We start from the raw sequence: 122340 nt of genomic DNA, 5'->3' as shown, positions 1-122340 counted from the left end.
ACTTTGGTTTTAATTGAGAGTGATGAAACTCCAGAGTATAGATTCATTATATCATTACCTTGACTAAAGTTCGATGATGAGAATTTTCTGCTTAGGCTAAGGAGTGATAAGCAATTTGATTGGTCAAGACTGTGGAACATAATAACTCTGCTTTTAATTTAGGTACAATGTTTAAACTTGATGTAGATGTTCATTAGGTGAATTTCGAGCTAAAGCTAAGCAGAGCTTAGAAATTTCATTTGTCGATGCTTTGGGACAAGATAACTTTGATTCTATCTGATAGAGAGTGATGAAACTTAGTGTATAGTTGATAATCAGTTTGATTGCTTCATACTTTTGAAAAAATAAATGTGCGATTAATTAATTTGTGTCCTCTATTTTGGGATTTCGGCGGGGGACATCAGTCTCGCTGATTCTGTATAGAATTCATGAGCTATATTTAGTTGTTATCCCCGTTTTAGATAGTGGGTTGTCAATGGATCCTAGGAGTATTCCTGTCTAGTTACCCCTTATCCCTGACGGTGAAGCAGTACTGGGGGTCTGGCAAGGAATGGCGGTTGAGACGAAAAATGAGATCCTGACCCCACGCAGCTGGAATTCGATGAAGAGTTGGCAGAAATGCTGATGTCCGGGAAAAATGCCTCCAAGAGCACACTGCATGGCACGTGCACCTCTTCATAGCCCAGATGGTGAAGAAAGTAGGAACCCCATTTCATTTAATTTCACTCGCATGTCCTCGAAAGGATATGAAAGATAGAGCTATATACTCACAAACTATATAAGCAGCAAAACGGATTCAAATCTCAAATATTTATTGACCCCCCCCCCCCCACCCAACCATCCCTGGCACAGCCGTTATGGAACGGGATTTCATTGAGACTTCTGATAATTTCCTGATATAATTTCACTTATCGGTACTATTGATGCAATCTGTTTCAAAGCGGTAATGCGAAAGCCGGGCGAATATTTCCGCTGATCAGTTTGCTATTGTTGGACTTTTTACCTATAGTATACACGAATCATTGATTTTATTTCTCCGTATCTAACTACTCTCCGCCGTTGGTATGTTAAACAAGCAGCTGATAATGTCAGACCTTTATAGCAATATGAATCAATATTTACCCACTTTATGAACATTTCTTAACTCTTTAACTTAGGTTAAGAATTTTACTATAATATTTATATAAATGTTACCCTATTGCTAAAGTAACTCTTTGGCTTTTGTATGTAGGTATTGTCATTGGTTACCATGGTAAACAATAATATTTCCCAAACATTAATCGATTTGATTTATAGTCTTCTTTATCCAGGCATCCATTCAAAAAAGTACCATAGCTACTATAATAAATACGCGATATGTAGGAATATACAAAGTTGAATCGAGGTTTAGCTTGGTCATTTACTTTCTTTTTTTTTTTTCTTTGGCGGGGATTGGGGTCCTGCGAAACCTATTTTTAAAATACAGATATCATATTATCTCACCATATTTTCATATTGTCTCCCTGTTACACTCTGCAAAACAGCCTTCAGGTCATTAAACCCCATTTCATTTCATTTCATATTTATGAACATATTTACTTTTCTTTCCTTACACAAATGTCTTGTTTGAGGTCGCATATTTGTAACGTAAATTGTAGCCAAAGTTCAGTGAGTACTCACTAACCAGGGGCTCGATCTGAGAAATTGCCCGGGATTTTCCAGGGTGGTTTCCCCCCTGTCAATCGTGCAAGAGTAAGAGTGTCGTTTCGTTCGGGTGCTCCGCAAAACCTAGGTCCCGCATGCACTTCGGCGTGGCACACAGCATTTCACACGTACGTCTTCATTAGCCATGTCATGTAATTTGACCTCAGTTTTACTAACAATAGAATTATTCCACCTCGACACTTTTTTTTAAAGAAAATGTCTATTCCTATTATTATTATTAATTATAAGTCACTAGGCTTCAAAGGTTCAGGACGCACTACCTATAATAGCCGTTTTATACGCCCACATTTTCATGTGGACGTATATTGTCGTCGCCCCTGTCCGTCCGTCCACAATTGTTTGTGAACAGTCTACAGGTCACAATTTTTATCCGATTTCAATGAAACTTGAAATATAGGTTTATCACCCTAAGATCTCGGTTCCTTTCGATATTGGCATGTATCGGACTGTAAATTCATGGATTATGGCCCCTGATTGTACGAAAAATCACGTTTTTAGCTTGTGAACACTGTAGAGGTCACAATTTTTATCTGATTTGGTTTAAACTTGAAATGTAAGTTTATAACCCAAAGATCTCGGTTCCTTTCGATATTCGCGCATATCGGACCGTAATTTCCTGAATTATGGCCCCTGATTGTACGAAAAATCGTGTTTTTAGCTTGTGGCCCCTATAGAGGTCATAATTTTTATCCGATTTAAAAAAACGTATTATTATATCACCGTTACACCCTAAGTACGGCTGAGTTCGAATTTCGTGAAAATCGTCCCAAAACTGAGAGACACAATGGCCGCCCTTCGTTCTCAAAAGCGTAAAAATATGGTATATCAAGGTTGTGGACCCTATAGAGGTCACAATTTTAATCCTATTTTGATGAAACTTGAAATGTAAGTTTATAACCCAAAGATCTCGGTTCCTTTCGATATTCGCGCATTTCAGAACGTCACTTCCTGAATTATGGCCCTTGATTGTGTGAAAAATCGCGATTTTAGCTTTTGGTCCCTGATTGTACGAAAAATCGAGATTTTAGCTTGTGGACCCTATAGAGGTCATAATTTTTATCCGATTTAAAAAAAACATTATTATTATATCACCGTTACACCCTAAGGATGGCTGAGTTCGAATTTTGTGAAAATCGGCCCAAAACTGACAGACAAAATGGCCGCCCCTCGTTCTTAAATAACGTAAAAATATGGTATATCAAGGTTGTGGAATAGAGATCACAATTTTTATCCGATTTTGTTGAAACTTGAAATGTAAGTTTATAACCCAAAGATCTCGGTTCCTTTCGATATTTGCGCATATCGAATTGTAATTTCCCGAATTATGGCCCTTGATTGTAGGAAAAATCACTTTCTTTTTAGCTTGTTCTCTATCCATCTCTCGAAAATGTGGGCGTATCCTGCCTGGCAGCCGCTGGTTGATTAACCTGGACGATGATTAAAGTAAGTAGAACACCTGCCATGTGAAAAGCAACGTAGACGGGTTTTACTTTTCGTTGAAAGCTGTTGAAGTATATCACCCAAGAAGAAAAAAGATATTTCAATTTCACGGTCAATTCTTGATGATTTTATTACAGAAACTAAGGTAATTTGTTGAATAGGTAAACCTTGAACCGCATATCGATCTTTCTATAGCCTTGATTAAAAGTAAAGTGAAGTCATAACATATTCGTAATATTCAGGTGATAATTAGAGATAGGTGATGTCGTGTGGTGTACGATTACGTCACAGTGTACCTAGCGCAATAACCAGTGCTTCAACGTTATTCATAAAAAGACCTGATATCCCACGTGATACCCAAGTATATGTATACCAGGTAAGTAGATTATATTGATGTAAACAATTTTTATACAAATAAGATCACACGTGAGATACAATAGTCTTGAAATACAGCAGTTATTATATTATGAACATATTTAGAACATTGTGATAGGCCTAAAAAGGTACCCAAAGTTTAGGTGTCTGTCTTATAATATACAATATTAATTTCGTTCAATGATAGCAGTGTTATTATAAAAGCAAATTATATATACCCATAGCATAATACAGGCTTGAAGTCTATTTAGCGTGATTTCGTAAGATTAAACTCCTGTTACTTACATTGAAAAAAACATAAATGGTCAAATTGGTTTATTTGCAAAGACGCATTGGTTATCATGTTGTAGCAACGAAATTATTTGCCAATCGTTTTCATATTAAAGACTTTATTTATTTTATATGCTTGAGAGAGACCAAGCCTGTAAGTCAGCTTGCATCACAGGTTGAAGACATTCGTTTTAATTCAAATTATTAAGATAGCCAAAATACATTAAAGTGAGGTGTGTCTAGGGTGGGGTATGTGTGGAGGAAGGTGGAACAGTTTCCACAGTGCCTCTGAGAAATGAATCGACGCCGTTTAGTGTGACGTCACATGTAGAATCCAAGTGAACTTATAAAGGTCCGTCATCGTACACATGAGTTAAAAGAAAGCTTTCGCATTACCTCTATGAAACCAGACACAAGACTATTGCTGATCAAGAAGTTCTTCTCCTACACTGTAAATAATATTTGTGTATTTTTACCGTAAATTGACTGGCAGAAAGTTGCCAGTAAATTGACTGTATTTTAACACCGACATGTAAATTTACACCTAAGTGGTAGATTTAGATTTACAAACAGCATGTAAATTTATTTTTTGGCATAATCATATTATACCAGTTATTAAAATCAATTTCGCAATCTGTAGATATATAAGTAACCAATATCGCTATCGACACAATCATAACATATCAGTAATTGAAATCAATTTCGCAGTCTGTAAATTTATGAGTAATATCTATCGCAGACCTATACATGTATCGCAAAGCTTTAAATTTCATTTCCTTTTCCCATTATTTATAGTCATCGCACATCTCGCAAGATTGAAATATGCTACGACGCATTAGAGTTTTAAATGCTATTGATATCTCTCAGTAACTCTGAGTGATAACATAGGGTTAATTTATTTAATTTAGTTTAATTTACCGTCTTCGGTAGTCCAATTGGTGCAGAAAAGTAGGGCGTTTAGCCCCGTTTCATTTATTTCCATTTTATTTTTCAGATTTGGAATGAATTTTGTCTCGCAAGATATAAAAGTGGGCGTATTGTAATTTGACTGGTATGGGTCTGTTTACATGTTATTGGTTCACATATTCTGCACAGTTTTTATGATTGGAGAACAAACACTCTGCAACAATGTGACTTTTCTCTGGATGTAGCTTCATGGTATGATTTTCATATGCTTTCTGTGATACCAACCCTGACTAATTCGAAATATGTCTTCAGCGAAAACAGTAGCAAGACCAAAAGGTCATCATGCAACTAACACCAAATCACGTCTAAGGCAATTTATAGCTGTTCCGGAAGGACTTTATCAAGAAGAAGAATCCAAAGTGTACACTGTCATCTGCATTGCCTTTGTTGGCGTATCGTTGATTGGATTAAGCGCCGGATTAATTATTTACGCACAGGATGTGGCAATTAGAGATTTAGTGGTAATTGGTGCTATAGGAATCTTTGTCGGATTCGTATCTTTAATAGTGGCATTAATGTATTTAGTGCAACCAATCCTCGCACGACGTCATCGGAACAGAATAGCACATATGACAGACAGACAGAGGTATACAAGAAACATTTCTGTTGTTCATCCAAAAAATCAGGGATCAGCTAATGGATATATCAATAATTATAACAATATTAGTATGGGCGATGTTTCGCTTCATTCTCAACCAAGTAACGCACAATTATATGACGCAAATGACGAAGTCACAAAATTTTCTGACGTTGTACACAAACCATTAACAATTTCTGTTCCTTCAATCAATGAAAAAACACCAACATATAATGTGGCTTTTAATAATGAAGAAACAGAAGAGAGTGCCTTATAACAAAATTTGTGCATCCCGAAAACTTGTTGTAAACTAAGAGCAAAAGATTTCGTACGACCTGGAAATATTTAATTATAATATAGACTGAAAGTGATAAGTGAAAACTTTCTATTAACCGCAAATTTAGCAGATAACAGTTAGTGGCGGTATGAAGTCAAAGCTATCCATAAACATTTTTTGTAGAACTGAAATGGAGTCTAACGTCCTACTTTTCTGTACCAACTGGGCTAATGAAGAAGGATTTGTTTTAGATATATTGTGTGCTACCCATTAGTAGTCCGTTACGCGTAAGATCTTTTTTGCCTCTAAAAGAGACGTAATGAGAAGGTCGGGCATAAAAAAAACCCCGATATCTTTAATTGCCGAAATATCATAGTAAAGCAAACCTATGTTATCGATTTTTTTAAGGAATCGTTTAACCCCGTGAGTGAGGAACACAATTTCAACATTAAGTAACCAACATTTGGTGACAAGTATCATCAGCCCATACCGTCCACTACCACATTAGCTACCTTTGGTAAAGGATTGGGCCGTGACTGTCGTATTACTAGCATGTTCCTGGAGCAACAACGGCGAGTTTTACAACTAAATGGCCGGGATTAACAATCTACTTCCGGTTTCGCAGCAATCAAATACCTAGTGATAGAGGATAATGTATGACATTTTATTCACGGGGCTTGATTGTCCGAAGACAATTATGTCTGGCTTGGCATATGGTTAGTAAAATTAATAGGAGAGAAACATATTTCTTAAAGATACATTATGGGAGATTAGATAAAGAGCTGACAGTTCCCATTATAATAGATAGAAACTAGATAATATAAAGGCAATTTGCTGAAAATTTCAGTCAAATTGATCCACTATGAACCGAGATTTTAGCGATTGAATTTTCGGCCTAGCCTCGGTCATCATTACTAATGTCCGCACGATAAAAACATAGTCTCGATTATTCATTTCATGATTAAATTATGAATGGAAGCCGAACAGGAAATCAGAACCTAATCCAATAAACATCGCAGGCTAGCGATGCCATCGAGAGTTGATTATGGTCTGGATAAGATAATTAATGTCTAATTAGTAATTTAGATAACATTTCAGACCTAAAGAAAGACATGCATTAGGCAGATTTATCTCTTGCATAATGTAGGCCTATGTTTAATCTCAGATAACATTTTGTTTATAATCGACTGGAAACTTTATCGCAATACATGGCCTCGGTATTCCCTGGGTTCGTCCAGCGAATTTCTTATAGCGGGCCATCTTGATTTCTGTTTATCGTGTGTTTAATATCCTTATAGTGTGCTGATTTATAGTGTGCCAGGTTGATCTCGGTCTTGTTCGCTCGATTATGGAAAAGTTTGCAAGAAATTCAATATAAAAGAAGTGACATGCACACAAAACGATGTCATACACATCTTTTTGGTGGGAAAGATGTTACTTTTATGTCAGTCTTTATGTATTTTGATTGGTCGATAAAAATTAGCATAAACATCAATCCCTTTTCAGATACAAATCTGAATAAAATATTGCTTATAAAAAAGGGCAGATAATTTGAATACTTGTCTCCTCCCGTGGATGAACCGAGGGGTTAGTGGAGTGGAACGGAATGAGACCACTGGGGATATGCCATACTCCATGTTAGTTTTTAAGTAGCGTCACTTCATATTTATGTTTTAAAGAGAGAGAGAGAGAAATGGGGTTTAACGTCCACTCGACACAAACTAGGTCATTTCGGGACCAACATATGGTTTAATTTTATTTCAATAATTCGCTTCCGCGTAGGGGTCTTTAGCAGTGGGAGGAAACCGGAGGACCCGGAGAAAACCCACGAGGTTGGACAGGCAACCCTACTCCTTGTCACGTACAACCGGGGATTCGAAACCACGCCAGTTGACTCAATGACAGGCCTCGTGATACAGCGCGCGCGTGCTAACCATTCGGCCATCCAACCCCCCTTTATGTTTTAAAAGGACTGGTAAAGTCGCTTACCTCAGGCGTAACACATCCCGAATTGAAACTCGTAAATTTTGATATTTGAACTAGAATATGTGTCTTTTGAAATGTCGAACCACATCACCCAAACCCCACCCAAAAAAATCTTTGCCTTTATATTTGGACAGGTTAAATATATGCCCATTTCAGAAAGAGGGAGAGAGAGGGGGGGGGCTTCCATACCCCAAGTTGTCACACTCTTAGTGTGTGTGAGGTCTGCAATATTTTATAATTTTTGAGTGGCATTTAGCAATTGCTATATTACAAACCCGTGATTGTCTTTCCAGATAAATTGTGTTATGTTCAATATTTTACTCCAAGTCGGCTTACCTCGATATAAATACAGTCTTCTACTCTTCGTCATTATCTATATATTTATTTACTTTTTTGGCTCGAAATTGCTTCTATGGCCCAGGAATTGCAACGTTCCATTTGAATGCGCAAAGTATTGATTTATCAAACGAAACACTATGGGTGGTATGTTGCATCGATACAGTTTACACAATAAATTTGTCTTTTCAAAGTTTGTTAGATTGACTCAAGAGCTAATGCCTTTTACAACCAATAAGATTATCTATTATTAATAACTATAAACATATTGTTACTATACATTTGAAAGAAACAATGGCATAAATGATTTGGTTAAATATAGTTTTTAAAATAAATGTCGATCACCAGTGAACTCAATGAACAGCAACGAAAATGAAATCTGGAATGTGAGCTCGACAGTTATATTAATTGTACTGGCTTCCAAAGATATATACTGGAGCATTGCCTTGTTTATGTTAATTTGTCTCTGTAGGTACTTGTATCGTAAACTGTTTAAAACTATTGGGATAGAATAGGGGCTGGGGATGGGGGTCTAACGCGTGCGCTTTAGGTCATAAGGTCTTCCATTGAGTCAAGTGATTGCCGGCGCATCCTCGTGGATATTCTTGGGGTCCCCCAGTTTTCTTCCACGCAAGTGAGTTATAGAAATAAAATGGTAGTCCTGAAATATCTGTTTTGTGTCGAGTGGAGACAATGCAGACAGCCCCACAAGAAGAATTTGCGTGCTCAGATTTATTAAGACTCCGTTGACGTCTATAAATAAGGTTAACTACATATTATCAGATCTTTGCATTTATATAAAGCCGTGCTACGTCATGCCGACCAAGAAACAAGTATACCCAAGAATTGTGAACGCTGTAAATTATTTAATGTGGCTATTTAAGGTAGCTAATGGATATTGATAGATCGTCAAGATAAGTATCGATTTATTCCCTCATTTTCCATTTAACGAAGAAAATGTTGAAGAAAGAAATGGTGTTTATTTTCTCATTTGCATAATATTTCTGCTTAATTTTGACCTGCTCTACCAATAAGTACACAATACCTCGGCTTTTTGGGGTTTTTTTTTTTCTTTTCGACACACTATTCTTGCAGGTCCATGGGGTTGAAGCTACTTACCATTTAGCTTGTATTTATATTCACCATAATTGTACATGTACTGCTGTAGATTCAAACTGATGTTTGATTTAATTTATTAATCTGTTTTATCCATGACGCATGGTAGTTTTTGTATATTGTTATGGGGTATATTTTTCACCTGTTTAAAATGATTAAAATATACTTTTATAATATAGGCAGGAATTGTTTTTATTTTTGATGGTCATCTGAATGTGTAGGTAAGATAATATTTTGACGTCGGTGTTAGCGGATATAATTATTTGAAATCACTGCAAAATAGTTTATACTAATGTCATGGAGGTCCCGTGTACTCATTGATGTGCACGTAAAAGTATCCTTGACAGTTGAAAATCGAAATAAGAGTAGGGAGTAGTGCCGCTGTTCACTCTGTCCAGACAAAATTTTTCTCGTGGCACATGCAAGTCTTCATTAGCCGACGCAGACAAGTAGAACATTAAACCCCATTTCTCTAGGCGTACTGGTACCAGTACGAGGTCATTGTAACGACTGCGCCGACTGGAAAATCTTTAGGACGCAATTATATTTCAAAATACTGTCTTTCATTTGGATATAGTAATACTCTTTCGGTTGTCTTTATTTACACCCCTTTAATGGAGTTGATGCTGAAAACTGAAAATGAGAACTTGAAGAGTTGAGCTTCCTATAGATGTTTGTGTATATAATATTTAATAAGAAGCACAAATTAATAAAACATAAATTGTCTTTGTTTGCTGTACATATATTTATGGGACAAGAACTGGTCCACGGGCGCTATTCATTTTGTTCTTCTTTCGAATAAAAGCTTAGGGCTCCACCAATTCATGTACGGTCGATATGGAACTTAGCATGATTGTTCCTTGGACAATTGCACATCGATTTTGAAAGCGGTGATTTCTTCATATTTGGTTGATGGGCCGTATTATCGCACTAGTTCCTTCATGAAATACCATTAATCCCGAAGGTCGTAACTTCACAAACAGCAAGAGTCTTTTAACAACTTTACAACCTTCTTATCTGATATGTAGCCCACTTTAGATCAATACTATATATAGTTATCTCCGAATAGTAAATATATTGGTGATGTTTAATAAATCTTTAATATAATGTTACATACCATATACTGGCAGCTTATATGTTGACCCCTTTCATACCTCTTGACATATGCACTTGTGTATTCTGTGGGTTGATTGGTCCAAGTTTTGGAAATGAAATGGGATTTAACGTCCTACTGTTCTGACCCGACAGGGCTAATGAAGACGGCCATGTTTTAGAAATTCCGGGGGGTGGGGGGTGAAATTACAAGGTCAGCCATTGAGTCATATTGTGGCGTGGTTTCGATTCCCCGCTTGAACGTGACAAGGGGAGTAGGGTCACCTGTCCAACCTAGTGGGTTTTCTCCGGGTCCTCCGGTTTAGTCCCACTGCTAAAAACCCTATGCGCAAGCGAATTATTGAAAAAAAATTAAACCATATGTTAGTCCCGAAATGACCTAGTTTGTGTCGAGTGGACGTTAAACGCCATCTCTCTCTCTCTCTCTCTCTCTCTCTCTCTCTGGTGTTCTCGCTGGATAAGTAAATAAAATAATGCATTTATTTGTAGACACCTTTTCTCATTTCCGTATTCGACTAGACTTGCACGGATATTTTAAATGGTGATATATATTCTTCTAATCTGGTTTTCTCACTGGAAAAGTAAATAAAATTAATGCATTTATTTGTTTCAAATTTCGTGTATAAGCAGAATTCGGGTAATGGCAATAAAATCCCACAGTACACTATATGTAAAAGAGGGGAGACTACTCCTACTGTTTAATTTTCGTTTGCGGCTGTACTGACGATTTGCAAATAACAGTGACAGTATATCTGTAGTGGGTAGATATTCCATACAATTTGCTTATAAATATGATGTTCAGCCAATCGACAATATAGTTTCAAAACTATATAGTTTGTAACAGTAGGTACTGTTGTTCCCCTTTACTTGTACCACATACAGGGGTACTTTTTTACACGGTAAATCTCCACGAATTAAAGATGTATCCAGATTGTTTGAAATTTATTAGTGACTTGTCTAAATAGATAAAATGTTTGAATTATGAAATTTAAATGTGGTACTGTTTTTTGGGTTAAAGAGGGGACTTCCTGTATGAAGTTAGTTGTTGGTTACCATGAATTCAATAACAAATAAATCAAAAACCAATAAAACTCTTCCCGAACACACCTAAACAATGTAAATAGCCGTTAAAAGTGTATTTATATCATTCTTTGTTCAAAATATACATATACATGGTTCTTTCTCTTTCTTCTTAGATTTTTAGCCCCCTATTCTATAGTTTAAAGGAACATAAACCGATAAATCCTATTCTAACCATTAAACCGGTTAATAATTTCATGTCAAGAGGTTCAATCAAGGGAATAGAATGTAGGGAGTAGAAGCTCCTGGTTAATCCTATCAGTTATATCTCCTTTGAGAGAGAGAAAGAGAGAGAGAGAGAGATGGGCTTTAACATCCACTCGACACAAACTAGGTCATTTCGGGGCTAACACATGGTTCAATTTTATTTCAATAATTCGCTTGCGCGTGGGTCTTTAGCAGTGGGGGGAAACCGGAGGGCCCGGAGAAAACCCACGAGGTTGGACAGGCGACCCTACTCCTTGTCACGTACAACCGGGGAATCGAAACCCTACCAGTTGACTCAATGACAGACCGTATGATACAGCTAACCAGTCGGCCATCCAACCCTCCTCTCTATTTAGGTGAGGCATCTCTTAATTGTTTGTTTTTAGCATACATGTATATGATAATTAAAGATTATCGTGATATAAGTATTAAAGATACATTATGTAATATTTGTATAAAGACAACGAGATAATGCAAAATTAAATCATTAAATGGCGACCTCGTTTTAATACGTTTAAATTTTCGCCATCCGATGTTCTAGAGAGTTGATTATAGGCTTGTCATATGAATAAATAATTATTTATGTAACATTTGAAGCCAAATTAAAAACATGCAATTGATTATAAGCTTGTCGTGTGAATAAATGTCTAAATAATAGTTTATGTAACATTTAAAGTCAATATGATTGCTACCCTTGTTTCATGTAACAATGGGTGTTCCATTGTCAAAAAGTCCCTAAACCCAGCAGTTCAACCATTTCCTATTTCTTACCCAATGATACGGGAAGCCGCGGTGGCTCAGTGGGTAAGGCACTGACTCACCAACCAGAAAGTCTTAGGTTTGCCGAGAAAGTTCTGATGTGGTTTACCTTGTCAGTAGTGCTGAGCGGGGGGCCTGACAATGACAGTGTCTAGTCTTTCGGATGGGACGAAATAACCACGTGAAAATCGGCGTGCACGTAAAAGAAATGTTGACAGTTGAAATTCGATATAAGAGTAGGCCGTAGATGCCGCTATATGGTCAAAGTTTCCCTCATAGAACACCGCATGCCGTATGCCCGTCTTCATTATCCCAGTCGGTACAGATAAGTAGGACGCTAAACCCCATTTCATTTCATTTCGGCTTTCAACATATACAATTGCAATTTAAGGACCTCAAAGTGGGGACCGTGGCAAATAAGAAATTCTAATCAGAGCGCCTCCTCCCTTTATTTCAACTCCCAGGTTTACTTTCTATTGCTGTTGTCTCTTAAGACCCATTGAAATGTGTTAACAAAGAACAGTGAACCGTTTAACTAACAATACTAGCAGGGGAGTCATAAACAATATAGAACACGTTTATCACTTCAAATCTTTTATATTAACTAGTTATATGGAGTGACTTGGTTGCTCAGAAGTCATTAAACGTTATTTAACTATTTATACATACATATGACCTACATGCCAATGAGATTATTATTCAATTACAATTTCAATGATATTATACCATATTATGATACACATATAAATAATAATTCATATCGAACATATGAGATTTGATATCACTGATCATGTGAATTGATTTCCTATAAAATGTTAAAATGTAATGTGCACATATTCAAGATCGAAGTTAAATAATATTTAAAGTACACTTAAGATAGTTCACGTATATCTCAAAAGTAAAAAAATGTGTACTATTTTAACGTAAAGAATTTAATTATAATATGCTTATATACAACATTTTTTCAGAACAAAAACTAACACAGTAATATGGGAAATGAAATGAAATGGGGTTTAACGTTCTACTTTTATGCAACAACTTGGCTAATAATTGCATTGGCTGAAACTCCCTATTATGTTTCCAGTCGATAAATGCCACTAATTACAGGTTTATGTTCAGGGCCGGTTTTTGGCACCTTGAACAATTTCCCCAAATTGGGTCCCGCACTAGAAAGGAGCCCCGCAGCTCACCAACTTAAATAAAATCCAGGCAGTCTGGCAGCGGGGCTGTCAGATGGTGTATTAATCAATTACTAATTGTGAAGTAATGTAAATATGAATGAATATGGGTCTAGTTAAAGTTATTCATATCCTGCAATGTTTTCATATCCTGTAACTTCAGACCTTCTAAATTGGGCCCCGCATTTTATACAACTGGTCCTGATTATAGTAAGTAGATTTTGCAGCCCGAATAACAAGTTAGACTGGCCAATTTCGCATTGAATTAATTTTACTTAAGAAGAAACATTAATAAATGTTTGTTTTGTAACAATTTTATATGTTCATACTAATAAAGTTTAACAAATACGTATTCCTAGTAATAAAGTTCAACAAATACGTAATTTATATTGTCTAAATCATGTTAACTCATAGACTAAACACCATTTCCTGTAGTACTTCCGGTGTGAAGACACGAGCCGCACCGTTAAGTCAGCATGTATTAAATCGTTAGCTTATAATCAAGGCCTAACCAGGCGCCCCATAGCATGGAGGGGACCAGACTCATTTTAGGGGGTCCAAAATAGTACGAAATAGTATATATACAGCTTCCATTTTTCCAAATGGACTGGGGTAGTTCCCCGTTGCGTGCTTTTCACACCTTAGGCGTTCGCGAAATGTCGTTCAAAACATCACAATGGAGATCTGAAAGTCCTGAAATGTTCACATTAAGCACTAAATATAATGACATCTGTATAATTCTCAAAAACACATGTATATCAATAATGGCATGTTATATCTCAATAAACGAGGTAATGTTTAAACATTTGGCAAATTTATAAAATATGTACACCATATTTTGAGACGGGAAGCACTAAAATATTGTCTATATCACAGATAAGAGTATCACAATTTCAGAAAAGGTAAAAACACGACCATGTTCTATTAAAACCAGTCGTACTTTATCATTAATTATTCATATGGGCTATTTGCAAGCTCAAATAACCATACCCTTACATAAAATGTGAGTTATCCAAAGGCGAATATCCACGCTTATTTCCAAAATCCGAGCACTCCTTACATTAAAAATTGTCATGGCTACGAACGAAATCCCTTTTCTTGAGTTGTAAATATAAAAAAGGGAGGTCATGGGTTGGTGCTTTTATCTGAAGCCGAATGTCCACGCTTATTTCCAAAACCCGAGCACTCCTTACATTGAATATTATCAGGGTTAAGAACGAAACCATTTTCCACAATTGTAGTATTTCATCGGTTGGCGTTTTTATCATGAGATTGCGTTTCACTTCTTGAAAACCACTAAATAAATTTCGCATACATGCCTATTATACAATTGTGTAATGAAATCATGCCAACAATAGTATTTCCAATAGAAGCGGTACATAACTATTATCCGCAAATGTCAAAAGTTTCACGTCATATTTGCAGCATATTTTCAGTTTTAGTAAACACTTGACGAGTGTCACCGTATTTTTTGTTGTTGGCGCATTAGTTTTTGTTTTTGTTTATAAATATAGAAATAGCTGTTATAAACAGATGCTTGTTCCGGTATATCTTGTATTATGGGTAAAGTCGGCGTCGAGCTACGACTTGTATCTTTTGTATCTAAACTAACAGTCACTCCCGCATTTGGTTTCTTCCCTTTTGGGGGTCTCGGCGATATATCTTTGGTTTTTTTGGATTTGCTAGTTCTATTATGAGTTTTATCACTTTGCACAGCCGCAGCTACACGGGGCGCAGCCTGAGTTGGCGGATATGACGCTGTCAGTGCCGCCGGAGAAGTTCTAGATGGGGACTCGGAATATATATCATCAACCCAACCTTGAAGCTGTTTAACTTTTACTTCATTATCTACCTGTTTCTGTTCAAGATTTTCCAAGCGAGAACTCAAAGCTTTCTTTGCGTTTTTGTCCTCAATTTCAGTGAAGTTGTGCTCCACCAATCGAAACCGTAATCGTCTATTTTCCGAAGCAAGTTTTTCATCAACGTCCACCTCTCTCTTTGTCTCCCTGGCAGTGTTGAAGTTGTCTTGGTTAACCTGTTCTAAGAACTTCAATCTCTCGTTCATGTTTCCAACTTTAATACTAAGTTCCATATTTTGTTGTTGAAGTTTTGAAACTTCGTCTTTGCTTAGTGTAAGCTTTTCTTCCAGATTCAATTTAGCTTTCTTTTCCGCTTCTAGTGTTCCCTCTGTTTTCCGTAGTTTTTCATTAGTTTCCGCTGCTTCTTGGACGTGTTCCTGTATTCTGACAATCTTCTTTTTACCCCCTTCGATATCCATTTTTAGGGCTTTGTTTTCCTTATGTGATTCGTCAAGTTCATTTTGTAAAAGTTTCAGTGTGTTTTTAAGACTTGCTATTTCTTTTTCCAGACTTACAATCTTTTCGCTTTCTTTCTTTTGTTTTTCTATGTCATCCTTCAAAGTGTCAATTTCTTCTTTCTGAAGTTCCACTGCTAACTTTTGATTCTCAATTTCATTTTCCTTCTTATCAACGAGATCTTGCACTTCTTTTAATTCTTTCTCTTTGTCCTTCACCAACGACTGCATTTGCTCTTTTTCAGCCTCTGTAATGGCAGCTTGGGCAACATAGTTGGCCAATTCCTGTTCTTGGGATTCGAATTTTTTAAGACGTTCCTCTAATCGATTATTAGCTTTCTGGAGTTCCAGCTCTGTTGTTTTCTGATTTTTCAGATTTTCTAGAAGCTCTTGGACTTCATTTCGTCTTGTTCGTAGTTCGTCTGACAGTTCCTTGTTTTCATTTTTCAGGATATCAAAATGTTCATCGGTTTCTTTGGACTTTATTTTCAGTAGTTTCATTGAAGCCTCTAACTTTTTGTTTTCTAACTGTAATTGCTCGATCTGCGGAAGTTTATCTTGCTCATACAAAATCATCTTGTCTTTTAGAATATCATTTTCCTGCTCAATTTCTGTGATCTTTCTTTCTGAATCATGGTGAAGAATTTTATATTTCTTACTTTCTTTCTTCAAATCTTCAATTTCTTTCTCCAGACTTTCAATCTGATCTTGCAGTTTTTTTGTCAGGAGTGCTATTTCATTCACAGAAGATGGATTTTCTATGTTCCACATCAGCTCCCTCTTTTCTATTTCCAGTTCTTCAATAACTCCAGTCAACTGAGCTGTTTCATCTTCCAACTGTCGGATTCTTTTCATATAGGTAATTTCAGCATCGAGAAGGCTGTCCCTTTCCAATAAAACTTGTTGATACTGTTCTTGAGTCTCAGACCTATTGCTAGAAAGTGATAGCGTGTCATCCTGTACATACGTCGAATCTGCGACAGATTTTTTGGGTAGACTAGAGCTCTCGCTGTTAGAATTTTGGTTAGATTTTACTGGACTAGATCTTAGATATTTGGCTTTTCTTGATCTAACAGACTCCTGTACATCATCATCCGGTTGACTTAACCTTGTTGGTGAATTCGTGTTTACTTTGCGTAAAATCTTCGACTTCTGATTCAAATTTGACGAATCTTCTTCTTCCGTAGTCCAGGCACCAGTTCTGGGAACCATTTCCGAAGGCTTTTCCGGTGCAGGTGATTCGTTTTCATGCGATAATATCAGCGAATCTCGAGATGTTTCGTTACCAAACCGCGGGGTGTCGTCATCCACACGGAGTGGTGGAGCAGCCTTGAAGTGTTGTTTTTCTTTTGAATTGTCTTCGTGTATTGATTTAGCTGGTGTTGGAACTCGAACTTCAGCGAATCTGTCATCATCAACAACAAGTATATCAGGAACTGATGGATCTTTATTGGGGTAACTTTTGTCTTTTTTACTTGGGGAAAGAGATCTCCCTAATCTTTTGAAGAATCCAGGTTTATTTTCATCATTGTCTGCACTTTGCTTCTCTTGCTCTGCTTCTTTCCACTCCTGTTCAGCCATCAGCCGCTTGCGCTCTTCCACATTTTGAGCCCGTTTAACGTGATCGTTTGAGCTCAACTGCTTAGCTTTTAATAATTTCGATTCTTTTTCTCGAAGCGCTTTAAGGTCTCTTTCCTTCTGAAGTTTGATATCGTGGTTCAGTTGAGCATTTATTTCTCTCTCCTTTTGGGCTTTGGCTTCCCTCTCATGTTGAGATTTCAGTTCTCTTTCCTTTTTGGCTTTTAATTCCTTGTCCTTTTGCATTTTGAGCTCTTTATCTTTTTTGTCTTTTTCTTCTTTTTCCTTTTGGGCCTTGAGCTCTTTTTCCTTTTGAGCTTTAAGTTCCTTTTCCTTTTGAGCTTTAAGTTCCTTTTCCTTTTGAGCGTTACGCTCCTTTTCCTTTTGGACTTTGAGTTCCTTTTCCTTTTGAGTTTTAAGTTCTTTTTCCTTTTGGGCTTTGATTTCCCTTTCTTTTAAGGCTTTCAGTTCTTTTTCCTTGTTAGCTTTCATCTCCCTTTCTTTTTGTTCCTTTAGTTCTTTTTCTTTCTTGGATTTCAATTCCCTTTCCTTTTGTGCTTTCTGCTCTTTGTCCTTTAGGGCTTTTAATTCTCTTTCCTTCTTGGCAATCACTTCTCTCTCATTGTTAATCTTTAGGAGTTTCTCTTTTTCCTCTCTGAGTTCTCTATCTTGTTTGTCTTTTAAGTCCTTCAGCTCTTTGTCTTTCTTGGTTTGAAAATCTTTACCCTTTAATTGCTTTTCTTTCAGTGCTTTCAGTTGCTCTTTTCGGAGTTCTTTCTTGAGGGCCTCTGTGTCTTTGGGAATCTCCTGGGTACTATTTATAACGGACTTATCATCAATGTATGGGATATTAATATCGCCACGTTTAATATTCCTCCCTCGGACAGTATCTGCGGGTTCCGTCTCAAACGTCGCCTGCCTTGGTACATTGTTGTCGGGGTTTAGGCTGTCCATGATTGCAATTGTTTTGTATATAATGATATACTTACGATTAAAATTTTAACACACAATATCAACAATTATAAATTAAAACTAGGTCCGTCCTTAAAGTAACAGCTTCAATGGTGTACATAATTTTTGAAAACGGTGAGATAAACAGCTATTATTTGTTTCCTTTCGAGAAGCTGATTTTACGTGCAGTACACTATATATCTAATACACTGGTGGCTTGGGATTTGGCTCCATTTATGTTTTTAAAACCTCATTCATTGATTGGGGTTTAAATATAGTTTCAGAAAGTATTGACGTCAAATCTTCTTGTCTCCTACTGTTTGCCACTTAGTCTGTAGGATTAACCTGTCAGATTAACTTCATTACACCCTCAACATATAACTACTCTACGCGTGTTGCAGCTTGTCACTCGTCTTGATATCAGTGAACAATTCGCGTGTCTCTTATCATCGGTAAAACAAACTTCTTTTCACTCTTATTTGAATAGTGATTAAAAATTATTATATCGACAGAAATCTATTTCACAATGATTGTAGTTCTTCTGGTTAATCTTAAATGTTATGGAAGTATATCTGAATAATTATTAATCAATCTTCACAAAGCTATAAATATGATTAAAATACGTGCATAGCTCAGTTCTTATTTACTTCCATAAACATTTTTTTTATGCACAAATCGAAAGTTTGTTCTAATAACTATATAACATATATTCCAGATATGAAAACAAAATCACAGATGACTGATGTAGCTCAATCCGTCAACACATTAACAAATGGACAGAGATTTATCCAATCGATTTTGCATTGGGCAACTAAATGATAATATCCTATTCGATCTGTTCCCATTTATTAATTAAATGATCTAAAACCCTGACACATTAGAGTCGTAAATGTGATTAAAATATATTTGTATAGTCGCTATATACTGGGATCTAATTCTACGGACCATTCTTCATCAACTAACACAAACACACCATCGAATGTAACAACGCCTTTCAAGTGAGAGATGAACCGCCCAATTAATCGCCAATATCCCCAAATGTCACATCACACACGACAGGTAAACTGAAAATAATAAAGCCCGGTGTGTTTAATATTGTTATTGGTCATGTATCAAAATGTAATCGATAGAGATTGCCCTCGGGATGTCATTATTCATCACAACCCATCAATCAGTACAAATATAACTTAATAATCACCAGTATTTTATATGGAATATATTATTACATTATGTTTATACCAAATGTGGGATTTGAACACACTGACACAATATCATTCATATATTATTCCAATGCACAATAGATCGTCTGTATTATTACTGGAAGTGAATTTTCTCCATTTGAGATTGACACATGAAGTTTATATACATGTAAAATCCAACATTTATTAGGAACTTTAACAAGGGAACCATGGGTGTCAAGCGCTTTAATCGGATATTGTTAAAGGCCACTTCTGAAATCCACCTGAAAACCGATAATACTTCGTTTTGCAGGATAAACTACAATTTTAAAAGAACTTCTCCAATTTCAACACTCAAGATCTTTCAGGTGGAAGATTCCTCTTCTGTCCAAATCAAATTCTTCAAACCCTTGCACCCATGTTCCATATGATCTCTGTGAGGAGTTGTTGCCACGTATATTAGAGCTTTGTATAGATTCCATGACGTGTAGTTATGTAGTATGACCTTAGATCACCCGTTGATCTCCTGTAAGGTAAGAACAAAGATCAATAAATACGAGTTGTTCAACATGTTTAAGTCAGTATTGTCAGTTTCTACTACTCAATAACAAACCTAATTACATTAGAAACTCGCGTGTGAATATATAAATCTTATGATTTCTTTTAGAAATAGTTTTAAGCCACGTTTCATATCCCCCCAGGGTCAGAAAGTTTCCAAGTTTATGGTCACATGTTCTTATGATAATTTCAGCAATCACTGGTCAAACCAGTACCGGATTTAGATAAAAATGATGCCTTAGGCTAGCTATTCCATGAATGAGTTCCCTCCCAATCCTCACGACTATGGGAAGATGATGACGGATGTTAAAACTACAGAGCAGGTAAACAATATCATACACCTTGGCCAGAGAAACCCTAGATCTTGGGGCTTCATTCTTGCAATCCTTTAGGTAAATCCGTCCTTGGGTCAAACACTCTAAGCTGTTGATTGTTTTGAGGTGTACACCCCTTTAATCTAATCCCCTTTATTATAAAGTAACACGTGAGTGTATAATTCATTAGTAGTATTATCAAGGGAAATTAATCGATTGTTTTAATATAGCACACTGAGGTGTAATAATCGCAGTAACCAATCAACTCACAATATTGTTTTTGTGGTTTTAGAACATATCAGTGTTTTCTTGCGTTAACCATTCATTTACCCATAACTACCGTAGCAATCGGCATCGGTTTTATATACAGGGGAAGTATTTTTGAATCAAACATAACATCATGGAATAGAGTTTAACGTCCTACTTTTCAGCACCAACCGGACTAATGAAGACAGGCATACCTAATGCAGTGTGATATGAGAGAAATTTTGTCTGGACAACGTGTACACGGAACCTCGGTTTTTGGTCCAGTCCGAATGACGGAACGTGGTTAATTGTCAGGCCCCTGTCCTGCACCACTGACATAAAGAAACGCATAACAAAGATTTTTCAAGGTTTGCGAAAATTTAACATTCCTTTACCCCCTTTGTTTGTAGCCACGCGCTTGACGAGTGAAAATCCACGCTCTAATCTAGTGGACAATCCCGTATTAATATTATAATCCGGGGATTAGGAATAAAGAATTTGTAAATCTGTCCTATAAATATGTCCTATCAGTAAAATATGGATGCATGTAAAATCTGTTAGACATCCAGGGCATTTTGTAAAGAATCTTAACCATTGGGATATAAGAGGTCCGGAAAGTTTGTCTCTCCTCCGGCACGAGAAGCTTTTTGAATGTTGGCAAAACTGAGCGGGGTGAACGCCCTGTGTTTTGTGTTACGCATGTGATGTTACCTAAATGTGGCACTTTCTCTCTCTCAAATAGTACCAAAATCTAAAGATTTTTACTTGACATCCTCGGTGTTGTCCCATTGCTTCTTTTTTTTTTTAAAACAAAGCCGTCGGGAGTTTTTATAATTTCCTGTAGACATACAATTATATATTTATTTGTGATCACCTCAGTTTTTTGCGGTGTGGCGCAGCGTGAAATCTAGTGGATAACATGTGAATTTGATCAAATCGGAAGATCCGAGACAATACTTCTGCTAATTTAGATGTATACATGTATAGGACCAGAGAGGAGTGATGAGAAAAAGATCGCAAATATATACTCTGCACAAGCAGGAGAGGGCCCAGACCCCCAACTCCCTCTTTACACGCGCTTGAATCTATATCCTGTTATAAATTTATATACTAGATTCTGTTATACATGTACGGCAATCCCACCTTGGCCCTAAAACAAACCTTCCCACATTCTAAGATCACGTGATACCTATGCTAAATTTACCTTAAAGATGCCTTACCATGTACACATTGGTGGATATGATTATATATTTAGACTAAAACATAATTCAAACTAATTAATCGATCAATAATTTGCTTCAAATGCCTCACAAAGCATTGTATCCATGAGAAAATATTACAAGCTATAAAAAAGTAGTCATGTTTGTGTCACGTTACTTTGTGGTCGCGGAGGCTGCCAAGCCGAAGGAGAATTTATTGCATATAAAAGACGATATTTTTGTCTGTAATCGCTGCCTATTTACCGCAAATATCGAAGCCTAAGTAAATTCTGTGATTATTCCCTGCCCAGTTCTTTTTCCGCAGTTTAGTCTCAGAATCTGTTATACGTTTAAGACTCACTTTTCCCACGTGCTAACTGTAATATTTATCAACATACACATATATACCAAAAATTGCTATATTTTTATTGCAAATAACCACCCGATAAATATTTTTTGTGGGAATGCATCTTCAGCTTTTAAAGGAGCTAAATCGCTAACATTTGGGACCTAGAAATTGACAAAAGTGGATCGCAACGCATATAATACTGTAATATGAATGTATATAAACTGATTTACTTTAAATGGTTTCCGTTTTTCCTCCAATTTCAAATCAGTTATGTTCGGCGAAATAATCCAGCAGTCTACTTTCACTATCATTAATTGCGTCGTAGACTTCGTATATACAGTTGAGATATATTCACTCGAAAGTAAGGACGTGGCGAAGAAAGACGGAGACATGAGTGGTGGAGATTCGATCAAAAAGAAGGGGGCGAAGAAAGACACGAGTGGTGGCGATGTAGATGGTTCAAGATTACTGTTTTTTGATTTTGAGACAACTGGATTAAGTAAGTGTTATCGGCTATATAGAATGCAAACACTAAACTAATAATGAAATTAAACCATATTTAGTCAAATAAGTCCATTCTCATAGAATGTTTACTGATTTGTCATAGAGTACCGATTGAATACCTAGTCCTAAATCCTGCTTTCTTGGATAACCTTTCCACCTGCACAGGGGCGGATCCAGGAATTTTTGAAGGAGGGGTTAAGGAAATTTGACAGTTGGCAATGCATGCATGATGCGATCATCGTCGCTTAATTACATAGGCATTCATACACAAAGAGAGAAATCCAACACCCCTTTTGATGTCAATTTTTATAATGAATTAATAGGATCACACCGTGATTCAATTTCATTGATGCAAAGCATTAATTGTGATATCACACATGTCCATATCATTATTTCACGCTTTGAATGCCAATCCCATCCCACCATCTGATAATAAAGGATGAAGCATACCACCGTCACACTTTTCTCATTAAGTGTTGTTTTAGAAAAAAAAATTATGTAGCTGACCCCCAAACCCACCTCTAGATCCATCCGCCCCTGTTGCATCATGCGTGAGCATAAATTCACACCGATTCCACCCCTCTCTCTCTCTCTCTCTCTCTTCTCTCTCTCTCTCTGGAGGGCCAATTTTGACATGATGTTGACTTAGTTCGTTTTCATTTTATAGTTAAAAAAGAAGAGTAGGCTAAAACCCATATATCTGTTGACTTAGTCTGTTTTCATTTTATAGTTAAAAAAGAAGAACCATGCCCACATATTATACAAATAGGTGCAGTTCGGGGTGAAGAGGAGTTTAAAGTGTATATTCGTCCAAAAATACCTATTTCGTTTGGGGCATCCAAAGTAAATGGAATAACGTATGAAGATGGTGTTATGAGAAGCGGAGGGGAGGAGGTAGATTGTGTAGATATTAAAGAGGCCTTGAAACAATTCTGTTGTTTCATATCTGCGAATGGAAATGGTTCTGAACTTGTTGGACATAATATTAAGAACTTCGATTGTAAAGTTTTATATCATGCTGTATATCGTAACGAAATGATGGAGGAATTTTCCTCGGCTATTGAGGGCTTTATCGATACCTGTATGGTATTTAGAAAGGTTTACCCGGACCCCAAAGGTTATAGTCTCGACAAATTACTTGAAAAATATTGTAGGGAGTCTAGATCCGCAGTGCATGATGCATTATCAGACGCACAACTGACCAGAAAATTGTTTCAGTTTGTAAAATTGGCGCCCGAAACCCGGGAATCTTTATTTTCATGGAAATCAGTAGTTTCTGCCTGTTCGTTACAACCTCCATGGTCGTCTTTTTCGGATAATATCTAAATTTTTTAGGGCTTTATCCCCGCTTACATGTACTCTCAAAATGATTATTTAATTAAGAAAACTCAATCAAATATTAACCCAGGCTTAGATCCAAACGGATTAAAACAGACTGGTCAATGTCTGCCGATGATATCTTTGTAAATACTGCACATTAGAAGGAATTGAATCATTTTGGTATGATATTCCTTGTAGAGATTCAATCATTATTTTCATAATATAATGCATCTCCCGGTAAAATAGGTCTTTATATTTCATTTCGAGATGTTACGTTTCTCTTAAAGTACATGTATCATTTTTGTTATGGCTAAAATTAAAATACGTGTAAACAAACCATCAATTTTGAAACTAATAATTATAGACTGTATGTGACATCATCATAAACATGATAATTTTGCTTCCCCTTTAACATTGTTTTTAAGAAAATAAATCTATTTTGGAATATAATTGTTATTATTGTACATTGTGTCAATGTAGTTTTAACGCTGTAATCATGTTCAAGCAGTGTCAAACAAATGCCGTCGCCTAGATATGCTACAAATCGTCACAAGCATATTCGTGACAGCCCAAAATATTATCGGACCACCCTAACGATATAAATGTTTTTTTGTGCCCTGAGTTTTGTGTTCCCCCCTGTAAATTATAGCCACCGTGGTTCAGTTTGTAAGATCCCGGTGTAGGCCGAGAAAGTTCTTAGGGATCTTCCCACGTCGTTTCCCAATTGTCAGTGATGTTGGACGGAGGGATGCTGTAGCAATATACGTTGGTCGAATATGGAAAGCGGCGTCACCAAATCGTTTACCACATCCAACGTGTGACACATTCCCTGCTACACATCTATTGTTAGCCCGTAATCGTCTAGGTTTGACTCTGGCGTGGATATTATTGTAATTCTCTACGGTTAGGACTTCACTTTACTTCACTCCTTGTGTACGTATTTACAGCAACCGCCAGATCATATGGTTATCAGGAACAACAATACAAAGCAGATTACATGGTTACAAGCATAGACTACATAAAAATAACATGTCTCTCAGTCTATCTCAACCCTACTAAACTCGCAGAGAGAATTTGCTGATGGAACCCATTACATCATATGGCTCTTCTGCGAATCAACGGGGTTTACTGGTGTCTGGAGAACCCAAACTGTGTCTTCTAAAGAACCCAAAGGTGTCTGACTATTCGGGCACTGGTTTACCTCTTTTATAGGACCCAAACCTTACTTGCTTAAATTTCTGCAATCTGTTAGGTGATTGGTCAGTTACGCGTTATGTCGTATTTGGTATTTTTCCATCACTATAGTGTTTTAAACAATAACCAAAGTAGCATTGACTCCAGGACCTCATATCCTGTTATTCTCTGAATATTGAAAACAAATTAATTGCGTTTTAGTTAAACACATACCAAACATTATTATTCACATATAGCATAAACCCCCTACTTATACTTTTACAAAGCGTAAGGGGCGTAAAATCGTAGCGTGCTGCCTGGCTTATCTCCGTCTTCATTAGCTATGTCGGTGCAGAAAAGTAGGAGGTTAAACACCATTTCATTTTCCCTCTCTCAAATGGAAAACAGATCACTTGGTTTCAATGCAGTTTTCAACGGTATAAACATAAGTCTCAGATATCAGGCGCGGATCCAGGGCCAGGTTGGTGCTTGAGAATTGTCTCTAGTTTTACTTAAACATGCATTATGCAAGAACAAAATCTGCTTATTACAAGTCTTTCTTTAGGCCTGAAATGTTATCTAAATTATCAATTAGAAAATTTATAACATTCTAAAAAAATGAAATGAAATGGGTTTTAACGTCCTACTATTCTGCTCCGACTGAGCTAATGAAGAAGGACATACGCCATATAGAGGGTTATGAGAGAACTTTTGCCCGGACAGTGGCGCTACGACCTACTCTTATATCGAATTCCAACTGCCAATGGATCTTATACGTGCACGCCAATGTGTACACTGGACCTCGCTTTTTCGTCTTATCCGAACGACTAGACAGCTGCCCTTGCCAGGTAGGTCATATTTCAGTAGTTCACTGGGGTGTTAAGCAGTGGCAACCTTCAAACTGAGAATCGAAACCAAGCCACTTGACTCAATGACAGACCTTATGATCTAAAGCGCATGTGTTAGACCATTCAGCAATTTGCTTCACAGGGGGAGAGAGGAGGGGGTAGCGTCAATTCGACACGAACTAAGCCATTTCGGGGTTATAGTGCAATATTATTTCAATATTTCGTTTGCGCGTAGGGGGCTCCGGAGAGAACCCGTGAGGTTGGGTATGCTACCCCACTCTTTGTCACGTATAAGCTTGGCATCGATTAAACCACGTTACGTGTTTCCATGGCATTTATCGTGGTCTAAACCGCGGGTTAGACCACTCGACCCCCTCCCACACCCAAAGAGGAAAGAGGAGTGAATCTGTAAATAAAATATATTTCATTAAACGTAAGGCAAAGTGTCACGTGAAAAGTGGCTGAAATAATAAAACATCATATAATGTCGACTGAGTACAAGCTAGATAGGTTCGTGTACACTGTTTTGTTTATCGAAGTTAATACAATGGCGCAATGTTTCGTCAAAATATAAACAATGTTGGGAATCTAATCAGGAGTTTTAACGTCTGGTGTATACAATACGTCGACTCCATTTTTAGGAGCTCATGACACATATGCTTTCGTTTAGAATTTGTCAGTTTTTTTGTTGATATATTTTTGTTTTTGAGAATGGGTGACCAATAACAAACATTTATCGGTAAACTATGACTGTCCATCTCTTGAACTCGCATAATTGGTGCCGCCTATAATATATAACGCATCCACTAATGCACTATACTGTAAATTCTTTATGTTAGGATATTATCTTTTGTTTAATACCGTTTTTTTAGGACTCGAACTTTGTCTAATGGTTTGGATTGTTCGTACTTGGTTTTATTTTATTTGAAGTTTATGAAAAACAAAATGACTATAGGTATATTGTAAAATATCTTTGTAAACTTGTCCTAATGTACCACCATCTGATAAGCATTCCGTTGCTGGTTCCGTGACTCATTCCGTTCCGTGTTGTAGCAACACCCATCATTAATGGCGTAGTCGACTCCGTATTTAGAGTTGAGATAAATATAAATACAAACTAACGAATACCAGTCCATCTACCAGAACTTGATTTCAAATGGATACCGTGAAGAAACATGGGACTTGGAGTGATGAACGACCACAGAAACAAAAGAAGTCAAAGACCAAGAGGCGGGAGTCTAGAAAAGATGTCGTTGATGATTCTTATGAAGGGTCGATAGATCCTGAGGAAGTTGGCGATTCTGAGAATAAGGAGCTCAGTGATTCTGAAAGTGAAGAGACAGTAAATTTGGAAAAAGAGGATTCTATCGAAAAGAAGAAAGTGGCGAAGAAAGACACGAGTGGTGGCGATTTAGATGGTCGAAGATTACTGTTTTTTGATTTTGAGACAACCGACTTAAGTAAGTGTTATCGGCTATATAGAATGCAAACACTGAACTAATAATGAAATTAAACCATATTAGTCAAACTAGTCCACTCTCATAGAATGTTTACTGATTTATCATAGAGTACGCATTGATTACCCAGTCGCAAATCCCACTTTCTTGGATAACCTTTCTACCTGCATCACGAGTGAGTATAAATTCACATATACCGATTGTAATATCGCACCCCACCCCACTCCACCCCATCTCTCTCTCTCTCTCTCTCTCTCTCTCTCTCTCTCTCTCTTAAACTGTACGAGTATGTCAAAACCTATGTATCTGCCTGCTGCCATTGCATTGCTGGACCAATTTCGAGGTGATGTTGACTTAGTTTGTTTTCATTTTATAGTTAGAAAAGAAGAACCATGCCCACATATTATACAAATAGGTGCAGTTCGGGGTAAAGAGGAGTTTAAAGTGTATATTCGTCCAAAAAGACCTATTTCGTTTGAGGCATCCAAAGTAAATGGAATAACGTATGAAGATGGTGTTATGAGAAGCGGAGAGGAGGAGGTAGATTGTGTAGATATTAAAGAGGCCTTGAAACAATTCTGTTGTTTCATATCTGCGAATGGAAATGGTTCTGAACTTGTTGGACATTATATTAGCAACTTCGATTGTAAAGTTTTATATCATGCTGTATATCGTAACGAAATGATGGAGGAATTTTCCCATTGTACATACATACAATTGGATGCAGGTCCAGAGCAGTTTCAGTGTTGAAATCATGAACAAGCAGTGTCAAACATATATTGTTGCCCAGATATTAACGACACAAACGTGAACACAACGCGAGAAAATGTCCAATTAAATTAAAAACTTGAAAAAAGTCGCATTCTTACTGCGACCTGTGCGATTATACCTCGTTCTCGCGGCGCGTCCGTCACGACCTCTCTTTGCTTGTGGCGTTTCTATTGACAACGGCAATCATCGGCGAACCCGCGGCGCTCTAACCACGCTCAAGTGGCTCTTACCACACGTTTTCTACGTGTATCGCGACTGCACGTGCCACGTGATTACGGCGATTATAGTTGTAGGGCCTATATTGAACTGTAAAGCACATTTGTATTTCCGTTTTCGTTTTAAATTTTTAAGCAGGATAAAGGACAGTGGTATCGCTGGGAGTTGTATTTTTATAACTTGGCTCTATATCCAAATCAGACAACTTTGTTGAGCATATAAACCCCCGTACGGTATTTTAATAATTATTTTCTATAGACGATATTCGTGGGTTTCTTATCTTATACAATATCTTCCAATATCGTTATATTGCCCTCTTATTCGATTTAAATTGTATTCTAGGCTCCAGGCTACACTTGTGGTTTTTTTTTGGTTTTTTTTGTTTGTTTGAAAAGCTGGTTTCATATCTCATCTACTTTCACTATCATTAATTATGGCGTATGTCGAAGAACGACACTGCTATATTCCACTAAATTTGTTTTCTTTTTGTATATATTTTTTGTATATTTTATGTAACCCCCACAAGTTTTAGCACAAAATTTGTTTCACAACCTATATACACCCAATTTACCCCATCTGCTTTGTCTCGTCTGAATTAAACATCTTCCTTTTCTTCCCCCATTTGCATAACGCCCACACAAACAGCTTCCCCAACCCTTTGGAACATGGATAGGTCCCGCACCAGACGTCCTCTTCTTCCCACGTCCATGCATCTACCAGTTACGAGATAGATTCCAACCACAGCCAGGATTCTACAAACCACCACCAGGATTCCACCAACCACCACCAAGATTCCACCAACCACCACCAGGATTCCAGCGCCAACCAAACCCAGGCCTACCAAATCAGCGCCGACCAAACCAAGGCCAACCAAATCAACGCCTACCAAAGCAGGGTCAGTGACCCTAAGGGAATTCAGATGTCATCAAGGTTTTCTTCCAGATCCTCCAGTGCCTCCACCATTTGACCTGAACAAGTTCGTCAAGCCGGCCATGAAAAAATTTACCATAGCCACTATCACTGAGTCATCCCTATCAACACACTACCGAACCATGCTAGCGGATAAACTGGAGTACTTGAAGTCGCGACACTTTACCAAAGAAGCTGTACAAAAGTACTCTAGCCACGCCCTAGTATGGGCCAAGAAATCCTACGGCAAGCGACTTCAGGATAGTGTGAAGACAGTTCCATCGCCCTCTGTCCACTCTCCGTAAAGCTGTCACTCTTCCTCCCTCGCCCATGCAGAACACACTTAACCTTCTCCAGGAAACACCAAAACGAAACACAACTAACAAGAGAACATTATCACCTGGAAAAGGTGTAATACTATAGGGCCTATCTACCGAGGAGATTATTTAAGTTCTCTTAAAAGATGCTCTGGTTAATGCATTGAAGTCGTTAGATAGTACTAGTGACAACGAGAACTAGGCTAACAAGAATATGTCTGGTAGATAAAAATCGGACAATGACATCATAATCTGATAATCCAAATATGGTAACTCAATGCGTTAGAAACGTGGATAGCTGCCCGCCTGGGTACCCATATAAGTACACTGTGTTGAAATTCAGATAAAGGGAGTACCTGGTCAATTTCCGGGGGTCAATAGCATACATGACTCATGCACGTATCCTCTTTATAAAGAACGTGTGGGGTTTAAGTTTTTTTTAGACATCATTTGGAATTCCCAGGGGAACATCATACCCACAGCCTCCTCATGTTCCTGAAGCAACGACTGTGAGTTATACACCATCTGGCCGTTGGTTATTTACTTCTCAATTCCCAAACTTACAGCTATGTTATTTACAGACACATGAGCAGTAGCGCCCAATCAGAGGTTGTGACATCGCGACCTCCACGGAAACGTTGACATTGAATGAACCTTGAACTTTGCAACTCGATTATCACAGGTAGACATTATAGCTTGAATGCGCGAGACTTGGTATTCGCGACGATCGAGGAATCTGATAGGCTCACAAGTTGGGCTTGTACCCAATTGAAATTAGTGCCGAAATATGCAGGGTATTACGTGAAGGCCTTGATAAGATGTACGTAGTTAAAGCGAGATCAAGCCTTCTATTGAAGATGCAGCCTCCTCAGCTTAGAGGCTAGGGTAAGGACATCATCTCGTATTCTCAGAAGGATGTTCCCACAGCTTCCTCGGCCGAGAGGCTGGCAAATACCGCCACAAAACACAAGCTAGGGGATAGAGAACTTATATTTAGCTTATATTTAATGTCATAGCTGTGTGTGTAGTTTCCCGTATATAACCTTTGTATTATGGATGTTGTATTCGATGTATAAACTTAGTTACAGACCGGGCGAAGAATTCCTCAAATTACTCGACATCTGTTTGGGGAGAAATGACTTCACATTCAACGACCAAGTATACCTCCAGTCTTCCGGAACTGCGGTGGGAAAACGATTTGCCCCAAGTTGTGCAAATCTCTTCATGACGGAGTGGGAAAAGGGAGTTCTGTCACTCTGCCCATTAAAACCTGATTTCTATGGACGTTTTTTAGATGACGTTTTCATAGTCAGGACTTACACACTAGACGAATTTTGGACGTTTTCAACATTCTGAACAATCATCATCCATCTGTCAAATTAACCACAAATGTAAGTCAGAACAGCATAGATTTTTTTGACACCACCGTTCTAAAGTAGTAACACCTATAACACTGACCAATTGGAAACTAAAGTCTTTTTCAAAGAAAGCGATACACATCAATTACTGTTCAAAAGATCCTTTCACCCAAAACATACGTTCTCTGCCATCATAAAATCTCACATTCTCCGTTTCCATAGAATATGTACTCAGAAGGCCGACTTTGAGTCAGCATGTACGCTGGTATTTAGCAAATTAAGAGAAAGGGGATAATCCCAACGCTATCTCCGACGTGTTAAAAAATATACTCTAGTTGAACTTGTCGCCAAAGAAACAAACAATATGCAATCAGCAGTTAAAACCAAAACTTGTGGCCATCCCAGATGCCAAACATGCAAATTCATAAACATATCCGACCAGTTCCATAACAAAACATCCGGCAATCAATTCCCAATATTAGACCATCGTTCATGCAGCAGTTCAAACATAATTTATCTAATTTCATGTAGACAATGTGACAAACAATACCTAGGGGAAACCCAAAATGCACTTAGGGAAAGAATTAACGGTCACCGGTCAGACATAGTCACCCGTCTCAATTCACTTCAACCAACCAAATCATGATATTTTTGATCTCATTGTCACACCAATAGAAAAGACTAAGAGCGATTTTAAAACCCCAGAAGAAATTAAAACGTTTAGGCCAAGAAGAGAAAAATTCTGGATTGACAAATTGAAAACATCAGCCCCTCTAGGTTTGAATATTCATACAGCTAGCGCAATAGCCCCCTTTGTAGTCCCATTCAGCGCCACAGCAGCAAGTGCGTCCAAAATCATAAGAAAACACAGGAAATCAGGAAAATCACCCCGAAATCTTCACACAGAAACTTAAAAATAAAACGACATGTTAGTACACAGTAAATTAGATTAAATAAGACCAGTCCTCACCTTAACCCAAAACAAACAATATATCAAGCCCTAGCCCTAACCCTTAGTAAATAAAAACAAGTAGATATAAGAATCCCTAGCCCTAACCCGGTGATAGTGGAAAAACATATTCAGTAGAAAATCCAATAGTAGGAAACACACTAATGTGGCTCTCACCCGAGAACCTCAAATTTATTCCATTTTTTTTTCAGAAACAAAAATACCAAAATACCACAAGCACCACCTAAGGAAGACCATCAGCGCCACCAACACCAAAAACAGCGAAAACAACTTTGTATATAAACTTCAAAGTATTTTATGTATTTTTATAAAACCAGGAAATATCACGATATGAATTTTCATCATCCTAGGACAGTGCTTGTCTTGGAGACTCAAAGTCTCCCCCGAATTCTTAAACCTAACCTGCAATCTAGCCAACAATCACGTGCTCTAACCTTATTTACATCTCAGCGACCTTGACAAAGATTGAGCTGACCTTAAAAAATAGATTTAGCCCTACGCTACGCTACAACACACCTGCGATTGAATTGAAAGACTGTTTCATCTCGAGCCCGTGATAAATAAACCATGATGGTAAATAAACGGATACCGTATAAAACGGTTTTAAAGTGAAAAATTTAGAAATTTGAACCTTTTATTGAGTCTACCTCCGAGCGCCCTTTATTAACGTGATTGGTAATATATAAATTTTCAAAACAAACAATGGAAGTCTTCCACACAGAATTACCCCATTTGATTGGCTTATCTCCTTTTAAATGAACAAAACCTATGACGTAAGATAACTATCGCACTTTTAAAAAAAAAGAAATAAATAAAATGCAATAAAAGAGAGTTTAACGTCCTACTGTTTCGCTGGGACTGGGCCAAAGAAGACGGGCATACGCCATGCAGTGTACTATGAGGGAAATTTTGCAAGGACAGCGGCATACTCTTATATAATATTGAATTCCAACTGTCAAGGGATCATTAACGTGCACGTTAATGTGTACACGGGACCTCGGTTTTTCCTTCCACCCGATCAGCTATACGTTGCCCATCGCCAGGCCCTCTGTCCTGCATCACTAGCAAGGAGGAACCACGCCGGAATTCCCGATAAACTTTCTTGGCCAATATATAGAGCTCGAACACGGGACCCCCGGGTTAGCGAGCCAACGTCTCACCCACTGAGCCACCGTGGCTACCGAAATATAAATAAAACTAAAGACAATTCTCAGGCATCAACCTAAACATGCTGACATTCGTGTTGATGGGCAATAACGATAAGTAAGAAGTACGTAAATAATATAATATATACCCTAGCTTATATATAGATCTGTTGATAAATACAATACAAATATAGACCCGGTTATAGATTGTATCTTTGTAGCATATTAGGATCGAATTACCATCACGTGGGTTTCTTAGAAACTGGGGTCAGTAATAGTATCGCCCCATAAAGTGACCTCATTTTGTAAATGCATTTACTTCCGCTATCATTAAATTTTAAACGCGTCGCAGCATCTGTCAGATCTTCATCGAATTCCAAATGTCCCTTGAGTCAGAATGATTTCAGTAACTTTACATTGTCCTCCTATTCGGTATAAATTGTATTCTTGGCTACATTATCAACCCCCCCCCCCTCTCTAAGATGACGTCATATTATATTAAACCATCTACTTTCTTTATCATTAACGGCGTAGTAGACTTCGTATATGTACAGTTGAGATAATAAAAATACAATCTAACGAATACCATTCCATCTACCATCTGAAAAGTTATATAGAAGTTGAGTTTAAATGGATACCCGAGGGAAACGTCGAAATGAGAATGATGAACAACCAAAGAAGTTAAAGACAAAGAGGCGGGAGTCGACAGAAGATGTCATGGGTTGTTCTTATGAAAGGTCGATAGATCCTCGGGGGAATATCGATTCTGAAAATAAGGTCAGCGATTCTGAAAATAATGAAGTCGTTCATCCTAAAAAGGAGGAAGTCAACGAGATGGTTGATTTGGAAAAAAAAGATTCGATCGAAAAGAAGACAGTTGCGAAGAAAGGCCCACGTGATGGGGATTCGATCGAAAAGAAGACAGTGGTCAAAAAATACACACATGAAGTGTCGATAGATCCTGACAAACTGGGCCATTTTGAAATTGAGGAAGTCAGTGATTCTGAAAATAAAGTCAACGATTCCGAAAATGGAGATGACAGCGGTTCTAAATATGAGGTAGTCCGTGGCGCCAGCGATTCCGAAATAAAGGAATCCAACAATTCTGAAAAAAAGGATTCGACCGATTCTGAAAATGAGAAATTGTTTAAATACACCGCTGATGACTTGCTGTTTTTTGACTTTGGGACCACCAATTTTAGTAAGTGTAATAGGCTATATACTTTGGGGATGGGAATAAATGGCTTAACGCATGTGCTTTAGGTCGCATTGGGAGCCACGGCGGCTAAGTGGGTATGAAGCTTGCTCGCTAGCCTGGAGGTCGCGTGTTCGAGAAAGGGATTTTCCGACGTAGTTTAACCTTGTCAGTGGTGCAGGACGGAGGGCCTGATAAAAGGGCAGCTGTCTAGTCGTTCGTGCACGTAAAAGATCACTTGGCAGTTGGAATTCGATATAAGAGTAGGCCATAGTGCTGCTGACCAGGTAAAATTTCCCGCATAGCACACTGTATGGCATATGCCCGTCTTCATTAGCCCAGTCGGAGCAGAACAGTAGGAGGTTAAACCCCATTTTATTTTAGGTCACATGGTCTTGTCATTGAGTCAAATGGCGTGTTTTCGATTTGTCGCTTACAGGTTACTTGTCCTTGCAAATGAATTAGGCTACGTCGTCGATATCTTACTTATTTCACGCAAACACTAATCTAATAATTAAATTAAAGATATATTATGGGAGATTAGATAAAGAGCTGGTAGTTCTCACTATAATAGTTAAAAACTAAATAATGTAAAGGAAATTTGCTGAAAATTTCAGTCAAATTGATCCACTCTGAAACAAGATTTTAGCGATTGAATTTTCGGCCTAGCCTCGATCATCATTACTGAAGTCGGTACGATAAAAAAACATAGTCTCGATTATCCATTTTATGATTAAATTATGAATGAAAGTCGAGCAGAAAATCGGAACCTAATCCAATAAATATCGCAGGCTAGCGATGCCATCGAGAGTTGATTATGGTCTGGATAAGTTTATTAATGTCTAATTAATAATTTAGATAGCATTTCAGGCCTAAAGAAATAGCTGCACAGGCAGATTTAGCTCTTGCATAATGTATGTTTAAACAACATTTAGTCGAACAAGTCCACTGAAGTAAATTGCTTACTAATTTGTTAAAAAAAGACGCGATGATTACCCAGTCCTAAGTCCTGCTGTCTTTCCTCCGATGTTTGAGTTTTAATTCACATGGCGCAGAATACCAGAAGTATGCCGACTACAATGTCTCTATGGCCGCCTCTCTCTCTCTCTCTCGCGCGCGCGCAATATGCCAAGACATGTCGTTGACATAATGTTGAGAAAGTTTGTTTTCATTTGATATTTAAAGGTAAAGAATCAGATATTATACAAATAGGCGCAGTTTGGGGTGAAGAGGAGTTTACAGTGTATGTTCGTCCAAACAGAACGAATTCGTTTCGGGCATCCAAACTTAATGGAAGAACCTGTGGGGTTGAAAGAAAATGGAGAAGAGAGACAGATTGTGTAGATATAAGCGAGGCTCTGAGACTATTCATTCAGTTTATATCTGCAAAGGGAAATAGTCCCATACTTGTTGGGCATTATATTAAGAACTTCGATTGTAAAGTTTTATATCATGCTGTATATCGTAACAAAATGATGGAGGAATTTTCCTCCGTTATTAAGGGCTTTATCGATACCCACATGGTATTTAGAAAGGTTTACCCGGAACTTAAGAGTTACAGTCTCGACAATTTACTTAAAGATTTTTTTAAAATAAATAGACACAAACGGTCTGATGCATTATCAAACGCAAAAATGGCCAAAAAATTATTCCAACTGGTAAAATCGGCACCCGAAACCCGAAAATCTGAATTTTCATGGAAGTCGGTAGTCTGCTTCTGTTCGTTAAAACCTTTAATTAAAGGTAAAAGTTTAAGCCGGTATATAGGGCGTAAATTGGCAGCAAGTGGTTTGGGATATGGCGATCTGTTACAAGCCTACAATCAATCACCGACTGATCTAAATGGTTTGATATTTAGCGAAAAAGTAAGTAAGCATAAAAAAAACAAAGCAATTATTAAAAAGATTTCAGACTTCTTTGATAAACACTAACAAATATCATCGAGCGATCCGGCACCCCCCCCCCCCACACACACACACACACCCACACACACACACCACCACCACCACCACACACCTACACACACACAAACCAAAGCCCCCCATCATTTATATTAGTACAAATATTTTTTAAGACTCCACTTTGTCGAATTAATAAGGAAATGTAACAGAGACCTGTCCTAATGTGAGGGTTCGGGAGGGGGTATAAATTCTTAATCCGGCCATGATAACGAGGAAAATAAACCATTTGGTACGACATGTTTATTTGTGTCTTTATAACCATATATCCACATTTATTGTATGTGAATATTTAGAGGGATATTAAATCCATTCTGAACTTGTCACACATAAAAATAACTTATTATAAATCATTATTTTCAAAATGTAACGCATCTTACAGGGCCACGGTAAAATAGTGCTTTGCATTTCATTTCGTAGCGGTGTACTAATATCCCATTGTCCAGGGAGGGGGCTTTCAATGTTATGGGATAGATTTAAAATAAACAAAAAATAAAGTTTGAAACTAATGATTATAAACATGATAATTTGGTTTTATCTTTAACATTGTGGTCAAGAAAATAAATCTATTTTGGACCATAATATTGTACATACTATTGAATGCAGTTTATCTAATGTTTAATTATTTGCGCATAATATTTCATTAATTTTAGACGTAATAATGTTTATATTTACAATATATTTTAATAAGTGGCTTTTTAAAATTTAATATTCCTTTTCTATCATTTTATATATTTACAATCTACTTATTTTAATAATTGGCTTTTTTAATTGTATTATTCCTTTTCTATTGCTTTATATATTTTCAGCAATCATCTGACTAGCGCTTACAACGAACTTTATTAATTTTGATACCCACTTGCCATTATTTTACTTAATATAGAGACATGCACTATAAACGTTCATAGCAACAAAGGTATCCGTTAAGGTACACATTTCTTGTCAACTTATATCAATGATTATATATATCAAATGAACAAATAAAATAGATTTATTTTACTTACCATCTTAGTTTTTTGGTGAGCATGTATATCCAGATATTATAAATATATGATTTAAAATTATATTTTCTTTCACACCACCTTAGCAACTCTGTACAAGTTAGATTTCAACTATCGTTTTGTTGCCATAAGTGTGTTGTTTGAACCATAAAGCCGACCTACGTTTAGTCCATTTACACATACAACAAAACGTATTATAAGCCAAGAAAATACACATGAAGCGATTAATCTTAATCCTATTCATGTATTGTGTTCGGTTGTATGGACTGTACAAATAATGCTTATAAATATGTACACCATTGAGGTTAGTTACTGGTTGTTAAAGACTACAGATTTATCAACCAGGGATATGTTTGATTACTTTTTGATTTTATTTAACCCTTAGGTTACTGTGAAACGTTATTTAAAGTGACATCGAACTATATGGTCGGTATTTAACGGAACATGATAGTAGTAAGTCAATTCAATTTGGTGCCATCCGTTTTATTTAAAGTGACATCGAACTATATGGTCGGTATTTAACGGAACATGATAGTAGTAAGTCAATTCAATTTGGTGCCATCCGTTTTATTTAAAGTGACATCGAACTATATGGTCGGTACATAACGGAACATGATAGTAGTAGGTCAATTCTATTTGGTGCCATCCGTTTTATTCATTTTTATCCATACCCTTGAAATGGACATCTGTGAATATAATAATACGGGGTGCACAGGGTATATAATACGGGGTGCTCACAAGCAAAAAATGTGGGAATTAAATGTCCAGTTGACTCTGCGATTAAACGCCGATATTTATGGAAATGGACAGCGGATAACGACAGATGCATTCTAAAATGGAATCTCCATCAATCAACTCACGTGATAAACAAGGCTGATAAAAATAGATTCGCATGTAGTTATCTTCTGATTAAAATGTTTTGAGAGGGATTTGATGCCAAATTTTGATAGACAAATTTGTTTAAATAGTTTTTTAGCCCAATTATATCAACAAATCACACAGTTTGTACGTTGAAAGGCTTCTGGGGACGAGCACATATCGCCTCATAATTAACCAATCAAAGTCATTGGAATCGAAAAGATTTCGGTCAGCATAAGATCTTTTATTTACCGGTACAATCAATGGAGATGAAGGGATTTGAAATTATGCCAGGACAACGGTGTCTTCGCTTGTGAATTATTCCTGCCAATGGCTCTGTTAACTACGCCGATGTATACATTTGTCTTCCAAGTGAAGTTTAACGTACTACCCCAGGGACTATGCACCATTTTCTTGTCGGCCCCAGAGGTGTTAATCCTGATCCTAGTCAACAAACCAGAGATCAGTGCCATTCCATACAATATGCAAGATGACCGAAAGCGAGGTTCAAATTCATTTCCAATTATATATACAGGACCCTCACATAGGATGAGGGTGGTGGGGGGTATGCCCGGGGTGACATATTTTTAGCGCTTCCAGCGACATACGAATATATACGATATCAATATCGGCAATTGTTTTCAGTTAAATTTGCAAATTACATGATTTATGAAGATCGGGGATACATCTATTGAAAATTCTGCGGATAAGTTCTCAGGCAGTGTATAAAAATACTACCTTGACGAACACGGAAATAATAGCCAATGAGAAATGTTATGGTTCTTACTCTCTCACATTGAAAATGTACACAGCCAGGGAAATTGTTATTCTTAACATATTGATAAGGATCTAAAAAATTCGGAAGATGAGTTGTATTTCCCGATTTTTTCTTCCAGGTATCGTTACTCCTACTGTAGAAGATAATTATAGTAAAATCAAAATAGTCGGTGGTGGACACGTGATTTTTTTCCCTGAAATATGGAAGATTGGGGCAATAAACAATCCAAATAAAATTTTTAAATATGGCCTCTTCCTAAATTTTTTTTTTATTATTATTTAAAGGAAATGAAATGGGGTTTAACGTCCTACTGTTCTGCTCCGAATTGGGCTAATGAAGACGGGCATACGCCATACAATGTGCTATGAGGGATATTTTGCCTGGACAGCGGCACTACGGCCTACTCTTATATCGAATTCCAACTGTCAAGGGATCTTTTATGTGCACGCCAATGTGTACACGGGACCTCAGTTTTTCGTGCCATCCAAACGACTAGACAGCTGTCCTTGTCAGGCCCTCCGTCCTGCATCACTGACAAGGGGGAACCACGCTGGAAAATCTGGATGAACTTTCTCGGCCAATGCGAACCAGCGTCTTACCCACCATGATCCCCATTATTTAGAGGACAATCAAGCAATTAGCATTAAGATAAGTGCGTCAGGGGAGATAACCTACATTGTACTTCACTAACCAGTATCCTGGAATGAATCTGCCCAGACTAGAAAAAGAAACAGAAATGCAGAAGAAAAAAAAAACATAATTGTTAAGAATGTGCTGCATTCAGCTTCATATTCTAAAATATATTTTAAAAACTGAATGCACCAAGGGAGTTAATTCTTTTTGCACTTCCCTTTTCAAACAATTCACATTCATTCTGACTCAATCTTAAGCCCACGACTCATCTTTTGTTGAACACAAAACCTCTTTTACAAAAATTGAAATATTTTATTATCAAACAGTAACTTAGCACATGTATAAATAGTTAAAACCAGTCGTGATAAATAAAAAAAGTCAATTAATAATATAATATGCATTCATATTTATATTTTGATTCAAGGCTAGGAAGCAGTAATTAAAACAATTGTTTTAACAAAAATCACAGGTGCAATGAAAGACAAGAAGATGAAAAATATGGAAGTTCATCTAAATAAAAAAAGTTATAAGAAAGAAAATATTATATATAAAAAAACAGTCAAGTAATTTAAACTGACATTATGGTTCATTAGTTGACACTTAACAAATGCATTACACTATTTAAGAAACAATAAAAATAATATATAAAAAAACAAACTTTTACAATAACTAAATAACTTATCATTTGAAACATAAAATCTATATTAAAGGGACTACCCCGATTTGAACAGAGACTCAAAAATAAATGTCCGAGTATGTATGAAATTTAAGCGCCAAAATATAGAGGAGTGGTGTATTTACCTTGTCTCAAAATTTCAGCTCAAAATATTGAGTCGTTTGGACGTGAACATCAAAACTGCTTATCCGAGCATGTAACCTTTTTAAAATTTCGGGTCAATTTTTTCGTTGGGTGACTTGATGATCGATTCCCGTTCCTTGAGAGGTCTAAACAGTGCACAACCCACGTGCTGTACTTGATAACGAAAGTAAATTTCACCAACACATTATTTTTATAAAAAAAAAATCTTATTTTATCCAGATGCCCTATAATTCATTTTGAGACATCGGTCTGCATTTCCAGATGAAGACTGACAGGTTTAAGTTGTTTGAAAACGTATCACAAATATTGAGTTAGTTGCTTGGACCTTAGTTAGACGATTTTAAGGGATTTTGAAACAAAATTAAGCAGTTTTATTCTCCATAAAATTATCGGGATTGGCCCTTTAAAGAAAAAAGTAAAATGACCACATTACATTTTATGTACAAAAAATATTTTATAAAATATATGCATTAAAAAAAACTGACTAAGATCAATGTAAGTGAAATTATGCCTTAATATTGATGAAATTAAACAATTAAGGTATAAAATTCTTAAATGTACAATACATTACTATATCTTGGATTTTTTTTTAACATGAAATGTATGATGCTTTATTTTAATTAAAGCTGGCATTCAGGTTTCTCGTCTCATTTCTTGAAATTTCTGCATAAGAAGTTGTATTAAACAATTTTGCACATGTTTAGATCACTAAGACTAGCTTGTAGTAATTAAGGCAAATTAAGGCAGATTCAATAAGCTTTCCTGACAGCTGCTAGTGCCTCATGACATTTTTCATCTAAATCTCCATCACCTCCTACAAAAAGAAGAAAATACTTTATCAGAACATTTTAAATTCCTGTAAACGGTGATACTTGATTTAACGTTCTGGAATTAAATTCAATTAATTCAAACACCAGTGAGAATCATGTGAACAAGAAGGTCACAAAGCATGTGCCAACTGAGTAAGAGAAACCATATAAGAAACAATATAACAAATGGCCTCGCCTTTTATCTATTGTTATGGTAATTAAAATACATCAAGGCAATAACCTTATATTAATAAGTGGTTTCTACCTAGTGTACATTACAATTAAATGCTTTTGTCAATCTATATGGTTTCATTATAAGAACAAGGGTCACTGTTTTCCTAATTATGTTTTCATTGAATGTTGTGATTGTACATAGTATATATATCTCATTCCTTCTATCTGTATCAGTATTGTGCTTGAAAACGACAAGAGAATCATTGTTGAAACGTAGCTTTAATAGAAATATAGTAATTGTTATCCATATAACTTTGTGTTTATTTTTTAATGTGCTCAATTACTAAATGCCATTCAAACAGAATATAACAAAGCTTTTGTGACGAGAATGTAGTCCTATTGGGAGAATTTTATCTGGACTGATGTTCTTCATCTGACAAGGAATCTTATAAGCACAGTACCAATCTGTAAATAGGATAGGATCACTTAGAGACCAGATAGAGTGTTGATACAAAAATCTTGAAAACTTACCATAATCTAAGTCTCTGATATCACATTGAAATATAAGTTCTCCATTTACCCAAATTTCAATCCTATTCCAATCATCCATAGAAACTAGCTCAACAGTATGACCATCTTGAGTCATTACATCTACAAAAAATAGAATTAGTTATCTTCAGACAAATTTAATTAATTAAAATCAATATTTTCTTTTTTCACTGTGCCCTTTTTAACCATTCAGTTTTGTTGCATTACTAATTACTAATCTTCAAAGGCTTTTCAAACTGATTTTTTTTTTAGCCCCCATCGTTTAATGTCATTTACAATTAATGGAATTTGATTTCTTTTTTGTATCTCCTAGGAAATATTTATTAATATTAATATCCATGCAATGAAACCAATATTCAAAAAGGAAAATATACAGGTTTAAATGATCCATAATTTCTGGAAAACTTAAAATACACTAAATACTGTTTAAAAATTCATCATAATCAGATATTTAGAAGAGCATTCAAAAAATGACTAAGACAATAGGTGTCTAGAATTACATTTAAGTCCTTCTAATCTGGCTTCTCTGTGTATCACGATTCCACAAGCTTCATAAGGTCCATAATGAATCAACACTTTCGCATTAGATGGCATAACTGCAGCTGTACACTAAAAAAAACCACAAAAAGAAAGAGTATAAAAAAAGTATCTAGGCAAGGCTTCCTGATAATTCATGGTATATCTCAATGATGGACTGGTAGATCTCACATACAATCTTATTTCAACAGTTCAGGTAAAACTGAAAAGACTAGTCCAATCACATCATCAAAATTGCTTTTCTTTACCTCCTGAAAAGCATGCAGTGTTAAACTACACTATGCAGTTACACACAGAATTCATCAGTATATCGGCTTTGCGTGCATATGTCTCATTATTTGCATAGTGAACCCATGGCCAATCCTATTCCTGATTCTTTTTTTTTAATCTTTGTACCGACAACTACAATGACATGGGCAACACACGCTTCCACATGGAGAACCTATGGCCTAAAAAAAATTACATCCATACATTGCAGTTGACCACAATAGATGGTGTATTTTCTTCTGTGTGGCGACGCAAATGTAAACTATAAATGCGACGATCTTTATCAATCAAGTTCTGTGCTAATTCACTTCCCATTCATATAGGTCTGTCATATCTGCTAGTAGACTCTAGTATTAATCAATAATATAAAGAGAACACAAATCTTGCTACTGTGGCCTATCAACAATTATGACCCTGCTGCTGGAGACACTAATTACCACATAGGCCTTGTCAAAGGTTACTTTCAATACCCAAAAATCTATTTTACCGTTTCTTGAAGAATGACACGAAGCTTATTGAACTTAATTTATCTTCTGAGGTATTTGGTTTAGTTGGTGTAACTGATTTTTGGTGTAGTTAGGGAAGCCAAGCAGCTCCGCGGTAAATAACGACATTTCCGGAAATGATTTCTCGTCTAAAATAAACAAACTATTACTTCAACCAGGATGTATTTCCCAAAATATAAATATTGTTTATGAATTCTCAAAACTCTATATTGTAAAAGTTTTTTTCATGGCACATTTCGAAAATTATTTTATACATTTTCTCCGAACCTGCAACATGGCAGCCCGCAGAGGTCTTCAGTGTTTTTCGCGAAATAAATCTGCTTTATTTAACGTTGGAAGGTTTGTCATTAGTCTTAATTTTGAATGATGTATGTGTCAAAACAGACCATTAACGTCAAGGCGTTTTCTTAATTTTATCTCTAAATCATAAAATCCGTTCTTCTTGATTTGCATTTAACGACGTAAATTACTAAAAAAAAAAATTATTATGATTATGTAAATAAATACACAAATATAAGCAGGTCAGAAATAAGAAAATTCGTCTGCTATACACTCTTGTTCTTTTCCAACATTGAACAGATTTTCTGCAATTTTAGGCCAGTAATGCTCCTATTTCATACATTATTTTTTATTCTGCATCTGACAGTAAAACATGCCAAATAATAATTCTTTCTTTTTAAAGCAGCCAAAATTAAATGTAATTATGATTGCATAGTGGACAGTTCATTATTATATGAATCAGCTTTTTCAGATGGCTATAAATGAAATGAAATGGGGTTTAACGTCCTACTGTTCTGCTCCTATACTGGGCTAATGAAGACAGGCATACGCCATACAGTGTGCTATGAGGGAAATTTTGCCCGGGCAGCGGCACTATCGCCTACTCTTATATCGAATTCCAACCTTCAAGGGATCTTTTATGTGCATTCCATTATATATACGGGACCTCGTTTTTTTGTCTCATCAGAAGGACTAGACAGCTGTCCTTGTCAGGCCCTCCGTCCTGCATCACTGACAAGGGGGAACCACGCCGGATTCAGATGGCTATAATCAGCCAATTAAAAGTACTGACATCTACACAATGTTTTCTTGTTTTGAGTGAATTTGAATTATGATTACAATTCTTTTGTATTTATTTATTTACAGAACAACAATCTGCAGTTCTTCATTATTGCGATATAGATGTATCCACACCTTACAGAAACAGATTTCACAATGTCCTATTCTACAACCAAAATGTGTAATCCCCAATATAGGTATGGTAAAATTATCATAACTATATGCAGTCTGAAACATCTGAGCTACAGATATTTCAGACTAAACTAATCTTCTTTCATACAAAACCTAAACATACATTATACAAGAGCTAAATCTGCCAATTGCAAGTCTTTCTTTAGGCCTGAAATGTTATCTAAATTATTAATTAGACAGTAATTAACTTATCCAGACCATAATTAACTCTTGATGGCGTCGCTAGCTTGTAATATTTACTGAATTAGAACCTGGTCTGCTGCTTCTGATTAAATCAAAAAATGGATAATCAAAACTATGTTTTTTATCATACCGACTTTAGTAATGATGATCAAGGCTAGGCCGAAAATTCAATCGCTGAAATCTAGGTTCAGAGTGGATCAATGTGACTGAAATTTTCAGCAAATTCCCTTTACATTATTTAGTTTTTAACTATTATAGTGAGAACTGCCAGCTTTTTATCTAATCTCCCATAATGTATCTATAATTTAATTATTAGTTTAGTGCTTGCTTGAAATAAGTAAGATATCGACGACATAGCCTAATTCACTTAAAAAGACCAGTAACCTGTAAGCGACGAATGGAAAACACAGCATTTGACTCAATGACAAGACCAGGTGACCTAAAATGAAATGGGGTTTAACGTCCTACTGTTCTGCTCCGATTGGGCTAATGAATAGGGCCATATATTATACAGTGCTATGAGGGAAATTTTGTGTGGGCAGCGGTACTCTATGGCCTACTCTTATATCAAATTCCAACTGCCAAGGGATCTTTTACGTGCACGCCAATGTATACATGGGACCTCCGTTTTTTGTACCATCCGAACCGCTAGACAGCTGTCCTTGTCAGGCCCTCCATCCTGCACCACTGACGAGGGGAAACCACGTCGAAAAATCCCGATGAACTTTCTCAGCAGGGATCAAACAAGTGATCTCCAGGCTAGCGAGCCAGCGTATGCACTTAGCAGTCGTGGCTCCCTTAAAAATACAAGAAGCCTAACCCATCATTTTAAAACTTACTGAACACTCATTATTTGTCATTAGCAGTCGTGGCTCCCTTAAAAATACAAGAAGCCTAACCCATCATTTTAAAACTTACTGAACACTCATTATTTGTCATTAAAAACAAGTTGTCTAAAATCAGTATCTAATGCTATTGTTGGCGACCATTTTTTATATGCCCACATTTTCTATATTTAATTTTAGCAAGAAGTATGTTTGTACAGACATTTGAAACTCCTAATCCTAACAGTTTAAAGTATGTACCTGGAGTCAAGGTTTTAGAATCGGGAACAATTGACTTCCCAAATCCACAATCTGCTGCATGTTCACCATTAGCCAGGTAAAATAGTTTGTAATATGAACTTTTCTTCATAATATGAACTGTACAGAATTGCTCTCATTCTCCAGTTGTTAGAGAAAGCAGACTACAACAGATTCCTAGAGATTCCACTGCCTCTTAATATTATTCAAGATCTTCAAATCAGAAATCTTCAAGTTAAATCAGATAATTTAGGATTGTAGAACAAATAAAACAAAATTTATTGAATTTTAGAAATAAGATAGCCTATCTTCTTTTCTATACATGTACATATTATCTATAAAGTACTCTTCGTCGTTTGGTGGTAGGCAGTGATGTTGTTAATAGTATTACTTTTCAATGGGGGTTATCAACCTGAAATCACATTCCTTGTGGTTACAGCTTGACCATTTTCAGTAATAATAGAGAAATATATTATGATATGAAATCAAGTATTAAAGACACTATTTAGTCAGATTTTTCTTCTCCTTCTTTTGTAGGCAGTTATTTAGAATAGAGGGTGTTAAGGGTGTTTTCTTTGGTACAGAATTTATAACCATCACAAAGGTAACACATATTTAAAATGATTTCAATGGGGTATATGAAATATCACTTTTGGACCTATCCAAACTACTAGACACTTTTCCTTGCCAGGCTGTCCACCCTACACTTCTCACAAGGGTAAATCAGGCTGGAAAATTTTGAGGAACTTTGTTGACCATCAAAGGGATCGAATGTAGAATCTCTTGGTTAGTTAACCGGGGCTATACTCACTGAGCCACCGAGTACACAATCAACCAATACTGTCAACCTAATAAAGCTATATCACCTTTCTCTCTAGATCATGTTATATAATATTTAATATATAGGTAGATGATGATGTAGAATGGGGTGTAATAAATCCTGAAATATTTGGTGTGATTATGGATTTTTTTGCAAGTGGTGTACCAGTATTAACAGATGAACAACCTGCTGGCGATACAGGTACCAGTAATAAATAATATATTAAATAGTTATTCTCATTACATCTTCTGATACTTTTTACCAAATGGACCATGCAGGATAACTGCACAACACAAATGAGACAGAACTAACTATACAGGGATATGGTAGAGACAGTACAATAAACATTCCTAGTGAAGATATAAATGGAGAATGTGGCAAAATGTTTAATCCGGCCCATTGAACAAAATTTGTGGGAGTGGGGACTGTCAGGGTAGCGAACCAAAATGGGGTTTCAGGGACTTTACATATTTGTAAATTATCGTGGTGGCTGACCAGCCTGGGTTAATAAAAATATGTGGCACATTTCGACATAGATTTTATTGATACCTGTAAGTTTTAATATCTGTCAATTCCAATAAATTGTGACAACTATTTTTGTCTATTGTTTGTAATATATAGCCATTCACCCTGATGATGATGAAACAGTATTAATGATAAAAGAATTATTGGATACTAGAATAAGACCTACAGTACAAGAAGATGGTGGAGATATTGTCTATATGGTATAACATTACATTTTACATATATTTGACTTTTAATAGTCCACTCAGTCCCTACCGGCAATACAAGAAAATGATTAAAAATTTTATTTTTGTTATATGCCCTTCATCTGCCAACAATCAAATATCTGGCAATTACAGATACAGTTTAGTTTGTTGAAGACTCATTAAAGTAAATTTGCAATACGTTCTTCAGAGTACTATAGAGTTTACCTTTCATGTAGTAATATTTGATAAATGTTTTTTTCGTTTTGCAGGGATTTGAAGATGGTATAGTTAAATTAAAAATGCAAGGATCCTGTACCAGTTGTCCCAGTTCTGTAGTCACATTAAAGTCAGGTGTCCAGAATATGTTACAGTTTTATATACCAGAAGTTCTATCAGTGGAACAGGTAAATAAAAATAATTTGTTCCTAATTTCAAGTTTTTGGACATCTGAAAAGGAAAGTGTGCATAGTAATTTGGATGGAACAAAAAACCCTGATCCTTCCATTGGCATCCATGTAAAAGAACCCTTGACTATTTGAAATCTAAGAAGACTAGGCGGAAAGTCATTCAGATGATACAAAAAACTGAGGTCCTGTGAATACATTGGCGTGCACATAAAAGAAACTCTGACAGTTGGAATCCGAAATAAGAGTAGGTCATAACACTGTTGTCCGAGCATAAATTCCCTCATAGCACATATATTTCAAATCAGTTCATCTTTCAGACTTTCACTAAGATATATACTTTCTAATACGTATAAATATTCTGTACATATTGTACATATTATGGATTTTATGGGTTTTTAAGTTCAGTAGACAATGCTTCGATCTATCTAAGTAGTCCAGTTCTTGGATTTTAGATAGTTAATAAAGTCTTCGGTTATTTTAAATCTGATATGTGAAATTATGTAGTTTGATCTGAGTTTACATTAGAATGAGAAGTCATACTGTAAATATACAGTTAACAATGTATATGATATTTGGTGTAAAACTTAGTTACACATATGTAATACAAACAATTGAATATAAACCTTGACTAATCTTCTTTAACCCATCCTTATCACTATTTACATCTCTGTTGCAGGTTGAAGATGAAGCTGAAGAGGAATCAAAAAATCAGTTAAAAAAACTTGAGGAAAAATTAGGTGATCAGTAACTTTGATATCAGTTTTATTATGTTAAATAGCATGTTATAAAAAAAAGACAAAGTATCAAGGAAGTCAAAGCTGATGTATGGTGCAATTGATTGTGAACTTGAATGATCTGTTTTGATTTAATATTGGATTTCAAATTATGTGAATTAAATGTAGATTGTTTTTGTTCATAAAATATATAAGGTACTGGTGTAAGTGAATATAAAATAGAATTTTACTAGTACTGTGATTTTGCACTAAAATAGAGTGATCACTCTCTTTCTTGTGAAATATTAATTTGAACATTCTCCTCAGACATAATATAATGGATTTGTACCAGTATGTACATTAATTAATTTGAATTTAAAGCTGAAGGTAAGGGGATAAGACCTGTTCTTATTAACAATAACAGTGTCGATTCGATTGAATATTATATGTTGATCAGTTTGTTATCCTGCATTGAACAAAGTTAAACATACATTATGCAAGAGCTAAATCTGATTATTGCTAGTCTTTTTTTAGGCTTCAGATGTCAAAGAAATTATAAATTAGATCTTTATTTACACAACAAGCACAAAATCAACTCTGTAGACCCACAGATGGCTTGGATTCGGCTTGGATTTAAACAGGATTACGTTGATTGATTAAATTTTTAAATGGCGTAAGTGGAGATTAACCGTTACGTTGACGTCATACTCCCGGAAATAATTTTAGATCGAGGCTGAATGATAGAGCGTACGAAGGGAGGCCGCTGTTGAGCGAGGCCGCATTTGTCGGTCAATTTGATTGAAAGTTCGATATATACGGCCTTGATATTATGTTTATTTGTGGTTAAAATGGGAGTTTGGATGTCGGTATTATACGCTCTTTTGTCACTTGCGTTTACAGAAAAATTATGGAAATTGATAAACATCGCAGCTAACATCACCCCAGTTGAATTGCAGCCCATGCAGCCCCATTGGATCAATGTTTCCTATTTCAATTTGTCTGCTTCGGGAGTACACGCAGGCTAACAAGATTGAATAAGTCGGCTATAATTATGCCTCATTGATTTGGTCCATTCCTTTAAAACTTCCGCTTCTTATCTATATAATAAAAGTCCTATTTTTAATTTGTAGTAAAAATAAATGTGATACGAATTGAAAACGTTACTTGATAATCGAGATTATGTAGGTGGAGTTAACGCCTGTCAATCAAACGATCGTCTATTCTCGGAGATGGTGAAGAGAGAATTGACTCCCATTTCTAGTCAAAAATTACAATAGTGATAACTTTGTTTAGAATAAAGTAATTTGACTGAAATTTTCAATATATTCTTCTTTCATCATCTATTTTTGAACTGTTATAGCAAGAATGGCCAACTCTCTATTAAAATCTCCCATAATGTATCTTTAAGAGGAGGGATATTGAAAAGAGTTCCATCTGTCGTCCCGCTCTAGTTTGCTTTCCAGAAACTCTATACACACATCAGTCCATTTTGGTAGTTGTGCCCTTTGCCAATTAGAAAATTCTTGGGTTAGAAGTTGTGTTTTTATCGAATACAATTTCTTTTCCGAGGCATATTTCAGAAACTGTTCAAGATACCTGTATAAAACTTTGTTCACATATTAACCTATTATAGTAGTTGTGCCTTTTGTTAATTAGAAATTTCTCAGTGTAATACTTTTGTATTTCTATGAAAACATGTTTGAATTTTATTTTTACGTACAAATATTATTATGGAGCATATCTCAGAAACCATTTAAAATACCTGCTGTAGTAGTTGTGCCTTTTACCTATTGAAAAGTTTCCATAAAAGTATTTTAGCAGACAATAATTGATGTTCCAGATCATATGTACACGAACCTTTAACTTTAATTCAAGTTAACTGTATAATGTAATGTACCGGTAATGCAATATAAGTTGCAAGTCATCATCTAATATAAAACTTAGGCTGTGACCTCAATCTTTCTATTACATCAGAATTATTTTCTTAGGTTTTACATTTTCGAAAATAACCTCAGCCTTACTTTATGCCTTACATGGGTCTCATTTAGGTGACTATACATCAAACAATTTGCTTGTGTTTTGAAAATGCACTGGACATCTGTAGCCTGTGAAATCTTGGGACAGTAATCTTTTACGCTCAGCTATTTTCTTAAGGCAAGGTTTGATTCTATCATAAAAACCTTAATTTAATTTGATCTTCTACTACCTCCATTTTGAATCTCCAAAATGCTTGTACATTTAAAGTTTACTTTATATAAATAAAGCTTTTCTTTGATATTACTAAAGACGTAAATTTAGTGTCTATATTCAATTGGTATAATAACTCCATACAAGACCTTTATTCTACAGAATAAGACGGTATGAGGTTACTATTCTGTGCCGACCAATGTGTCTAATTTATGCTTTTTTATGAAGCTTCATATCTGAGATAAAGCTCTTCCCCACATTTATGCTTGGATTGTTTAATTTTGCAACATATCCTTGGATTCATGCTTTATCCCTTTATTCGGTTGTAGATAGACATTATGAAAAGGGTAGCAATATCAGAAGTGAGGATTGTTGCCAATAGACAGAACTTTAAGATATAATAAAGTGTTATTCCCTCCCTTTATTCCTTCTGGCCCTGGGTAACAGAAGATTATATTGTTTATTATAATTATGTTTTATTACCATAAAAGAAAAGGAAGTAAGGAACTGTAAATATGTATTGTGTACCGTAGATGTATATAATTAGATTAAAATAATATTTGACCAATTATTATTATATGAGTTCTTTTATTATGTTTTAGAAAGCAAGAATGTAAATTTCTTGTTTTCTTAGGTTAACTATATGTACATGTTTTACCAATCGCTGATATTTCTAATTTGGGTGTGATGTAACATTAAAAGCTGCACAAAAACGTACCTCTATAAAAGACAGTTTGGCCAACAGTGATGACGTTCACATTCAACTGTTTATAGATATTACTTAGAGACCCTGGTCAAGCCATGATTTCACTACTTGGCTTGGACCATGCACTTAATTCAACTTTTTGGGGAGGTGGCACCACACCAGAATTTCACCATTTAGTGGACCTACTGAGGATGGGTGTATCCCATTCAATTATGCTGAAGATGAGAGATTATCTATTTGATATTATTAATATCGTGGCGGGGGGGGGGGGCTATATAATTGCACAAAACTTTTTACATGCGCCGTATGATTTTTTTTCGTGAGAAGTTCATTCTACACGCTTATAAAGATGTCATTATAAATATACATGTAACATCACTCACTACTGGACTCAAATGTTATATACTTGTTTAGCCCTACAAGTGCATTTCAGTTTCAATCAATAGAAGAATATATTTCCTTATAGTAATTTATTTTGTAGTTCTAGTGAATAGATGCATACATTCAAAACGCAACCAGAAATATTATCATTTGTTACCATCACAAATGTATAGCTGGATTTTTATTATCACTGTCATGGCCGATTGACTTTTATCAGCAGTAGTCAGAGACTAAATAATGCTCAACCAGCCCACTCCTATGTAACTCATTGAAAAATTATATGAATGGCTCTTTTTATAATCAGCTGGTTTCCTATTTCCCCAATAATAAATTGAGGTCTATTTTATGTTGCCTGACAGACATTTTCAAAAAAAACGGAACCACCCCAAATGGGTATTTAGGAATTTGATACTTTTAACAATATAATTATCAGCTTATTTCTGCTAGAGTTCAAAAGCATAAAGTGTATGTATTTGATCCTGTATTCCTATCATTGTTATGTGACACCTGTTAGATGCAATGTTTTGACTTAAGTTTGTGTGCTGCACAGTGTCTGGTCAGTGCCACCACATTGACTGAATGAATAAGTAGGACTGCCCTAACTTTGGCTACTGAATTCCATCTACAGCATTCCTAAAATAACAGTTTGCATTGATAAGGTGGATTGATTAATATTCAGATCTTTTTATACCAAATAGTTAAAACTGTACATATGAGTAATTTATTATTCTAAGAGAAGATAGATACATTATTAAAATAGACAGAACAGAGAAGAGAAATAAATTCTACAACATGAATAAATCTTTTAGTTACAGAGGAGTTTGTATATAACACAAAACATAAATATTGGCCAGTAATACATATATATATAAATAATGACGATATGTAACTTAGTGATCAATCCATACAGAACACACATTTAATTTTAAACTATTAATTCTACTAATGCACAAAAACACAGCTCCTTCATCATAATTTTAAAAAAATTGCCATTTTTTGTGCTATTCTTATTGAAAAATCATCGAAAGTTCTTTGAAATGAATAGCATTAAATTACTTTTTTTCCATTAAAATAAAGTCTGTACATTCAAACATAAACAAACTGGTAAAGACATCTACTGGTGTGTTAAGTCAATTTGGTGCCACAATAAAGATAAGTGCATCTGAAATGAGAAAAAAATTGACAAATTAAAAACCATTGTAGTTCAAAATAATGAGAAATTTGCATTAGATTTCTTCTTTTAATATTCTAATCTTGAAGCATTTTATTAAACCTTGCTGTTATATTCAATTTCAACAGGGTCATGAGCGAATAGCTACATGTATATAAGTCAATTTAGTATGGATATGATCAGTTGTACATATTCAATTCAATCAACCCTAACATTCCAAATGACCAACTGAAAATTTAAACATACATTATGCAAGAGCTAAATCTGTCTATTGCAGGTCTTTCTTTAGGCCTGAAATGTTATCTAAATTATAAATTAGACATGAATTAACCTATCCAAACCATAATCAACTCTAGATGGCATCGCTAGCCTGCGATCTTTAGTGGATTATATATATAAGCCGATTTACTGCATAAATTTCCATCACGATTTAATGATTAAATGGATAATCGAGACTATGCTGTTTATCGTACTGACTTTAGTATAAATGATGATCGAGGCTAGGCGGAAATTTCAATCGATTAGTTCCCGGTTCATAGTGGATCAATTTGAATTAAATTTTCAGCAAATTGCCTTTACATTATTTAGTTTTTAACTAATATTATAGTGAGAACTGCCAACTCGTTATCGAATCTCCCAAAATATAGGTCTTGGTGCCAAAATATAGGTCTTTCATTTACAAATTAAGAAATCATTCAAGAAGTTTGACTCACAAAAACAAAAATATAGCCTAGTACTTTAATTTAATAAATCACATTCTGGTTTAATCGTCATCATCATCTGGAGCAAAGATTTCGTGTTCCTCAAGAAGGGTTGCAAACTCTCTACTGAAGTAACCTCCTAATGTCACAAATGGAAAGACCACAGACAGCACTTTTGTGATGCCTAGCCGTGTAACCTCCGGTTTTCCGATAACTGCCCCAGTTTCAGAATAAACCACTGTTCTGGCAGGCACAACAGATTTTATCGACTGAAGTTTTTTAGGGTCTAAAACCCCTTTAGAAAGTGCAGCTATCGAAAGCGTAGTTAATCTGGCAGCCATGTTGTTATGGTGGTAAATCAAAATTTATTTCCGCGGAATAAAATGAAACGAAATTGAGAGAGTGCGAACAAAAATGAAATGAAATGAAATGAGTTTAACGTCCTACTGTTCTGCTCCGGACAGGGCTAATGAAGACGGGCATACGCCATACAATGAGGGAAATTTTGCCCGGACAGCGGCACTACGGACTACTCTTATATCGAATTCCAACTGTCAAGGGATGTGTACTGTTACGTGCACGCCAATGTGTACACGGGACCTAGGTTTTTTGTCCCATCCGAACGACTAGACAGCTGTCCTTGTCAGGCCCTCCGTCCTGCATCACTGACAAGGGAGAACCACGCCGGAAAATCTGGATGAACTTTCTTGGCCAATGCAGGGATCGAACACCCGACCTCCAGGCTAGCGAGCCAGCGTCTTTCTCACTTAGCCACCGTGATTCCCCCCCCCCCCCATCGAACAAAATGAGCAAGAGTTGTAACATTTCAAGAGACGCATTATTGATAGGTTTCTGGCCTATTACATCTTCCAATACAAAGGTAAACTAAACGTCCTTAATTAAACCCTTGCATTCCGCCCGACTCTTTCTGCCCCCTTATATAGCCGCCAAGCAGCAAGCACCACATTATTAGGGGTAGTACGATTTACACAAATTCCCCCAAATGTACCCAAATCCACCATTATTTCAACTAATATCACAATAATTTATATCGATAGTTGATAATATACCGTTCTATATGCTAAATTGTGATGCGATTTCCAAAATTCCAAGCAAGTTAAGTCCAATGGACATAACTGGTGTGTTGCACTAAATCACTAGCTTGAAAATTGCATTTTGAGGGACAGTTTTGAAACAAAAACATTACGATTTTAAATTAAAATGTCATTACATTATTCGCAGGCGTACGAGCTATAGGGTGACAGGGGGGGGGGGGGGGGAGCTGCTGTCCCCCTGATTTTCGGGTAATCTGACTTTTCGGGCAGTCAGGGTAAAGTGAAAAAGAATAGATTAATTCATCTATAGTTCGCAAAATAAAGTGCCCAAATTCTAATAAAACACTAATTTCTTTTAATTGAATACCGCGAATCTGTACTGAATTGACCATGGATTAAAACATTTTGTCTGAGTCACTCTACTTTGTGCGACATTTTTTCGGGCATCGATTATTATTTGTGGTTGGAATTCAGGTCGGCATAGAGTGGGATTTCGGTTACAAAACCATTAGAGAACTTTAGAATTGCTTAACTCACGGGCTAGAAAAGCAGAAAAACGCATTTGCGGTAGTTAAATTTTCAAAATTTTCTCCTGGAGGGTGAGGCCCCCATACCCCGAGACGATTGATTGGTTGTTGGGGATTGGGGTCAGGCACCAAAGTTTGGTTATATTGGACCACATTGAAGTTTCTCTGTTCAAAGACTGAAATAGCAGGAAAACGTGTTTGCAGCAGTTAAATTTTCTCCCGACGGTTCCGTCTCCGTGGATTGTAAACGATTGATTGCTTGATTGGAATTCGAGTCTGTCATCTTAATTAGGGATGTTAGACCACTTTGAAGGTACGAAATTCTTTCGCGCAGTTAAGTGTCATCGAGCCCGTGCGCCTATGACATTATCAAATATAGATATTATTATATAAATGGAAATTGGGGTGGATTGGGGTAAAACGTGCTACCACATTATTAGCTACAACATATTTAATGGGTTATTCATCGTATAAAAAATTTTTCTGGCCCAGATGTTAACCAATTATTTATCCCATAGGCCGAATAAAGTACGCCATCGATTAAGAAATCGAAATTTATTTTTAGGAAAGAATATATGTACATTAATTATGCTTTTTCGTGATGTTTATTCCAGTTTTGTATTTCACATAATTATTTTTTTTTTCTTTTCCCTCATAATTCTAATTAAATACAAGAAAATCATGATAGTTTTTAAAATATCCATTTGTAATAATGTATAAATATGAATGTATGTGTAGTGTGGTGTTTTTAAAGTTAATCATTCCATCATATTTATTTTTATATTAATATAAACCGAGAAGACATTTATACTGATATCTTGTTATTCATAGAAACGATAATAGACCTACGCAGTTTAATGGCCTTCTTTTTCAACTATAAAATCAATTAAGTTTCTAGAATTCCATTATAGATATATATTGAAGGCACAAATCTGCTTTCTCGACTTGTATAGCAGCTTGGTTTTAGTATCGGAAGGTCCTATATTATGCACGTAATAAGTATTTAAATGTTTCTGGGGTTATTATTTATTAACTAGTTTTGGATTATATCATCATTTTTTAAAACTGTATAATTTATGTAAACACAAAACATTCTCTAGAAAAGTTGGGGCTATGTATGAAAAGTAAATCGATTTGGGCCTACATTAAAGCATAGCATTTAGGCTATTTCTATCTGCTTGCATATTATTTTCATTTTTCGTATAGATTATCTTGTTTTCGTGGCACAGTACTGTGGTGATTAAACTAAACAGCCGTTTATTATCATATTTATTTCTTTTTTACATCACGTTTTCTTTTTCTTCTTTTTTGTTACTTCCTTTCCATTTTATTTTAATAACGTGATATGTACGTTTGTTTGTGATTTGTGCGTATTGTGTCTTGTCCGTGGACTGGTTTTGTGCAATTGTGTGTGGTGCAGCCCCCCCCCCCCTGCACTTACTATTCGAAACGTTAGAAATTGTGAGTACCGGTAACGATATCTGAATCTGTACATTTTCCACTATTTCTTTTCAGATTTGGTTTGCCGATGAATAATTTTTGGGGTACCCTGATTTTAGTCAGCCGTACATACTTACCGTAAAACACTTAAAATACTTTACATTTGCGGTTTAATACAAAAAAATAATTTCTCTTGCTTATCTGTGATATTGAAATGATTATGAATAATCTTTGATAATTCAATTACTATAGAGGAAGTCATAACGCATTCCCTTACATTATTTTACTTATTTATTTGAGTCAAGAAATAATACTGGGACACCCATTGATCATTTACGGTAACTCCCAGCGTTCATTTCGATTAAATATGGCTACCTGTAATCTCTTCGACGAAGACGTTGTCTGTCAAGTTAGCCCCGACAAGGGCTATGTTTTCGGTTTGATTATAGAAAATTCAGAATTTCTCAGCAGCAGCGAAGATGAAGAAGATGATACTGATATGGATGATGAAAGGGTTAAAAGAGGGTCCGTGCGTGTCGCGTGGCATCCGGATGGCAAAGAAACCGTGGTTGAAGAAAGTAAGGTAAATACACTAACGAAGGATTCTAGAATTAAAAACAATTCCACTGAATTAACCGCATATTACAGTGACACAGTTAGAATAGTGATAAAGATGGAATGATTATTGATTGGCTCGGAAGAAAAGGTCGACTTGACATCAAGTGAGGAAGAGTCGATCCAATTTTTTTTTTCATAAAATGAAATCAAAGATGCTAAGAAGAGAGGGAAATGGGGTTTAACGTCCACTCGACTCAAACTAGGTCATTTCGGGACTAACATATGGTTTAATTTTTATTTCAATAATTCGCTTGCGCGTAGGCTACTAGTAGGGGTCTGTAGCAGTGGGAGGAAACCGAAGGACCCGGAGAAAACCCACTACGTTGGACAGTTGATTCTACTCCTTGTCACGTACAACCGGGGATTCGAAACCACGCCAGTTGACTCAATGACAGGCCTTGTGATACAGCGCGCACGTGCTAACCATTCGGCCAACACCCCCAAAGATGGTAAGATTATAAAGAAGGCATGACATGAGATCAGTAAAAACATCTGGTGATAAAGATACCAATTTGTAACTCTTAAATTAATAAAAGTCGATATTTAAAAACATATAGCCACATAGCCTAAATATGAAACATTAAGGCTTAATTGTTCAGATTTTATTCTTGTAGCTGTCAATTTACAGAAACAATGCATCAAGCAATTATTTCAAATACATGTGGTTTGTTGAAACACTTTGCAAAATTCTTACTTTATATATTTATATTTAGAAATTAGTTGATAGTTTTTATCACAAGTATATGAGTCATTAATACAGTATAACATTGTTAAAGGTATTTTAAGCCCATGTCTTGCTTTTTTTTTTTAGTAGGGCTAAATTCACTGCCTAATGTTCATCCTAATTGCACAGTAATTTATAAATCCTTGCTACATGTACATGAAGCTACTTTTGCTACACACTTGACTGTTTCACAATAAATGTACGGTAACAATTGTTTGTATGTACAGCTGATACTCACTTCATAAAGTATTGAAGGATACAAGATTTCTTAAATCCACTTGTCAATTGTCATTCATAAAGAATATGTGTAAAACTTCACCAAGGTCAAGGGGATTCCTGTGAAGTTGTGCAAAAATAATTAATAAATTAGTTAAAATAAAGATATTGGAAGAAAGGTGTCAGTATATTTTAGTTATTTTATTGATAATTTATAAACATATACCAGTATTTGAATAAAAAAGACCCACTGATCAAAAAATTTCTATTTTTGTATTGTTAGTGCCCAGGAATGAATTTTATCTGATAAACATAGGCATGCATATGATTACTATATTAAAAGTTTTGTCAACGTTAAATCAACATATATTGTTAAAGATACATTATGGGAGATAAGATAACGAGATGGCAGTTCTCGCTATAATAGTTAAAAACTAGATAGTGTAAAGGTAATTTGCTAAAAATTTCAGTCAAATTGATCCACTATGAGCCGAGAAAGAAGCGGGTGAAATTTTGGCATAGTCTCGGTCATCATTACTAAAATCATTAATATAAACAGCTTAGTCTCGATTATCCACTTTTATTGATTTAATTATCAACGGCCGTTAGCGGCATATATGAATCTAATCCAGCCAACATCGAAGGCTAGCCTTGACATCGAGAGTTTATTATGGTCTGGATAAGTTAATTAATGTCTAATTGATAATTTAGATAACATTTCAGGCCTATAGAAAGACTTGTAATAAGCAGATTTTGCTCTTGCATAATGCATGTTTAAGTAACAGCACAGGAATCTGACCTTCTATCTGTATACATATATGCATATACCATACTCAACTAGACAATATATAATAAAAAAAAGAACAGGAATGCAATGCCTCGTTGAAGCCTCGATTTTACCTGCTCTCGCTTCGGCTCGGTTTTTTTTTTGCAACAATTTGTAATGTCAGGCAATCTAACCTCTGCCGATTCACTCATATGTTTTTTCTTCAATCTAGCCATTTTGATTTGCATAAATACTCCCCACAAAACGATATCATAGCCACTTGTTTCCAATATTTACATTATTTTAGTCCGTTAATGTTTGTCATCGACTCCATGCGCTGACGTATTATGTATTATTATTTTCAGTTGATATTGGTAGATAGATCTGTTATGCCCGGTGATGTTATAAGAAGGATAACTAATGGTAAAGATAGTCAACAAGGCTTTGTACAAGATATGGATATTATTTGTCATGTTCATATACTTGGAACAGATAAATATATTTATAATATCAACTCTAAAGATCTTATACCTATAGATGTAAGTACATATTCATAATAAATTGATAGATGTTTTTACATGTGTTATAGTTTATTGCTCGGTCCAGTTACTAAATGCCCCTAAAAGATTACATAAGCTTATTGATTATTCAGCCTTTTCAATAATGGAATTAGTTAAAAAAAAAAAAAAAAAAAAGGTAACTCACTCTTGTCTTTCAATTTTAATTTTGTTTGGAAAATTTTATCATTTTTTAAGTTCTTATAAGAATTTGAATACGCTTATTGGTTGTTGGTGGTTACCCGTCATGAATGTGTAGATAATATATAATATAATAATAGTTCTGTATATATCATGTATTTGATTCACAGACTGCAAAAACAAAACAATCTAGTAATTTCTACACAAATAACTGAATAACACAATCTGTACTTATAAGAGAATTAGATGAGGATGGAAAGTCCATAATTTACTGACAATAACGGTAATAGGCCAGTAGTTTACAAACTGATCAATACTTCTAATCATGTTCCTAGTGCAGATCAATAAATATTACGTCACTCAGTATTGACAACTAGGATTACATAAGTAATGTCAAATTTTGATATACTCTTGATGATAGAATTGGCGATAATGTATGTTCACGAAGAAAACAATTTAATGAAAATGAACAACACTGTACAGAGGTGGTCAATATTTTTACACTGATCATGTTATGTTATTTATGCACAAGTTACATTGTACATAATTATTAATCTACAGCACATTTTCTGTATTGTATTAATTAATAAATAGATTCAAGATCATCTATATGAAATATAATTTTTTTCATGATCTTCTAGGAATTTGATACAAATCCAGGGGAAGTAACTCTGGATTCCTGGATTGGTGGAATTGAGAATATAAACAGAAAAATAACCATAAGAATGCCAGATGGAGCAAGGTTTGTGTTACAGTACTAGTCAGGAGCAATATTCTTATTAATTTATAAAATCAAATCCATTAAACATGCATTATGCAAGAGCTAAATCTGCCTATTTCAGGTCTTTCTTTAGGCCTGAAATGTTATCTAAATTATTAATTAGACATTAATTAACCTATCCAGGCCATAATCAACTCTAGATGGCAGCGCTAGCCTGCGATCTTTAGTGGATTGTAAGCCGATTTACTGCATAACTTTCCTTCTCTATTAAACGATTAAATGGATAATCGAGACTATGCTGTTTATCGTACTGACTTTAGTAATGATGACCGAGGCTTATGGGAATTTCAGTCGCTTAGTTCACTGTTCATAGTGGATCAATTTGAATGAAATTTTCACCAAATTGCCTTTACATTATCTAGTTTTTAACTATTATAGTGAGAACTGCCAACTCGTTACCGAATCTCCCATAATGTATCTTTAAGGCTTTAGGTGGAGTTAAATCATGCTATATTATGGTCATCTACAGATTTATCGAATTTTACAAACCCCCATGATTCTAAAGACATTTTTGAAAATCTATTTCTTAAATTGGGTGGCTGATTGCTGCCAAAATAATGTTTGATAATAGACAGTGATGTTATATAAGAGAGATAAATAATGGACTTAATTCCAGAATATTTAAGGACCATAGTTTAAAATTTCTAACGATTAGTATAGTTAAAAGCCAGTTTAGGACGACAAATTATTCTGTCATTCATAGACTTATTGCCACTTAACTTCAGTGCATTAAAATTTTGAATTGTGCATCGTAAGGAATTTATTGGAAATTATAAGTACTTGGAAATTATGAAATGTTAGGAATGTTCATACTTAAGTCTAAATAGGTTTTTTTCAATGAGCAATTATAGCTCATTAAAACACTTAATATTAATGAACAAGCAACGAATTGCTTAGAATAAAATATTCATAGATTATTACAAATTACCTGGTTGTTGTTTTTAAAGTTTAGGTGAATTTGTTGTCAATAAAATGATAACTATCTACTCTTTAATGTCCTTTTATAAAACAGTTATCTTTCAAATAGCTTAAAGATGAACAAGATGTTAAAGGGGCATTATCATTATGTAATTTTAAATAAAGAGCTGACAGTTCTGGCTATAATAGCTAAAAAATAGATAATGAACAGGATATATGTTGGAAATTTCAGACAAATTACTTCACGCTGAGCCAGGTTATCACCGATACAATTACAGTGTAGCTTCAATTTCGATTGTCATTGCTACCATTGTTATAATAATGAACAAAGTCTTGATTTTCCATTTTTACATTAAATCATCAACCGCAAATCGTATTTATATCTATTGATAATCTAGACTACATGATGGCATTGAGAGTTGATTATTATCTTGGTAAGTTAATTAATGTCGAATTAATAATTTACATAAAATTTAAGGCATAATTAAAGAAAAACCTTCATTAAGCAGATTTAGCTCTTGAATAATTTAAGCATGTCATTCTGGTACTCACTTGTTACTAATGATAAAATTACAATTATTTGTGTCATAAATACAGTAAAATTCTATTATGTTAACTTTGCGAGTGCCTAATAACTTACTTATAATTTTAGGTGTAAAATATCGGAAGATGACTTGTGTGAATTTGATAATATGGATGATAAAAGATCTAGGGTAAGCAACATCCACATTTATTTGCTGTTTAATTATGTACTGTTATCTGTCACTTTAGACGTCTACCTTGAAATATGTCTGACATTCAATTGCAGATGATTTGTTAAATGATCTCTATATCTCTGATCAATGGAATTGTTAGTGTTTTCTATATAATTACTGATCAAGTTTTATCGATATTTAGAAAACTGGTCTAATGTACTCCTTTTGGTAATATGTATTGAATTGAATAGTGATAAATATTTTATGTTTTAGCATTCAGAATTTTGGAACAGTAGTTGCTATCCTCAAGAAAAATTTAAAGGTTGTTTAGGAGATCTACATGATGCTGAATGGCTTCATTCTACGATGTTTAATAATCCACGAAATGTGGACCATAAACAACACAGTCCAATACAGTTTGTTGTTGAATCAGTGAGTTATTTATCATATTATCATGTAACCAATAAAACACATTATGTAATATTTAGATATAGATTTGATCCTTCTTGCTGTAGTAGTTCAAAAATAGATAATGCAAAATGAATATATATTGAAAATGTCATTCAAATTACTTTATTCTGAGACAGGTTATAACCGTTTATAGTTTTAAGAAAATAAGAATTATCCTATTCAATGTAATCAAAATTATGATAAGCACTAGGAGTGTAAGTAGAATTTGCTATCCTAATATTCATATAAGATAAACCTAAAATAAGCCATTCAGATACCATAGAATTAAACCAAAAAGGTTTTCAGGATTTTCCTCAATGGTTCCTTCCATCATAATAAATGCTGTATTTTTTTAACATTTGTGTAAACACCCAGGTCCTTATGACATGTATAAACTCTAAACAGATATACAGTTTGTGTATTTTAGAGATATCTTTTGTTCAGTAGGGCAATGTTGGTAAGATGTTTATCAAGATTTTAGTCCTTTCTGGCTTTATTATACTGCTGTGACATTAGGAAAATCTGTTATTATTATCAAACTACAATAAAATGTACCTTTGTGTATTATAATCTGAATACCAGCCAGCTGTCAGAAATCAATATAATATATCACACTCTGTAAAGTATGTATTATTATTGTATAGTTTCTAATACTGACACTATATAAGTTGACAATTGAATTAGTAATTGGCAACATGAGGTTATGTCAATACAGAATAACAAAAAATGGGCAAAATATTTTTGAAAATGTTTAACAATTTTTATGAGTACATTTTCATGTGGTTAAAAACAAAGTCATAGTCATGGGTTTGACAAAATCATCTTTTATAGCATCTAACATTTTGTAAGTGTAAAAACTTACTTTCTCATCTAAGGTTATGTTATTCAAATGGTTTTGCATTCTACTCTCTTTATTTATATTTTCTTTTGGAAGTATATTATCGTCGCCTAGGATTATACAAAAAAAATTGTTTTTAGCTTGTGGTCACAATTTTTATCCGATTTAAAGAACTGTTTGTATTTATCAACATTACACCATAATGATAGTTGAGTTTGAATTTCAAGAAAATCGGACCAAACCTGCCGGACAAAAAGGCCGCTCCCTGTATTCAAATAGTGTTAAAGTATGTAAGGTCACAATTTTGATCCGATTTTGATGAAACTTAAAAACATGTGTTTATATCTCAAAGATCTCGGTTCCTTTTGATACTCACTCATATCGGACCGTAACTTCCTGGATGATGGCCACTGATTGTACGAAACTTTTATCCAATTTTAAAAATCGTAAAAAATATATCATTGTTACACCCTGGCGATGGTTGAGTTCGAATTTCGCAAAAATCGGAACGAAACTGCCCAACAAAATGGCCGCTACCTGTACGCAAAAATTGTAAAACTTAAAATATATGTTTATATCCCAAAGATCTCATTTCCTTTATGGCCCCTGATTGTACGAAAAATCAGGTATTTTTTTTTTTTTTTTTAGCTTATTCTCTATCCATCTCCTGCAAAATGGGGGCGTATCTTGCATGGCAACTGCTGGTTAATAGAAGTGTGGATCTAAGTCTTTTCAAGCATCATAGATTTAAAATTCCAAGTTTGAAAAGTTAATTCGAGGTCCATGGGCTTATAATAATTTTAAATAATCAGATTTTAAACTGAATACTGAGAGACACTGGGTTTTGTAATATTGAATCTATGTCTGTGCAGTCGTCATAGACTTACAATCTCCATATTTTAAACTGAACTCTGAGTTACACTGGATTATACAATAGTAAACTGAAGTCTGGACAAGCATTGTATTCTGTCTTGAAATGTATTTTAATTTGATCTTTATAAAATTTTAGATTGAAACAGAAAGTGTAGAAGTACATTGGTTGTGTCGAGGTTTTTCGCATGTAGAAGATCCACAAATTAAAGTAGAACCACCACCTAATATTGTTGAGGGAGATAAATTAAAGAGGTGAATTTTTATACGCCCACATTTAAATGTGGTCGTATATTGTCGTCACCCCGTCTGTCCGTCCGTCCGTCCGGCGTCCACAATTGCTTGTGGACGCTCTAGAGGCTAAAGTTAATATCCGATTGACTTTAAATTTATACACAGTGTTTAAGGTCTTGAGACGAAGAAGCCTATAGATTTTCAGCAATTTCCGATTATTACTACCAGAGTTATGGCCCTTGATCACTTCAAAAAATCTTGTGGACGCTCTAGAGGCCAAAGTTAATATCCGATTAATCTTAAATTTATACACAGTGTTAAAGGTCATGAGACGAAGAATCCTATTGATTTTCAGCGATTTCCGATAATTACTGCCAGAGTTATGGCCCTGGATCACTTCAAAAAATCTTGTGGACGCTCTAGAGGCCAAAGTTAATATCCGATTGATCTTAGATTTATACACAGTGTTTTAGGTCATGAGACGAAGAATCCTATTGATTTTCACCGATTACCGATATTACTGCCAGAGTTATGGCCCTTGATCTCTTCAAAAAATCTTGTGGACGCTCTAGAGAGGTCAAAGTTAATATCCGATTGACTTTATATTTATACACAGTGTTTAAGGTCATGTGACGAAGAAGCCTATTGATTTTTAGCAATTTCCGATAATTACTGCCAGAGTTATGGCCCTTGATCACTTTGAAAAATCTTGTGGACGCTATAGAGGCCAAAGTTAATATCCGATTGACTTTAAATTTATACACAGTGTTAAAGGTCATGAGACGAAAAAGCCTATCGATTTTCAGCTATTTCCGATAATTACTGCCAAAGTTATGGCCCTTGATCACTTCAAAAATCTTGTGGACGCTCTACAGGCCAAAGTTAATATCCGATTGGCTTTAAATTCATACACAGTGTTTAAGGTCATGAGACGAAGACGCCTATTGATTTTTACTGCCAGAGAAATGGCCCTTGATCACTTTGAAAAATCTTGTGGACGCTATAGAGGCCAAAGTTAATATCCGATTGACTTTAAATTTATAAACAGTGTTTAAGGTCTTGAGACGAAGAAGCCTATTGATTTTCAGCGATTTCTGATAATTACTGCCAGAGTTATGGCCCTTAATCACTTTGAAAAATCTTGTGGACACTCTAGAGGTCAAAGTTAATATCCGATTGACTTTAAATTTTTTACACAGTGTTTACGGTCATGAGACGAAGAAGCCTTTTGATTTTCAGCGATTTGCGATAATTACTGCCAGAGTTATGGCCCTTGATCACTTTGAAAAATCTTGTGGACGCTCTAGAGGCCAAAGTTAATATCCGATTTTAGTGTATTATAAATGTTTCATTACCGAAAATTAAAAATATGCGACAACTCTTGTTGACTGCCCGGACGATTTAGCTGCTGTGGGCGTATGTTTCGTTGCCTGGCAACCTATCTTTTTATATATTATTATTCTTTAGTTCATTAAAGAGACACTGGACTAATAACTAAAATCTTGGTTGGAATTGCTTACAGAATTAATGCTAATGATATTGAATACAAAATTAGGGTTAATTTCTGTAAACTCCTAAGCAATAACGAATATCAAATTGATATGAAAGGGTGAAAAAGTACAAGTATGATAAAGACATTAAGACTATTGATTGAGTTAAAATGAGACTCTGGCATTTTGTCTAATATAAAATTATAACTGAAATGAAAAATGGGCCTTTAATTGAAAAAATATTGACCATAAATTATTGAAATCTATTTTTAGATTCTTTCAATTAGTTAATATGGGATCCGGGCAATTTGTCTAGTATAAAGTCTTACCTGAAATGAAAAGTAGACCTTCAACTTTAATTGCAAAAATATTGACCATACATTATTGAAATTTTATTTTTAGATTATTTCAGTTAGATTGGTTTTGCCACTGTAGTGTACAGATAGGAGATAGAGCTTATTATGTAATAAAAGAATGTGATAAAATAGAGACTACACCACCTAAAGAATCTGTTGTTCCAGATGGTTTAACTAAACTAGGAGATCAAATATCAGAAACTTTGAAAGATAAGGAACATGTATGGCAATTCTTCTTTGATTAGCATTTAGTAATTGAACATATTAACACAGGGTACAATTTTAATTAATTTTATGAATGCATAATTACTGAGATTAATACTAAGCGACATTTCGGCGGGGATACTCTCGTCTTTATCATTTGCTTGAGTATCCTCATCGAAACGTGACTTAGTATTAAACTCAGTAATTGTGTACCCATAAAATTGTACCCTGTGTTGTTATGTTTGGCAATTAACTAATTTATCTTATTAATTGTTTGAAAATTAAATTAGAAAGATAAGGGAGTCATAGTGGCTCTGCATGTAAGGTGCTGGCTCACTAACCAAGAGTTGACCAAGGTAGATCCTCAGGACTCAAATCCAGCAAGACAAAAATTTGAATAAAAAAGATCAACCTTTGCAATAGAGCTTCAAGACCATAAGTGTTGATATTTATTAATATGTATTTATTATTATTATAAACAGGTAGAAAATGGTGAGAATAAAACAGAAGGTAGTTTATTAGATGCTGTTTTAAATGGTGTTGATGGTGAAGATGGTGGTGATGATGGTGATGATGAATATGAAGATATTGATGAAGAGTCAGATGATTCAGATGCTAGTTCCGTACATTCCGGTTCATCTCATGGATCATCTGCAGGTAAGCAATTGCTATGATTCTTCTCTGAAATTTTTTCTTTGGTGATCAGGTCTGTCATGTATGCACCATTGTTTAAGAAAGTATGTGTACTTGTAAATTTCGTCTGCATTGTAAAACAGATAACAGATTTGTAATTCTTTAAAAATTTTGTGCATCATTTATATTTCTTTGATAATATCATATCTTAATATGATACCTTAATCAACTCTGAAATGTACCTAAATTGATCATTAAACATTTAAGTTAGGAAACGAAATCGTCTGCAGAGGGTTTTTAATGTTGACGTATTATGTTGAGTTCATCATATTTTTGTAAATACTTAACAGAATTGAACGATTTTTGGACTGATATACCATTTAGCGCTTCAACTTTCACAACACCGTAGTTTGCAAGATATTACTCACTCCCTCAAAATGACACTCAGAGAATTTAAGGCGACAGCACACATTATCATTTATCATCATTTCTATAGGTCGAAAGAAAAAGAAGAGTCGTAAGAAACCCACACTTCAGTTGAAAATGATGAAGAAAAACAAAGGTCGTCGACCAAGAATGAAATTTAATCTTCCAGAACGTAGTTTAGCAGTTGGAGAAAAAGTTCCTGTAGAGATATGTTATACTTTATCTAAAGCTAATGTTATGTGGCAGGTATGTTTAGCTGTTAATTATTCATTTATCTATGAAAGAAATAGAATAATATTGTTTGAGTTCTGGTCTTTAGTGACTGAGAAATCCTGTCGAGATATGTTATACTTTATCTAAAACTTATGTTATGTAGCAGGTATGTTTGGCTGTTATTCATTTATCTATGAAAGAAATAGAATAAAATTGTTTTGAGTTATGGTCCTTTAAGACTTTGAAAAATCTTGTGGTCACTCATAAGTTATCATCTGATTACTGGTACATGTTTTGTATGATCAATGTTTTCGCTAGTAAAATCTAGAGACTAATCAAATTTTAATTGTTACTGATAATTATTACATGGGGTGTTACTGATTATCAGTTTTTATTGTCTTAACTACAAAAGAATAAATACATAACCATTGTGTACTGCTCAGATGCCTTGGCTGTTGTGGGCTTAGGGTTTGTTGCCTGCAACCAATCTTCAATAAGAAATCAAGTTGGTTCTGTTATATACCCAAGTAAAAGATATGTGGTATTTCACTGCAAAAACTGTTGTTGCATTCTAATTAAGCCTATCGTAGTATAAAGATGGTGGCATGAACTCAGTAGAAACTACCGGTAATTAAATGTAAACTTCAAATGGTTATAACTGTTTAACTTTTCCATAATACCCTTGATATATGTGATTGAATATTATAGGATGGATCAGAAGAATCTAATGTTCTATCAGCGGATTTATATCCTATCCATCATTTAGATGAACTAGAATTCTTTCCAGGAGATTTTGTTGTTGATGCTAAAGGTAAGAAAACAAACATCGTCTGCATACTATATATTGTGATGTAAAATTTAGGGTGGAAATTTAAGATCTGTTTTGTTTTTAAAAGGTTAATGTTAACAGTTATGATAAATTATTTAAATATACTGATATATGTCACAAGATGATTAAATCAAGGACAACTACATTAAATTATTGTCAAGATATACTATTAATTTTAATTGAAAATTATATTTTTTCTAACCATAGTCAGTAAAAAAGGTAAACATACCACTTATTCGATCTGAATCATTTTGGTGCCAGTTTTTTTTTCTTTTTAAGAAGAATTAAACAATTTTTGTTTTATAGATATTTTCTGGTTTAGATTAAAAAATATTCATTCCCATACATTGGTGATTGGGTGCACATTGTTTGTCCATCAAGCCATCAGCTCAAAGAAGTTAAGGCATGGGCTTTAGATCATAAGTTCTGTTATTGACCTAAGTGGCTTGGTTTCAATCTCAAGGAGTAGAATTGCCTGTCCAACCTCGTGGGTTTTCTCTCCACAAGCGAATTATTGAAAAGAAATTATACAAAATGTTACTCCTGAAATAACATGGTTTGTGTTGAGTAGATGTTAAACCCCATTTTTCTCTCACTCTGCTTCATACTGTGAATTTTAATTTCCAAAGTCCAATGTACACATTGGCAGCTTGAAGCTACTGATCATCATTTGAGGGTTAAAATACTTGAAAGCTTGAAACTACAATAGAACATACTTATGGAAGAACAATTACCGAGTTTATTGCTCTATCCAGTTACTAAATGCCTCTGAAGGATTACAATATTGTGAAAGTAGAATCTATAAAAGGAATATCTGTTCAACAAGTTCACAATGTTTGATATCCACTGCAGAGGATATAAACAGACTAGGGTCAAAATGAGATTCAACTGTTACAATTCTGTAGTTTGTAAGGGATTTAAAACCCCTCAAAGAACGTTCAGTCGCTTTAACAGATTGGCTATGAAGGTATTTGGGATTCTTTAAATTTGTGAATTTTCCTGTAGAACTTTTAGTTTTTTATGTCTTGTTTTGGGATTAATTTAGTCAGTTAATTAAATACATATAAAATTAAGAAATGTAAAATTTAACTGATTGGCGATGAAGGTATTTGGGATTCTTTAAATTTGTGAATTTTCCTGTAGAAACTTTTAGTTTTTTATGTCTTGTTTTGGGATTAATTTAGTCAGTTAATTAAATATATATAAAATTAAGAAATGTAAAATTTCAGTTTGAGAAAATGTTTATCAAAATGCTTTCATTTTTAAGATTGAACCTTTTCATTTAGTCTTACAAAATTTAGATGATGTCTTTGATACCTTTCCCATTTAGAGTGTTTTGAAAGCAGTAGCTTCATGTACAGTAAATTTCAGCACTGATAAGCATTGTATGTAGAGGGTTAGTCTATAGCATTGAATCTTCCAACTAGATACATATGTACGGTTAAGGTGTTAAGGTCTTCTGGTCTAGGTGCATAAAAGTTGAAGGATGTTAAAACCCATTTTATTTATAAGATGTTATGATTTATTTGTTTGTATGATATTGTATATTTCAGATACACAAGCTTGTAGTACTTGTGATTAGTTTATTAGTATGATACTGTATATTTCAGATACACAAGCTTGTAGTACTTGTGATTAGTTTGTTAGTATGATACTGTATATTTCAGATACACAAGCTTGTAGTAATTATGGTGTAGTGTCAGATTGTGATCATAAAGCTAGAACTTGTCATATAAAATGGGTTAAACCATATGATGTTGGTAAATCTAAAAGGTAAGACTTGTTTTTATTATCATTTAGCTTGTAAACAAAGCTGATGGTATCAAGATTTTAAGTTTATATCTTTACTGGTATTTACGAAATTAAGATTCTGTGAAATAATTAACTTTATGACAAATAAATTGTCATTCTGCACACAGAGACCCATCTACTTCATTCCTCAAGAAAAGATCTCTACCCTAAATGGTCGCAATATCCAAAAATTAGTATACTGTGTTGTAACGTGTTACTACTTCGTTTCATATCTGTTATACACTCAAAGACTCGATAAACTTTTTCAATTTTATTGAATAGAAGCAGAATAGATAGACATACTCAATAAAATTCTTGAAATATACTCAGTGTTTTCGACTAAAATCGTCGATTTAAGACTTAAATTGACGGTCAACTAGCTTAGTGTCTGTTCTCAAGTGGAGCTAACTGTAGACAGACAGCCTAAGTTTAGTATTGTAAATTGTCAGTTTATTTCCCTGCGAATCAATTATTGTGATGGAAAAGGGAGTTTTATTCACTAAAATATGTCTGTGAAGACTTTTTTAATGTATTCTTGTTGCCTACATGTATTCTTCACATGACTAAACCAGTATATATAAATATATTACAGACCTACAGTATTAACTGATGTACATGAAGTTAGTGTTTATGATATTAAAGATCATCCTAACTATAAATTTCGACCAGGACATAGTGTTATTAGAGTTGGAGGTTTTGAGGTAAGTACAGGATGTCATGAACAGGACGTGAATATATATAATGTAAACTACGGTAAATATTATGAAAAAAGTTTACAAATAAAAGATGTGTATGTTCTCAACTATTCAACATAAAAATTGTTTTGAAGATTATTGAAATATCTATTGACAGTAGTACTAATCCTGTAGTTTAATGGGAAATGAGGGTTAATTTTGAGCCCTGTAGATGCACATTTACATACTTTAGAACAGGGTCGTAACTAGCTCAGAGCAACGAGGGGGGGGGAAGTATTCTTAGGGGTGCTGTAAAATTGACGGACAATGTATATCTATTTTTTTAATGCTGAACAATTTTTTCACAGGAGGAGCGAAACTTTTTGTCCCCTCTGTGCCCCCCTCCCCTCTTAGTTATGGACCTGCTTTAGGACAATCAGGATTTACATTTTCTGACTAAATTCCTTGGCTAGTTTATGTATAAAGAGTAGGAATTGTGAGATGCAAGTCACTTAGCTCAAAAGTATCCCAAATCCTGTCTTGTGTTACCCTATAGTAGCTTTGACGGACAGAGCACCACATAAAGAAATACTGGTTTGATCAAGAGATAAGAATTTTAGTAGCTTTCACCGATGGAACACTGCATATAGAAATACTGGTTTGATGAAAAGTAGATAAGAAATTTTAAACAATTAACATATAAAGTAATGTGTTGATGAGATGATAAAACCTTTCCTTTGCTTTAATAATCTACAGGATACAGAACAGAAATTAGAAGCTGTAGGACAAGTATACAGATTAAACTCAGAAGGATTTTTAAATATAAAATGGTCTAATGGTAATATCAGTGAATGTTGTCCACAAGAATTATATATAGTTAGTGATGATGTAAGCTTATAATTCTTTTATATATAGTTATGAAAGGAAATGGGGTTTAACGTCCTAGTTTTCTGCACAGCCCGAATTTCAAGTGTCAAAGGTTCTTTTACTGCCTGCCAAGGTTGTCCCTTTGCCAGGCCCTCTGTCCTGCACTGTTGACAAAGTGGAACCATGCTGGAAAATCAAGATAAACTTTCTCGACCTGGATTGAACATATCCCATAACATACTTTACTGACAGAAATATTTTCAACAAAATATTGTGCTGTTGTAGAGAAAAAGATAACTCAGTACATATAACTTAACCTAAAAGCCTGTATCTCCCATACTAAAAAATTCAGCCATTGCATTATCAGTAATCACAATAATATGAATTATTTTTAACAGTTAAGTGAATTTGGCGATTCAGACCACAGTTCTTCTAGTGATAGTGAAAGTGAAAGTGGTTCATCAGGGAGTGATGCATCATGGGAAACAGAAACAGAAGAAGAAATAGATGATGAGGATGTTGAAAAAGATGAAAGGTAAGACTACTGACTGTGTTATTTCATTTATTAACAGACTGGAGATTTTTTACCGGCACCGCCTTCTTTTGAAAATTCTGCATGAAAAGTTTTTGATATATGGGTTTCAATTTTATTTGTATGTGAATTATTGTTTCTTCCTTTTCTCACTGTGATGTGTTTTAAAGTCCTGATGCGCCATTTTACGCAATATCAATCACTTGAAAACCACATTATTGTTAAAGATGAATCTCAAATAGGAATATTAGTCAATTCTGTTCCATATTTACAAATATATGTGGTATTGAAATTTCATTGGTCTATGCTGCTCAAGCATAACAAGACCCGCCATCTTTTATCGGTAGCTGGGAAACCTGATTGAATCAAAGCCAAAAGATTATCTAGTGTTGGTATTTTGAATTTGATTTCTTAATTAAATGTTAATTAATCAAACTGAGTACATGAATTAAGCTGTGAGAAATATGATATTTTAGCGAAAATGCAAATGGCGTATCAGGAATTTAATGTATGTATATTGTTACTGTGCCACCGAGCAGAGCAGTTTAAAGTCAGTTGGATTACAGGTGCTCTATCAACATCAATTTGCAATTGTTTGAGGGTATTTTCTTTCTTATTTTACAGTGAAAAAGAGAAAAGGGCCTGTAAACTAACAGAAAGTGCTAAAGAAGAATTGATCATGAAAATATCCGAAGCTCACCATGCCCTAACTACACAAGGTGAAATATTGACCGCAACAACTTCAGCCATGTTGGATTTATCACATATCTACGAAATTATCATAAGATTTTATAAAAGTTGTAAAGGCATTGATAAAATCTTGAAAACTAAATATTTTGAAGATGAAGAACTAGTTGCATGGATTAATGACCTGCGTAAAATACATCGTGAAGAGAAAACGAAAAAAATAACGAAGCATTTAAATCAGTTATATAATACGTGGAACCATGGCCTGATTGAGAGGAAATTGAAGGAAAGTCAAAGCATAGAATCAGAGATGGATCTTGATGATTCGATTTTATCACCTCTCTCTAGTCCAGGAGATTTTATGGTAAATGGGGACACCGCCAAATCTATCACTGATAATCCATTTAGTTTAGAACCCAAGTCCGATGATTGTAGCTCTACTTCTCTCCCACTTTTGACAGCCGAAGATAGCTCTAGTCAATCTAACTGTGATATAGACTCCATGAATAGAATGTGTTCCTCTGATAGTAACTCAAATAATCATGCATGTTTATCTAATGGCGTTTCAGACAGTAATTCTCGTGATATGGACAAAGCAGAGCCGTTAGCTGGGGCAACAGAGAAAAATGGGGCTATTTGTGATAATACAAACAATACTTCCACAGCTGCAGAAACAAATGAATCGTTGATTGAGCTCAAAATCGCACAAGAGAGAAAGTTGTCCATTTGTTTAAAAATAAACTTACGTCTTAATGCTATTATTAATTCTAAAGTTCAATCAGAACTGAATCATCATTGCATTGAGAATCTAACCATGCCATTTGATTCAACAAATGCATCCAATGATGTCAAAAATTCCTCACCGGAGGTAGTTCAAGAATCTCGCGAGAATGACGATGAGGATTTAGTTGAGAGAATGTGTCAACAACATCAAGCACAAGATAATAAAACAGAAGAAGAATTAGCTACATCTGTTAGTCTGGATGATTGTAGAATAGCAATAGAAGAGTTAGGATCCCCACTTTCACTTACAGGTTTGTTTTCTATTTTTATGTGTGAGAAGTTAGTTTTAGTAATCCAGGCCTCTAGGGTTGGTCACTACAATCAGTCTAAGGTTGTTGACCACCTCGATCAGATTAAGGTTGTTGACCACCTCGATTAGTCTAAGTTTGTTGATTGTGTCAATCAGTCTTAAGTTTGTTGACTGCTATCTTAACAAAATTATTCCCAAGACAAATCATTTCCACAGATTCAGTTCATACATACAAACTTTGTTGAAAATTTGTTTCAACATTATGTGATCCACATCTGCTGTTGTATCTTGATATTTTATTTATCTTCTGGGACTATATTTTCAGGTTTTCAGTATTATGGAGATTTACCATTAGGCCATCATTACTATAGCAACAACCATACTCCTAAGAACTCAAGATCTTTCATGGTTGCTGTTCAAAAAGAGGTTTGTACAGTATTTATATATTCCCCTTTATTCAGCTGCAATTCATATGTTACTTTATAGACATTTTTAAGTTTTCCTCAATGTGTCCTGGCTGATCTTTTAATGTAATATCAATGTAAATTTGTATTTTTAGTTGGAATGTTTTTAGATCAGTTTGTTTACAAGGCCCCCCACCTATCACAAAACCTGTTGAATCTTAAAAAATATTTTAGTGTCAAAAGAAATAATAAAAATGTTCTGTACCCAACGACTGTTCAGAATATTCTAAGCCTACCGAAATCATGAAAATTTTTTTGCTGAATATAAATGTCATCTTTGAGTCTGCCTTTATCGATAGGAATAGGCTGGTTCAGCATACAATTAGTTTAAAAAAAAAAAACTCCCATACTGTTGACATCAGATTGCTAACTGACCTGAAAATCAAGACTACAGGCTTTGTATAGATTTACCCCTGTACATTCTGAAAAGCTATAACCCCCATAACATTCTAATAAATAAGGGCATGCAATTGGAGAAAAACAAGCGGATGTATATTTGAAACTGATGGATAGGATCTACTCGATCGGTATTTAAAACAAAGATAAGTTAGATTTATTACAGACCTATTTCATACGATGGCACGATATGATTCTTTACTTTTTCATGGCAAGTTCTTTCCCTTGAACAATGAACAAAATTGCCTCCGATCACTAGGCTAGTTTTGTTTGTTTTTTTTATATTTTGTAGCGTAGAACAATTAAAATGCATTCATTTCCCCCAAAGAATATTTAAATCATAATCTAGCCTTTTCAAACGATTATCCAAGAACTCCATCCACAAATCTATTCATGTCTCATGTTCCACGACAGATACTGATGCCGATTCATTGTACCATAAAATTGAAAGTTGATGTGCAGAGATTTTCAATATACCTATTATAAACTTAATGTTTAGAGATAGCGGATGAGACACTTACAGGTCCAATTGAAGGAACCTACCCTATTTTCGATCTGTTACAGGAACAGAACCCCTTTTTTTTTGGGTCTGACTAACAGAGATCTTTATTTATTAAGTATATTTGTTTGTATTTTAGTTAAAGTTATTACAGACAAGTCTTCCAGCCGGTATAATAGTTAAAGGATTTGAAGATAGAATGGTAAGTTTTGTGGTAGACTGACAACTGTTAATAAACTTGACAATTAATAGCTTTACATTGATCTTTATACTACATGTACATGCTAATGAATGAGGGTAGCTAGAATATGCAATTGAAGCAATTCTCAAATTGTGATTTATTAAATGAGATTAATATCCTAATAACCAATATGAATTAGAAATTGGGTGATCTTTCTTTTGTTGCCCCACTTTAAATAACACTGCTAGTTAGTTTATCCTATTATTATATACCTGTATATCAGTAAACTTTGAATAATATTTATATTATTCTGAATGGGATTGAGAACCTCATTTTATTTGTACTGAAAAGTGTTGATATAGTGATGGGTGATGCTGACTCTTTCTATTGAGGTGTTCATATACATTTGAGGAATTCAAATACTTTCCAGGAATTCATATACCTTAGGTGTTCATATACTTTCCAGGAGTTCATATAGCTAACAAAAATTTATTTATGTACTTTTTTATTGAATGTTTGAATATCTCACTTTATGTGTCTAACTCTTCATTAGCCTAGTTGGTGCAGAAAGTTTTCCATTAAATCCATTTTCATATTATTTATGTACTTTTTTTTATTACAGGATGTATATTCTGTGATGGTTGTTGGACCGTCTAATACACCTTATGAAGATGGTTTATTTGTGTTTGATCTACAACTATCATCTGATTACCCTGTATCACCGCCATCTTTCCATTATATATCATACTGTACGGAACGATTAAATCCTAATCTATATGAAGATGGTAAAGTGTGTATCAGTTTACTAGGTACATGGTCTGGAAAGGTGAGCTTGGTATTTCGATTACTAATTACTGTAAAACAAGGAATTAATTAAAGTAGCAATGTGTCATTTGTATTTTACGATAAAATATTGAACTTCTCAAGACTTATTTCACGCAAAATTGGGGGGTTGGATGGCCGCATGGTTAGCACGTGTGCGCTGTATCATAAGGACTGTCATTGAGTCAACTGACGTGGTTTCAATTTCCCGGGTGTACATGACAAGGAGCCAGGCTGCCTGTCCAGCCTAGTGGGTTTTCTCCGGGCCTTCCGGTTTCCTCCCACTGCTAAAGACACCCTACGCGCAAGTGAATTATTGAAATAAATTGAACCATGTGTTAGTCCCAAAATGACTTAGTGTTTGTTGAGGAATGGACATTAAACTGTTCTAATTCAAATTATTATTCAAGGCTATTCTAACTGATGTTTTAGTATTCATTATTCAACACCAATTGAAAGAAATGAAATTTAATTTGGTTTTTGTCTTCTTTAAAATGTTTTAATTGATTCAATGAAATCAACAAATTTTTAAAAGAAGAAAACAGAAAACTATTTGACATATTTATAGTTTTTTTGGCATCAAAAAAAAATCCAAAAAATTGATCATTTCAAATGAATCAAAATATTCCAATAAAATTCAAATAATAACACAGAATTTGATATGAGGGCTTTAATGTCTGTGAATTAAATAAACCTTATTGTTATTTCAGGGAAATGAGTTATGGTGTAGTAAATCAAATCTATTACAGATATTTGTTTCTGTTCAAGGTAAATATTTCTTTCTTAAATGTCAATACGTAAATATATACATAATTTACTTAATATTTTTCATTGCAGCTGATTCATGTTTCCACCATTCATTCTTGGGTACAACTGATAATTCCTGATTTCTTAGTGTTTTTTTGTTTTTGTTTAAATATTTAAATAGAAAGCAGGGAAGATTTGATAAAGAGTTTGAATAAATATTAGATTTTCTGTTTTATAGGACTGATTTTGGTAAAAGAACCTTATTATAATGAAGCAGGTTATGAGAAACAAAAGGGATCTGAACAAGCACATGAAAACAGTAGAATGTACAATGAGATGGCTATACTTAAACTTGTTCAAGTTAGTATTTTAATTAAAATTAACTCTTTATTATTTCACTGAAATTTTCAGTTTGTCTGCTGGAACTCAATTGCGCCATTCAGGCAAAAATCTTGTGGACGCTCTAGAGTCCAAAGTTATCATCCATTCACTTTAAATTTATACACTATGTTTAAGGTCATGAGACAAAAAGCCTGTTTATTTTCTACAAATAATGGCAGAGTTATGGCCCTTGATCACAATGAAAAATCTTGTGGTCACTCAAGAGACTAGAGTTATCATCCCATTCATTTTAATTTTATACACAGTGTTTAATGTAATAAGACAAAGAATCTTATTGATTTTCAACAAATAATGCCAAAGTAATGACCTTTGATCACATTGAAAAATCTTCGTCGGATTCACTTTTAAATTTGTACACAATAATTAAGGTCATGTGATGAAGAAGTCTATTACAAATCTTGTGGACACTCTAGAGGCTAGAATTTTCATCTGAATGTCTTGAAATCAATGCACTGTGTTTATATTCATGAGATACAGAAGCTTATTGATTTTAAAAGACTTTTGGGAATTATGGAGAGAGTTATGGTCCTTAATGACTTTGATAAATCTTTTGGGCACTCTCAACATTTATACACAGTGTTTATATATGAAAGAAAGAAGCTTATTTATTTTACGTCATTTCCTATAACTTGAACAGCGAAATCCATTAAATTGCATGATTATAAAAACTGTTATTATACAAATCATGGCATTAGGTTGCATTAACCTGGTGTGACTCAGTGAGTAATACGCTGGCTCACTAAAAGGAGGTCTTGGGTTCGATCCTGGTTTTGGCGGACAGAGTTCTCAAAAATTTTCCAGCTTGATTTCTCTTTGGAGGGTCTGGCAAGGACAGGTCTAGTCTTTCTGATGGGATGATAAAAACAAGATCCCATGTACGCCTTCACATAAAAGAACCCTTGAAAGTTGGAATTCGATATAAGAGTAATCCATAGCCCTGCTGTTCCGGGCCTTATTTCTCTCATAGTACACTGTATGGCATATACCCATCTTCATTAGCCTAGTCGGTGCAGAAAATTAAGATGTTAAATCCTGTTTCATTTCATTTCAGTACCTTGTATATTTATTCACTGCTTTCATATTTATTCAAATTAACTATTCTCGTTGTATGTTTTCAACTTAACTATTTTCACAGTTCATATATATCTTATTTTCTAGTCAATGACTGCTATGGCAACTCGACCACCAAAAGTGTTTGAAAACGAGGTCAGGGATCATTTATTAGCCAATGGACCAAGGTATATAATCTTAATTTTATGTTCTATCAATAATCTACTTACTTAGTTGATGACACCAACAATATTTAGGCTGAATATTGATCAAATGAAGAAACATATCATAAAAATCATAACAGATTTTTGCATTATGAAGCTTTTAATTTTCGTTATTTAATCATATTACAATTTTTACTTTTATCAGAATGATAAGACGACTAAGGAATTGGATTGATTTGTCTGGATATTCCATCTCAAAGCCAGCAATTAAATATGGAGAAAGTAGCACACCATGTTCGAAAATGAACATCACAACACAGACAATTAATGGAGATACCCTGGACACTGCTGTCAGTACGCAAATTGTAACTAATGGTACAGAAACAGAAACTAGTGATAGCCATAAAGTAAATGATTCTACAAGTGTTGATCCCCAATCCCCTAAAGCAATCTGTGATAACCCTAATGTAAGTGGAGATAACTCTAAAATAAACAATTCAACACCAGGTGAAACTAGTGATCAGTCTCTCCAGGGAGCAGTATGTGATGCTGGTGTTGATCAAGGAGCAGCAAGTAAACCAGATTTTCCATTATTCCCAGTCTCTAAAGGATTTTGCATATCTTTATCAAGTAATTTAGAGAAATTTGAAATGAGCTTACAAATGTTACAGCATAAATAATTCATTCTAAGTTTGATTCACAAATTTAAGAGATGAATATAATAAAATTGATGATAACCATGTGCTTTCTTTTCTTTTTTGTAACAGAAATTTATTGTTTTTGGTACATTGTTTCTTTCTTTGCATACTTTAGTTAAGGGAAAGTTACATGTGGATACAGATTAAAAATTTAGTTGTAAAAATAAGCATTTCAATTATCAAGATTATTTTTTTTTCTCCATCAAATGTGTTCGGGTTGGGTTTACAATCATGGTTGGTTGATTACTTCTATCACCATATTATCATTCATCAAACCTAGATTTTCAAAACATTTCACGGATTAGGTTGTTGATCTATTTAAATGAATAATGCTTTCTGTAATTTCTAATATTGAATGGTTCAACCCTTTAACCTTTCTTTTATTTTTGCTTTTATATATTAACTTTTTGCCCTTACTCATTGTATGTTGGCCATAAGAAAAACAAACATAAAGATATTTTATGTATACTTATTGCATGACTGGAATTATAATTTATTTTGTCAAACAAACTCAGGACAGTTTTAATTTATTCAATAAATATTAAACAGAATTGTTTTGTGAACAAAAAACTAATTGCTTCAAATGGTTTTGGAAAAATATATATTTCTTTGTCTTACAAAATGATGATTTTTAAAGGTTCGAATGACAGTGGACATTGTATACAACATTGTATATATTTGGTAATAGTATTGAAAAGTGCGAGAACTAAGAGCAGAACACTTTCCATTGAACTAGTAAAACAAATTTGATAGCAGGTATTACTGTATATTGAAACTTATAATTTTATTAGTCATTTTGAATAATATGATAGAACTGTATGTTAGTGCTAAGAAAATAATATAATTATAAAAGTGAATGCTACAGCAAGAAATGGAGTGCTCAATATCTTGTTATTGTACATTGTTTAGCTATAGTTTGGTGATATAAACCCTATCATAACATTTCATAATACCATAAAAAGGAGATGTCCATTGTGTACTAATTATTTAATGTCAGTAAACAATATTTTTGATGTGAAATATTGAATAACAATAGGCATTGTACAAGATAAATGTAACAAATAGAGTCTTGAGTATCAAAAAGTAGGTGGACTTTTATGTTATAAAGAATTTTAAGCATTCTTCTAGTTTTTGACACTCTAGTGCTATTTATTTAATTATTACCTATATTGAGCTTTATATAAACCAAAGTCAAGAAATCCAAAAAAGATGTTGGTATTGTTTAATGTTATGAACAAATGGACATGATAAGTGAATACAGCATATGTTAATTCATTTCATGTACATGTAATACGTGTAAAAAAAACAATAAATGGACATGGTCAACATGTTTTAAAAATTTCTTATAATTTAATAATGATGGTGAATTGTTCTTATTGATTGACTACATACAATTGTATATGCACAAAATTCTAATTACGTTAAAAATTCTCTCAAATGAATTGAAATAAATTATGAGCAAGTTAATGTATGTTACTTGTTACTCAATGACAAATCCATTACTGAAAAACATTTATTGTTCCTACTAGCATTTCAGTACCTTTAATGTACAAGTAATACAGTAAAATACACACTATCTATAGCAATTGTCAGTCCTGTCAGAGTTGTATCAGTCTCATCAACTCAAGTAGATAACAAACCTCATCTCTCAACCCTCCGTGTTTCAAGATAAGAGATGGTCCTATATAGTTCCACGTAGCAAGCCCAACGCGAATCGCATCGGGCCTCAGTAAGCAAAATTGACAATGTTTTTTTTTATCAAAACAAAGATTGAGTATTGTTTTTTATAATATTTCTGCCACATGCAACTACAATTAAGCATATAATCCTACCTGAAACGGGTATAAATCATCGTATTTAAAGCCTTTAATTAAGAACGCCATTTTAAATGGGAGATGTATGACGGTGTATGTTGGATAAAAATGAGGCTTCATTAATTTAAACACGAATATTTGGAGTTAGGCGATAGTTTTGCCACTGCACTGGCCCCTGTAAGTTTAATTGGTCATAATGGTAAAGAAATTATTTTATTTTTAAGATGTTATGTGCATTAATAAAGAAACTGAGTTTGCCACTTGGAACTAAAGGTATCCAATCGTAGCTAAAAACAAACACATCAGTATATCTCGACGGTTTTAGCAACGTTCTCGTAGCTACAACTCAAGTAGTGTGATATGAACATGTTTCAGCTATTGTTTACAGATGTTCTTATTGGTTGGGTATTTTCTTATTTGGTCTACACAAATGCTGTAACACGTAATTCCTCATAAATTACTATTGTCACTATTTCTGAGATTGAGAGAATTTTATTCCTAAATAAATGATCACTCAAGTAGGCCTATCCCCAATGATAAAAAGAAATCACTTAATATGGAGACTAAATGAGCACTGTTGAATTGAAAATATTTCGGAATATTTTATCTCCTAACTTCAACATTCCTAATGAATTATGTTACAATATATGATTCTTAATATTCCAGCACATCAGGGGAGACAACTTGCTATTTTATAGTTTTCACGTTAACTAGTTGTTGAAAAGTGTTATGTTATCATAATATTTTTCAGTAAAACATTGTAGTTATATTCATTTATGGACTTGTGAAGTAAATACCACAAATCTATAGAATTCGACCAGCTTGCCATAAAAAAAAAGGGGGTGAAAATTTCGTTATCTTATTATCTCCCTTGGTACCATTTTCATGAAGGAAACCACACAAAGTATCCGCCATTTTAACAAGTTTTCTCAAAAAGAAACATGTGGAGCGACGATGTTTATGAACCAGATGTAAGTAAAAGGTCTAAATCTAGATGGAAATAACGTAAGGAGTCTGTGTTCTCGTTAGGTGATGGAAATAACTGGTGATATAAAATCCAACAGGCTAATCATAATCTACTTGACTATTTGACAAAAATAATCACAAAAACCGACCGGCTGTCAGCAAGTCATGTCATCACAGTTAGTTCCGCACAAGACTAGATCTTGACCGATCTGGAAAATATCTTTCTAGGGTTAGGTTTACAATTTACGTGTCAAACGTACAAATTGAAGCTGTAAAAACAGTGGATTGTTGGTAAAAAACTATTCCGAAGGGTTAGGGTTAGAATTGTGGTTATAAACATGGAAATATATTTTCCAGATCGGTCAAGATCCAGTATCATTTCCTTTAGGAATTGTCTTTGATCGGACGATATCCGCAGGTCCGCTGACAGTTCCTATTCATCCCTATATAGCTGCAATATGGAAATACGGTAAAATACATCTGTTCTCAGAATATTTTGGAACCCTTACCGTCTACTTTTCACCATAATTCTATATTTTTCGCCAAAAGGAATCATTTCTCAACTTATCTGACACAAGTTCATAATAATCCAACATTATTTTCAAGTAGAAATAAGCGATTAAATAAACATGCAGGCTGCGCATGTTTTGAGTCTCGTAATGGCCGATCAGTTCAAACTTATTTAGGGTGTATTTAATCACAAAACTCTACTTGAAAATAATGTTAAAATATTATTCCAAGGATTCCAAATTAGCCTTAAAACAGAGATGAGGAAGAGCGGTATTTTCATAAGGCAGCTAATTAGGAACTGTCAGCATACATCGTCCGATCAAAGACATCACAGTGTGTAGCAAATGCAATGTTTCATTAGACCAAACTAAAAAGCATTTTTATTATCTATTATTTGGGGTGCCTGACTGTTACTCTGGAAAGGTTGGAATTCCACAATTTGATCAACCCTGAAATAAGACGTCTTATTTGTAGAATTTGTGACATTGACTTATGTTATGCACCATACCTAGGGTGACCCACCATAAATAAATATCTCCATATATCTCGACAATTACGCCACAATATTTATATATATGCCAAGCCTCAAATCAGTTTCACACAATTATAGTCACTAAATAAATGATCATGTTGTACTTAAAAAGCTATGACCATTAATCATGTATAAATAATAGACTGAAAACTGGTTCCAAGAGTCGTCCATAACATCCAGACACTTTTGAGTAAAAGATAGGTTACGTGCCCTTGTTTTGAAATTAGTCTCGCTTAACCAGTCTATCGACCATTCTACGTCTGATTGACAGGTCGGGATAATCAAGACTACTTTTTTACGAAACATAACAGAAAGCTAGAACAAGAAATTGAATTTAGAAATAAGCACGTTAGGTAGCTCAACAATCGTTTTAAGAAGCTTGTAAAAGTAAAATGAAACTACTGCTAGTATCATGTTCCTGTCTAACCCGAGTGATTCAGAGATATTATACTATTCAAAAAAAGTAGGGGATATTTGATTTTTAAGTGTTATTAAAGTCACCTAATGAAACTGACGAAGAAACAAATGACAAAATGAAATGAAGTTCACATTCATCGATTTATTCCAAATGATCGTTAGACTAAGTAAGGCACAGACTGACCATTATAAGGGTAAAATGATACCCGGGGTCAAACAGCAATGTTACCACAGCATCACAACCAAGTCAGTAACGGGTAAATCCTCCTCTGTTTGCCAAACAAGCATTGATCCGACGTGGCATACTCCTAATGAGACGTCTAAGGTCATTTTGGTCCAGAATGTCCCATTCCTGTTGCAACGCAGCAGCAAGTTCTTGGACATTGGCAGGACGTTGTTGACGTAACCTCTGTCCAAGCATGTCCCAGACATGCTCGATGGGGGAGAGGTCGGGACTCAGTGCTGGCCAAGGTAATGTGGTGATGTTCTGTTGTTGGAGGTAACCTGTAACGATCCTGGCCCTGTGACATCTTGCGTTGTCATCCTGGAAGATGAAACGGCGGCCATGACGTCGTGCGAACGGCACAACATGGACTGCCAAGATGTTGTCCCGGTAGTACTGGCCTGTAACACGCCCTGCAACAACATGTAAAGCCGTTCTTCCAGCAACAGTGATGCCTCCCCACACCATAACAGAACCACCCCCAAATCGATCATGTCTGATGACGTTAACGTCTTGGAAGCGCTCGTTTCGACGACGCCACACCCTCCTACGTCTGTCCAAAAAATCAACAGTGAACCATGACTCATCTGAAAACATCACATTGCTCCAGAGTCGATTATCCCAGTGTTGACGATCCCTACACCAACGACGTCTTGCTTGAATGTGATGATCTCTCAAACAAGGGATCACGCGAGGACATCGGGCGCGAAGGTGACCCCTATGCAGTCGATTCCGAATCGTCTGGCCACTCACTCTCACACCAGTGTCTGTTTGAAGACGAGCGCTGATCTGATTTGCTGTGATGACACGATTTCTCAAGGCCAAGGTACGGATAAATCGATCCTGGGCTTGAGTTGTCGCCCTTGGTCGACCTGAGCGTGGTCTGTCCTGTACAGATTGTGTATCACGGTATCTGGACCATAGCCTGCTTATGACAGACTGAGAAACATTCATCGTCCGCGCCACAACCGCCTGTGTTGTGCCGATATGTAGCATGCCAAGGGCACGTAACCTTTCATTTTGGGTAAGCCGACGCATATCAAAATTTGTTTTCTGGTCACTAAAACAATTAAACTGATGTTTCCACCCTGGAATTCAATGCCACAATGACTGTAACATTCAAAGTCAGAGTCGTGCAAATCTTGGGTTGGACCCCCATGATGATCCCAAGCATCACCTGCATTCCATGCGGTAGCTATTGGTGCGTTTGGGCGTCACATGTAACTGGAAATGTTTCTTCTGTTAGGTTCTATAGTGACTTTTTTCGTTGTCATTTCCATATTTTGGTATTATGCCCCCAAAATCAAATATCCCCTACTTTTTTTGAATAGTATATTTGTACTTAACCAAAAAATGCCGCTCTTAACGGTACAGTTAATGATAAAGCGATTTAAAAAATGAAACGAACGTAATTTCTAAATCTGCTGTAATAACCAAGAAGCTTAATTTTACTGCTATTCAAAATCGTCAACAATAAATTTTTTACGGCTGTAATAGTTGATAGATTTGTAGAGAATTGCACGTGCCATGGCTATTTATAGTATCATACTGTCAGAAAGTTGGTCTCGGCACGGCGAATGTGCACGCTTCAGTGGTAGTCTCGAACTATCAGCGGTGGACTGTATTTCTGTGAGTACATGGGTCACCCTACCATACCAGAAAATAATGAAAATTTTTCACAGTGTTTTTATTATTATAAACACAAATAGGCAATATTACATTGTAATTACACTTTTCAATGAGTTATTATTATTAACACTAAAAGGCTCTTACAATTTAATCTAACTTTTTCTATGGTTTTTAATATTAACACTAATGCAACTACTAATAGGCTATTACAATTTAATCTGGGAGCTACTGACAGATTTTGGTATCTCATCAGTGGCATTCAATATAGAGGTCAAACCTATGTCACAGATTTGATAGCACAATCCGTCAGTAGCTTCCAGACTACAGCGAATACTATATTTTTCAGTTTGATCAGACATATGGAACGGGGTATGATTATGAATCACATACAGGTATGTGTCAAGCATAGGCATCTGTTTCAGACTTTAAGTACATGTACAAATTATCACAAACATATATACAACCCTGGACATAGGTACCTGTCATTTATAGACATTGTCAGACCCAAATTATCACACAACATGCTGTTGTGACTTGTGTGATAACTTTGGTCTGACACAGTCTGTGGCAGGTGGCTTCTGTACAGATTTGGTATGTATAGAAAGTAATGATATACAATTATTTTATAGATTGATTATGAGTCTTTCTATGGCTATTTCAGATCCTTACTTTTCCTTTAACCAAAGAAACAAACTAAGCTTTTTGAATAGCTAAAATGGAGTAGTTCATTGATAAATAATTTATTATACAGTGTTTTTATTTCTTAATCTGATGTAGAAAATTTCATGTACACCATACTGACAAAGTGGTATCGAAAAGTGACATCACAATAGGTTACAATGAAAAAAAACCCAAGAAAAATTAATTTAAGTTGCTAAGTAAAGGATTTGATTTGGAAGCCCTTGTATTGTGAAGGGGATGCACTGGGCAATTTTTTAGTCTTCTATGTCCTCCGGAATGACCATTGTAGCTGGTTAAATATAATAGGTCATCGTGATTGCCATCTGTATTATGTTGCAATTTATTGACAACTGTTCTCTGAACTGATGTCTCTGTGGCAAAAGAGTAAAATAAAATTTTCTGAATCAAACATGTTCAGATTTTAAACAAATTGTCAATATCTTTATCTAATGATTGCATGTGTTAATTTGAATAAATTTTCTTATATTTTGTATGAATGTATTATTAAAGGTGATCCCCAGCAAGATTTAGAATATGAAAGACAATATCACTCATCTTCATTTATTGTTCCTGAGGTCATCAAAAATTTTCTCTTGAAATTTCAAGGTCATATCTTGGATCAGAATCTTTATGAGATTCAAGATGCATATGAAAATGGGTAAGATTATTTAACTTTTCTTGTAAACTTGTCAGCAAACTATACATGTATATAGAATCTCTTGTTGGCTTCATCAAAATCATAGTCAGTTTTAGTAATTCATTGTCTTTCTTTTCAGGTTTACTCAACTCACTGAAAGTTTCTTTAAAACTTCTCCATGGCCCGAAGCTGACAGTATTGCACCTATTATAGCAAAAGAAGGTGAGCTTTGATGGAAGAATATTACTTTTATTATCTGTAAAAATACAATCCCAGATTGTGTTACAAACATTTTAAAGAGCAAATACCACTGATAAAATAGCACAATTTTGTCAGATTTGACACGGAAAACAACTAAATCCAATCTAAATCTTTTTTTTTTTTTCAAAGTGTCTAGAGAGATTTAATTAAGATTTATATTTTATTGTATACTGGTGACTTCATTATGATTTGTATTTTTCAGATCCTATTTTCATGATACTGTATAGAGAACTTCATTTTAGACACATCTATGCTAGAGTTCCTGTAAGTAATTTAAAGCTTTACCCCAAAATATTTTTCCAATCAATGGGTCTTGTATTACATACTGGTAATCCATAAATGATAATCTCGAAGCAGTACACTTAACAAGATTATGTTGAAAATCTGAAACGCGTCCTGGGTTAAAATCTTTGAATTTTCTACACAGTTTATTAGGTGTGTTGCTTTGAGATTATTAATTATGGATTATCTTTGGATGGCTGCTTCCTTGAGGTCCCACTGGTATCACTGAGATCCATTCTTACCTGCACTATTCCTAGGATTTTTCATTCACTTATAGTAAGGAGTCATGGAAATATTTACGTACTAGTAGTAATGTCTACATACTTAGTGTGGATATCAAGAAGACATGTACACATAAAATATACCTTGTCTGTTCTAAATTATTCAAGTAAATATGCTTGAGTTGACAACAGTCTTATTTTTATTGTACTAAATATAATTTATTTGTTTTCAGAGTGGTCCATCATTAGATCAGAGATTTGAATCTTACTATAATTATTGTAATCTCTTTAATTATATTCTCAGTAAGTTTACTTCAGTTATTATCATAACAAAATAGTTACCTGTCTAGAGTAGTAGTATTGCTATTCAAAGTCATCAGTTTAAGACAAGATAAACAGTTTTATAGAAGCATAAATACATTGTACAGTACATGACAGTGCCATAGTCAAAATAACTGTAAATCAATAATCTGTCTTGTTCAGAAATTGATGGTTTTGGTAGTTTTCTTGTTTTGATAGGCTAGAATTTACCAAAAGATGCTTTACATTAGTAACATGCTTCAAATTATAGAGAACCAAATTTTATGATAAAATTAGGGTTTGCTGGCGAAAAAGACAATAGAGAATACACTGATTAATATTTTAATATTCGTTATAGTTATACAATGACAATTTTAGGTTCTGAAGGACCAGTACCATTAGAATTACCCAATCAGTGGCTCTGGGATATAATTGATGAGTTTATTTATCAGGTATGTCATATTCAAATGGTTAATTTCTTCAAAATTTTTGCTTATAAAACTAATTTTCTCATTCATTATAATGAAGTAAACAAAACTTAGAAAAGGTGATTTTAAATGTTGTGCTGTCTCTAAGGATTGTGTGTGAGTATATTAATTTGTTTTTTTATATTTTATTTTCAGTTTCAATCCTTTAGTATCTACCGATGTAAACTGGGAAAGAAGAGTGAAAGTGAACTCGAAATTTTGAAACAAAATCCCAAAGTAAGTTTAGTTAACAGGTTTTTTTGTTTTATATTCAACTGAAGTTAATGTTAAACATAAAACAAGACCAACCTATATTTCTGTCAAAATTGACAATTAGCTACAAACCCCCCCAAAAATCAGTATTGAATAAAATTTATTTCTTCGAAGGATCTGAGTTTTTAAAACATATGGTCCTTTGCCAACAGCAGCATTTAAATATATTTATTTCTAATATTGCCAGTGATTGATATTGCTTATTGATTATACTTGTAGATATGGAATGTTCATAGTGTGTTAAATGTTCTACATTCACTAGTAGAGAAATCTAACATAAACAAACAGCTAGAAGTTTATACAAGTGGTGGTGAGTAGTCATCGTGTTTTTAGTTTGTGGTCGCCCTAGTGGTCACAGTTTTTATTTAATTGAAAAGCCGTTCAAATATATCATTGTTCCACGTTAATAATGATTGAGTTTGAATTTCGTGAAAATAGGACCAGAACTATTATACAAAATGGCCACTCCTTGTACGCAAATAGTGTTAAAGTAGAGGTCCAAATTTTTATCTGATTTTGATGAAACTTAAAATATATGTTTATATCCCAGAGATTTAGATTCCTTTTGATATTTGCACATATTGGACCATAACTTCCTGGATTATGTCACCCTATTGTACGAAAAGTCGCTTTTTGTTAGCTTGTTTTCTGTCCGACTCTTGCATGGCAAGCGCTTGTTTGTCATATCTGAAGATAAGTTTTCAACCCTTATTTTTGTTAAAATTTAAATGATGGAAGTATGTAAATAATGATTTTATTTGAACCTGATGTTTTTAACGTTGTGACAAACGTTAAAAATGTTAATTAAAACAATAAAAAAAAAGGCAAACATATGCCAAACCAAATAACAGGCACCAAAGAAACTGTGTCTGACAAAGCCTGAATTTGTGCCTGCCAATGGCAGGTGCCTTATTTCCAGACTTGTGTACTAGCTTTCTGTTTCATTGTAGCTTTAGTATATAACTGTTTGAATATTTATAGGTGATCCTGATAGTGTAGCTGGTGAATTCGGACAACAATCTCTATATAAAATGTTGGGTTACTTTAGTTTGGTTGGTTTATTACGACTTCACTCCTTATTAGGAGATTATTACCAGGCATTGAAAGTTCTAGAAAATATAGATTTCAACAAACAGGTAATTAAACTTTGATTATTTTTATATACCTTGCAGTCTCTGGATGTCAGTTGAGAAATCCCTTGCAAACTACAATATTGTCAAAGTTGAATCTCGAAAAGGAACAAAAATCCATGGTTCACTTCTGTTCAATATTTACAAAGATATGATCAATTGAAGACAATATATTGATAATCACCTGTCATAAAGTCATGTCTATTCTTTCCAGCTATTATTATATTCTTGTTTGTGATGGGTAAATAGGTCCCATCCTCTGCCATTATATAACTCGGGCAAATTAACCTGAAATTTTCTGTCTTTCTTCTTCACAAATGCAGAGCATTTGCAAAATTTTTTCTATATACCATGTTCTCTCCAATGACAATGTATCCCCCTGCCCGAGATTTATGTTGCATTGTTTATGTAGTCTAAAACGTGAATAAGTATGAATAAATCTCAACCAATCCGTTATGTAAAGTGAGTCAACTCATTAGCTTCTTGAACCCAGAAGTAACAGTTAATAGATGTTTTGGAAATAATACCCTGCAGCTATAAACTTTGTAATAAACAATGTCCAGGTAGTGCTTTAGGATAAAAGTATCTTATTTGTTTTAAAGATTAAATTTGTTACTAATTGTAAAAAACTTTATTTTAGAATCTGTATTCTCGTGTACCAGCTTGTCAGATCACAACATTTTATTATGTTGGTTTTGCGTACATGATGATGAGAAGATATCAGGATGCTATACGAACATTCTCTAATATATTACTATATATACAGAGAACTAAAAATATGTTTCTCTCAAATAAACCACAAATATATGATCAGGTAAGTTCATTTATATTTAAACCAGTTTCTGGATATTTTAGTTTATTGTTTCGATGAAAAATTCCCAGTTTCTGGATCAGATGGGATTGATATATAGACATTTGTTGTGTAAATGGAAAATCAAATTTAAGCCCTCAAAACTTACAAAATCATTCAATCCAAATGAAGTTAAGGGAGGGTTATTGAATGGGTGCTGGATATCCTTCCTTCCCTGTTTTGTTTACTGTAGGTATCTCATAAACTGTTCACGATGTTTTTATGTAACTGTGTTCACACATAAACCTATTACTGTTGTTGTGCTATTTGCTAATTAAAAATTTCTCAAATTTAGTAACTAGTGTTTCACTTATGGAAAGAAATTTGACTGGTATATATACAAGGAACACCAGATGTTATGTTATAAAGAGTATTAAAATCTGATATTAAATGTTATACATATATTTTGTTATATTTTTTTTTTTCAGATATCAAAAGTTAATGATAAGATGTATACATTGTTATCCATATGTTTAACACTTCATCCAATGAGAATAGATGAAAGTGTTCATTCACAGTTACGAGAAAAATGTGCTGATAAGATGCTCAGAATGCAAAAAGGGTAAGGCTATTTTCCATGTACATGTTTCCGCAAGTGAAAAAGTTCACCTAATGCAAATGTAATGGTGAAAACGTGCATTTTGAAACAGGGCTTAAAATTGTTGTATATAAAGTTCAGTGAAGAGCCATGATGTATCTGAATAATTCTACGATTGGCGAACTATGATGTAGCTTAATAATTCTACGATTGCCGGGCTATGATGTATCTGAATAATTCTATGATTGCCAATGCTGTCAAATTTATCATATCGATTGAATAATGATTGATCGTTTTATGATTATTTTTTTTCCAGGGATATTAATGAATTTGAACAGAGTTTTTCTTTTGCTTGTCCAAAGTTTTTGTCTCCAGTGCCTCCCAATTATGAATCACTTGGAGCAAATTACCATAAAGTAAGTAGTCTTTAATTAGTCTCTTTTTGTCACAGTGCCTCGGTGAGTAAGGCGTTGGCTCACTAACCACCAGGGTGGGGTGGATGGCCGAATGGTTAGCGCGCGCACGCTGTATCATAAGATCTGTCATTGGGTCAACTGGCATGGTTTCTATTGCCTGGTTGTACATGACAAGGAGTAGGGTTGCCTGTCCAAGCTCGTGGGTTTCTTCTGTTTCCTCCCACTGCTAAAGACCCATACATGCAAGCGAATTATTGAGATAAAATTGAACCATTTTAGTCCTGAAATGACCTAGTTCTCTCTCTCTCTCACTAAACACCAGAGTGTTATTGCTTTGATCTCAAGATTTTAGATGTAGTTTCCTTATGTAAGACTGCAGAACCACCACTATCCAAGTACAATATCCATCACAGTGCATGGCATATGTCGATCTTCAGAAGCCTAGTTGGTACATGTTAAACCTCATTGTATTTCATTTTGTATTCAGTCTCACTTTATGTAAGAAATAGGTTGTAACAACCTAAGAATGTTCTAGGTACATCTGTTGGATGCAATTATGAAATTAATAATGACCATTAATGAATTTCAGGAACCTTTTAATCTTCAACTTAGAGTTTTCTTAGATGAAGTTGGTCAACAGATTCTGGTACCAACAATTCGCAGGTAACTACTGCATATTATATGCTTACAAAAGCTATTTGAATATACAATTATTTGTATATGATCAATTGTTAAATTTTTTTGGGTGTATTTTCAGACCAATGTATTTTTCCATTGAATTACAGTATGGTTGTTTAATTGACATCGAATTTCGAATTTTTAATAATTTTTTTAAATGCGACTATTCAAATATTTGTGCGAGTACGAAATATTACACTGATTGAACAATGCTTAATTAAATATTTCAGTTATTTAAAATTATATACTACTCTACCTGTTTATAAACTGGCTGCTTTCATGGATGTTGTAAGTATTTAACACACTTTAAAGAGGGAGAAGAGGTTACTTGATATTCAATTATGTTGGGGTTTTCCCTTTTTATACGCCCACATGGAAATGTGGTCGTATATTGCCATCGCCCCCATCCGTCGTCCACAATTTCTTGTGAACACTCTACAGACTACATTTATCATCTGATTTTTTTGAAATTGATATATGTTGTTTGCATTAGTGAGATGAAGAAGCCTATTTAATTTCAATAACTTCGGTTAATTTTATCTGGAGTTATGGTCCTTGTTTCACTTTGTTGCACCTTGTGAACGCTCTAACGACAAAAGTTATCAACCGATCTGTATGAAATTTATATGCATCATTTAAATTAGTAAATCAAAGAAGCCTATTGAATTTCAGCAATTTCCGTTAATTACATCTAGAGTTATGGCCCTTGTTTCACTTTGTTGAATCTTGTGAACGCTCTAATGACAACAGTTATCATCCGATCTGTTTGAAATTGATATGCATCATTTAGATTAGTGAAACGAAGAAGCCTATTGAATTTCAACAATTTCCGTTAATTACGCCGTGAGTAATGGCCCTTTTTTCACTTTGTTGTACCTTGTGAATGCTTTAACGACAAAAGTTATTATCAGATCTGTATGAAATTTATAGGTATCGTTTAAATTAGTAAAACAAACAAGCCTATTGAGTTTCAGCAAATTTCCGTTAATTACATCTAGAGTTATGGCCCTTGTTTCACATTGTTGAATCTTGTGAACGCTTGAATGACAAAAGTTATCAACCAATCTGTTTGAAATTGATATGCATCATTTAAATTAGTGCAACGAAGATGCCTATTGAATTTCAACAATTTCCGTTAATTACGCCGTGAGTAATGGCCCTTTTTTCACTTTGTTGTACCTTGTGAATGCTTTAACGACAAAAGTTATTATCAGATCTGTATGAAATTTATAGGTATCGTTTAAATTAGTAAAACGAACAAGCCTTTTGAGTTTCAGCAAATTTCCGTTAATTACATCTAGAGTTATGGCCCTTGTTTCACATTGTTGAATCTTGTGAACGCTTGAATGACAAAAGTTATCACCCAATCTGTATGAAATTCATATACATCATTTAAATTAGTGAAATGAAGAAGCCTATTGAATGTCAGCAATTTCCGTCAATTACTTCTAGAGTTATGGCCCTTGTTTTACTTTGTTGAACCTTGTCAACGTTCGAACGACAAAAGTTGTCATCCGATCTGTATGAAATTGATGTGTATTATTTGAATTAGTAAAACGAAAAAGTCTGTCAAATTTCAACAATTTCTGTAGATTACTTCCAGAGTTACAGCCCTTGTTTTAGATTTTAGAACCTTGTGAACCCTCAAACGACGAAAATTATAATGTCATCTGTATGAAATTGTCTATTAAATGCCCCCTAATTACCTACAAAAGAACAAATATACGACAACTCTTGTCGACCGCTTGGACGATTTAGCTGCTGTGGGCGTATGTTTAGTTGCCTGGCAACCTATCTTCTAAATATATCAATAAAGTAGTAACTTGTTGGTATTCAGACAATGAATTTCAGTAACTAATTCCAGAGTTATCATTAATAGGAATACTGTTCATCTTGGTAATGGTTGGTGGGGTTATTTTTTTTATCAGACTGTCCAGGTTAGGGACTATTAAAGATTTAAATGAAAAGTGTTGGCACATGCCCAAGTTCTAATGTCACTAATATGGGAAATCTGACTGAACATACTAGATGCAGATGTTGGGGGGGGGGGGACTCAGAAATTTGTCAAATCTACTGAGGGGTTTGCGAGTGGTAAAAGGTTGGGATTAACTGCACTAAGACATTTTAATTTTTATAGTTTTATAATCCTATATTTGATCAAAACAAAAGCCCAGACTATTTATTATTAGATCATATCATATATGCAAAATATTTTCTTCAGAATGAAGATGTATTAAAGACACAGTTAATGTGCTTTAAGGTAAGTCTATGTGTAAATACTTCAGATAACTTGGTATCATTTGTGTTATCGTACATACATCTGTACATTTTGGGCATACCGAGAGATACAGAATTGATCACCGTACTTCTTCAATATAAACAGCATCAGCATAGAATTGGAATTGTATCTAACATATCACATTCGAAATTCTAAGCATTTCTTAAAGGTTTTAAAAGCTCTGTGTGAACAGATGACAAGCCAGTTTATTTATATTCAACAGTAATGGGTATTTATAAAAATCCATTGCATTGTGACATAAGTTTTCTTTATGGCCTGGATGTCAAGAACTATTGCCTGGGAAGTCCTATTGTTGATAAAGTTGTACCAACACCAGAGAGAGAGGCTAGTATCCCTCGTTCTCGACGTGTCACTACTTTTATTGTATTTTGTAGCATAAAATGAAGAATGTTGTGTGGACTAAAGGTACAAGTGGTTTAGATGGAGAATTCCAATCAGCATCTGAAGTAGATTTCTATATAGACAGAGTAAGTCATAATGGGAACATTATTTTAGGTCCATATTATATATCATACCGTTTTGGTTTTTAACATTTCATTAATAAATTTTAAAAATACCATGACCATTGCAAGTTCAAATTGTCTGATTGTCACTTGCATTTTTCGGACAATAACTAAGTTAATTCACACGATAATGTACCATACTCAAATTGATGGTAGATAATCTTTCAACTTGGATTCAATCTTGAGGATTATAAAGATGCCCATTATACAAATCTAATAGATTGCTGCTGGTTTGTTTATAACTTCTGCAGAAGATACTGAATTTTGTGAAATTTTCAATTAATCATTTTGTTTGTAAATACTTAATGGGTTAGAACAATTATTGGACTGATATTCCAGAGACTTGACTTTCACAATATTGTTATTTGCAAGGAATTCATCCCTCAAATGATGATCAGCGGCTACCAAGGAGTAGCTTGTCAATTAAAGGTTTAAGATGTATAATCTATTTTGAACAGTATAATCATATAAATAATAACCCACAAGATATATATGATTTCACACCATTAGGCAACACAAATAAAATAAGTTGTTTCTCGGGCACCGCCCGCACGCAAAATTGGTTGCGCGTGCGGCCTATTTATTAGTCTTGATGAAAAATAAAAAATATGTAACGCCCGCCCGAACATCGATAAGCAAGTCATAAAAAAAATATGCCGCATGTATTAAACTCATTCAGATGTAAACGCTCATTTACGGGTCTTTTTTATTGATATCGAAAGAACCTCCATTTTTGTATCACATGATTTTAATTACCTCCCCTTGTGAACTAGAATTTGATTCGTGTTAAACACCGAAAGTCATTGACAACAATGCAATGTATTTCAATCATTCGATCTTAATCGGCTCATTATTGCCGGCTTCAGTCGGTCCATGTTTGAAAAAATCCTACTTATAAAACAATGAATCGTAGAACAGGTTAATTATTATAACTTGTGGCTACGAATACGATACGATGATAGTCACCATACCTTAGTCAGAATCTGGGTCATTAGCACATTTAACGGTAGTTTTGATAATCCGGAAAATAATAATTGGATTACACATTTGATGGTTTTACTGACGAGTTGTTAGTTAAATTTAAATAGTCATTCGATATAAACCCCAGATAGAACACCGAATATCCTGAGAAACACCAAATATCCTGAGAAACAGTCATTTCACGAATCCCGATGACACGTGACATGCATTGGTTGGAATTAGGTCAATCATTATAAACCAGCGATACTAGATTTAGATTGAAGTGTCAGTTTCCGTGATGATTATTTTTGATACACATGATGACAGAGGCTTACTCTTTAAAATATTGTCGTTATTATGGACGGCTATTAATAGTCGTACGGAATTTTATTTTAAAACAATTTCAATTATGGTTATTACCATTAGTAAGCTACATTATGTGAATTAAATGTGGAAAATTATTTTCCTTTCAGTCAGTGTTCAGTGTTTGAGTAGACTTGATTTTTGGGTTTATGTTCTAAGTATGTATAATATATAACTGAAAGCAAAACCGTAGACAAGTAATGACTTTCTCATTAAAAAAAAAAAAAAAATACAAGGCCGCCCTCCCGCCCCAACAATTTTCAACAATAGGCAAATTTTATTTTGCACCATCCTCTAGCCAGAAATGAGATAAAAAAAAATAAATAAACCGCCCTCCCCCCCTACAGTTTCAGCTGTCAGTTGCCCGAGAAACAAGACATTTATTTTGTGTAGCCTTACTGAATAATTGAGACAAATAAATCAGTGCTATTTATTTAAAATACGCATAGAGATCATGGTATTTAGAAATTCTTAATAACTCATGAAGTAAAATTTCACACTAAACAGCAGTGAATATTCGCTAGGCTGCTACAATCACTGATAAGGATGACATCGATGCGACTTAATGAGCTACAAATATTAACTTTTTTCCTCCGACAAATTAAATTCCAAAACATTTTTTTTATGTATTAGAAAAATAAATAAAGAAGTTTTAAGTATTTGTAGGTAAAAATTATTTCCTATTTAGTATAAATGGGTATTAAAATGAGTATAAGACACCATTCTGCCCAAACCAGTAACGTCTTATGTAAACAATGCACATGCCAATGATGTGACGTCATGTGTTGAATGCAGTCATCTTTTACAGAGATATTAGAAGACTTTCGTAATCCTCTGTGAAACAGATTGGTAAAATTCCTGTTAAAATGTGTTCTTTTGTTATTTATTACAGGACATGATTCATGTAGCCGATACTAAAGTAGCTAGAAGATATGGTGATTTCTATATCAGACAGATACATAAATTTGATGAGGTGAGTCAACTGGTTTTTGCATCTACTGGTAGATTTAACAGACTTGATAGTAAAACTCAATTATCATTGTACAAGTCTAAATAGTTTGTCCAACAATTAAATTGAAAGTGAAGTTAACTAAAGGACAAGGAAAAAAAAGCTTTGTGCTCTTTTTAAACTTATCACATTATTTGTACTCACATACAACTCTCTTCGTTGTGAATTTTCTCCATTCCATTGATAGGCAACTTAAATTACTGATTGCCATTCTTGCTGGTTAAATAAATGAAATGATGTTCAATATCCTACTTTTCTGCATCTACTGGGTCAATAGAGACCAGTGTGCACAGGTGGAACTGGGATTTCCATCTCAACCGAACGCCTAGACAACATTTCCTTCTCAGGTGCTCTGACTGCCTCAACTGACTAGGAGAATTCAGGCTGGAAATTTTTCTTAGCCAGCACGGGGAACCCAGGAACCTCCTGGATAGTGAGCTAGCGTCAAACCCACTGAGTCACCATCTAATAATCTGATAAAAGCCTTTTATCCATATCCTCCACAACCTCGGAAGCGTGGTAAACATGTATTTTCCTAAACTTCTCTAATCATATATAGCAGTCTTTAGTTTAATAATGTTACAGGTATGAGAGCCACATGGCTATAATGCCAGCGCTATAATAAGACAATTATATCATGTATTTTTCACTTTTTCAGATTACAAGGACGTTAAAAATGCAGTAGAACTAATACAAGATTAAAGATTTGTCATAAAATAAAAATATCAAAAAAATATTAAATTAAAATAAATTGCTTATCATTCTTATGTAAATTTACTGAAAGGGCAAAATAAATCATACTGCCTAATTTGTAAAACACTTGTTATAAAAGTCAGTAATCAGAAAACTGGATGCTTTATAGTGGACAATATTTTAAATCCTCGTGCCATGAATAATAAGTACTGTTACACTTCAGTAATATTGAGTAACAAATATTTCATAAAATATTTCATTTTGATATGTGAATCTGCCTTACTAGCATGCTGAAATTTGATTTAATTATATAATGGAATAATAAATAAAAACTCTGTATATATGTGTTTTTTATACGCCCATATTAAATCTGGACATATTAATGTTACCCATGTCTGATATCTCTCTCAAATATCTTTTGAAAACCCTACATAAGAATAGAATCTGTACAATACAGAATGTTTTGATTGCAAATCAAAGAGTTATCTCACCATCTGCATTGGACTTTGTCCATTCATCCATCCACAATTACTTGTAAACACACTAGACAAGAATGATTTAAGATATTTTTGAACTTTGATTATGTTGTTCAAATGCTGACTTTATTACGAAACGCTCATTTTTAAATTTTGGAAGCATTTTCGATTTGGTAAAAGAAAGACCCCTATTGACAATAACCTTCAAAGTAATACCACTTCATTGCCTAATCTTGTTACCAGTAATTTTGCCGATTGTTTTAAAAGATAGGATTGCTACCACTGAAATATACGTCCACATTCTTGCTTTGATTGATATGGTACTTTTTTTTAAAAAGATTGAGAATGAAATATGAAATGGCTGCAACGAACAATATGACAAGAGGCTAAGCGTTGGGTTTGTTTTGCCAAATTTACAGGGGAGCCAAGGTGGCTAAGTGAGTAGGTTGCAGGTCAATCCTGGTGTTGGCGTGGTTTTCCATTGTCAGTGGTGCATGACAAGGACAGCTGTCGCTCGTTTGGATGGAACGAAAAACATTAGGCCGTAGTGCCGCTGCCCAGGCAAAATTTCCTTTATAGCCCACTGTATGCCGAATGCTCATCTTCATTAGCCAAATCGGAGTAGGACGTTAAACCCCATTTCATTTCCAAATTTACAGACTAAATATTAACAAAACAAAAAAGTGGGTGTGACACCGCCCTTGGGGGTTGGGGCATGCACAAATAGTTGGTGTTCTTACGGTATAAGAAATAAATATGCCAAGTTCCAAGATGATCCATTCAAAATCCATCATGTAGACAAAAATTGGCCTGACTGCCCCATTAGAATTTGTTTGGCTTTCAGTTCTGCCCATGCTAACGTTTAGTATACGAAACATTTAATATCATGGATTTAGCTGTTCAAGTTATCAATATACTTGCTCATCTCTGTGTATCAATCTAAAGTCAATCAGATGATAACTTTGGTCTCTAGAGCATCCACAAGACTTTTCAAAGTGATCATGGGCCATTAAACTCTGGTAGTAATTATCGGAAATCATTGAAAATCACTGGGCTTCTTCGTCTCACAACCTTAAACACTGTGTTTAAATTTAAAGTCGATCGGATATCAACTTTAGCCTCTAGAGTGTCCACAAGCAATTATGGAAGGGGGGTGTCCACAAGATATTTTGAAGTGATCAAGGGCCATAACTCTGACAGTAACTATCGGATATCGTTGAAAATCAATAGGATTCTTCATCTCATGACCTTAAACACTGTGTATAAATTTTAAGTCAATCTGATATTAACTTTAGCCTCTAGAGCGTCCACAAGATTTTTCAAAGTTATCAAGGGCCATAACTCTGGCAGTATTTATCGGAAATCGCTGAAAATCAATAGGCTTCTTCGTCTCATGACCTTAAACACTGTGTATAAATTTAAAGTAAAATTTACTTTAGCCTCTAGAGCGTCCGCAAGCAATTGTTGACGCCGGATGGACAGGGGGCCACGACAATATACAACCACATTTCAATGTAGGCGTATAAAAATGATTTAATTCCATGTAGTATATCTGCTTGAGCGTAACGAGACTTATTGGTAGCAGGAAAACCTAATAAGCTTAGTTTAAATCCACGCTTGGCTATTATCTGGCGTTTTGATTTTGTTTTCTCAATTAAATGTTAAATCATCAATCTGAATACATATTTGATATTTTAATGAAAATGCCAATGACACATCAAGCCTTACACATTTTTTGATCAGAACTGGTCCCCAAGGGCTTCTCATCTTGTTCTTCTTTTTGGTGTTCTTGGGGGCGAGGCTCTCAAAAAAAAAGCAAACCCTACAGTTCTACCAATTCATGTACAACAGACATGAACCTTGGCAAGTTTGTACATTTGACGTCAATTCCTGGTCCAAAGATGGGCAAGTTGATTAACTTAAGCATTTACATATATGACATTTTATTCAAACATTTGTACCCACTAAACAGACTTGGATAATTTCTTCAACATAGATTCTCTGTAAAAGGCAATCACATGTTTAGAAGCCTCTCTACAAGCCATTAAACAAGATTGAAATTGTTCATTGGAAAAACTACCCGATGTCGAGACAGTGATAACATTAAAGTCTTTACTATCGAACACAAATGTTAATATTGCCACACTTTTCTTTTCTTGTTTCAAGTCTGGATCTAGAGTAATTTCCCCTCTATCTGATATACAACAAGTAACAGCAGCTATCAAATATTTGAGAGGAATGCTGGCATCAAGAAGTGCTAAGCAGGCAGAGTTAATACAACACGAAAGAAATGATCCACTGTTTTGCATTTCTTGAAGAATTATGTCTATTCCAGTTCTTGGATGAAGGCCTGACAAAATCACTGTTTCGCAAGTGTTCCGGATCAATCTTTCTTTCAGTTTGTCTGAACATTTTGGCAATCCAACTTTAGGTTTATATGTAACTTCTACTGTAGCTTTGTCAATTATTTCTTTGGATATGCGAACATCTCCGGGACCATACATAGAAGTTATCACAGTTGTGTCCCCCTGTGTTAAGGTTGCAGAGCCGTCAGACCTTGACAAATGACCTAATTCACATGTCATGGGTCGAAGGTCATGTGAAGTTCTGTCAACTTCCATCTTTTAATTTTCTAATGCTGAAAAAATAATTTTCTAAAATTAAATATACAAAAGTCACAAAAAATTTATTAATCAAGTAACGAGGTAACTCAGGGAGCAAAGATTCGCTGCACTGTACAGTTGGAACTGCAAGCGAATAAAATTGAACACTGTCGAACCCATAATTTGTCTCAGGGTCTCTGTTACATTGTTAATCAATTACTAACAGGTGTAAACACAAACTGCAATCAAGTGTTGAGTTGTAGCTGTCAAGTCTAGAAAACTTTGAAGAATATCAAGGTAAGGCCAATAGGAATGGACATACGGAATTATTTGATATGTGGGGGGGAGGGGGTGAATTTTTTGCCTAAATATCACCAGATAGGGGTGAGAGAATCATGCTGGCATTGTGAATAAGCCATTCATGATCCAGATCATAGGTTCGCTCTCTATGTAGACTGAGAAAGTTACACAGGACTTTTCAGCATGACCTAGCTACAAAATGTATCCTTAAACTGAACTGTCTCGGCCAATGCAGGGATTGAACACCCGCCGATCTCCAGGCTAGGGAGCCAGTGTCTTACCCACTTGGCCACCGTGACCCCTATCACAACACAGACTTTTATTTATCTTTAAGGCCTATTTAAAGAATTGTGTTATTTTATACTCTTCCGTTCACCATCATTAATATAGAAATATTAGTTTATTTATAGTACTACTATTGTAGCAAAGTCGTCCGAAATCAAAGAAAAAAAAGAAGCATTGTCATTCTTGGTTATCTTTATTTCTTGGGTTTATTTTTAAAAAATTTGAATTTTTAAAAAAAAAAACAAACTTAAGAACAAAATTGAAAAACGTTCTGGATTAGGGTAGATCTACGTCTAGTACTGACTACTAGTACTAGGTCAAGGTGTAGTAGTAGTACTAGTCTAGTATAATTATGAATAAAATGTCAACAAAAAAAAGTTTATGATGTTTACGACAAGCCTATCTTATCTCAAGTTTACTAAATGTCATTGTGCTTGATAACGATACGAGGATACTTGTTCAAACGTCGTGCTTTTAGAATAAAAATAGCGATTGTTCCAATAAAAATGTTCTTTAAAATGTCCATGATGACCCGAGGTGAAGACTTGGGTCAATGACCGGGGAAAAACTAGACGTGACGTCACCAATACGTAAATTATATAAATGTATTTGATCGCTTTAATTGTATTAGATGTGTGCTTAATTAGCTGACAATATAGGAAGAATTAGTTTTATCCAAACTCGTGGCTATACATCAGAAAATTACCAAGTAAATTAAAATCAAGAAAATTGATAATAAATTCTCGTGGATACAAACCACTCACCGAAAACGTGCTTTGTGAGATAAATATTTCTACCTGCGATATTTGCGCGAAACGAAGTATAGTTTCTTTCTGTATTTTATTTGACACAGAGAACAAACAATTAAACAATTGTTAAATATTCAGTAATCTTGCTGAAAAAACATTAAGTTTTACTGAAGTTGTGCGTATTTCAAGTAATTTAGGAAGAACAAAATTAATGTAACTCAGCCCCCCCCCCCCCCGGGATTGTTAACCCGACCAACAGGCAAAAGTTTCTGTTTTTACTAACCTGGCATAGTCTACAGTAGGCATTTTAGAGCATTGCCCCCCCCCCCCCCTTGCCCCCTTTGGCTACGGGCCTGATTTCAGACTCTTGCATAATGTATGTTTAAGCAAGGAACTAAAATTAAAGAGTAAAGACACTGAATAAATTTAAGAGCTATTTGGTTTTCAGTACTTTTTAACCCAATTGATCGAATCCAAGCCGGAAGATAAAAATTATACAAAGTTTTATATTTCAAAGAAAAATGTACACTCCCAAGGCTACAATTAATAAAAAAGTTAACCTGGATTAATATAGATTAAAACTTTTCTACCGCGATTAAGGGCTTAAACTGGGAGACGTAAAATAGGCAACATCAGATGAAACATTATTGTCAGCAATTTCAAACCTCATTAACAATTAGGTACTACTTTCTGTTGTTATGTCAACTTATTTTATGACAGATGCCTAGGCCTAGATGTGTTTATAACTTAATAGATTTACTTCCAATCAACACCAACGCCATTGTTAGGTGTGAAAGCATTTTCATTGTTTTACTAGATTTAATCATGGACCTTATAATACAAGGTCCATGATTTAATCTTCTAAAGATTTAATTGCACTACGAAATCAAATATGAAAATAAAATATGAAAATTTAAAGGAAGAAACCTACCTTAAATTATTGATAATTGAGCCAAATAGTCTTTTTTTGGTTTTATGATAATCAGAATCTGATTTATATTTCTTTTCGTTTGATAGCCGGTATCCAATATTTACTATATGACCTTGTCACTACGTCCTTCTGCCCCACGTGCGTTTCCTCCGCGAGAAGAAAAGGGTACATGCGCTAGAGTTTCATCATATTTCTGTGATTTTATTTAATTATTGCATGGACTTTATTTTACAGTGTTACATTAATGGATTATGTATTTCTGATGTTCGCGGTTTCTGAATAAATCACTTTTTAGGTGTTAATTGAAAGTAATGGGCGTACGAATTCTTATGACGTCAAGATTATTGAGCCAAGCCGTTCGCCATTGTCAGCAATCAGCCAAGTCACTTATAAGAAGAACTTACTGTAGTGAATACGACAGAAATACCATGTCATACAGAGATAGAATGTTCGATAATTCAGGACGATCAGATAGAAAAGGGTATGGGCTGTTTATTTATTGCTTTTTTGGTGTATTTTTTACAAATTGCCGGTTAAATTTGATTTCGGAAAATGATGAGAAAACACGCCACCACGACCATGCATTCGTTATGTAAATTTCGGCCATTTTTCTTTTCCTTGTGAAATTTAAAAATATATATCGGATATTCACCGACATTTTTCTGAAATTGTCTTTTGTGTACCGATAATATTATCTTTGAAACTGAAGTTCACTTTTTATTTCTAGTGTATGTCGATAGTAATGCTGGCGAGACTGTCTTTGTAAAGTTTGTCGATATATATCGGCGATGACGAATCTGCTTTTCCGGTTTCCATTGGCCTGATTTAGATTGATTGCCACTGGCTTATTTTCCGGGTGTGGTTTTTTTTAAAGTGAAACCACGTGTTGTGACTGGAAAAAGGTTTTTTTTAAACATAATTAATCACAAATCCCCTTCTGACTTTGACGACCGTTGCCTTGGCGGTGTTAATCTCTCGCATGGTGTATCTTCGTAATAATTTGAATATGTCAAATATTTATAATCTGGATGATAGCCTACCTCAAGAAAGTTTTTTTATATTTAGTCAAAATTTGGCAATTTTCATTCATCAAAACTGGTCAGCTTTCTAGTTATATTTCTTCGAAGTGAGAAAATTAAATCATGTTTAGAGCTAGACTGTTCAAAACTTGTAGGCGATAGTTAGGTCAAAATCTTTGGAGTTGAAGGTGAGCATTTTCTGCTAAGGAGAGATTAGAAATGGTTCCACTCAAAGGTCGCAGTCATATAAAAATCCACGTTTTACGGAAACTGCGTAATTTACATGCAGCAAATTTCCTGGCGCTAGAATAATTAGATCAGCTTTAGATAACCGATATAATTATTCTATTATCTTTGTTGTAGTTTGTACACTACATCATCAATCTATGTGCTTCACGTTGAATTTACACTACACTATTATGTCAATAAAGACTGGATAAATTTTCTATGTGCCTCGATTAGCTGTCTGCTGGCTTACGATTGTGCCATGGATTTATCATTTGTGACTTGGCCATTGTAATTTAGTATATGGTTTTCTTTGTTCATTGGTTTTGCGCCCGAAACGAGAATGTGGGAATAATAAGATTGTGTTTAGATAGCTGATGGAATTAACTCTATTACATCTTTGTTGTAGTTTGTACACCACATCAATCTATGTGCTTTATGTGGCATTCACACACTGCTAGTGTGGTCTCCACAGGCTTTTATATCCATTCAGTAGCTACGCTATTATGTCAATAAAGACTGGATAAATTTTCTATCCGCCTCTATTAGCTGTTTGCTATATTACCACTCGGCAAACCTCAGCAGATTCCAGTACCTACATCTAGCCTCGGCTGTATGACTAAGTCCGCCATTGAAACTACTTTCAAGTTCCCCGATTGGCAACAGAGTTGCCATGACGACGCCTTTGGGGAATGTTTTATCAAAGATTTCAAAGTCGGAAGCTGTTTTTCACTCCAAGTTTATCGGATTTTCTTTAGACAAGGACATGTTTGCACTGAAAATACTACTCTTCGAACAATGCAATTGGGAGAACTTCTTTCTAAAAGCATCAAATTAGATGTAGATGTTCATTAGGTGAATGTCTTGACTAGTTCAATGATTGACATTTTCCTCGATGCTTTGGGACAAGATCACTTTGATCCAGCTTAGTGTATAGTTTCACAACCAGTTACTCCAAAACCATTACCACGTTCATCATGAACATTTCTTGCCTAGATTAAAGATACATTATGGGAGATAAGATAAAGAGATGGCAGTTCTCGCTATAATAGTTAAAAACTAGATAGTGAAAAGGTAATTAGCTGAAAATTTCAGTCAAATTGATCCACTATGAGCCAAGAAAGAAGCGGGTGAAATTTTTGCAGTCTCGGTCATCATTACTAAAATCATTAATATAAACAGCATAGTCTCGATTATCCACTTTTTTTTATTTAATTATCAATGGCCGTTAGCGGGATATAGGAAACTAATCCAGCCAACATCGAAGGCTAGCCTTGACATCGAGAGTTTATTATGGTCTGGATAAGTAAATTAATGTCTAATTGATAATTTAGATAACATTTCAGGCCAAAAGAAAGACTTGTAATAAGCAGATTTTGCTCTTGCATAATGCATGTTTAAGATTAGATAATCAATATGTCGACGGGGGACATCGGTCTCACTGTTGACTTGTTTTCCCTGAAATCTGATACACTAAATTTTTGCAAACACGTTTGTTTCCATCTTATTATTGGTGCAGGACAGAGGATCTTAATCGGAAGAGTGCCCAGTCAATCGGATAGGACAACTATTTATAGTCACATGTTTTTGTTACAGATTTGGTGGAGGTGGTCGTATGGGCAATGGCCTACCAACTGCATTTGGTCGAAGTGATCGTGGTGGAGGATATGATAGAAGAGGTGGTGGAGGCGGCCGTGGTGGAAGCAGTATGGGAGGGCCTAGATCCATGAAGGGTTCACAACCAGGAGAAAAACTAAGAAAACCCAGATGGGATTTAAACCGTTTACCAAAATTTGAAAAGAGCTTTTATGTCGAAGCTCCTTCTGTAGCAGCAAGAACACAGGTTTGTACACTTAAATAATTTGGTAGACTAATACGTTTATGTATTTCTGACAGGGAAGTCACAAGGACTAAGTGAGTAAGACACTGGCTCGCTAGCCTGGTGGTTACAGGATCATTCCCAGTGAAGACTGAGAAAGTTCATCAGGATTTTCCGGCATGTGTTCTCCTTGTCATGCTGGGTGGGGACCCGGACAATTGTCTTAGTCACTTGGATGGGACAAAAAAACAAGGTCATGTATACATATTGACGCGCACATAAAATATCCCTTGGCAGTTGATATATAAATCGAACAATAATAATATTAGAGTAAGACAGTAGTGCTGCTGTCTGGGTAAAATGTCCCCCATAGTACACTGTGTGGCATATGCAGAACAGGATATTAACCCCAATTCAGTTCATTTGTATTTCTGTGGTACATGATTTGTAAAAAGACCACTTATTGTAAGGGAATAATTGAATGTAATGGGCGTATATATGCTGATGAGGTTTACATTGTAGGTATTGAGCCATGTCCTCGCAATTTTCAGCAAACGGGTCATTATAGGTGGAAAAGGTGATTTTGAGATTATGATTATACATTTGATTTTATTAGCTTTTCAAGTAGATCTCATCATTCTTCTCACAAAACTTTTTACAGATTCAAAATCTGATGAAAACTTTTTTTTTTATTGAGGCTCAAAGTTGCGATTTTTTACTTTTCGCGGAAGAAAGGTTTTTCAACACTTTGAAAAAGCCATTTTTGGTGTTTTTTGTGATGCCATATTTCATTTCATATCAAACCTATTAAAAATGAAGATGTAAATTCATGAAATACAACTTCAAGGCTAATTATGCTTCAATTTTCACATTTTTGTAATAATTACACCGATTTCCACAGTAACTGCAAAATACATAGGTTTTCTCAAAAATTCCATTTTGTCAGAGCGATTTTGGTCAATTTTTTCATCAAAAATGGTCTTGTGCATGTTATATCTGAAATTTTGAACCTGGTTGTTATGCATTTTAAAATCAGTAGCTATCAAGTATGATTAACGAAAAAAAAAAGAGTAAAAATATATATATGCCTTCTCTCAAGAGCTGAATATATGTTCATTTTTGAACAATTTTCCGCGGCACACAATTGCCTATTTTTGGGGTGTTTTTGGGACATTAATAAAATAAGAAGGAATGGAGATACACATGTGAAATTATGGGAATATGTCAAAAAGTTTGTGAATTTTTAAAATCACTTATTTCCAATCCGCCATATATTATCAATTTTGGTTGTCATAGCAACCAAAATGGAAAAAATGCAATTTTTGACCATTTTCAACGCTACTTACCATAACCCAAAAGGTCATCACCACATTTTAAAGTAAGCAGTTTAAAATATTTGAAACCCATGTAATATTAAATGATATGGATTGTGTAAGTTTGAGAAAAATATGAAGGAGTTTGGGCTGTTACCATAGCAACCACATTTATTTTTTTCCGAAAAGCATTATTTTCCAATAATCATGACATCAATATTGATAATTGTATTATTTTAAAAACGGAAGCTTTTGGACAAGATTTTAAAAAATAAATAAAATGAAAATATTTATATGTCTTCTCCCAAGAGCTGGAAAGGGGTTCCCTTTTGAAGAACATTCTGCAGTAGCTAGTTGTCCATTTTGGCCATTATTAAGACATAAATAAAATATAAAAGGAATTAAGATCTTGAAGATAAATTTTGTTTACAAGTAAATATGTTTGTGAATTTTTAAAATTACTTATCTTTACTCTTGTATATTACTTAATATTTGGTTTTTATAGCAATCAAAACGAAAACAAACACCCCAAAAAAGGCAATGTTATTCCATTTTCAATGATGTTTACCATGACAAACCAATTGATCGCCACATTTTAAGTACAGTAGCAGAAAGCTTTTTAGCATATATTTATAGCCCATGTAATACAAAATATTAAGAATTATATAATTTTAGTGAATTATTAAGGATTTTGGATGGTTGTCATAGCAATCACATAATTTTAAAAAACGGACAACTCTTGTTGCATTATCATTGTTCTCAGCATTCCTTGCTTACATTATTGTTAGAATTCTGCTTTTACATATTATTTTCTACTCAGAAGATAACATTGACCAATAAAAAATTATTCTCTAAAGACTAAAGAGTAAAAGTAGGTTACTCAGTTACTGATAGGCTATGGTAGGCCTAGTCATGTTTATAAAGGCCTAGGCCTAAAAGCTACAATTTAACTCAAAGAATTGTTATGTTTTTACTTCACTTTTGAATATTTATATTATTCCTTCAAATTGGTATGTAGCCCATTGAGCAGCTTCCTTTTTTGTATATTTTAATCAATGTAAACAAATATCGAATCAAGGCCCAATTAAGGCCTTAGGTTTGTCGGTTCATTCAATTGTTTAACTGGCCAACAAATATGTGATACTCGAGGTGTTAAGTATATTTTCCTAAAAAAAAAGAATTAAAATTATAATAATTAGTATGACAACTGTTATATAATGCTAAATTATTTAGTAAAAACTAAAACGTTTTGCGAAAATTGGGTATCCGTATCAATACTGAGTGATGATAGTAATAGTAATTAGTATTGACATGACTGACCTAATTCATAATCTATGTCGGTTCCATCATCTCAAACGAAATGTTGCAAATCGCCAACGGCAAATCCAGAAATTGAGCCATTTTTCAAATTATTTCAGCTAATTGGTCCAACTTTATATATTTGGGTATAATATCCGTTTACGTGGATAGAAATCGATGTACTAATTATCAGTAGTACCTATACTATCTTCCTCACGCCTGCTGTCAGTACCAAGACCCGTGTGGATGTTTTCCGGTTTCATTTCCATTCGTGTGCACAGAAATGCTTTAAAATTGGGCTTGAATAATTCAGTGAACAGCGAATTTATGATTTCAGAGCATTGAAACATTCGTCAATTTTACGGAATTGTTCAATTCTTGAAAAATGTTTGGTGTTAAAAGTAAAGACGTGTGGTCGCCGATAGGAAATTTCCATTCGATTTTATATTTATATCCTGTCACATGGTTATAAAAGCGCGTGAATATGAGTCACGTGATGTAAACACAGTGAACCCAGCAAAGCCAAAAGGCGTGAAAAAAATGGAATTAACTATCCTTATTTATTTTCAGGCAAGTCCTCTATTCATATAACATAACGCTTACTTCATAAATAAACATCGGAGTTGCCTTTCGACGTAATTTACCGCGAATATGAGTCTAAGGAACATGGAATACATTTTAGTTTTGGTGTTGAAATGGCGTCATAACAAGGCTAAACTACGCGATTTATTTTTGACAAAATTTCTCATTGTATACCATTTTCAATTGCTTGGCGGGCGCACTTGCCATGCTCCGATTTTGTTGATTTTAATAGCATCAAAACGACAATAAAACAAACTTTCAATCGGTCGGGGGTGCTATATTGACAAATCGCCTAAAAAAAAGATTGCGTGAATTGAAGCGTTCAACTTGCAAAAAATGCATGGTATTTCGAAATGCCAACAAAGCACCCCCGACCAATTGAAATATCGTTCATTTATCTTTCTAATGATATTAGAATGAAAAAATAATATTAATAATAAGTGCGCCCGCCGAGCACTTGAAGTGGGGTACCCTCGTTTAAAAACGTGACAACATTTTTCAGCGTAACGTCAAAACACGGGAAATTAACGTTTTTCAACTTACGTTTATGAAATTAATAAAATGAACACATATATAAAAATTATATCAAACAAAAGAACAGGATATTGGCTTCAAAAATATTTTAAAATTATTACAAAATATTAAATAGCCACCGTATGACGTTAAGTTGAAAAGGGGTTACAAATCGGGAAAAAATGACTTTCTTCCAACGTGGGCAATGGAGCTGTGACACCTAGTCATTACCAGAACCTATTCAAATGATTGTGGCACAGATGCAATGTCTGACATCGCGTAAAAAGATGTTGCCAAGAAGTTGTCGCTTGTTTTAATGGAATTTAAATTTTATCTTTCAGGCTGAAGTAGATGCTTTCCATCGGGAAAATCAAATCACTCTCAAAGGTGAAAATATTCCTAAACCTCTTTTCAGTTTTAGCGAGGCAGGCTTTCCAGAATATGTTCTACGACAAGTTCGACACAATAACTGGCAAAATCCTACTCCAATCCAAGCACAAGGCTGGCCTATTGCTTTATCTGGGTTAGATATGGTTGGTATTGCACAGACGGGTTCTGGAAAAACATTAGGGGTAAGTTGTCAGTTTAAAATTATTTATATTTCCACATTTAATAACTTGGGCATCTACTTATTGTACTTGTACCAGGGAGCCACAGTGGATAAGTGGGTAAAGACGCTGGTTCAGTAGTCTGGGGGTCTCATGTTTGATCCGGTGTTGACTGAGAAAGTCCATCAGGATTTTCTGGCTTGGGTTCCCCCCTTTTCAGTGGTGCAGGAAGGGGACCTGACAAAGACAACTGTCTAGTTGTTCGGGTGGGACAGAAAACAGGTCTGAAATATACAATACATTGGCATGCATATAAAAGATCCATTGGCAGTTGGAATTCTATATAAAGTAGATCATAGTGCCGCTGCCCAGACAAAATTTCCCTCGTAGCACACTTCATTAGCCCGGTTGGAGCAGATTGGTAGTACATTAAACCCCATTTCATTTCTTGTGCCGGCCTATTTCTTCCAATGAAATTGTCTTCCCCAATTTATTTGATTTCCGTTACCTAGAAAATGGCATTTTACACTTTATTTTGTCTTTAAAATAAATGTTTCATTTTATTCCAGTTTATATTGCCTTCTTTAGTTCATATAAGTGCTCAACCATATCTCGGCCCAGGAGATGGACCAATTGTAAGTACATTTTACTTAATGATATTTTTAGCTCTAGAGGCTAAAGTTAATATCCAACTGACTTTAAATTTAATCAAGTTTTTGAGGTGAAGAATCTCGTTGATTTTCAACGATTTCCGATTATCACTGAAATTGCTTGTGGACGCTCTAGAGGCTGAAGGTTATATCTTTAAATTTAACTTTAAGTTTATACAGTGTTTATGGTCATAAGACGAAGAAGTCTGTTTAAAGGCTATCAATCACTTTTAAATGTCTTGTGGACATTCTGCAGGCTAAAGTAATTATACAATTGACTTTAGATTTATACGTGTGTTTAAGTTCATGAGACGAAGAAGCCTGTTGATTTTCAAAGATTTCCGATAATTGCTGCCCAGGTTATAGCACTTGAGCTATCTTGTGGACACTCTTTGAGGCTAAAGTTGATGTCGGATTGACTTCAAATTTATACAGCGTTTAAGGTCATGAGACTAAGAAGCCTATTGATTTTCAACGATTTCTGATAGTTACTACCAGAGTTATGGCAGTTGATCACTTTGAAAAATCTTGTGAATGCTCTGAGACCAAAGTTATCATTAGATTGATACAGAGGTTAAGGTCTTGAGACGAACAAGTATATTGATTTTCAATGATTTTTGATAACTGAACAGCTAAATCCATGATATTAAATGTTTCGCATACTAAATGTTAGCATGGAGCAGGACAAATTCTAATGATTTTCTGATAATTATTTCATGAGTTATTTCTCTTAATCAGATTTTAGTGTATTATAAATGTTTCATAACCGACAATCGAAAAAAATTTGACAACTCTTGTTGACTGCTCGCACAACTTAGCTGCTGTGGTGTATGTTTCATTGCATTCTATCTTTGCTTTTGTCAGAGAAAACTTTGTTCTTATTTCAGTGTTTAGTGCTAGTACCAACTCGAGAATTGGCTCAGCAAGTACAAGCTGTTGCACAAGAGTTTGGTCAATTATCAAAAATCAGAAATTGCTGTGTGTATGGCGGAGCACCCAAGGGACCCCAAATACGATCCTTAGAAAGAGGTTTGTACAAACTAACATTTGTGAGATTTAAATTTGTAAAATAAATATTTCTGCAATTATCAAGTTTCCAAAATAACTAAAGCAATTGTTTTAAATATTTTAACTTCTATTGTAGGAGCTGAAATCTGTATCGCCACCCCTGGTAGATTGATTGATTTCCTTGAAACTGAAAAAACAAATTTACGGAGGACCACATACCTTGTTTTAGATGAGGCTGATAGAATGTTAGACATGGGATTTGAACCTCAAATCAGAAAAATTCTTGAACAAGTTAGAGTAAGTACTTTTGAATCTTTAATATTGGAAGATTGAACACCAGTTGATGAGATGGTAGTTCTAATATGATTACTTATGCCATTTAGCTCAGAGAAATAAATTTATTAGATAGTATTGTCAACAGAAAATAGTTGGCAGTGATTATTTCCAAATATTGATTTTTATATTATGTGACAGAGGTTAGACTGAAATGTATGCATTTGATATAACTAACCCATTTTATTTTTAGCCTGACAGACAAACTCTTATGTGGAGTGCTACATGGCCAAAGGAAGTGCGCAAATTAGCTGAAGATTTTCTACAAGATTATGTTCAGGCTAATATTGGTGCTCTACAGCTAACAGCTAATCACAATATTCTACAAATTATAGACGTTTGTCAAGAATACGAAAAGGAACAAAAGTGAGTATTGTTTACATTTCAGATCTTTTCATTTGTCTCATTTTTGTAATTTGTATTTCATCAGCAAATGTGTCTGAATCTACTCCCAGTACATTTACAGCAAGCTCCAAACTGAAAGTATTACTGAAGTTAAATCTATTGGACAATGTTTCAATCACTACTATATTCTGTTTGTAGATTAATGAAACTGTTAGATGAGATAATGCAGGAGAGAGAAAATAAGACGATTATATTTGTTGAAACCAAGCGTAAATGTGATGATATATCTAGAAAAATGAAAAGAGAAGGGTGAGTGTCATTAATTTATGCAAAAAGAAAACGACTAATATTTTTTCTAAATTAATGTACAGGGTAACAGTTTTTGGTGTATAATTTTATGCGCTTTTGGGCTGCATCATTACTTTATAAAGGAATTATCTGGTTATGCTGTGTGTGGGTATGTGTGTGTGTATATATATATAATATTGTATTCCAGGTGGCCTGTTATGGCTATTCATGGTGATAAATCGCAACAAGAAAGAGATTGGGTTCTTAGTGGTGTGTATAAATTCAGTTTTTTCTTTTGGCCAAATTTGATGTATAATGTATGCAAACATAAGAATGACTAATAGTTTTGATTAACATTCAACCGTCATGTTATTTTATCTTGCCGTGATTTTTGTAGAATTATCTTGCCGTGATTTTTGTATAATTGACTTAAAACATTCCATGTTTTTCAGAATTCCGAACTGGAAAAACACCAATGATGATTGCTACAGATGTTGCTTCTAGAGGGTTAGGTAGGTGATCATTGTCTTGATAAGACAATCAAAGCTGGCTGTGTTCAATTTTAAAATAAAATCTTTTTACAAGTGATACTTTAAAGGATCTAGATTCCATTTATGTAGTAAAGTTTATCTAGACTTTTTGTAGCAGGAAATGAATTAAATAGTTCGGCATGACTGATTGATTAGGGCAGGAGAGAGGGAGGAGAAAGTTCTAAACCCTGATATAGTTTCTATTTATAGTAACAAGGGCTGTAATGTCTGGATTAAAATCGTAAGTAGAAAAGGTTGGCAAAGAGGTGGCGTTTATTTTATTTGATAATAAACTTTGATAATCACGTTATTGTGCATTATTTTGACAAATAAAATTTTATCTTTTTACTAAAATCTGTTGTTAATGCTTATAATGTTAGCTACAAATATCGTACTATGATAAATGTTGAAAAACAAGTTCAATTGGGATTTATGAATTGCAGTCGTAGCTGTTACTCAAATATATTCATCTATTGCCACTAGAAAGCCACCTTACCAGCTTAACAGTATTAAAATATGCGCGTGTGTTCCTCCCTCAAATTGCTTTCAGAGTCATGTCGGAGTACTGTAGTAGCCTGCTTTTTGTGTCCAGCCTGGCACATGTTTATATTTTACACTAGTTGAATTTAAAACAACATTGTGGGACTTTGCTTCATCTGTTTTACAAAAGACTGCTGTAGTTTCTCTTTGTCTTGCCAATTATTATTATACCTAAGTGCTACATATGGTAAAGAGTGCTGTAAAATCCCTTCTATAAATAGCCATTGATCTGTGAAACGATGGGACTTGGTCGTGAGGAGACCAGGCTACTCATCTATACAGTTTATAAGAAGACTGTTTTGAAAACTAAAGGATTATCCAGTCAGTTTGTAGCTCCCAGCTTATCACACGATTGGCAAGTACGAGAGGAAAGCGGTTTCTGAAACGAATGTGATGCAAAGTGCCTAATGGTATCTCATGCACGCTCCCTGAATACTAGACAATGTGGGGCCTTCCTAGGGTTTTCTTTCTTGCACGAAGAATTAAAGAAACCTGAAGGTAAGTGCTTTAAGTTCTTTAACCCTGGGACAATATAACTCCAAAATAATACGTTCTGTCCAGCCCTTCGTGGGGAGTGTGCATAATGATTGTAAGGTTCAATTATTTGATATTTCAGGACTGGGTGATCCCTAAATAAACTGTCGATTCAAAAATTTAACTAATTTAAGAAATGTTTAAACTTTGATTTGTATATATTGCGATGTTAAGTTATTGAAATTCAGACAGTAAGTTTAGGTTGTTTCCAATTAATAAAAAATACTTTTCAATTTTTCACAGGTAGCAGTGTTAATATTTTCTATCTAAAGATCCATTGCTAATCTTTGTTTTCTTATTTTTCTTTCCCTTGTGGTGATTTTTCAAACACCATTTCACAAATTTAGATGTGGATGATATCAAGTTTGTGATAAACTTTGATTACCCCAACTGCTCAGAGGATTATGTACATAGAATTGGTAGAACGGCCAGATCCAACAACACAGGAACAGCCTATACATTCTTCACCCCTGGTAATGGTAAACAAGTCAATGATCTGATAGGTGTATTGAGAGAAGCCAACCAGACCATCAACCCTAAATTAATCCAGTTAGCAGAGAGTTCCCGTCACATGATGGGAAAAGGTAGGAATCGCTACCTATCCTTTAACAAGTAGGTTTTAGTTGTTCTCTTTACTTGCCTCGACCACTGTTGATGTGCACCTTGTTCATGGTTCTACACACTGTCACAGACTAAACTGATGGTAACGGTCGCTGTACACCTAATTGTTAAAACTGTCCTTTACCAATTGTTGCTTGAATTGTATATGATCTCTTTATAATGTAACGGTGTGTGTTGTAGCAGGCTTATGTTCGTGAAATAAATCCAGTCTTTTGCATGTACAAAGTTTGGAAACAAAACCATTTGTGTAATGTTGGCACAGCTTGTGAAGCACACTTGTTACATTGCTTTATAGATAATCCAGTGGCAAATTGGTTTTCATTCTGATGTATTCATCTAGTAAGTTTAGAGAACACAGAAAGCACTTGTGAATTCTTTTTGTTTAATATGCACTTTTAATACATTTTAGACATTTGTAAATTTTCATTTAAAGTTTATAAACTATTGTTTTTGTAGGCCGAAGCCGATGGGGAGATCGCAAGGTTGGGAGCAGAGACAGTGGTAGCCGGTTTGGTGGATTTGGGGGTGGAAGTAGCCGAGGTAGTGGTGGAAGTCGCGGTGGTTATGGTTCTAGTGGGGGATCTAGTCGCGGAGGTGGATCTTATTCCAGTAGTGGAGGGGGGTCCTCTTATTCAAGTGGAGGTAGCAGTCGTTTTAGCAGTCAATCTCAATCATCATCTCGTGGTGGATCAAGAGGTGGTGGCGCTAGTCGCGGTACAAGTTCATATTCCAATCAGGGTAGTTATGGAAATAGAAATCAAAATTCCTACAGCAGCGGTGGCCAACAACAACAGCAACAACAACAAGGGTACCAAGGCTACCAACAATCTTACCCACAGAGTAATGGAAGTCAGTACGGCTCTCAACAACAATCATCTGGTACAGATCTCAATAACATGGCTTACATGTACAGTCAGTGGATGTCACAAACTCAGCCTGCTTCAACTGCAGCAACTACAACAGCAGCAGCGGCTCCTCCTCTCCCCCCATCATCGGCTGCACCCCCTCCACCACCACCACCAGCAGGATATTAAAATCATTCAATTTGTAAATATTTTAAATTATGTCAACTGATATTTGTACATCTTTGTAAATCGTATGATAACTTTTGTCCTTTTAGTAGTGTCTTGATTATTCAGTGAAGTATTTGCCCCTCCAGACCTATTGTAGTGGACTTTATTCTTTTTCCAAAAGTTTTAGTAAAAGATAAACAAAAAATCAAATGGATGTCCTCTATTTTAGTGCTAAGACTCGTTTTATTGTAAAGTTTAAGATCATTTTAATCATTTCATAAAGATCACCATACTCATTGCTTATATTGATATAAATTCTTGTGTATATGTCTAGATAAAAAATAAATATTTGAAAAGAAAATATAGTCTCGACTAAGGTTCATTTCCCCAGTTTTTTGTCAGTTTCAGTTTGGCATTGGGTTGCATAATTTTTAAATCTTGGACATTGGCAGGACGTTGTTGACGTTGACGTAACCTCTGTCCAAGCATGTCCCAGACATGCTCGATGGGGGAGAGGTCGGGACTCAGTGCTGGCCAAGGTAATGTGGTGATGTTCTGTTGTTGGAGGTAACCTGTAACGATCCTGGCCCTGTGACATCTTGCGTTGTCATCCTGGAAGATGAAACGGCGGCCATGACGTCGTGCGAACGGCACAACATGGACTGCCAAGATGTTGTCCCGGTAGTACTGGCCTGTAACACGCCCTGCAACAACATGTAAAGCCGTTCTTCCAGCAACAGTGATGCCTCCCCACACCATAACAGAACCACCCCCAAATCGATCATGTCTGATGACGTTAACGTCTTGGAAGCGCTCGTTTCGACGACGCCACACCCTCCTTCGTCTGTCCAAAAAATCAACAGTGAACCTTGACTCATCTGAAAACATCACATTGCTCCAGCGTCGATTATCCCAGTGTTGACGATCCCTACACCAACGACGTCTTGCCTGAATGTGATGATCTCTCAAACAAGGGATCACGCGAGGACGTCGGGCGCGAAGGTGACCCCTATGCAGTCGATTCCGAATCGTCTGGCCACTCACTCTCACACCAGTGTCTGTTTGAAGACGAGCGCTGATCTGATTTGCTGTGACGACACGATTTCTCAAGGCCAAGGTACGGATAAATCGATCCTGGGCTTGAGTTGTCGCCCTTGGTCGACCTGAGCGTGGTCTGTCCTGTACAGATTGTGTATCACGGTATCTGGACCATAACCTGCTTATGACAGACTGAGAAACATTCATCGTCCGCGCCACAACCGCCTGTGTTGTGCCGATCTGTAGCATGCCAAGGGCACGTAACCTTTCATTTTGGGTAAGCCGACGCATATCAAAATTTGTTTTCTGGTCACTAAAACAATTAAACTGATGTTTCCACCCTGGAATTCAATGCCACAATGACTAACATTCAAAGTCAGAGTCGTGCAAATCTTGGGTTGGACCCCCATGATGATCCCAAGCATCACCTGCATTCCATGCGGTAGCTATTGGTGCGTTTGGGCGTCACATGTAACTGGAAATGTTTCTTCTGTTAGGTTCTATAGTGACATTTTTCGTAGTCATTTGCATATTTTAGTATTATGCCCCCAAAATCAAATATCCCCTACTTTTTTTGAATAGTATATTTGTAGCTCATTAAGTCGCATCGATGTCATCCTTATCAGTGATTGTAGCAGCCTAGCGAATATTCACTGCTGTTTAGTGTGAAATTTTACTTCATGAGTTATTAAGAATTTCTAAATACCATGATCTCTATGCGTATTTTAAATAAATAGCACTGATTTATTTGTCTCAATTATTCAGTAAGGCTACACAAAATAAATGTCTTGTTTCTCGGGCAACTGACAGCTGAAACTGTAGGGGGGGAGGGCGGTTTATTTATTTTTTTATCTAATTTCTGGCTAGAGGATGGTGCAAAATAAAATTTGCCTATTGTTGAAAATTGTTGGGGCGGGAGGGCGGCCTTGTATTTTTTTTTTTTTTAATGAGAAAGTCATTACTTGTCTACGGTTTTGCTTTCAGTTATATATTATACATACTTAGAACATAAACCCAAAAATCAAGTCTACTCAAACACTGAACACTGACTGAAAGGAAAATAATTTTCCATATTTAATTCACATAATGTAGCTTACTAATGGTAATAACCATAATTGAAATTGTTTTAAAAGATGATGAAACGGCGGCCATGACGTCGTGCGAACGGCACAACATGGACTGCCAAGATGTTGTCCCGGTAGTACTGGCCTGTAACACGCCCTGCAACAACATGTAAAGCCGTTCTTCCAGCAACAGTGATGCCTCCCCACACCATAACAGAACCACCCCCAAATCGATCATGTCTGATGACGTTAACGTCTTGGAAGCGCTCGTTTCGACGACGCCACACCCTCCTTCGTCTGTCCAAAAAATCAACAGTGAACCTTGACTCATCTGAAAACATCACATTGCTCCAGCGTCGATTATCCCAGTGTTGACGATCCCTACACCAACGACGTCTTGCCTGAATGTGATGATCTCTCAAACAAGGGATCACGCGAGGACGTCGGGCGCGAAGGTGACCCCTATGCAGTCGATTCCGAATCATCTGGCCACTCACTCTCACACCAGTGTCTGTTTGAAGACGAGCGCTGATCTGATTTGCTGTGATGACACGATTTCTCAAGGCCAAGGTACGGATAAATCGATCCTGGGCTTGAGTTGTCGCCCTTGGTCGACCTGAGCGTGGTCTGTCCTGTACAGATTGTGTATCACGGTATCTAGACCATAGCCTGCTTATGACAGACTGAGAAACATTCATCGTCCGCGCCACAACCGCCTGTGTTGTGCCGATCTGTAGCATGCCAAGGGCACGCAACCTTTCATTTTGGGTAAGCCGACGCATATCAAAATTTGTTTTCTGGTCACTAAAACAATTAAACTGATGTTTCCACCCTGGAATTCAATGCCACAATGACTGTAACATTCAAAGTCAGAGTCGTGCAAATCTTGGGTTGGACCCCCATGATGATCCCAAGCATCACCTGCATTCCATGCGGTAGCTATTGGTGCGTTTGGGCGTCACATGTAACTGGAAATGTTTCTTCTGTTAGGTTCTATAGTGACTTTTTTCGTATTCATTTGCATATTTTAGTATTATGCCCCCAAAATCAAATATCCCCTACTTTTTTTGAATAGTATATTTTAAGTTTCATCAACACTAGACGGCTAGTGTCCACGACCTTGGTATTACATACTTTTACACCATTTGCATACAAGGAGCGGCCATTTACTCCGGCAGTTTGGGTCAGAATTTTACAAAATTTATCTTAACCTTTTTTGATGTGTAACAGTGATATATTTAAATGGTTTTTTTTAAAATTGAATACAAATTGTGACTTCTAGTGGGGCCACAAGCTAAAAGTGCGATATTTCAAACAATCAGGGGCCATAATCTATGAAGTTGCGATTGGATATGCGCAATTATCGAAAGATCTTTGTGATATAAAAATAAATTTCAAGTTTCATCAAAATTGTGGCCTCTAGAGGGTCCACAACCTTGATATACCACATATTATTTGCACTATTTGCATACGAGGGGCGGCCATTTTGTCCGACAGTTTTGGTCTAATTTTCATGAAATTCAAACTTAACAATCATTAGGGTGTAATAGTGATACATTCAACCGTTTTTTTTAATCGGATAAAAATTGTGATCTCTTGAGGGACCATAAGCTAAAAACTCGATTTTTCTTAAAATCCAAGGCCATAATTCAGAAACCAAGATCTTTGGGTTATACACATGTATTTCAAGTTTCATTGAAATCGGATCAAAATTGTGACCTCTAGTCAATCTGATTAAAACACAGATCCTATTTCGTTCCGTTTTTTTATGGTTCAAAATTTTGTTTTACTTGTCTTTAATACACCAAGATCTACATGAGTTGTTATATACTATTCAAAAAAAGTAGGGGATATTTGATTTTTAAGTGTTATTAAAGTCACCTAATGAAACTGACGAAGAAACAAATGACAAAATGAAATGAAGTTCACATTCATCGATTTATTCCAAATGATCGTTAGACTAAGTAAGGCACAGACTGACCATAATAAGGGTAAAATGATACCCGGGGTCAAACAGCAAAGTTACCACAGCATCACAACCAAGTCAGTAACGGGTAAATCCTCCTCTGTTTGCCAAACAAGCATTGATCCGACGTGGCATACTCCTAATGAGACGTCTAAGGTCATTTTGGTCCAGATTGTCCCATTCCTGTTGCAACGCAGCAGCAAGTTCTTGGACATTGGCAGGACGTTGTTGACGTTGACGTAACCTCTGTCCAAGCATGTCGGGACTCAGTGCTGGCCAAGGTAATGTGGTGATGTTCTGTTGTTGGAGGTAACCTGTAACGATCCTGGCCCTGTGACATCTTGCGTTGTCATCCTGGAAGATGAAACGGCGGCCATGACGTCGTGCGAACGGCACAACATGGACTGCCAAGATGTTGTCCCGGTAGTACTGGCCTGTAACACGCCCTGCAACAACATGTAAAGCCGTTCTTCCAGCAACAGTGATGCCTCCCCACACCATAACAGAACCACCCCCAAATCGATCATGTCTGATGACGTTAACGTCTTGGAAGCGCTCGTTTCGACGACGCCACACCCTCCTACGTCTGTCCAAAAAATCAACAGTGAACCTTGACTCATCTGAAAACATCACATTGCTCCAGCGTCGATTATCCCAATGTTGACGATCCCTACACCAACGACGTCTTGCCTGAATGTGATGATCTCTCAAACAAGGGATCACGCGAGGACGTCGGGCGCGAAGGTGACCCCTATGCAGTCGATTCCGAATCATCTGGCCACTCACTCTCACACCAGTGTCTGTTTGAAGACGAGCGCTGATCTGATTTGCTGTGATGACACGATTTCTCAAGGCCAAGGTACGGATAAATCGATCCTGGGCTTGAGTTGTCGCCCTTGGTCGACCTGAGCGTGGTCTGTCCTGTACAGATTGTGTATCACGGTATCTAGACCATAGCCTGCTTATGACAGACTGAGAAACATTCATCGTCCGCGCCACAACCGCCTGTGTTGTGCCGATCTGTAGCATGCCAAGGGCACGCAACCTTTCATTTTGGGTAAGCCGACGCATATCAAAATTTGTTTTCTGGTCACTAAAACAATTAAACTGATGTTTCCACCCTGGAATTCAATGCCACAATGACTGTAACATTCAAAGTCAGAGTCGTGCAAATCTTGGGTTGGACCCCCATGATGATCCCAAGCATCACCTGCATTCCATGCGGTAGCTATTGGTGCGTTTGGGCGTCACATGTAACTGGAAATGTTTCTTCTGTTAGGTTCTATAGTGACTTTTTTCGTAGTCATTTGCATATTTTAGTATTATGCCCCCAAAATCAAATATCCCCTACTTTTTTTGAATAGTATATAAACTGGATGATGTGAGGGGTTAGCCAATGAACAGATAGATCTGTTAAGGCCAGTTTTTGGCGTGAGGTGCACAGAACTATGGGTAACCAATCAATACTGATTGATTAATCAAATGTTTGACATCATAGGGTCAAAAGCCACTCATGTGACCTCTGACGCGACAAGTTTTATAAAAGTTGTCTACACAAGCTAAAAACATACAATCAGGGGGCATAATCCATGAAGTTATGTCCACATAGGTTCAGAAAATTAATAGGACAAAATTAATTTATTCATTTGCCA

At 35.1% G+C, this 122340-nt stretch overlaps 8 protein-coding genes and 1 long non-coding RNA gene across 15 annotated transcripts; 6 read left to right on the top strand and 3 right to left on the bottom strand.

Moving 5' to 3' along the window:
* The first annotated feature begins 3394 nt into the window (after positions 1-3394).
* LOC130010945 (uncharacterized) lies at positions 3395-9225 on the top strand. Its single transcript, XR_008786232.1, has 2 exons — positions 3395-3520; positions 4784-9225. It is a non-coding gene; the product is annotated as an uncharacterized LOC130010945 (long non-coding RNA).
* Positions 9226-13682: 4457 nt separating this feature from the next.
* LOC126811941 (trichohyalin) lies at positions 13683-37400 on the bottom strand. Its single transcript, XM_050538006.2, has 2 exons — positions 37217-37400; positions 13683-19931 (listed from the first exon to the last, which is right to left on the bottom strand). The coding sequence occupies exon 2, from the start codon at positions 18228-18230 to the stop codon at positions 14844-14846; it is 3387 nt and encodes a 1128-aa protein (XP_050393963.2). The 5' UTR covers positions 18231-19931; positions 37217-37400; the 3' UTR covers positions 13683-14843.
* On the top strand, positions 33603-36859 carry LOC126811944 (uncharacterized). Its single transcript, XM_050538011.2, has 2 exons — positions 33603-34260; positions 35440-36859. The coding sequence occupies exons 1-2, from the start codon at positions 33690-33692 to the stop codon at positions 36183-36185; spliced, it is 1317 nt and encodes a 438-aa protein (XP_050393968.2). The 5' UTR covers positions 33603-33689; the 3' UTR covers positions 36186-36859.
* A 2373-nt stretch (positions 37401-39773) lies between the features above and the next one.
* On the bottom strand, positions 39774-43111 carry LOC126811950 (UPF0728 protein). Its single transcript, XM_056098494.1, has 4 exons — positions 42843-43111; positions 42335-42443; positions 41817-41936; positions 39774-41116 (listed from the first exon to the last, which is right to left on the bottom strand). Exons 1-4 carry the CDS (start codon positions 42951-42953, stop codon positions 41052-41054), a joined length of 405 nt encoding a protein of 134 aa, XP_055954469.1. The 5' UTR covers positions 42954-43111; the 3' UTR covers positions 39774-41051.
* A 302-nt stretch (positions 43112-43413) lies between these two features.
* Positions 43414-51068, top strand: LOC126811947 (NFU1 iron-sulfur cluster scaffold homolog, mitochondrial). The gene is made up of 8 exons (XM_050538014.2): positions 43414-43483; positions 44291-44400; positions 45604-45739; positions 46198-46264; positions 46567-46681; positions 47102-47205; positions 47460-47594; positions 48274-51068. Exons 1-8 carry the CDS (start codon positions 43419-43421, stop codon positions 48343-48345), a joined length of 804 nt encoding a protein of 267 aa, XP_050393971.1. The 5' UTR covers positions 43414-43418; the 3' UTR covers positions 48346-51068.
* Positions 51069-56506: 5438 nt separating this feature from the next.
* LOC126812563 ((E3-independent) E2 ubiquitin-conjugating enzyme UBE2O) lies at positions 56507-80911 on the top strand. The gene is made up of 22 exons (XM_050539018.2): positions 56507-57061; positions 59168-59341; positions 60142-60242; positions 61852-61912; positions 62168-62326; positions 64192-64307; positions 66179-66353; positions 66819-66993; positions 67466-67641; positions 68317-68419; positions 70105-70210; positions 70821-70929; positions 71659-71790; positions 72168-72304; positions 72926-74022; positions 74347-74447; positions 75520-75582; positions 76184-76387; positions 77094-77151; positions 77369-77490; positions 78691-78770; positions 78952-80911. Exons 1-22 carry the CDS (start codon positions 56846-56848, stop codon positions 79424-79426), a joined length of 4140 nt encoding a protein of 1379 aa, XP_050394975.2. The 5' UTR covers positions 56507-56845; the 3' UTR covers positions 79427-80911.
* A 1226-nt stretch (positions 80912-82137) lies between these two features.
* LOC126811942 (eukaryotic translation initiation factor 3 subunit L) lies at positions 82138-98435 on the top strand. 2 transcript variants are annotated; one of them, XM_050538007.2, is made up of 19 exons: positions 82138-82229; positions 85882-85927; positions 86727-86874; positions 86993-87075; positions 87317-87378; positions 87851-87920; positions 88296-88369; positions 88541-88621; positions 88877-88967; positions 89639-89793; positions 90428-90601; positions 91066-91199; positions 91492-91591; positions 92181-92254; positions 92500-92557; positions 94491-94529; positions 94943-95035; positions 97287-97367; positions 98062-98435. In XM_050538007.2, exons 1-19 carry the CDS (start codon positions 82200-82202, stop codon positions 98086-98088), a joined length of 1620 nt encoding a protein of 539 aa, XP_050393964.1. In that variant the 5' UTR covers positions 82138-82199; the 3' UTR covers positions 98089-98435. The 2 variants fall into 2 exon arrangements, with proteins under 2 accessions (XP_050393964.1, XP_050393965.1); XM_050538008.2 differs by having other exon boundaries at positions 82140-82229; positions 85891-85927.
* Positions 98436-100251: 1816 nt separating this feature from the next.
* On the bottom strand, positions 100252-103464 carry LOC126811948 (exosome complex component RRP46). Of its 5 annotated transcripts, none has more exons than XM_056099210.1 (2): positions 103441-103464; positions 100252-101210 (listed from the first exon to the last, which is right to left on the bottom strand). In XM_056099210.1, exon 2 carries the CDS (start codon positions 101191-101193, stop codon positions 100537-100539), a length of 657 nt encoding a protein of 218 aa, XP_055955185.1. In that variant the 5' UTR covers positions 101194-101210; positions 103441-103464; the 3' UTR covers positions 100252-100536. The 5 variants fall into 5 exon arrangements, with proteins under 5 accessions (XP_055955185.1, XP_050393973.1, XP_050393975.1 ...); XM_050538016.2 differs by lacking the exon at positions 103441-103464 and adding an exon at positions 102525-102571; XM_050538018.2 differs by lacking the exon at positions 103441-103464 and adding an exon at positions 102467-102520.
* Positions 103465-103619: 155 nt separating this feature from the next.
* LOC126809582 (probable ATP-dependent RNA helicase DDX5) lies at positions 103620-116981 on the top strand. Of its 2 annotated transcripts, none has more exons than XM_050534210.2 (12): positions 103620-103921; positions 106281-106527; positions 110552-110782; positions 111328-111393; positions 112296-112437; positions 112553-112713; positions 112943-113115; positions 113293-113403; positions 113591-113652; positions 113835-113894; positions 115334-115598; positions 116064-116256. In XM_050534210.2, the coding sequence occupies exons 1-12, from the start codon at positions 103752-103754 to the stop codon at positions 116110-116112; spliced, it is 1737 nt and encodes a 578-aa protein (XP_050390167.2). In that variant the 5' UTR covers positions 103620-103751; the 3' UTR covers positions 116113-116256. The 2 variants fall into 2 exon arrangements, with proteins under 2 accessions (XP_050390167.2, XP_050390166.2); XM_050534209.2 differs by having other exon boundaries at positions 103649-103921; positions 115334-115570; positions 116064-116981.
* Positions 116982-122340: the final 5359 nt, after the last annotated feature.

This window comes from Patella vulgata, chromosome 2, assembly GCF_932274485.2.
Source record: "Patella vulgata chromosome 2, xgPatVulg1.2, whole genome shotgun sequence".
Classification (NCBI taxonomy): domain Eukaryota; kingdom Metazoa; phylum Mollusca; class Gastropoda; family Patellidae; genus Patella; species Patella vulgata.
The sequence above is the reverse complement of the archived record's forward strand: the minus strand, read 5'-3'. Positions and strand labels throughout refer to the sequence as shown.

Excerpts from the sequence above, each read along its gene's own strand:
- LOC126811941 (XM_050538006.2), bottom strand. The coding sequence starts at position 18,230 with ATGGACAGCCTAAACCCCGACAACAATGTACCAAGGCAGGCGACGTTT.
- LOC126811944 (XM_050538011.2), top strand. The coding sequence starts at position 33,690 with ATGGATACCCGAGGGAAACGTCGAAATGAGAATGATGAACAACCAAAG. Across the intron at positions 34,261-35,439 it reads CTTTGGGACCACCAATTTTA|GTAAAGAATCAGATATTATA; the intron begins GTAAGTGTAATA and ends TGATATTTAAAG.
- LOC126811950 (XM_056098494.1), bottom strand. The coding sequence starts at position 42,953 with ATGGGAAGTGAATTAGCACAGAACTTGATTGATAAAGATCGTCGCATT. Across the intron at positions 41,937-42,334 it reads CAGATTAGAAGGACTTAAAT|ATGTAATGACTCAAGATGGT; the intron begins GTAATTCTAGAC and ends TATTTTTTGTAG. Across the intron at positions 41,117-41,816 it reads TATCAGAGACTTAGATTATG|GAGGTGATGGAGATTTAGAT; the intron begins GTAAGTTTTCAA and ends TTCTTTTTGTAG.
- LOC126811947 (XM_050538014.2), top strand. The coding sequence starts at position 43,419 with ATGGCAGCCCGCAGAGGTCTTCAGTGTTTTTCGCGAAATAAATCTGCT. Across the intron at positions 47,206-47,459 it reads GTGGAGATATTGTCTATATG|GGATTTGAAGATGGTATAGT; the intron begins GTATAACATTAC and ends TTCGTTTTGCAG. Across the intron at positions 47,595-48,273 it reads AAGTTCTATCAGTGGAACAG|GTTGAAGATGAAGCTGAAGA; the intron begins GTAAATAAAAAT and ends TCTCTGTTGCAG.
- LOC126812563 (XM_050539018.2), top strand. The coding sequence starts at position 56,846 with ATGGCTACCTGTAATCTCTTCGACGAAGACGTTGTCTGTCAAGTTAGC. Across the intron at positions 60,243-61,851 it reads AGAATGCCAGATGGAGCAAG|GTGTAAAATATCGGAAGATG; the intron begins GTTTGTGTTACA and ends TTATAATTTTAG. Across the intron at positions 66,994-67,465 it reads ATCTCATGGATCATCTGCAG|GTCGAAAGAAAAAGAAGAGT; the intron begins GTAAGCAATTGC and ends TCATTTCTATAG.
- LOC126811942 (XM_050538007.2), top strand. The coding sequence starts at position 82,200 with ATGTGGAGCGACGATGTTTATGAACCAGAT. Across the intron at positions 82,230-85,881 it reads ACGATGTTTATGAACCAGAT|TTTGATCAGACATATGGAAC; the intron begins GTAAGTAAAAGG and ends TATATTTTTCAG. Across the intron at positions 87,076-87,316 it reads ACCTATTATAGCAAAAGAAG|ATCCTATTTTCATGATACTG; the intron begins GTGAGCTTTGAT and ends TGTATTTTTCAG.
- LOC126811948 (XM_056099210.1), bottom strand. The coding sequence starts at position 101,193 with ATGGAAGTTGACAGAACTTCACATGACCTTCGACCCATGACATGTGAA.
- LOC126809582 (XM_050534209.2), top strand. The coding sequence starts at position 103,752 with ATGGGCGTACGAATTCTTATGACGTCAAGATTATTGAGCCAAGCCGTT. Across the intron at positions 113,116-113,292 it reads GAATACGAAAAGGAACAAAA|ATTAATGAAACTGTTAGATG; the intron begins GTGAGTATTGTT and ends TTCTGTTTGTAG. Across the intron at positions 113,653-113,834 it reads AAGAGATTGGGTTCTTAGTG|AATTCCGAACTGGAAAAACA; the intron begins GTGTGTATAAAT and ends CATGTTTTTCAG.